General features: G+C 42.5%; 2 protein-coding genes across 3 annotated transcripts; one reads left to right on the plus strand and one right to left on the minus strand.

Moving 5' to 3' along the window:
- Positions 1–323: 323 nt before the first annotated feature.
- Positions 324–39,765, minus strand: ngfrb (nerve growth factor receptor b). Its single transcript, XM_047032365.1, has 6 exons — positions 39,414–39,765; positions 37,540–37,681; positions 25,872–26,231; positions 10,768–10,993; positions 8,487–8,647; positions 324–3,731 (listed from the first exon to the last, which is right to left on the minus strand). The coding sequence occupies exons 1-6, from the start codon at positions 39,561–39,563 to the stop codon at positions 3,388–3,390; spliced, it is 1,383 nt and encodes a 460-aa protein (XP_046888321.1). The 5' UTR covers positions 39,564–39,765; the 3' UTR covers positions 324–3,387.
- Positions 39,766–78,020: 38,255 nt separating this feature from the next.
- slc4a1b (solute carrier family 4 member 1b (Diego blood group)) lies at positions 78,021–115,005 on the plus strand. Of its 2 annotated transcripts, XM_047031934.1 has the most exons (18): positions 78,021–78,114; positions 80,310–80,356; positions 90,667–90,847; positions 91,991–92,126; positions 92,293–92,365; positions 92,461–92,503; positions 92,645–92,829; positions 105,083–105,293; positions 107,171–107,374; positions 107,840–107,988; positions 108,189–108,383; positions 108,815–109,063; positions 109,168–109,257; positions 112,044–112,210; positions 112,388–112,629; positions 112,764–112,933; positions 113,250–113,423; positions 113,952–115,005. In XM_047031934.1, the coding sequence occupies exons 3-18, from the start codon at positions 90,691–90,693 to the stop codon at positions 114,030–114,032; spliced, it is 2,526 nt and encodes an 841-aa protein (XP_046887890.1). In that variant the 5' UTR covers positions 78,021–78,114; positions 80,310–80,356; positions 90,667–90,690; the 3' UTR covers positions 114,033–115,005. The 2 variants fall into 2 exon arrangements, with proteins under 2 accessions (XP_046887890.1, XP_046887892.1); XM_047031936.1 differs by lacking the exon at positions 80,310–80,356 and having other exon boundaries at positions 78,025–78,114.
- Positions 115,006–144,179: the final 29,174 nt, after the last annotated feature.

Here is a 144,179-nt window from a genome sequence, read left to right on the forward strand (position 1 = left end):
CAGTTTCCCCTCTTCCTTTAAACCATAGGGGAATAGTTTTGGTTGTTTGGCAAATATTAAACCTCTTACAGTTGTTTGTTGCTTATTCAATCGGCTTATTTGAAGGGCCTGTTGTCAAAACCCGATCAAGAAAAACATGACATGGAAAATATTACATTTTGATGAATGGCAACAAAAATTTCAACATGCTACAAAGAAAATTCCGTGATATTCTTTGACTGTAGATTCTTTGAATATACATTACTCCAGAAATTCCATGACTCATGAGAACCCTGTGGTTGTGTTGCAAAGAACCCCAGAGTGCACTGTGAATTTAAGGGCTTTATTTTGTTGTTTGGACAGCTTATCTAATAAGACATTTTTGAACTACACTTTTGTATGATACAGCATACATGTTAGTAAATATATAACATTACATATAACATTCAATATTTCGCAGTTTTGTACATTTTCCCCGATGGTTAAAGAGGTACTATGAAGTAAAACACAACAACTTGTGATGCTTCTCCACATTTCCTCTTGTCCCTGTCTTGCATGGATAATCCCTTCACTATTAAGATATGTTTTCCCTCTGAGCTACAATATACTTGCTTTGAAGTGCAACATGACATGTAAGTTAGGCATTAATTGATTATGCAAAATAATTATTGAACTTTACTCTGCAACAAAGGGAATTTTGTTTGAACAGATGAGCCTGTTTTCAGCTTCTTTCCTTGTCATAGTTTCCAAATGTAAAACTACAGTAATTGTTATGGCTTTATTACAGGGGAAAAGCATGGTTTGGCTTTACAGGGGAGTCGGTGCCTTCACCTATTACATAATTGTAGATCAGAAACTACTTAAAGGAAAAAGGAGGGTCTTCAAATGGCCACTCTGATTGGACAGAAAGATCTGGTCTGACAGAAATTTCATGAACAACTTAGACTTCAAAATTACCACATTCATTAGGATGAATTGCAAAACGATTAATCCTGACACAATAAAATAATTTGTTACCTGAAACAGAACAGGCACTTGTGATGCAAAATACAATATATACAGCTTTTAAACATTAGAGTGCTAGAACCTACCCGATTCGAAAAAAAGGGGGAAACTATTATTATTACAAATATACAAAAGCAGATTTATGATTAACCTTCATATAGTTAATTTTTGTTCAACAGGTAGTTCCAATCTCAATATCGGACCGGTGGACAGTATTCATGTTTGATTAACAGACAGACATTTGGGTGTGTGGGCTTGGTGGTTTCTTGAGTAGTTTTAACATCATGGGTTAAACCACAGCACAGTTACATTACAATTATTACTGTGCCACACATTCACTAGCTTTGGTTACTAAGGCTCATTTTGTGTTGCTATGAAAATGGCATTGCTAGCTAGTTTGCACCAGACAAAACAACCATTAGAATGCTGGCCCAGTTGCAGTTACTCATTTCAAGATAGAAAAGAATCCTCAAATATTTGTAATTGAAAATGATTTAAATACAATTTAGTTAAGCACATTTTAAATAGTAATTGAAAGAAGGACTGTGGGACTTTGTCCATAATCTTAGCATAATCTTTAACGATTTATTAAGTCATATAAAAAATATGAAGCCTTGCATATGCAGTATAGATTGGCTGTGTAGATTATTTACATGTGACTTCCTGCCATTTATGGTTTTAGTTTGCAAAGCATGGAATTCATCGGGTATTTGTTTCCAACAGTCTAATAAGTAGCCCTTTTCAAAGGTCAACAAGGAACCAAGATATTTTTAACATATTCTCTAACCTGCTTCCATTCCTATGGTAATGTATGAAGGATTGGTAGTTGCAAGATCACAACCTGAGTAAGGTTTTGAAACACCTGGGATAACTGTCCCAAACCAAGAATCCCCTTATCCCCATAACCATGTGCAATACTATTGACTAGCAGAGCACAATTCTATACATTTCACTTAAAAACAAACCACACAAGAAACCCTGAGAAATAAAACTAAAATTGAAACATATCTGGAGTTTTATGCCATATTCATAGAAATGGCATTGTGTTTAACTGTATGTTGGGTCTGTGCAGTGTTTGTATGTTTTTTACGTTGATTATGTTGTGTATATTCAGCATAACATCAACATAAACTACACTCTCTCCTATAACTTTGGCAGTGAGCATATCATCTTTAAATTGGGAAACCGAGCCCTCACTGTTGTGTGTTCTCATTGTGTCTGACCTGTTAGTGTGTACATGTACAGTACGTGTTTGTGTCTGACCTGTTTTGTGTGTACATGTACAGCACGTGTTTGTGTTTGTAAATGTGTATTGTTTCCATGTGTATTTCCTCAGTGTTAAAGACACAGTGAATTTGTGTGTTTGGGGCCTGTGATTGAATCTGGAGTCATACTGCATATTGAATTACAGCACAGAGCACCGTGTTGCAACTGTTGATCCATTAGAATCTTATTCAAGTGTTTTTAAAGGTTAGGAGGTTAGGTCAACAGACTAACTCCAAATCCAGAAAGTCAGATGGACAGCCTATTCAAATATACTGAGGTCAAATACTAAATATATGGATTAAATTGATGCAAAATACGAATTGTTGGCAATAAAAAAAATTGAGGGTTAATGTATGGTCATTGATTTCATGTTGATTAGTGGGTCATTATCTAGTTTGTAGCCAGTTTTTTATGTACATTGCTAATACTAGCGAAGCTCCTCTATGCTACAATATGTAAGTATGTTTGCAATGTCATGAATAATTCACTGCACAGACATATTTTAAGAGTTATGTAACACTATGCTTAGTGAAAGAGTAAGAAGAAAGTATACTAAGATGAAAACAAGGCTTCACAAGGTGCAAAGTGGTGGGTGGGGTTTGTGTGCATAGTGCCTTTTACCAAAGAGCTAAAGTCACAGCTTTGTCAGGCTCAGTCACAGCAAATACACCCATTCTTGTTGTTAGTTACTGTTATTCCCAGACTGATCCTATGATCTTCTTACATGTTTCATCAAAATGTGCTAGTCAGTTGTCGTGTGTCCTTCCTCCATGACCTCTTGTAGTTGGCAGTGCTGATAGATCCCCCCCACATATTACAATGCAAGCTTGACCTTACCTCAATGTTAAGACACTGATGGGAAAACAAAGAGAGGAAATATAATTTGTGGTACAGATGTGTCTTGTTGATCCTTCAGTTAATGGAGTGCTGCAAAAAGGTTTCAGTGATTTGAGAACTTTATAATAAATAAATTATTTACAAATCCAGTTGCAATCGCACAGGGAATCTGATGCAATGTTTCATGTTGCATTCAGGAAAAATTACTTTGAATGTTGGCATGGCTATAATCTTTCAGTGAGATTATCTCAACATTGGTGTTACAGGTGAAACTGTGGGTGTACTGTGGGAGTGGCCCTGTCACACTGCCGATGTGGCAGTAGGCTTGGTGCCACTGGGGCTGAGGATCAAGCTCTGAGTAATGTCATCCCGGTTGATCTTGTGAAGAGCTGTGCAGAGTTTGTCCATGCTGGCACAATCCTGGCTCGCCCAATCAGAAAGCAGTGCACGGACAGGATTTTCCTCCTGGAGAAAGTCAGCGATACGTTCTTTCTTGTAACCCAGAAGACCTGCTAGGTTGCACCAATCACTATCCTCTGAGTGATCCAACCCCACCCCTTCAGAGTCCTTGTACAAGAGCTTCTCCATCTCCTCTTGTGTGTAGAGGGGAAGCAGCAGGCAAGGTTCTTCATCGACAGAGACCACTGCAGGGAAAGAAACACACTGGATTACTACTAACCAGTAAAGGCTTCCTACAGTTTGTTGAAGGGTTGAAATTACAAAATTCAAGTTTCAGGTTTATTGCCATTAATAACAAGTACAGGTACATTGGAATTATTTGGTCTTTGTAGCAGCATTTTCAAAGAGACATAGATTTCAACAACATAAGAGTGATTGTCTGTTTGTAAACATGTGATCGTACTTCATTTGGTACTCAAATGGTTAAGGAGTAGAAGGCAAGGCTGCAAACAAATAAAGTCTTAATTCAAAGAGAGAGAGAGAGAGAGAGAGGATAAGTGTGGGGATGTCTGACACGTAATAAAACTTCAACATACAGTGATAAAAGTGTATTGTTACATTACTGGCCCCAGCCAATACTGTAATAGCCAGCCAATAATGTAGTAGTTATTACATTATTGGCTGCTACAGTTCTGCGCCACCTTGACAAACCCTAGCAGCCTATTTCACCTGTAATAAATAATCAAATACATTATGTATAAATCCTAATCCTACATAAGGTATTATTCTTATGAATAATGTATGGATTAAAACAAGTGCAAATTCGCATTAGTTGTGACCATGTGCCGCCACAAGGTGGGGACATTTTTATGGGACGGAGCGAGTCATGGAGCTGCTGGTCACAGCTAAAGAGAGTAATCTCTCTTATAATGCCAGGAATATCTGGGTGTGTGTTCATCTGTGTGAATGGGATTTTAGGTCAGCGGGTTTCTAACGATTATCTCAATAACCGGGCACTTTGCAAAGTTCATATTTTGCAAGTGTCCTTTTTATAATCCAACAGAGCAGGGACGTGCACAGGAATTTTGAAGGGCAGTTGCTCTGGCCTGAAAAAAGGGCACCCCCCCCACCCCCCGCAAAAAAAGAAAAAAAAGAGCCTGCCTACAAATGATAATAATTCATATAATGCATTACTTCCATCATTTATTCTTATTGTTAAATCAAAATGTTATAAACTAACCATCAGCAGACATGCAGCTTAGTTTTCCTAGCAAAAAATGTACATGTGAAAACGGGATGGTTGTCTGGTAGGCAAGCTAGCCGTCTGATTATTTAGGCTAAACAAGGGCAAACTGAGCCTGGATTTATGAAGATTTTAATATATTTCATAAAACTTGATGATGATTGTTCATTTGTTATACATTTCTACAACTTAATACTCACCTTTTCTGACAACGTCAAAGCAATTTTTTATCGACGGAGAATAAAACAACCGTGACCGTCTCTTAAGTGCAAGAAAATGCAGGTTCAGGTGGCGGTTGCGTGCAGTACCGCAGAGTAAACAGAGTAGGGGGCATACCCCCCCCCCTTATGACTTACACTGTAGTTGCCCATAGGCTACTTTATGAAACGTTTCGGGTGGCGATTTTTTAAATCTAGGTCTACATGAAATTCTGCAGCTGTTTATATTCACTATTATTTATTTATTTTTCCTCGGACGGGCACTTTGACTCAAGGAGGGCAAACAGGCAGTTGCCCGGGCAACCTTAGCCATAGCGTGTGCACGTCCCTGCAACAGAGTGCAGTGCCGCTAGTGATGTTTTTTGGATAAGCATTTTGACGTAAAAATTAATTAAAATTTGCTGCCAATTTTGCTTGCTTTGTTCTCAACTCTCAGGCATGTTGACTTGACTGAGCTGCACTAAGATAGCTCTCGCAAGCCGAAACAATATGGATATAGCAGGCCAAAAACAGGCCAATAACCATATTATTTGTCAGTGTGATGCAGAAAATCCAAGACCATTTTACTGATGAAATACCGGCTAGCTTACTAAGAAAAATACTTTATCTAAAGTGGATGGTTTAATTTAGTAGGTATAGCTGGAAAGTTATTAACTACAATTAGTTCATAGTGAGGTTTTAAAGGGTTTCCTTTATGAGAATGCAATACAGAAAATGCAAGACTACTTTACAGCATTGCATAGCACAAAGGAAACAATACAAACGTTAATATAAACATAGCAAACACCCCTTAGGCTACATCATCATTTGCATGAATGAACCAGAGCATTGTAAATTTGTTTAAAATAATTAAAAATTGCTTTTATGACATGCAAGTGACTAGAATAGATGATGGGGAGGTTGAACAAGTACTTCAGAAATAACAGAGAATTTCAATTGTGATCTGAGAAATATAGGTACCAAAGCCACTGAGAAGATCTGTCATCACCAACTGCATCACGGGCACTGCACTGTCTATTTATAATTCCAGAATTCGGTGTGTCACTGACATCATCGCGGGCACTGTGCTCTATCTATAATTCCAGGAATCACCTGGAACACCCCCCCCCCCATCAACTGCTGAAGAATACTCCATCAACTGAAGTGAGACAGGTAGGATCCTTTGAGACACTTTCCACTTCCCACCGTGCAACATCCTGCCCTCCGGATCCCTTACCCTCTACCCTTCACAAGTCTTTCTCTGATGAAATCCAACCTTCTCTTTCCTCAGATGTCACCACAAGACCTCCTCAACATCTGGCATTGTCCCCTCAGACTTCATGATGGATCAAGCCACACCCTTGCTAAAGAAGTTGACCCTGAACCCATCCCATGTCAACAACTTGCAGCCAGTATCTCTCATATTATTATTTTCAAAACCTCAGGATCACCATCCAGAATGCACTCTGGACCCTGACCCTTGCCAACAGGACAAGCCCCACATATACTTACTTACAGTACCAGTCAAAAGTTTGGACACATTTTCCCATTCCATGTGTCCAAACTTTTGACTGGTTCTGTATATCAGATTATATCATCTGGATTAATTCCTTTATGCAATGTTATAGCATTTCTATTGCAATATTCCAGATCAAGCCTACCACTATCAAATCGTGAAAATGAAAAACAAAATCGTTGTTTGTGTGCGCTGGAATAGAATGTTATTCTTTCCCATGTAAAGGTAATATAATTATTCCAACACTGGTCCTGAAAACTGACAATGAATGATATCCTACTACGTTTTGACCAAAAATACTGTTAATGTCCCTACTGATGACCTTGGTAGGCTATGGTGACAGAAGAACCATGCGTCTCTACTGATCACCTTGGTAGGCTATGGTGACAGAAGATCCATGCCTCTCTACTGATCACCTTGGTAGGCTATGGTGACAGAAGATCCATGCGTCTCTACAGATCACCTTGGTAGGCTATGGTGATAGAAGATCCATGCGTCTCTACAGATCACCTTGGTAGGCTATGGCGATATCAGAATCAGAATCAGAAAGGGATTTATTCGCCATGAAAGTTTGCACAGACAAGGAATTTGCTTTGGCAGGAAGGTGCATACAATAAACATATAGGAATCTTACATTTAGATATATGGTCTAACTGTACTAAGGATACATTTAGACCATATATCTAAATTGAAGGTTCCTACGTATATGTAGAAGATCCATGCGTCTCTACAGATCACCTTGGTAGGCTATGGTGAGAGGAACCACGTGTCTTTACTCAAATCTGCAGTCAGGTTATGCACACCCTAGGCTAAATACTTTTTGAGACAGCACACATTCTAAAAACAGGCCAAACAAGACTGAATCGCCAGGGGCACATGCCACTAGTGAACACACTTTAGCACTTTACATTTGTAATTAGCACGCAGAGAATTCCCAATATATTGCATTTCAAGTTTAAGGTAACATTTTCATATAGGCTATTAACGTTGAAGTATGATTTAGGAGGAATGGTGGCACAGTGGTTTATAATGTCACCTCATAGCAAAAAGATTTGGGTTTGATTCCCACTTGAGTCTTATCGGTGCTCAGGTATGTTATCTTCTGTGTGGTGTTTGCTTGTTCTCCCTGTGCTCACATGAGTTTGTCAGCAAGGCACTCCAACAAAAACATGCAGGACAGGCCAGGACATGGGTTAGTACCTGGACCTGGCCCCTGGGCACTGCTGATATGGCTGCCCAAGAAGGAAGGACAGCAGGATAGGTAAAAGCAGAGGACATATGCTTTGATGCACTTGTGTGTGTGTGCGTGGGTCTACCTGTGTGTGTGTGTTTCTACCTGTGTGTGTGTGGGGGTCTACCTGTGTGTGTGTGTGTTTGTTTGTGGGTCTACCTGTGTGTGTGCGTGTGTTTCTACCTGTGTGTGTGTGTGTGGGTCTACCTGTGTGTGTGTGTGTTTCTACCTGTGTGTGTGTGCGTGGGTCTACCTGTGTGTGTGTTTCTACCTGTGTGTGTGTGTGTTTCTACCTGTGTGTGTGTGGGTGTACCTGTGTGTGTGTTTCTACCTGTGTGTGTTTGTGTGCGTGGGTTTACATGTGTGTGTGTGTTAATACCTGTGTGTGTGTGTGGGTCTACCTGTGTGTGTGTGTGTGTTTCTACCTGTGTGTGTGTGTGTGGGTCTACCTGTGTGTGTGTGTGTGTTTCTACCTGTGTGTGTGTGTGTGGGTCTACCTGTGTGTGTGTGTGTGTGTTTCTACCTGTGTGTGTGTGTGTTTCTACCTGTGTGTGTTTCTACCTGTGTGTGTGTTTCTACCTGTGTGTGTGTGTTTGTGCATGGGTTTACCTGTGTGTGTGTGTTTGTGCATGGGTCTACCTGTGTGTGTGTTTGTGTGTGCATGTTTCTACCTGTGTGTGTGTGTGTGTGTGTGCATGTTTCTACCTGTGTGTGTGTGCATGTTTCTACCTGTGTGTGTGTGCATGTTTCTACCTGTGTGTGTGTGTGTGTGTGTGTGCATGTTTCTACCTGTGTGTGTGTGCATGTTTCTACCTGTGTGTGTGTGGCTCGGGCCTTGTTGGTCCTGCAGGCTCTGACTGTCCACAGAGATGCCACTGTCACTGTGCAGTTTCTCTCCTTCCGCTGATGGGCTCTGAGTTTCATTAGCTGTGCAGTTGTTTGCGCCCTGCTTGTTCTGCTTACAGCTGTTCCACCTACAAAAGAACACATTTTGTTAAATCAATTCAGATACTATTTGGAGCTGAAGCATCAATATTAAGTCAGTCTGTTTGCAATTTCTTGTCAAACATACTGTAGTAAAAGGTGGAGAAATCTTGAAACAAGGAAGCAGATTGTGGGTAACAAAAAGTAAAAGTGTGTGGCAAGCAAACAATGAATCCCAAATTTGGAACTACAGATGTTCTTTGGACCGGTCTTTCAATGTTATGTTGTGGTTGGTAAATAAACAATGACTACCAAAATGGTGATCTTCCATGATTGCATCTGCCATGGTTCTCTATTGTGCTACTGCTCTCGTTTTCACAACCTCACCTTGCACTTGGGTTGAGGGTCTCCAGTACACTTTTAATGTGTCTAAAACAATTTTGGGATTATTATTTTAAAATATTAACAAGTTTGATATATATATTTTTTTTTATTACAGTTTTTTTTGGAATGTAATTGATTTATTAATTAAGCCTTCATTGCTGACAGGTGACATACCAGGGTCCAGTACACCAACACATAACTAACGCTCTTAAAATCAACCAAACTTGGATTGAAATGTCTGTGTTCCCATCAGCACATCAAAGTTCACCTCAGCCATGCCACAGCCAACCAACAGAGGGCTGTACAACAGTACTTTCTTGTGCTGGTGAGGTGGCTTGTTATTTGTATATTTGGCTTGAATTTTTTTTTTTCATGCAAATCAAACAGTTTATCAACTTGTTTTGGTTCTTAACTAATTCCATTCTACACAAAAACAATTGTTTTGCATTTTTATTGTTTATTTTTTACAAATGTTATCTAATTTATGCTAGGTTTGAAGACTGCTTTATGAGAGAAACTATGACTCACTCCATTAGGAGATGGACTCTAATTAGTCCTATGAATGAACAGAAGTAACACATCTCTCCCGAATACTGCAGGTGCTAGGATGAATAACTGATGAAGGTGTCTGCATTGTGTATCACCTTGAAAATAATGACAATTTCTAAATGACAAAATCTTGAAATATAGTATTCTCCCTGAATCCTTATTATCATTGATGAACAGGTGGGTGACAAATGAAGGGAAAAAACAAGTGTTTCAGTAAGGTTATAGGCCGTCTGACCTTCATCTAATCAGAGCATCCGGACCATGTATCCGTAATTTTATTGATAAATATGTTACAATAATTGGCACCCTTGTTTTAGATCTTTGTGCATCTGAGCGTTGTCTCAAAATGTTTTATGAGATTCAAGAACACATACAAAAATGTTGGAGACAATTCCACCGCACACAAACATTCCAGTGTCCTTGGGCTTGTGTCTTCCCCAGATCACTCCACAGGTTTTCTAAACAGCTGTGATTGCCATAGCTAAAGCCTGTTTCTTTGGTCAGTAATACCTTTTAATTTAGATTTTATAGACGCTTTGAATCATAATCTTGCTGACCGATCCAAAAATGACCCAGCCTCCTGGTAGAGGTTTTGACCTACAACCTCCAGGTACTTGATGGTGGTCCAGGGCCTTTTCAAGTAAACCAGTCCCACAACATGACAGATCCACCGCCATACTACCCACTGGGGATTAGGTTACTTCCTCTGTGACCAAACTGTAGCTCGTTATACACCAGATCCGCCTCTGGTGTTGCCTTCTATCTTCTATCAACAATGAGAAGAGGATACAATGACATAAAGCATCCTCCTTCCAACATGAAACATGTTTCATCACAGCATATTTTACAATACTTAATTGTTGTCCTAATAGTGGGGGCGTCCTATAGCTATCTTCTTATAGCAATTTCTTGGTTTGTAAATGTCACAAAGAAAAAGGTGAAGGTGCTTTATTGACTTACGTATCAATAATTATTGACTTGACGTACTCTTTAAACTTTTAGTGCAAAATTTGAGCTCCATGGATTTTTAAGTTCATGCTAGTAGATTAATCGGATGTCTTTATAATGATCATATTTAACCGTATTTGAATGTCTTCTTTTAGGGATGAAAAATAATGCCTATAAAAAGTTCAGTAGTTAATCAACATGTTGATTGCGTGAATCATTTGTTTTGCTGTTGGACAGAAAGTTACATTACACTTGCACTTGTCTGTTAGTGTCCCCTCACCTTCCTCACCTCTTAAAAATAATGAAGGCCAAAAGGCCAACAACAACGGCTGCCAGGATGGAGCAGTAGATAGGAATGAGGTGCTCGTTCAGACCCTGGTAGATGAGCTTGGGTAAATCCTCACTGGTGGTGGGGCTCTCCGTGGTGTCTGGCAGGAGACCCTCATCTGTGAAGGGGGGCATCGAGGACCCCGGAGAGAGAGAGGGCGAGATGGAGGACAAGCGAGGGTTTAGATCTGCAAGAGCAAGAGAGAAAAGAAAAGAAAGGTGTCCTGTTACTGTGTCCTGTTATGAAGAGTTGAGACAGTCATTCCATTTTAGATCAAATGATCCATGCATTTATAATTAGCTTATGATATAAAATTCCCCACAGTCTAAACATTGAAAAAGTTATTTAAATTTGAGTTTGTTACGATTGTTGACAATTCAGAAGATGCAATGGGTTGTCAACAGGGTTCAACCATACAGCTTGATGCTTCAATCTGGCGACAGCTCCCTCCCTCACTCGAGGCAGATGGAAGAGCATACTGTTCAGTCTTTGATACCCTTCCCAGTGGGAGATCTTGGGGCTTTGAGATATGTTGGTATAGATCCACAAGGATCTGAGAGGCTGCAATGTGTCAGTTCAGGGTCATAAGCCCTAGGCCTAAAAGAACAGAATGTTAAACCACCCCTCCCTAAGCCCTACTCTGCGTGCTTCACTTCTACTACTGCGTCATCATTCAACTCTCTCTTCCACAAACACTTACTCCCTCTTCCCATCTACATAACTCCTACATTTCCTACTCCCCCGGGGAGTCATTTACAGAGTAAGAGCTCGGCATGCATCCACTCTCACCCACTTTACCTCACAATTAATGCACATCAGACATTCTACTTTGTGCAAATGTAGAAACTCAAGTCTGTCATTTACTTACAGTTACTGACAATCTTCTTTGAAATGGGGCCAACATGTTATTACTGAAAAACACACTGCTTATGCATGTAAACATTTTGCCAGAACCTTATTAATTAATGCATTTCTAGAAGCTATTGGACAGTCACCTCCCTTTCTCTTTCTCTCTACCACTCCTCACACTCTCCCTTCCCTCCTTCATTAATTTATGTTATTGCTTCCAGTAAAACAAATCAGGTTTTACTTTTTTACTTGAGCCATATGCACATCCATACCTACTGTAATGCAAATGCAAGATAAGCTGTCTGAACCCTCAGGGGACATGTACTGGGGAAAGCCCACCACCTGACTTCTAAACATTCAGGTACAAGTCATCTAGACTTAGTCCATGTAGGAGCACCTGTAGACTTGGTGTGCTCGCATTTGAAGCCTTAGTCATCCAGTCCCTGTGTGCTCTGCTGAACAACAGAGGGTCCTCTTTCATGTGAGTTTCTGTGTCCTCGTTTTCAGAGCGCAATACAGGAGGCAACCAGACAGAAGGGTGTCTCATCAAGTACCCTGGCTGGTGTGTCTTACAGGTTTTGACAATGTACCTATCAGTATGGTTAGGCTCTGCATCCTTTCAGTCAAAAAGGGTTGTAATTCCTCCTATTACAAGAGTAGCTTTACCTCTCTCAAGTCTAACTCACTCAAATCATTGTACATTACAGCGGTGCAGTCTATTCACAAATTGTTTGCAAAACCTGATAAACTGATTGAGGTGTGATTGATGACACCATTTTCATACAACACTACTTAACAAAGGGCTTGGTTTGTCCGATAGCTTTACATTATACTTTGTGTGGTGCTATTCTATCTGATGTGTCCTGTTAGTAGTTTGTCCAACTTCTATCCTGGCCTTTCATCCGTCTCCTTTTTGTGGTATTTGCCAAAGTAAAGTGTCTCTGTGTCTCCGGACCACACAGCAGAGCACTGCTTAGATGCAAGTGACTGGCCCCATGTCTTTCAACCACTCAGTTGCAAATATAGTCTTCTGTTAGCCTAGCAGCCTAGCATTAGTTTTTCCACATGTAATGCTACCATATTCTCCCATTCCTCTATGTGGCATTTCCTTCTGTCTTTTGACCCCTCCCTATTTCTCTCCAGCGCATCACCCCCCCACCCCTCCCCACATCCACACACACACACAACCCCCACCCCATTAGAAAGGATACCAGACACCATACAATGACATAGCCCTCCTTTGTGAGACACAGATGCTCCTCCTGTCTCAACCCTCTCTAACTCTTGGAACAATCAACCAAGCTCAGCTCCTCTCCACATGAGAGAATTCACTACTATTGGTTTGTACTGCCTCTAAGATCCTCCTTACTGTACCCTTAACTGGAGGATCTTTCGATCCATGTGATTGGATCTTTCCATTATTATGACTCATTTAGACATTTCAACACAGCACCTTTTGTATATTGTACATTCATGGCACAAAAAGTATTTGTTGATTTGACTACAGTTATATTCCATTACGCAGGTGTAATCATTTGTGTCACTGAATGCATGGAAAAGCTGATGTTTTCTTGATTATAGGCTTTCAATTCAGCTTGGAGAGCCACCTCAAAAACACTAATAAGCTCAAATCTGGAAAATGACCAAGGAAGTAGAAAATGGAGACAGCTATAGTGGCTGACCCAACTCTTTTCTCACTATGGCCCAAAGTCATGAGCACCAGGCTGTAGGCATTGATGTATCCCGGCCCACCATCCACAGAAGACCAGCAGACCTCAGAGGAAACCCAGTACAAAGCAACCTATTAGGAAACCTGAAGAACATTAAGGTCAGGTTACAGTTTGCTATAAAAAAACTGAGAGCCTGCAGATATGTGTAACAAAGTATTATGATATATGTAATCTGTCTGGGTATGGGCCACAGATTTCAGGCAGTCATTGCATGTAACGGATATACAACCAAGTATACATAATACTACATCATATTTTACTGTCCAAAGATTTCTGGTGCTCACTTTACATATGCAACCCTAGGGGTTAGTAGTGAATGCTGTGTGTATATGTGTGTGTGTGTGTATGTGTGTGTGGGCCCTATTTTAACAATCAAAATGCAAAGCGCAATTAACTTTGTGGACGGGACTCCGGCGCTGTTGCTATTATACCGGTGGGATAAATGACTTTGCGCCTGGCGCAAACCAAAAATGGGTTTGTCTAAAGTAGCTACATTACTAATGGGTGTGGTTTAGGCGTAACGTGCAATAAACCAATCAGAGCGTCATCTCACATTCCCTTTACGGGCAGGCGCGCTTGTTCCATGGCGGATTCCTCTTATAACGGCGGATTTTCAGGCGCACGCCAGGAGCGGTTCACAGCCGAGGAGACCAACATTCTCGTCAGGGCCGTAAAAGATAGAGAAGTGACATTGTATGGGAAAGGCAGAGCAGTTTCGCCCAATCATGCTGCTCATTCAAATTCTTAGTCTTATTTTTATATATATTTTATTTGTTTAATTGTTATATATTTTTTATTTTTAGTTCTTAGAATGTGTTCAACCATTGTACTTTTTTATTTAATTTAAGACCCGTATATGTTTGTTTGCACCTTCCTGCCACAGTAAATTCCGTGTTTGTGTAACATACGTGGCGAATAAACCGGATTCTGATTCTGATTGGGATGGGAGAAGAAACCCACCCAAATTAGCCTCGGTTAAACAGTCGTGGGAGGAAATTGCCACAATTGTTACACATCAAGTTCACATACATAGAGATTTCTCATGAAAATCTTTTTAATCATTGACATGAAAGAAATGTAACACAGCCATACAATAAATCAAAACAATGTAACGTAGCTTCGCAGGAAGAAGACCCTGGCCCAGGGGCGGAGCAAGGGATGTGTCTCAGGGTGGCGGAAACTGATTGTGGGGCCCCCTGTTATATTTTATTGCACTGCAAAATTTTAATAACAATAAAAAGTAACCAATAGCAACCTCTATTGTGAACAGCACATATTGGCCTATAATAAATGTGTTCAGTCATCATAGCCCATAATGTGCGAACAAAATGTAGACCAGTAGGCTCGCATTCAGCATTCATTAGAATCTCTCACACACAGTATACTGTTGGCCTACACAAACCCATGCATAAAATGGGTTTAATGATCTGTCCATTTACCAAATACATTATATTCAAATTCAACAAAGAGGTCATAAGCCCCCCAAAATGAAGTTAAAGACAGTAGCCTATAGTCATCCTAACACGCGTGACGCACCCTGCAGTAGGCCACCTACAGCCTGCATGCTACAATTGAACTCAAATTCTATTAGACTTATCATTTTATTTTCCGAACTGACATGTATTGGGATATTCAAAACAGCAAACTCATAGCCTACACATAGGTCAAAACACAAAGACATTATTTAAAGGAGACATGAAATGCTGTTTTTGGATGCTTTTATATAGGCCTTAATGGTCCCCTAATACTGTATCTGAAGTCTCTTTCCCGAAATTCAGCCATGGTGCAGAATTATAGCCACTACGAGTAGTCCCACAATGAGCTTTCCTCAGAACACGCTGTTTTGGTGTCTGTAGCTTTAAATGCTAATGAGGAGGAGAGGGGCAGCAACATGCGCTAATGTTTACAACGGATGTATCGCAATGGCTCGTAGCCCCCGTTGCTGTAATATGCCTCAAATTTGCCCATTCTCATCTGATCACCCCGGTTTGCAAAGGTGCACACTCATAGTCATTTCAATGAAGAGAAAGGCGGATATTGCGCGCCATAACACCAACAGCAGAACGGTTATCCAAATAACAAAGAAGTGTACAACACTGGCGTTACAGCGTTTGTATTCACACACACACTTGATGCCATCTACCTTTAAATTAGCGACAGTAACTCAGCTAGCTCGTAGCCCTGTTGCTGTAATATGCCTCGAATTTGCCCATTCTCATCTGATCACCCTGGTTTGCAGAGGTGCACACTCATAAATAATCTCAATGAGGAGAAAGGCGGATATCGCCCGTGCCATAACACCAACAGCATAACGGTTATCCAAATAACAAAGAAGTGCACAACACTGGCGTTACAGCGTTTGTATTCACACACATAGCCTAGGCTACTTGATGCCATCTATCTTTACATTAGCAACAGTAACTCAGCTGTTAGCTGCAGAGCTAATGTTGCAGCCACATTCTAAGGGTAGCAAGCTAGGTACCATATACAATAAAGCAACAAAATGATATAGCGTTAGTTAGCTTACTTGTCCAAGGTTTGTAGCTTGACCAAGGAGAGTTAGTAATGGTCCAGAATTTTATTTCAGCAAGGCCAGTTTTGTATTGGCTCAAATTGAGGAAACAGTAGAGGCTGACATGTTTGGCGCAGACATACAAAACTTTGTGAAGTTGTGTCGGCGCAATTCCAGCGAAAATCTAATTAAGATACTGGTTGTGCAGAAGCTTGGATGAAGGAACTAAAAAAATACTTGATTTGATTTGCACATCCAAGCAATGAGCAACTGTTATGCTTCGTTTGTTTGCTTGCCATGATGTCTCTCCTGGAAAAACCGATATCGCACTCGCCCTTGCACGGTGGCAGCTCAGTTTCTCATGGGCGGGCCAGATGATCTGAGCGGGCAAAACAGAGAGGGGAGGTAACCTTTCTCATATCTACGTCACTTGGAGGAGATTTTCAAACAGAGCGTTTGAGCCTTCATTTTGTCAAAGGCGGAGAAGAACACGCAGGGCTTGGTTTACATTTATCGAAAATTCTAGCCACTGGGGGACCAAAGGCAAGCTAGGGGAACTCATATTCATGTTAAATAACCTCATAAAATGAAGTTTTCATGCCATGTCTCCTTTAACTTAAGTTTTACAAAGGCAGAATATAGGCTATGCAGACATGAAACATAGGCCACAACAAATGCCCTTGCCTATTTAAATCATCATCTGTCTGTTCTTATTGTTAGCAAATCTGGCGATTACTTTGTTAATGTCAATCTCGACGTCCCTCTCGATGCAAAGCAGTGCTTAGTTGGACAGCTGTTCCTCTCCCATGCTTGATCGCAAGAAACTCTTTTCAGAAGGCTGAACCAGGGGCGTTGTTAGACCCTTTTTACCCTTTAGCACGTGCCCCAGTATAAATCTGATGTTCCCCAGTACAATCATGTTTGAGTTTTAACAATTAACTTTATTAGTCAGTGCATTTATTTAGAATGATAATCCCGGGAAAAATAAACGCAGTATTGCTCAACGCTTGTAAAATCAAAGCAGTTAAACCAAAAACATAAACCATTGCCTGCAGAATTCCAAGTCCCCACGCTCTTCTGCCAAATAGCCACTGCAGCTCGCACACAGAAGTCCAGGTGTCGGACTCGGACACAAAAATTGAGGTAGGCTAAGAAAACATTACAAAATCCAAGAAAGTAAAAAAATGATAGGCCTACCGATCATCTTATTTTGACAAAAACAAAAACAATATTACATGAAGTTCATAAAACAGTATTTCCGCTCAAATGAAAACGAAAATGAATGCGCGCTGGCATTAACTATTGATGTCCCTGCCAAAGACCGAGGTGAAGTTAGTTTAATATTCAACATTCGACATTCGTCTCACATTCAGAAGACGCTACTTTGCAGTTAAGGACCAGGTGAAAACTATCCATACCATTTAATTATTTTTAGACTTTTATAATATTTTTATGAATATAAAACCTCAAACGAACAGCAGAGTATTCCAACAATGGCCGGGTTTCCCAGATTCGTTAAGAAGCTGAAAGTTTTCTGTCAGTACCCAGTTAATGTCTACACCTCTCCCTGCCACCAAAGCTGATATCAAACCTGCGTCCCTGAACTGTTGTATAGTGTGTTAAGCAAGAGGAGTTTCTAAAGCCGAGTAGTGTATTGTGCAGAGCACGCTTGGAATAAATAAATAAATAGGGGCCTGTACCCCAGTAGAGTTTTATGTCTAACAACGCCTCTGGGCTGAACGTCCTCTCTGCCATAGAACTGCTTATCGGAATTGTAAGTAAATGCGATAGAGAATGGAAAGGTTGGGGAAAGCACGGTCCATGTAGTTGTCAATGAGAAATGGTAGGATGCTGTGTGTGTTTAGCTCATGATTTTCCATGCTCAGCTCACGGTGCATAGTAACCTACGAAATGTAACAAGTTTGTCAACCACATCATTGGCCTTAGACAGATCCTCCGAATAGAACTCTGCAAGCGCTCTAACCTTCCGAGCAGCATGGGGGTGCCAAAAATGTTTCGGAAAATGTAGGCCTATATATATTTAGTAAAAGTGTCTACCATGGATACAGTCAACGTTTTGTTGCCAAAGAGAAATTATGAAAAAAACATAGATCGAGGGCCCCCTCGGGTGCGGGGCCCGGGGTTTTCGGCGCCCCCGCCTCCACCCCCCCTCCGCTACTGCCATGGCCTCGCCAGCAGTGCGCATGGGCCAAGCATGCACCCTTAAAATAGCATCTGAATAACGCGCCATTGACTTTAGAAGTTTGATGTTTTTCCTGGTCTATGGCGGAATTGTTTTTCTGAAACTGCAAAATAGCACCAGGGAACGTTCCTTTTTTTGCAATGGCGTGTTATTCAGATGCTAATTTAAGGGCGCGCAACTTGGTCCGTGCGCACTGCTTTCTGCGAAGCTGCATTACATTGTTTTAATTTATGGCATGTTATATTTCTTCAATGATTATAAAAAGATTTTCATGAGAAATCTCTATGTATGTGAACTTGATTTGTATCAATTATGTCAATTTCCTCCCACGCCAGTTTAACCGAAGCTAATTTGGGTGGGTTTCTTCTCCCATTTTCATTAGAATCCGAATCTGAATTCAGTTTATTTGCCATGTAGCCTATGTTACACGAACACAGAATTTACTGTGGCAGGAAGGTGCAAACAATAAACATATACAGGTCTTAAATTAAGTAAAAAAGTACAATAGTTAAACTAATTCTAAGATAATTTTGTATGTCATTATTATTATTATTTTACATTGCTGACCACACGTAGCGTTAAACGTTAGTGTCATTCGGTTAACGCAGCAATGTTAGTAGCTGGCTAAGCGCTAGCTCCTAACATTAGTCACTCCAACATTGTGACGTTGGACGAGGCGAGCTATGCGATTTCTCGTGAAAACCACAGGGCGCCTGTGCAGCTAGCTTAACACTCACTTTTCTTCGAAAAAAAATCGCTGATATTCTGGGCTCCTGATGTGCTCCTGGCCTCTCTTTTCTTCCTCTCCTCTCTTTTTTGGCGTCCCGATTTATGTTTCTGTTTTAGTATTGTCTGTTCTCTATTGATAACCAGCTGGCTGCTGCTGCCGTTTGTGAGCAATAACGTTACGCGCAAATTTTCAAAAGAGGAGCGAACCATGGACAAAACTTGTTTTTATAAAGAAGGGTGTTATTGCTCGGAAAATAGCATCTTTTTTTCAATTTTGCTTGATTTTGCAGCTTTGTTTGAACTCTGATGCATTAGTATGAGTATTAGTTAGGCCTATGCATAATAATTTAGTAATAGAGGGAAAAAGGGAAGGGAAGCCTACATAATAGGCTACTGGGGGTTTTGTGGGGCCCCCCTGGGCAGTGGGCCCATAGAATTGTCATCACCTTTCACCCCTAAACGACGGCCCTGATTACAATAAAACACCTTACATCATAAGTTTCTCATGATTGTATATTTTCTATGATTTTCTCCCTGCTTCTTATTTCCATTATCTACAATATATTTATCTTTTCCCTTTCCTACTGTCTGTTATGCTGTATTTCCCTTTACACAGGCATGTTTACACATGTTTACACATGCCTGTGTATGCATGAGTGTATGACCATGTCAGGGAGTTGGTTTGCTTGTGTGTGAGAGAGATTCTGTGTGTACAAAGGAACATGTTGTGCTGCAGTTGAAATGTTATTGTTGCACTTTGCCTGTTAAAATATAGACCGTTCCTTGGCTTTAACCAGTTAAATACTGTTCTGATCCTTAATTCTGCTGCACTTTCTACATGCACTATTTGAATGGCGTTTGGATGAAAGTGTATGCTAAATGAATAAAATGTGTGTGTTTGTGTGCGCTCTGCAGCAGAATGTGATCAGCACTCGTAGAGGTCACCCAGCGAAACCTGAGAGTGTAAGAGAGTAACTCCACCGCTTTTATCGACCAGTACACTCTTCTAAGCATCTGCTCATTCTGTCTCTGAGTGTCTCTCTCTCTCTCTCTCTGTTCCTGCACCACCCGTCTCTCTCTCTCTGTTCCTGCACCACCCATCTCTCTCTCTCTGTTACTGCACCACCTGTCTCTAAGTCTCTCTCTGTTACTGCACTACCTGTCTCTAAGTCTCTCTCTGCTACTGCACTACCTGTCTCTAAGTCTCTCTCTGCTACTGCACCACCTGTCTCTAAGTCTCTCTCTGTTACTGCACCACCTGTCTCTAAGTCTCTCTCTGTTACTGCACTACCTGTCTCTAAGTCTCTCTCTGTTACTGCACTACCTGTCTCTAAGTCTCTCTCTGTTACTGCACTACCTGTCTCTAAGTCTCTCTCTGTTACTGCACTACCTGTCTCTAAGTCTCTCTCTGTTACTGCACTACCTGTCTCTAAGTCTCTCTCTGCTACTGCACCACCTGTCTCTAAGTCTCTCTCTGTTACTGCACTACCTGTCTCTAAGTCTCTCTCTGTTACTGCACTACCTGTCTCTAAGTCTCTCTCTGTTACTGCACTACCTGTCTCTTCTTTACTACACCCCATATCAATCTCACTGTACATTTGTTTTGTTAATCTTTGTCTCATTAAATGTCCGTATTATTCTAATTCTGAATGACATGACTAAAGACCACACAGAACACCAACTCTGTACATTAAAGGGGAAGTTTTTTTATATGCAAGTGCCATGAGTTATGGGTGTGTACAAATATGCCCAAATATGCCCTTACATGCTAACAGGAAGGAATAAGAATGAGTGCAATGCTCAAATTATTTGTAAATGCCAAGCCAATGAATCTATCTTGCAAATGTGAGGAAACACAATTACCAATGCAAAGACGTCTCATTCATTTATATGAACTTGGGTATGAAGGAGGTCAAGTACACTGACACTGTCACAAACCTATAGGAATTTTTGGGAATGGTTAAGTCCAAATTCTAAAATTGAGTCATGCAGCAAGGAAACCATTCATTGTTTCTAGTCGGAGGGAATTTGAGACATTAACTGCCTCACATTGTACTGAAGAGGTTAAAAGGTCACAATCTGGCCATGGAGATTTAGTGAAAAGAAATTAAACCAAAGTTGTTAAAAGAATGTAGTAGCCACCAGCCATGGTTGTAGACATGATGACACACATAAAACATTAATTGAAAAACAATTGGTCAGAGTTTGGTCACAGCTTTGGATTTTATTTTTTTATTTTTGTTGTTGAATGTAGATGTAGGGAATATTTTCCTTGTTGCTCTTAAAAAATATATGTATTAATGGAAACTAGACATGATGTACTATGAAGACAGAACAACCTTTAACATGTCTCCCTTCCTTTCCCTCTGCACTCCTGCTTTCCACCCTGCCTGCTGCTGCTTACTCTAAGTGAAGGGTTTCTAAATAAACCATTTAACCATATCTACATGCAAGGGCGTAACCATGCATTCTTTGGGGGGGGTTGTGTCCCCCCCAATATTGAGAAAATACCAATCTGTCCCCCCCAATATATAGCAGAAAATATGTCAAATATATGTTCTCTTTTTATGAACCCAGTCAATGGATCGGTCTCTTTTTCTGTGCTATTTATTTTTAATGTATTTCTGTTTGTTAGGAAGAACATAAGTGTGTGAATCCCTCCTCCTAATTGTACACTTGTGTGATTTTGTTTGAATCCATGTCCGTTGTCATGGTTAACACTTTTTCGTCAGTCAGTTGAGTGCAAAGAAAGTAACGTTAGTTAACGTGTTGGAGAGGAGGTAGATTAATGGAGGATTTGAAGTTACCTAAAAAGCAGAGACAACTGGACAGCATACGCGTTTTTTTTTCAGACAGTAAGTAACTTGATACCGAGCTAAATGTGTAAGCAAATAAAACGAGTAGCCAAAAGCATGAGTCGATGTTTTTCTGATAAAAGGACGTGGTCACAATGCAGGCAGTCACTGTCTCTGAGAAATTACACTATTCATTGAGATGTGAATTCAAATGGTCAATGTAGTCCTCAAAACTATATTCTAAATGTGTGAATTTTCATATATAAATATAGAATTGTAGGCAATGCACTTAACAAAAAAATTCTGATGGGGTAGGGTATTGATTTGGACCCCCCCAATGTCTAAATGGTTATGCCCTTGTCTACATAGCAGGTCTTTAAGTCTAACCAAAACACAAAAGAAATAGCAGCAGAAATAGCTGAACTCCCTTCCAACCACATTGTCGATCAAACTGGATAAAGTGAACAGGAAGGCCTTCTGAGTTACTTTTGTCAAAGTTTGTGTCATTATCAAGGCCGAATTATGTTACTCCGTTTTCCAAAAAACGGACACATGGGAACGCCCTCCTCTACGGGGAACGCCCTCTACGGGGAACGCCCTCTACGAGTTTTCCGTCAGCCCCCGGAGAGCTTGACGTGCACCTCCTGAATTTTGTAACTATCCGTTGTAATTTTGGATAATTACGGATACCCCCTTGGCTGTGATTGGTCCGTATTAAGAACTGCTTGCATCAGGGGCGGGGTTGCCGTGACCAACAAGACATACGTTTTTACAATTCATATTTCATCTAAACAGTACATGTAAATCAGCATCTAAATTATAATGTGACGAGAAAAGGGCAGTGTAGTTGCTGAAAATTATCTTATTTTGTTGATGAAACGGCTCATTCGTAAATTTGCTCTGACTTTTTGATAACCTAGGTAAATAAACACTCGACGACGACGACTTCCACACAAAGACGGTTTCTCTAAGGTCGTCTTCGACAAAAAAACGTTGCGCCACCTACTCTTCTGGCGTTGAATTGTTTTCAGCACCCACAGCCTACGGAGAACCATAAACGAAAAAGTATATCGTATACTTCCGTATTCGTCCCTATCTATCCGCCCGCCCATCCGTAAACGGAATCGGAGTAGCATATTTTGGCCTTAAGCCTCCCTTAGAGAAGCATACAGCTGATGTACAGGGGAAAATTATCCATGGGGACATGTTTACAAACAGACACATGGCACACCTTGATCCCAAGGTGGGGAGGGAATGTTTGTTCTGTAACAAGGATGATACGGTTTGGCATCTTCCAGGTTACAAAGCCTGTTATAGGTGCTGCAGGCATTGTGTACGAGGCTCAGGTGGGAGTTTTCATTGGAATTACAGTGTGTCTACAGTTCTCTCTGACAGGCTGCAGTGGGCTGGTTACAGAAAGGGACAGAGCTGGCTCTGCTGAGTCGGGTTCAGTCCTTTGACGTGTGCAGCTTACAACTGCAGGCATCCTACCGGTCTGTGGTCCCCTGTGTCATCTCCTTCACTGTGGTGTGTTAGGGTGCCAACATCAAGGCACTTGATGCCAACACAATGACCAAACTGATCAGGAAAGCAGGCTCTGTTCTGGGCACTAACCTTGGCACCCTGGGGGAAGTTGCAGAGGCATGGAGACTTTCCAAGGTGCTGGTCATTATGGACTATGCCTCCTATCCCCTCCATGACATGGTTGTGGTGAAGAGGACCCCCTTTAGAGCGAGACTGATCACACCCAGGTGTCAAAAAGAGCACTGTGAGAGTCCATCTTGCCAGCAGGTCTTAGACTCTCTGCTGCTTCACTGTGAGACGTTATACTCTTTACTGTCTCACTGTGAGCCATTAAACTCTGTGCTGTCTCACTGTGAGCCATTAGACTCTGTGCTGTCTTACTGTGAGCCATTAGACTCTGTGCTGTCTCACTGTGAGCCATTAGAATCTGTGCTGTCTCACTGTGAGCCATTAAACTCTGTGCTGTCTCACTGTGAGCCATTAAACTCTGTGCTGTCTCACTGTGAGCCATTAAACTCATGTTCCCATGTGAGTGGGAACCCTGGCAGTGGTGTTGGGGCAATGCTCTTCTGACTCTATTTCAGTCGTTAGAACATCCATTTCACATTGTGTCAATTTTTTATTAAGGCATTCCTCTTCTTCCTCTTCTGAATACCTCATTGTTCAAACTTATATCTGATTGTGCAGAAAACAATGCTTTTTAGTAGTGTTCATAAAATGTATCTTATCAACTTCACTTACACTTGTGCTATTGTGACCCCCCAAAATATTTTTTTATATCTGATTTATGTTTCATTAGGGATTTATTCCACAGAAATACCATACATCCTTGAAATACCCCTCTTCTTCCACTCCCAACCTTCCATTAACCTTTGACCCTGTTCAGTGACCTACATCAGGGTTGAAAACCTACAGCACTTTCTTTATCTATGGTAAGACTCTGCAAGTCTAACCGGGGACAAACAACTTCTGGTACCTAACCAAGCCTCAGCTAAATGAGAAGCTAACTGTAGGAACAACCTCAGAATGTCATAGATATTTTTCTGGAATGTCATAAAAATCTGCTCAGACTGCATTCCCTGGAGGATGAGACACGAAAGACCTCATCTAACTGGCCTGGAGGGAAGGACGCACAAAGCACTTGTGTTTGGAGTCAGCAACCTATGTTTATTTCCAAACAAGATCACTTGAAGTTTTTTCTTCAAGTTCTCTGGAACATGTGTGTGTTTATAAGGCATATAAAGGAAGTTAGTTCAAAAATATATTTAAGTTATAAGTACATACAGAGGTTTAGTAATATTATGATACCTGATGTCAATGATTCTATCAAAACCAAATGGTTTTCCAGTTATTCCTTAGTAACCGTTATAGCTTACAAGATCAACACCGAGTGTTTTAACCACATTATCAACAAGTAGGTAGATGGTCAGTGGTCGACCATTTAACCACAGATGAAGTGGTCCCAGGTCTGTCCATCCCAAAAATTAATACATAAGTCCCATGGAAGCTAATATGACCTTAATTTAAAGTGTTGCCAACTTGTCTTGTTATTATTCAAGTAAAATTGAGGTTAGGGTATAACTGCACAGTTTTACCCCCAAAACTGTTAAATTTCACTAAGATCAAAAGTGGAAAGCTTCTGTTGAGGACTGATTTTACACTCATTTTATGATATTTTTATTTTACAACGCTTGTGACATTACACTCTTAAAGCAACACAAATGTTTTGTCAGCATCAAAATAATGTTTATTATCTGAGTCAAATAGTATAACAAAGTAAACAAAGGGGACAAGAGTTGAGTAGTCCCCTTTCTTAAATATTAACCATCAAGCATCCTCAGTTGGAGGAACTTATGTAGTGTTTAAGTGTAAATCGCAATGTTTTGACCAAGTCAACACAAACGTAGTTCAGTCCAATAGTAGCACTGACGTAATGGGCAGAAATGTCTATCTCTGATTCTTTGTCTCTGTTGAAGTCATCTGTAGGTCCCTCAAATAGTCCAACTGCCCCATGAGCTGAAGACCCCAACACCAAAGGGGATCTTAGGAGAGCACAAAAGATTCCTTTTTAGTCCTGCAAACTGTCAGCACCATCAAGATAAGAACTGACCGCCTACAGCCCAGCAAACGGCTATTCAACAGACTCCCTTTATAGTTACCTCACAAAAGCGTTGATTTAATCGGGGTAGCATAGAACTTGGAATATGTGGTGACATGGATCATGGGGAATTCATGTAATGCCCACAGGGTGGAATGACAGAAAAGGATCTCCCTGGCTTTGACCTTCCTACAGTCTTCAGGAGACAGAGAGAGGGTGGTCTTTGTATGGGATGAGCATGTGACATTTACATCTATCAGACAATAACAACCATAGTCTCAAGAGATATGATACAATGATAGGGTGCCATATGGTTTGAATTGCGGTGTTGAAGTAGGCATGATGACTCAATTTGAGATCGTTTCATGGATGTTTCTTCCTTTATGCTCACACAGATAATGAGCAGCCGACTATCACATTCAAGTCATTCCACTGTAAGATTAAATCATTCTACCAGATAATTAAGCAAATGTGCATGATGTCATAATCATCTGACATACACACATGATGTTTAGAATTACGCTCCTTACAAGTTTCTTGAATGATTAGTACATTCAAACAATTGCCAGTAAAGTCAAAACAGGTTTTGTTAAGTTTCAAACATTAAAGATTTGGTAGATCTTACCTTGGCAGACAGTATCACTGGAAGAGTTGCAGGCTTTTACTTCCAGCTCTCCCTCATCGCAAATGGTGCAGGGTAGACAAGGCTCCCGGGAGCTCTCCTGGTCAGAGTAGCTGTCCCTGGTGCATTCCTCACACACCGTGTCACGATCATGGTCACAGCCATACAGCATACCCTGGCCCTCAGGGCATTTGGTGCAGCGCTCACACCGGTTAGACAACTCGTTCAGGTAGTAGCCATAGTCACACACACAGATGGCATTGTTGGAGTCAGTGCAAGGCGTCTGCATGCGAAGGAGGCCCATGCAACGCGTACAAGGCTGGCAATTTTCTATATGGCTGAAGTTTTCTGAAAATGACTCACCTGGGGAAAAACATAGGGTAAAATGACTTTTAAAAAGGTAAAAAGCTCATTCATAAGCCATTCTGACAAATGTTTTCAAAGATATCACTTTAAGTTCTCAATTAAATGTAATTCTCTCCATTTTGAATATATTAGAAACTAATATATATTATTAGTTTGGGATGCACCGAATGCCGCAAAAATCACAGTGATAAAGTTAGTTTGAAGTTTGATATTACAAACAAATATTTGGACAGCCAGTGTTGTCTCATCTTATCTTGTCAACTCTACTACAACGTACACTGTGACACATCGGTCTTTACAACCAGCCAGAGCCAATGCAAATGTTTAGGGACCGTCAACAAACTACTGATTAAGTAGGCTAAGTAGGTTTAGGTCTAGGACAATTATTCATTTGTTGTGAGTTTGTCCACTTTTTAGCACTCTTGTCAATGCACTTTGCAATGAACTTATGCATACTATGCTAAAGATTCAACAGGGGGTCATCCGTCTCTTGCAGGATCATTATGACGTCCACAGTCTCTTAGTGGTGATCATGTTGGCCCAGACTGAAGTATTCTCAGGAGGCCCTTTGACTGGTTTAGACAAGTCAGGAGCATTTTTCATGTTCGTAACCATGGTAAGTTTCCAGTACTGGATCTGGGGTTGCTTCCCCATAGGTATTTCCTGGCAATAGTTTATCCTTGTGGATGCTCCAGGTGATGCAATCTGGTACCATAGTTCTGAGCCAGAACACTCGCTCCAGATCCGAAGGCTTTCGACTTTTGCTTTGTCCTGCCTATTTACCTGTGACCTGTTCTGCACAACTGGTCTAGCCTTTAGGGGTCTGTGTACAGCTGTCTTTTCATCGTGGCTGATGCAGGTGCCACTTTTGTGGTAGAACTAGGTTTTTTTTGGTGCATCAACTTGTTCAAAGTGTTACAGTACCTGTTCACGCTGTGTGCATCATCCACAATCAAAATCTATCCTCCAGTGGACCTTCAAAGTCTATGGATGCACTGGCTCATGCATATTCTTTTAGCATGCGGAACATTCTCTTTGTTTTCTGGGGTATTTATACAGGGGGTATACCAGATCTCATTTTGGGTGTTCATTGTGTGTGACAGGTGTGAGGTTGGGACGCAGTCTTCAGTGACAGGTGCGGCAAGAAGGGGGGCAGCAATAGACCAATTATTTGTTTGACAACATTCGGGATGCGCGCGCAACGTGGTCGCAGAAAACCGGGAAAGGATAGCATTTTAAATGGCAAAAGGACCACACGGATAACACAAATAGTTAGATTTAAAAAGACCAAAAAGGTCAAGGAGGACAGCATTTAGGAGAGAAAGCGATTACCAATTGATCTGTCGCATCAGAATTTTGATTTGGGTCACGAAAGCCTTGAAATCTGAGTGAGAATGTTGCCCGGTACAGACTGCATAGTCGAGCGGCAACCATGTCTTCACGTCAAGTCACACAGTTAATAATTTTACAGTTTTACAGTCAATTTTACATCTAAAAAGTCGAGCAGGGCAGCTTTCAAGAGATATGCAAATTCTGCTTTTAGCCAGCTGGTCTGATTATTTTTCTGATTTGTTTAAACTGGCAATCTGAGTGAGACTGCGTCCACGTTACACTGTTTTGACTTTAGCCTCAGTCAGACTCGCTCACTGGCAGTGTGCACAATGTTGTATTTCACTCCATTATAGCCTACACCAGAAATGTCAGGGAGGACTACCTAATGTAGATACGAGCCTGATGAAGATAGCCAGCATCTCGGATTTCTTTAACCGAGCCTGTTTTATTCCTCATTTGCCTGAGAAAGCGACCTCCAGCCAGGCTAGTTTTGCCCAATCACTTGGTCAGGCTATTTAAGGGTATCGGGGTCAAGTGACTTTTGTGCATAGACAAGTGAAACGTAGATGTATTTGTCCAAAGGCCAAGAGCCTCAAAAAGTTAATATCAAGCCCTGCAATCCAGTGGCCAGAGATATATGATGACCTGATCGACACTCCATGTGTAATAGACCGGGGAGAAGTTCGTCTTTTGCATCCGACATGCGCAGTTGAGCCTGCTTGACAGTTGTGTGACGTAGGGTGATAATTGTTCTATTTCCCAAGTGCATCAAATTAAATTAACCCTCCCGCTATCCTTGAGATTCAAATGCACTACCACCAGAAGGCGCCAACCGCGACACGTCACATGTCCGTGTTGTGGTTTGCGCCTCGGGGGGTGGGGGGGGAAGGGGGCGAGATGCTAAATTGTACAAACGGGATAATAAGCCCTTCGAAGAAGATAAGTCATCCAAAAGCAATACTAACTTATGTTTATGAATGTCAGTGAATATATTATCTAGATGTTCTGCACATGCACAGTACAGGGATCTTATTCGGTCCAAGAGGGTTTACGTGAATTCATCCTTTTGAAGATGTTTGATCTTTTGATACATTTTTACAAGCTTCTATCGACACTCTTCCGCATTTCCCACAGTGGTAGCATGGCTCGCAAGACAGCGGCAATCTGTAGAAACTGTATGTTCATGAGTCAATACTCTTTGCTACTGCTAGTGCTGTACGTTTCTGGATTAAATGAGATTCACGATTCTCCCCCCAAAATTCAATGTTTTATGCAATCATTTGACCAAATATAAACTGAAAAAACAATATGAATGTGCCTGATTTAGGACCGGCACATCACCATTGGGAGCTCGGAGTGGAGCCAGGAGCCAGTTGCGTCGAGAGGAGCCATTTAAGGTGGTTCAGGCATCTGACCAGGATGCCTCCTGGGCTCCTTCTTTTGGAGGTTTTCCAGCCACGTGTAACTGGGAGGAGACCCCGGGGTAGACCCAGACCTAGCTGGAGCCTGGAGGGATGATATTTCTCATCTGGCCCGAGAACGCCTCCCCAGGAGAAGCTGGAAAGTGTTGCTGGGGAGACGGACATCTGGAACACCCTGCTTAGCCTGCTGACACTGTGGCCCAACCCCAGACAAGTAGATGATGATGGATGGACATCAGCTTTGGACAGAAAGGGATCGCTCCTGTTTTTCAGTTAAACTAGTGCAGAGCCAACTGGCAGTGTCTGTTGGCAGCTCGAGAGATCTATGGATCCATGATTATTAGATTTATTTTTTGCTTAATGCAGTTTGTGGGGAAGTTTATTGTGATATTTAAATGTATGGTGTTACCCTGCGGTGTTGCTACTATGGCAAAACGGACGTGAGTTTGACTTTCATCGTCTTATCTGAATCCAGAAAACCTTTACACCCCACAATGTGAACCTTTTTTCTTTGGGCACCGTGGGTTTAACTGCTTGCTGACAACTGCAGTGTTTGCAACATCATTATGTTGCCAGTCAAAACTAAACTAGCTAAGAAAACAATCCCACTGGCCGACGCTTGCCTTAAAAAGCTCCTCATTTACATAAAGTTTAGAATATTTCAGCTTGCAAGGCTCTGCTCCGTCCCACAATGCACTACGCAAGCGTTTACGCCCGGCTTCATTGAAAATGAATTGGAAGCCGCGTCGCCTGCTCTGCTGTAGTGAACACGCACAGTTAGGACTCCCACTGTCAGTGAACACTTATTTATAACTCTTATTTTGCAGTAAAATTCTTAATAGATAGCCTTTAATTTTTTCTCACAAAATGCACCAGATTGCTGGATTTAACTGTAAACCTGAAATATTCTTCCAGAGAATACACCACCGGATCCGTCTAGAGGGGCCGAGCTTCACCCCAACCCAGTCTCGTAACATCCTGTGGGAAACACTGTGCCATGTTGAGCTACACTCAGGGCCGTTGCTAGGAATCCCAGGCCCAATTACCATATGCCCAGGCCCCCCCACCCCACCCCCCATAATCAAGTATGTACATCCTATGGTACATCCGGAGGACAGCTAGCCTCCATCCTCCTCTGGCTGCATTAACTTCAATACAAAACCTAGCGGCTGGTGGGCCAAACCCCCGTCCATAGACAAGCATGGTAAATAATACGACTTCCGGAGGACCGCCTCCCACCAATCAAAGCTTCTGCAGTATGAACTGACGTGCTGTTCAGACAATCCAGAGTGCATTATTGGGGGTGAAAGACTTAAGCGAAAATGACGTTTTTTAGAGACTGAGATTGACATTTGAGCATTTTAGTAATATTGTTCAATTCAAATGAGGTATTTCGTGTTACAGGAGACTGAGAAAGTATATAAATGGTTTTCTTGGTTTTATAAATTTGTATTTGTGTCCTGTTACTGTAAAAGCTTGCTAGCCCTTTAGTTTCTAGCCTACACGGAATAGTTAAGAATGTTAGACTATAAGTGTTATAGTTTGAAGGATTGAGGGGTACTGTACTGCAACCCTAGGAACATCGGCAACACAAAGCAGGGAGCTTATAAATGCTGACATAAGATTCAAGCTTCTGGGGGAAAAACCGCATCGACCAAATTGTCCTAGCTGGTAATTAATAAAGAGTTATTATCTGTATCTTATTTTTCCTTTTTATAAACAGACCCATGCCCGCAGTGATTAGATGCGTCTTTCCCTCTTCTTCACCAGGCACATTTTTTTTCATCCTTTGTGTTATGATCGATAGGCTACACAGTATATTATATTTGATACTTAAAGCTATGGAAGATGGAGATAGACTTCAGATGCATTACGTTACCCAAGTTATAGTAAATTTACAATACGTTGCTAGTCGGCTTATTGCTACAAAAAAACACGACTTAGTTTGTTTTTTCTCCTGTCCTCCCCAATTTTTTGAGTCACCAGCCGCAACTGTACCCTACATACCTGATGAGTGGGTCTGACCATTGTACACCGGTTTTATAATGTGTATCTGTACACCAAGTATTTCATAACTGAATGTTTGGTAACACTTTACAATAAGGGTGCATGAATTACCATTCATTAATGCATTAACTAATGCATGAATCATCATCAGTTAGTACATAACTCAGAAAGTACTTATGATGCACTGATCATGAACACATCATTTGGTAATAGGGAGTCACATATTATTTACTATTAATTAAATCTGGAATCATGTATCAATTCCTATTGACATTAACACATTAACTGATAGGTGAGTTAACTACTTTAGTTAATTGTGCAAACTATGACTGTTAGTTAACTGTGTGAACCAAAACCCTGAGTTAACAGGGAAATTCATCTGTTAATTACTACAATGGCGGTATCCATGGATTGAGACGGTATTTAATCATTTGTTAATCGTAATGTGCCTCCTCAAGTAAAGTCATAACATGAGTTACATTCACTAATCATTAACTAATTATTCACTCAACAAATACTTAGGCTACTGTTTTTTTAGAGAGACAACTTTTAAATAAACTCTATTATGAGTTGGAATCCTGCATTACAGTCAAAATAACTTTTTGACAAATTGATGACTTCCATACCGATTCATGACGGTGAACTTCTATCTTCGAATGTTAACTTTCCACTATCCCCTTAGCTCAGCATTATACATCAACTTGAAAAGGGTGAAAGCTAACAGACAATAATTAAGCATTTGAATGGTAAAGGCAAACTACGTGGAGCTGACCTCACTCATACAAACTTAACAATGCTTTTTTACCCATTATAGTTAAACCTAGACGAGCGAGCTAGTCAGCCAGCTGACAGGCTCTAACCTATCTATTTAGAGACGCTGAGGTGATTATCGAAATGATCAAAAACAGTATATACTAAAATGAATGTGGCTAGCAATTTCGCCAAGCAAAAAAACAGAAATAGGTTGGAGCAGTTTGTCTCTACTACAGTTTAAAAATCTGCGATGGGACTGAATTTAACCCTTTGTAAATTTGGCGACTTTTTATTGTAAAAAATAGCTGTCAATCAAAAGAAGATGCAGTCTTTTGACACACCCTCCAATCATCAGCCCACCCCTCTATTTACCTCCAGAGACGCTGAGCGTCCATGGCGGGACATAATTGCAGCATTTATCCAATGAGCGTATAGTTTTGAAACACTGAAAAATCTCTTCAGAGAAGCTTCATGATGTCCATTGAAGCTGGGCATAAACAGGGAAATGCACTGTGACGCTACGGGAATGTATGAGAAGGAAATTAGTTAGTCGACCTGCTACTATACGCAGCTGATTCTGAACTAATTCGTCTTCGAGAAGATGAACGTGTTCTAACACATTTACAATTTTAACACTATAGTAGATATTTTACCATACATTTTTTTATATTTTAGGGGAAGCTGAGCTTCCTTTTCAGTCTTAAAGAAATCACCACTGGTGGAAAGTTAACATAGGAGTTCACCGTCATGAATCGGTCCAGAATCCAGGATCTGTTGCAGCCAGGCATTTGAAAGATCTGATGAAGCTAGAAAGCTGACAAAAGTATCTGAATTTTAATTATGGAAAATCTGAAATATTTGTGTGTCGAATTTCATAAAACTGAAATATTTTGCTGTTGAATATATAATATCTGAATTATTTGTATGCCGAATTTAATCAAACTGAATTATTTTGATCCAAAAATACAAATTTCTAAAATTCAGATTGCAGTAATTCAGATTCTTGAAATTCAAATTGCAGGAATTCAGATTCTTGAAATTCAAATTGATGAAATTCAGATTCTTGAAATTCGGATTGATGAAATTCAGATTGCGGATATTCAGATTGCAGAACTTCAGATTCAGATTTTGTCTGAACTAGGCCAAAGGTGAAACAGCTTGCCTTCACAGGGAAAAGTAGACGATTTCAGAACGACCGAATCTAGACATTCTCTGACCAAATTTTACCCTAGAACAAAAGCTAAGAGTTGCTCGTTGGAGGAAGAGTATGGAGCAAGTGCTTATGAAACTTCTAAAAACTTGTGTCTTCTCCTCTGCCAAAATCGGCAGTTACTGTTACCAAGTGAGTGGGCGGTGGAGACCGATGAAAGACGCGGAACAACTGGCAAAGCTATAGCCTATATATTTATGTTGCGTTGTTCTCTTTTCTGTGTTGGAGTTCTTTTAAGAGCTTGATGGCATCAACATCCAGCCTGATATAAAATCATGAACTTCAATTGTGTCTCTTAATTATAATAGGCCTACCCACACAGAAAATCCAGGTTGAATCAAGTCACGCTAGCTAGCTACTGTATTACTAATAGCCAATTTTGGATGGTCAAGCATATTTTTCATTGTCTCCTTATTCCTATCAAAGTCAATGTTCAGCCTATAGGCTATGTTCATTTCCTAAGTGACATTTCAGATCGGTTATGGATAGTGAAATATTTGCTGTCTGAGAGATCGAACATAGTATTTAACAGCATAGATATAAGGAGTTATCTATGGTTAACAGGATATATCTGTAGTGCGGCCGGGTGTGATTGGATTCATCGTCCACACGTCGTCTGGAAGTCCATCAAATGCCAACGATCTCCATACTAGATCTTGCCGATATATCTTCTACACATCGGGACGTATGTGTGCTATCCCAGATACGCATGTGTGATCTGGGTATTCCTCCAACTAGCAACTCAGTTTGTTCTGAGGTAAAGTTTGGTCGTTCTGAAATCGTCTACTTTTTCCTGTGAAAGCAAGCTGTTTCACCTATGGCCTAGTTCAGACAAAATCTGAATCTAAATTTCCGCAATCTGAATTTCAGCAATCTGAATTTCAAGAATCTGAATTTCAGCAATCTGAATTTCAAGAAACTGAATTCCTGCAATCTGAATTTTAGAAATTTGTATTTTTGGATCAAAATAATTCAGTTTTATTAAATTCGGCATGAAAATAATTCAGATTTTATATATTCAACAGCAAAATATTTTAGTTTTATGAAATTCGACACACAAATATTTCAGATCTTTCATATTCAAATTCAGATACTTTTGTCAGCTTTCTAGCTCCATAATATTTCGAGTGGACTTCTTCTTAGAAAGGTGGCCTTGTCTGTGTGTGTTGTTCGAGTGAAATAAAACATTTTGCAAACGGCATGGTATTCATCAATTCGTCAAAAAGTTATTTTGACTGTAATGCAGGATTCCAACTCATAATAGAGTTTATTTAAAAGTTGTCTCTCTGAAAAAACTGTAAGTATTTGTTGAGTGAATAATTAGTTAATGATTAGTGAATGTAACTCATGTTATGACTTTACTTGAGGAGAAACATTACTATTAACAAATGATTAATTACCGTCTCAATCCATTGATACCGCCATTGTAGTAATTAACACATGAATTACCCTGTTAACTCAGGGTTTTGGTTCAAACAGTTAACTAACAGTCATAGTTTGCACGATTAACTAAAGTAGTTAACTCACCTAACAGTTAATGTGTTAATGTCAATAGGAATTGATACATGATTCCAGATGTAATTAATAGTAAATCATATGTGACTCCCTATTACCAAATGATGTGTTCATGATCAGTGCATCATTAAGTACTTTCTGAGTTATGTATTAACTGATGATGATTCATGCATTAGTTAATGCATTAATGAATGGTAATTCATGCACCCTTGTTGTAAAGTGTTACCGAATGTTTATAATTCAATGGTAACTTAGTAAGTAATTAATTACAGACATATCAGCCCATTTTTTGGTATTGGTTTTCACATTGGGGAATGTCAGATAACTAGAGTTTCATGAAGCATGAGAAGTGCTATGCTCGTGATATATTAAATCTTAATTTAATTTAGAAGAAGTTAATTCTATACTTTTCCACAAGTATATTATTTTGGTTTGAAATATTGATTTCATTGACAAAAAATTACTACAGACTTGAAAAAACAAAATCCAAGCCATGCCCATGGAACCCTTGAATCATATCCACCTTTCCATGTGATGAGACGCCCTGGCTGCATTAAGCAATGTAACAGTGGTGGAATCACCTCCCCACCTCCATCAGAGACACAGACTGTCTCTCCACCTTCAAGAGAAGGCTCAAGACGCACTTGTTCCGGGAGTACAACGGTACTTAGGAATGGTTTGTTGAACCCAACGCTAGTTTCCTCAAGGATCACAATGACTCTTGCTTAGACTGTTGCTCTTGTTGGTTAGTGGTAGCTGATTTAAACTGTTGTATTATATTTAATCCTATTTTTATTGCTTTCCTACAGGTACACTTGCACTTAGAGATTCATGTTGTGTATTGTCATTTGCTTAACTACATGCTCTTATGGTTTCTTCCCTTTAGCACTTATTTTTGGTTGTTCACAATGTGTACTTCTGTTTTTGGCTACCTGCAATGCTTTGGGGCTATCTTGTTGTTATTATCAGTGACCTATGCACTTTGTAAAGCTCTCTCTTGGAAGTCGCTTTGGATAAAAGCGTCTGCTAAATGAATAAATGTAAATGTAAGTTGTGGATCTTGTGAGAAATGAATATGAATGCGTTGATTTGCACCAAAAGATGGAACCAAGGATCTCGTAAGAAATACATATACACACGTTCGCCGCCAACCGGCACTGTACTAGTACAATAAAACTGTCCATGTCAATGTTCCCATGTTGTTGTTCTGAGTTATACTGTATGTGCATTTTCATGTGTTTTTTCTTATGCACTAAATATTAGCTAGCCAGATGATTACACAACCGTCAGTTTCAAAAGGTCTGAGGTCCCTAACCAGTATAAAACCATCATGTCCCTGCTGCAGAGGTTCCCTGTGACTTCAGGGCAGATTTTACTTGACTAATTGTCTTAATGACCTCTACAGGCTTGGCTGGACCTGATGTTAGTTTCCTCCAGGATCACAATGACTCTTATTGAGTGACTTGTTGCTCTTGTAGGTTAGTAATAACGAAGTTAAGTCTTGTACTCACTGTGAAATATTTTACTGTTGATTGTTCTTCTACAGGTAGAGTCCTGCACTTTTTCTGGTTCATGTTGTTTTCATTTGTAACTTGTATAACTGCATGCTTTTATGGGTCTTCCCTTTTGGCACTTGTTTAGTTCTTTCACAATGTATGCATCATGTTTTGGCTGCTTGCAATGTTTGGGACTACCTCGTTGTTATGATCAGTGACCTATGCTCTTTTGTAAAGCTCTCTCTTGGAAGTCGCTTTGGATAAAAGCGTCTGCTAAATGCATAAATGTAAATGTAAATGTACAGGAAAATCCACAAGACAGACAACAGTGTTCCATGTCTACCAATACTCGGAAGCAGTAGTATAATGACTGAGGTTACAATCTCAGTTGAAAAAGATCAGAGAAGAGAACATGTTTCACCATCTGAATGAGGCATCACCGCTGGGATGTGAACATATTTGTGAGTTTCACTTGACCCCATCCTAAAGTAAGGCATTTTGATTTTCTTTTAGTTTCAGTGAAGTTTGAAAATGTAATTTATGGTTAGTGTATCTACAAAAAAGTAGCTATGGTATTTTAACATTTACAATGTAATAATTTATTAATGATAATGTGTCAATATGTGTAACCAAGATGTATGTATGTGTGTGTATATATCCAGTAATATACCACAAGTCTCATCCTTACTCCTCCAACTGTCCTCATCTCTTTCCCATCCCCCACCCAACTGTGCAATCAGATCCATTATAACGCCATGCATCAATAATGCAAGTCAATACAATAATAAAGCTAGCCTGCAGCTATGGGGGAAGGAGGGGGGCATGGCTCAGCATATATTAACAGCATGGAGATAACAATCTGTTCCTTTGTTTTCCATCCCATGAAATGACTCTGAATGAACCAACTGTATCAGAAATTCAAGGAAAAATGTCTAAATGTGTGGACAAAGTTTGGACAGTGTGCCTGCCAGTGTGTCCTAATGTGAACTTGGGTCTGTGTGTGTTGGAAGTGCATGTAGGCAACTGTGCTATACTGCAGGAATCTGTGTGTGTAAGAGAGAGAGAGAGAGAGAGAAAGAGAGAGAAATTGTGCTCATTTAAAAAACAGTTAACGGTCAAGCGTGCTTTTGCGCTGTTGGAGAACAGGCATCATTGAGACATTCATTTGGAAACCAGACTACTTATTGATGTTCCCAAAACTATGTATGGTAAATTATAGAAGTTGACAGGATGTTGACAAAGGGCTTGTTTACTTACATTTACATTTAGTCATTTGGCAGTCATTTTACAGTAAGTACAGGGTCATTACCCCGAGGCAAGTAGGGTGAAGTGCCTTGCCCAAGGACACAACATCATGTGGCGCGGCGGGGAATCGATCTGGCAACCTTCTGATTACTAGCCCGACTCCCTCATCGCTCAGCCATCTGACTCCCTGCTCCCTGCTTGCACACAATGATGATTGATTGGATGCAAAGTTATCATGCCCCATACGTTCATACCTCATTAGCAAGGTAACTCATGTTGACCAGAGCTTAACACAGACAGATTGTGTGTGTGTACATGATACTTACTGTCACGGCAGGGGGCACAGACCGTCTGAGCGGCTCCACACAGCTTCAGAACTCCTTCTCCAGGCTGGCACTGCTTGCAGCATTCTTTACTGGTTGTGTACTGGCCTGAGGAACATGGTTCCTGATTGGCCAAAGTCCCAACCTGCAAAGAACATATAAATACGCATTTTACAAAACAACAAAGCATTTCCGTAGGAGTAAATGTTTTTGACACAACATTAAAGTAGAAGTAATAAGGGTTCTGAACATGGTGTGCTGCAGAGAAGTACAATCCAAATGATTAACGCCTGTGGAATCCTAATGAGTCAGGTCACAGATACAACATGTCACCTCAGGCAACCCGGTCGGTCGTCAACAGGTGGTGTGTTTGTGTGTTTCTGCATGTTCCACACTCCAAACAATTAACATATACTGCAATCCCTTCATTTCAAATTCCTGTTTGTTTTTGAGAATTTGTCCATAATACCAATTAGTCTTCTCGTGGCTATATGATTTCCCATCTACTTTCAAGACTGTGTGTACTTTCAAGCCCCTTAAAGCCTCTAGAACTTAATTCCATGTTTTACACATTTAAAAAATGTATTTGACAGTGTTGTAACACTTTTGACTTGACAGATTCAACAATGCATGATTACATGAAAGGTAAGGAAATAGTCAAACAAAACTCAACAATTTTGCTTTGATTCTGCCTGTTGTGTTTTCCACTCTTTCACGTACATGTTTAGTTATTAAACAATTGATGAAGTCGAGAGGACAATATTGGAAAAGTTATATGGGTTCTGGCCGAACTGGGTATTTAGCCAGCTAATTGGTTTATAAAAACAAGAATGGGGAAAAGGACCCTGTTATTGTCATTTATTTGGTGGTAACAGTGATAATGCATTGTTAACACAAACACAACACAACTACACTGACTGTTCATTGTTATTCTATGATATTTTATATGATATATATGAGTGAGAGGGATACAACAAATGTGATAAATTATTGATTTGGTGATGCTCTTGGACATATCCTCAATGATACTCTTAGGGACAAAGGATGTTTCAAGTTTTCCACATAATACAATCTCCACCATGCAGACAACCTAGCCTACAAGGTTGATCAGACCTCAGCTTAAGACTAACTCATGTCCCAGGGGGCTTATCCACACTATTTGAAAGAATGGCCAACAACAGACAAATTGTTTCTCGATACTCCTCACCTCTCAAATGAGAAGTGTATTTAACAATTGGAAGAAAATCTTTTCATTTTAGTGTTTCATTTGTGCAGACATCCATGTATTAAACAAAAAAAAAACTTTAAAAAAAAAAGACAGAATCTCCTGACAGCACTACAGAAAGAGAGAGAGAGAGAGAGAGAGAGAGAGAGAGAGAGAGAGAGAGAGAGAGAGAGAGAAAGAGAGAAGGCAAAAAAGATTTCAGGTAGCCTACAGTCTTGGCCTTTCATCTGCTCCACTGTAAGATTGTTATTGTCCTACTGTTCAAAGCATGTAATTGAGAAGGGTGTAGCTGCAGAGCCAGACTTGCTGCTAGTCAGATTGTGTAAATGTAGCTGCCATAAGCATAAATATTTAGAATAAAACGAGAATTGAGGTTGAGGACTACTCGTGAACAGGTGTATGGAACAACAAAACAATTTGGGTTTAGGTTTACAAGTTCCACTTATAAACTACAATAGGTGGGTGTGGCTAAGCAGCACAGACTTTTGATTGAAGAAAATTTGATTGAATGGAAGGGTCAGTTAATACACTTAAAAAAAATCAAATTAGGATTCGATTGGCCGATTTCAGTGCAATAGACACTTTATGGCGCACTTGATTTGACGGAACCATACATTAAGTAATAAGCATGCAAAAGACGCATGACACTCACCGCTAGTAATAGTAACAAGACTGAGGTCATTCTGTTTCCTTTCGCACCGTCGATTACGTGAATAGTCCAATTTGTCAACGGGTTGATGCAGTACCAAAGGTTAAAAACGAATTCACCCCATTTGGAGGAAAACATACACTCATGGATCATCTCGGCAATGGCTGGTATACTAACGACGAAAAGTGCAACTGTTTTAATTGGAAAACGTATTTTCCTCAAATTGAATCTTTGAGTTCAGGGTCAAGTTATTCATCCAAATAAATGATGTAGTATTTCACCGGTGAGCGCATCAAGATTCGTGACTCCGACTGTTTTGCTTTTACTATACACAGAGGTGCAACTGTGGAGTCGGCACTTGCTTTTGTAGGCTACGTGTCTCATATGACAGTTGGGTCAAGAGAACTACACAATTCATCCACGCCCACAATTGCCAAATGTATGTTTTACTCTGTCAACATCCCCAATAAATTGAATTGTGAAGGTTCGTTCACGAACTAACTCGAGTGTCAGTAAAGACTTTCGACCAAAACTTCATAATTTACATTTTAACTTAATTAGATCCCAAAAGGAAACGTATAGCCTATTCATTAAAATTGTGAATAATGATTATTTTGTCTTCTGTGACAGGAACTATATAGCAATTGTCCTTAGCATTCTTATTTTCTTAAGGATTTCTATATGAAAATCAGTCAGGTAAGACGCAGTTATCCTACTAACAAAGCTCTAGCAGTTGTGTAATGACCAGGGCAAAGACAATCTTAATTATGGTCATTGCAATTATTAGCTACTTTTTAGGACACACTATGTATTCAATCACCATTTTCATAAAGTGCAATACAATAGGTCCTACATGGAGTTTCCAAATGGGAGTGCCTGCAAGCACGGCCGTGTCTACCATATTTTTCGAGCTGTAGGCCTATATTAAAAGTCATAAAATAATTGCCTTATAATAGCCTAACTCTTTGGTGCCACAAGATAACCGGTCTTCTCAAGTGACTGCTTGCTTGAGTTGACAATGGGGGGCTGGCTTTGAACTCCACTGTCCTGGACAGAGTCATAGATAAAAAAAATGTTTTATTAGAGCAGAGTATTTTGCGCTCAAACATTTCTCTATTGTAATGGTAAGTTGTCTCCGCAGCGGTTGACACTGCTCACTATCTGCCGGATCCAGTAGGCCCTAGCCTATGTCATCCTGGATTTGTTGTGGTAGGCCTACTGTACATGTAAGGGGACATAGGCCTACTAAATCTTTGTACAACATCCTAGGCTATGGTAGTCGGAGACTTCGACACCCTGAAAAAGTGAACACCCACACGAAGCGTAGCCTTTTATGTAGACCAAGACATAAAGGTATTTTGATTTAATACCTCAACCACACTGCTTAGATTTGAGTTATGTACACAATTTATATTTATAATATATTTTAGCGGGGTACCGTATAGTGTGTTAGTAGAGAAGGTTCTGTTATGGAGATTATTGGAAACTAATTACTGATGTAACAACTCACGGGAAACAGTTTAGAAAAAATGATCAGTTGTTAGGCGTTTGATAAATCCTATCCTCAGTAACATCACAGTAACTCCACAGTAACATCTGCTGGTTAATTCATGGTATGGCCTCAGTATTGAGAGATAAGCCTATAGGCCTACCAAGCGAGAAGAGCCTGCAGTATGGTGCAGATCAGATTTAAGTCATAAATCGAGAGCGCGTAGATTATTTCACACGTGCTAATATTAAATTTTCACTCACAAAATATAGGCTAAGTGCTAGTGTACAAATTAAACAACCGAGAGTTGTAAAGACAGCAGCAAGCGAGCGCCTGACACGCTAATATATTAGATCAGGGGCAACTCTAGAATCAGACCTTTAGGGGTGCTCAGCCCCCAATTAGAATGTGACATGAATACAGTGCCTTGCAAAAGTGCTAAACCCCCTTGCTAATAACAGGTATGCAAACAGGTGCAAAAAAGTGAGAAGGATACAGCGAACTCCCGATCCTCTAGGGTCTTTATTTCATTTTAAAGTTAAACGCATGAATTTGGTGCACTTTGAGAGCAAAATCAAGAGGCTAGATCTATGTAGAATCTGTGCTCTTGTAAACAATATCATGTTCTTTTAACCATAAATATTTGTATAGCATACATTAAAAAATAATTTGTACAAACGGGATTACCTGTGTTGAACTACTTTAAAAAGCAAAAGTCAAAAGCATCTCTTACTGTAAAGCTAACACACATTTAATAGACATCATTTTTAATATTGTATTAAAATTGTTTCTCTAGTTGATCAAATCAAATCAAATGTATAGCCCTTTTTACACGCAAGCATGTCAGAGAGGGCTTCACATACGCCCATAGACCTGCCCCTCAACCAACCTAAACCCTCAAGGAAGACAAGGAAAAACTCCCAGAAAAACTCCCAACAGGAGAAAAAATGGAAGAAACCTTGGGAAGAGCAATTCAGAGAGGGATCCCCTCCTCCAGAGACGGTTGGTGAAAGAGAGGAGCAGAACACAGGCTAAACATAGTCATACAGTGTCAATGTGTTTTGAAACACCAAAATCCATTGTTGAACTTTATAGGTGTAGGACAGGACCGTGAGACTCACTGTTGGCCGTCGTGGAGCCTGGTTTCCGGTTGACGACCAGGTCCAGCGTTGGCAGACCAACGACCAGGCAGGTGCTGACAGCTCAAACCCCCCACACCACAAGGGATGTGTGTGTGTGTGGGGGGGGGGGGGACAGAGAGGGGAGAGCAGGGATTAGAGAATGCCAGGAGCAGCTAACAGTTTAAGTCATAATAGAATGAGATCCCCACCGGTCAAGTGTGGAGTAGTGCAGCAATTTAACAGAGCAAAAAGTGGTATTTGATGCAGCCCCACACACAAAGACAGTGACAGCCTCCCTCGGTTGGAACATGAAATCTGTTCCAGGGGAAAGAACTCTAAAATAAGTTATAACTATACGAATAAGGATGAAAACACCCGTTGTCTCCAACTAGTAACAGAAACTAAAGAGTAACAATATACAGCAACATAAACTATAACAGTGACAATATACAGTAACAGGTTTACTTTATATGTAACATCTAGATGGGGCAATATGAACATATAAGCTGATGTACATAGCTTAACATAAAATGATGTAAAATGGGTCTGTAAACTTCTCTCCACTCTGCCTCTGGCTGTGAGGTTTAGGCATTAGGAGTGACAATTGGTTCCAAAGCCAGTTGTAAAGTTGGGAAGCATGGGTAAAATGCACGGCCACGACCCGCAACAACTATTTTTAGGGGTGCTGACATGAAATTTTGGGGTGCTTGAGCACCCCTAAAAAGGGTCTAAAATCTTTTTTTGCTTACAAAAACATGCTCAAAAGTTAAAGTAGATCTTAACATTTAAAGTTAATCCTTAATGTGCAACAAATCCTGACAGAATATACAACTCTCTGACATGACAAAAAATTCCAAAATCATTTTATCTTTTTCTTAAATTAATAAGAACATTTAAATGTTTTCATCCCAACGGTACCCACGGTAAAATTGCCTACAGGGGGGAGTACTTACATTTTGTGAGTGAAAAGTTAATATCTGCGTGTGTGAAATAATCTACATGCTCTCGATTTATCCCATAAATTTGACGCCAGCCCTGGAGCACTGACAGTTTTCAGGCCCTGACAGTTTTACGGCCCTGTTCTTCCTGATGCATCTTATAGGGGGAGGAAAATATATATCAAAATAATATTAAGGCTTAATATTGTGTTACCTTCATAACATGCACACTATTACCAATCACGTCAATAGTTCATTTCATAGGCTGTTTGCCAAGTAGCTTGATCAAAGCCTAAAAATAGAATGCAACTAATACAACTACGATGGAATGTTATTCTAGTTCTCATACATGCAGTTGTATGCATGGTCATTTTTGTATTCATAATGCTTATAGTCTAATGCTGTTCCAGCCAAGTCAGAAGATGAGTGTCTTTCTCTTCAGGTGTCTCTTCAGACAGGCTGCTGAAGAGCTACAGTCGGGGGCTGCCCTGGCCCTGGCCCATAAACCTTTACCTCACACGATCTCACCTGACTGGAGACCAGAGCAGGGAGGTGAATTACATTACTACGGCCAGCCGGCAACACTCAACGATTGTATGTAAAGAGACATGTATGACTCACATTACATCCTGCTTAACGATATAGACAAGATCATAGTACTGTATCAACACACCAGCCTCAAGTCTGCTTTCAACATGCTGCAAAGACAGTACCCACAGGTGAGTGTGTGTGTATGTAAATGCTAGTGTTTGATATGTTATTTTATATAATTTACTGTATACTGTGTCTATCCATCCATCTGTATAGGCATGAGTTTTTATGATCCAGAACCCTATATTCCCTTATACCCAGTTTGATCCCAGTGGAAAGTTCCATGTAACCCACTGAGGGGGGGTACTCTCCAAACTTGGAGCACAACTACAGAGAGGAGCCAGACTGGAAGCAAACATCACACCCATTCAAGATGCCAGTGCAGCCAAAGCAGGTGTTGGGGAAAGTGTAATTTAATGTATACATTGTATGGAATTATACAGGAATGTTCATCCAGTCTGCAAGACAAACTTCCTGGTCTCTGACTTTAAGTGTGTAATTTGAGTTATTCCTTTTTTCCCCATGCAGTTCCCCATGCAGATTAAAGTTCATTAGTAATCACTGGTTCTCTAACGATGTGCTTGTCCTTTCTTGTGTCCCCAGAGGGGTGGAGCAGACAGTGCTGCACAGCTTCAAGGATGTAGTGGAGGTTCTACCCCCCCCCCCACACATTCCCTGTGGTGTGGGGGGTTTGAGCTGTCAGGACCTGCTTGGTCGTCGGTCTGCCAACGCTGAACCAGGTCGTCACCCGGAATCCAGTCTCCATGACGGCCAACAGCGAGTTTCCCGGTCCCATCCAACGTCTATAAAGCCGAACAATGGATTTTGGTGTTTCAAAACCCATTGACACTGTATGACTATGTTTAGCTTGTGTTCTGCTCCTCTCTCTTACCAACCGTCTCTGGAGGAGGGGATCCCTCTCTGAATTGCTCCTCCCAAGGTTTCTTCCATTTTTTCTCCCGGTGGGAGTTTTTCTGGGAGTTTTTCCTTGTCTTCCTTGAGGGTTTAGGTTGGTTGAGGGGCAGTTCTATGGGCGCATGTGAAGCCCTCTGTGACATGCTTGCGTGTAAAAAGGGCTATACAAATACATTTGATTTGATTTGATCTACCAGAGGTGTGTCGGATCATCCATGACAGAGTTTTCCTGCAAAAGACACATAAACGAGCTACATCAGGACACCAGATTATGGGACTACCACAGACAACTAGTCCCCAACGTGGACAAGGCCCTCAGGAGGGCTCCTGAAGTGAAAGGGTGGGTGGATCCCTGGCATTAGCCATTGTGACTTGAGGATCCTAGCCCTCCAAACACAGTAAAAAGGATGTTCTAACAAGTAGTCTCTCAGCATTACAGTACTAGTGTCCAGTAAAAGACTGGACACACCTACTCATTCAAGTTCTAAATGGATCCCAAAAATACGTATGTTTTATTTTGTCTCACTGACAACAAGGTTATGGTTTTCGCTGTTCACACATAGGCTTTATTGGTCTAATGTGTTATAATATTTACTTTGTGTGTGCAGATGGCTCAGCGGGCTCTGGTCCAGGAACTACTGTGTCCAGAGGGGGGCCATGGCGAGGTTGCAGCTGCTGAGGGCAGAGTACAGCAGTACCCAGCTCAGCCAGCAGGAGGCACTCAACCACAGCTTCAGGTGCCTCAAACAACCTACAGACCTGGGGGCTATTCCAAATAACAGGTTATGCAACATAACCGGGTAAATTAACCCACCAACTGATTCACAATGTTGCAGCAACCTACTGGCAATGTTGCTACAATGCTGGGTGTCAGCTGAGGAGTTAACTTACCCGGGTATGTCGCATAACCTGCTTTCTGTAATAACCCCCAGGGCTGCGTTTCCCGAAAGCGTCCTAAGCCTAACTTGATCGTAGAGTCCATCGTACACTGGATCTTAGTTGTACGGGCCGTTTCCCGAAACCATCGTAGCTAAAGAGCCACTTGAAAATCCTCGTAGATTAACGAGAGCTCCAGACCAGTCATAGATCACTAAATGCATCGGACTACAGAGACTCAGTGTAGACACAAGTTGGCCGACCATGAAAACTACATTAGACTAATGCTGAAAGTTAATTCCGATGGAAAAGAAGATTATTTTGGTTCTCTTTTTACACCAGTTATGATGGAACTGGGATATTTGTTAGTGAACCATACAAGTTTTAACCATACAGATAAAACATATCTGAATCCAGTTTATTCTCAAGTAAATTTAGGTTACACAAAAACAATTTGATTTGGTGGGTTTCGCGCATGCAATGAAGGTATTTAAAAAACTAATGTCAGTCTTATAAAAAATACTATAAAATTGAAATATGGCTGTTGTAATGTGCAATAGTAACTAGAAATGCATTAACGTAACGCTTTAACGAGTACAATAACACAACAACAATGGATCATTGAAGATGTTTATTAGAATAGGGCTGGTAGCACGCCAAGCCCGGCGAATGAAGAGGCTGGTGGCAGAGCCGAGACTGATGTTAGGAGATGGTGGCACCCAGGAAATGGAAAGACTCCACAGGGTTGACTGAGAAGTCACACAGGGTGAAGGAGCCAGGAGGGAGTGAAAACTTGTACAAAAATCATAAAAGCCATTGAAGGTAGTATAAGTCCTGCACCTCAGACTTGTCCCCTCTGGTTGTGGGGAGTTGGATGTGGTCTGGGATGTGGCAATACTAATGCAGTTGTGACAGCCTGCACAGATCTTGACACTGAGGCCTTGGAGAGCCCATGTTCATCTCCAATAACCTCCAGAAAACTGCCAGTGGCATAGAACCTTAACACTGCCAGTAGTTGGGTTGCAGGGGTCAGTGCAAAGGACCTCCTTGTTAGCCTCTGCAGGTCTGCTTCTAGGTGGTTTAGGAGCATCATGATATCATGATGTCATCTGACATATCTTACACTCGTAATGAGTATAATTGATCAACCATCAATTAAAGTACAGTTGATTATTTATGTCAGAAACAATGATTCCATGTTGAAGACATGGGGTATTCATTACTTATGTGTTTGTCATTTGTCACATTGTCATTTGTGGCCAAGATGTGAGAATTATGAGATTGCAAACATGGTCTTGGAAAGCTGTTGGCCTATGAAAGATTGTAGATATAGTCAGCACTAGAAAATAAAACAGTAAATATGTTGGATTGAGATGCTTGTATTTGTACATTGAATTATTTAGGCTGCTAGCTGGGACATGCCATGTGTGATACCATTTATATGCATGGTTTTTAACCTTGTAGTTCAATCAAGTAGTAAATATAGGACTCATATATTAGTAATTTGATAAATAGCTTGTTTTATGGGAGTTTGTTCTCCCTGCTCCTGCTCCACACATGGATCTATAAGGTGAAAAAACATGTAAGGATGGGACAGGCAACACTGAATATATGATACAATACACAATTCAGCCTTTACTCAATTTAAATCAACATTGTATGCTTAGGCTATAAGGTAACCTAAATTTGACACTACCTTTTTGATCGGGCAGAAGAATATCATCATACAATATACATTGAAAAGTATTCAAATAAGAAGCCTATAATAAATGTAGTTTTCTGTAGCGACAGAATATCTTTTGTGTACCGTAATTCGTCAAATATTTTGGTTAACGTTTTTTAAAGTCTTAAAGTTGCGTCAGAAGAATCACATTTCAGTACAATGGACAGCGTCTTGTTAAGTGCAACTTAAGAGACACGTACGATGGTTCTCCTTAAGGCCAATTTATACTTCTGTGTTTTTACGGAGACGGAGACAGGGAACGCCATCTCCGGCAAGGAACGCTCTCTCTGAACCCTCTCTGAGCCCCTCGGAGAGCTCTACGTGCACCTCCTGATTTTCCTGACTGTTCGTCCGTCATTTTACGGACACCCCTTGGTTGTAATTGGTCCGTATTAAGAACCGCTTGCATCAGGGGCGGGGTTGTCGTGACCAACAAGACGAACAGAATAAAACGCCATTGCTGTAAGTTTACAATTCATATTTCAGCTAAACAGTACATCAGCATCTGAGAATGTCTAAATAGAGAGAACTGCCACTCTCTGGAAACTTCTGGGTTCTGAACTGGTTGCAGTTCCATGTGAGGGCACTAACGAGCGAGTGTAGAATGAACGGAGGTCTATAGAGCTATACCCCTCAAAATCCACTTTTCTCAAGATATAATTTTTTGTCTAGTGATTTCAAATCTGAATTCGAAAGGGGAGGCAAAGAAAATACACACTGCTGGCCTTTGATTTTTTTTTAAGTCGCCTTTCTGTTCTAAAAAGCCTTCGAAAATGTAATTGACGTCATACACATCGTACGACCAGAGCTACTGCTTTACGGCAAGCTCCTTCCTTCCTTATTTCTCTCAAGGCATCAACAACACAGCTGATAGGTTAGGCTCTACCTGTCAATACACATGATAGAAAGAGTTTTGGCAGAGCCTGTTTAAGAATCAGAATGGAATTTATTCGCCATGAAAGTTTGCACAGACAAGGAATTTACTTTGGCAGGAAGGTGCATACAAAAATCCTATAGGAACTATAACATTTAAATATGTGGACTATAATAAGGGTACATAGGGTACATAAACTAGCAGTACTAAGTGGAATTAGAATGAAATAAAATGTACAATAAAATAAAATGCATAAAATAAGGAAAGCCTTGCCACTCCCTATTTACATTTACATTACATTTACATTTAGTCATTTAGCAGACGCTCTTATCCAGAGCGACTTACAGTAAGTACAGGGACATTCCCCCCGAGGCAAGTAGGGTGAAGTGCCTTGCCCAAGGACACAACGTCATTTGGCACGGCCGGGAATCGAACCAGTGACCTTTTGATTACAAGCCCGATTCCCTAACTGCTCAGCCACCTGACTCCCCTATTACATTACATTTACATTTACATTGAGCAGACGCTCTTATCCAGAGCGACTTACAGTAAGTAAGTCCTATTAAGCCCTATTGTACCGAATTTTGTTGCAGTTCCACCAGAGTTCCACTGAGAGTGATTGCGGTCGATCGCGGTCGAGTGCAAAATGAATGGGAGTCTATGGACCAAAATGGCTAAATTTGTCTTTTTTGCATGATTGTCATTGAGAAATCTCAGATTTGATTGTAGTTTTTGGATGTTCAACATGGATTACAGATCAAAAGTTGAATGAACGAGTACTTATGTCCTTTCGATTTCTTACAGGGTAACTCGTTGTTTCCCATAACACGCTAGCATTCTGCTAACGAATGCTGATTGGTTAGTGAAGGATGTGATTGGTTAGTGATTGGCTATGAACAGAGATCCCGCTTGATGGCATCCGAATTATCAGCATTAGCATTATTATTAGCATTAGCAACATTAGCAAGCCAAAACTCTTTCTAGAATGTGTATTGACTGGGAGAGCCTAACCTGTCAGCTGTGTTGTCGATGCCTCGAGAGTAAAGTGGAAGTAACCAGAGCTTGCCGTCAAGCAGTAGCTCTGGTCGTTCGATGTGTATGACGTCAATGCCATTTTCAAAGGCATTAGAGGAACAGAAAGGCAACTTTTTTTCTTTTTTTTTTACCCAGTGGTGTGTATTTTTTTTCGCCTCCCCTTTTAATTTCAGAATTCAAATTACTAGACAAAAAATTATATCCTGAGAAAAGTGGATTTTGAGGGGTAAAGCTCCATAGACCTCCATTCATTCTGCACTCGATTCTGTTAGCGCCCTCATATGGAACTTGAGTAGAACTGCAACCAGTTCAGAACCCGGAAGTTTCCCGAGAGTAGGAGTTCTCCCTTTATTAGACATTCTCTGGTACAAGTCAGATGTCTCTGGTAAATTTTCTACCAACCAATCAGCGAACAGAGGTAGTGGCTGATAACGATGACGGTGATGTCGTGCGCTAGTTTGTGTTGTTGAGTTCCATAATGGCAGCGGAAAAAGATGCGAGCGAAGCTTTTCGGTCCGTTGTGGCAACGCTGCCAATATCCATAAACTAAAGCCGGAGCAAGAAAAGTTTTGTTGGTGGCCATGATGTTGAGGCCCTCCTCCCCACAGGGCTCGGGAACAGTTTGATTTTCCAGCTACGACAGCTATCTCTGTTACAGTAGTTGTGAAGGAATTGGCTAAGAAGAACGCTAGCAATTGGTTATGGCTGATCCAATAGTTTTAAACTTTAACCGAGTACCCGCCTACAAGGAAGTCAACGCTTGTCAATGGAGCGAGCCCAGACTCTCTGTACAAATGAAAGGTCTGGTTAGGACCAGGCTATTGATATTGTGAATCTCCGTTAAATCAGAGTCTGGATAATGACGTAAAATTATTGTAAAATTAAATTAAGAGTTGATGAAGTTCTGCGTGTGATATAGACACATTTTCTGTTGATAGAAATAAATGGGTGGAATTTGCCTATAAACCGCATGCAAAACAGGCATTTGGCTTATATATGCAGACATCCCGACCTGCAGAGACTAATTTCCGGGAGGTGCCCCCCCCCCCCCCCCCCCCCCCCCCCCCCCCCCCGGGATGCAATCCGCACGCATGATGTACCCCCTCAACCCCCCCCCCCTCGCGCTCGCTCGAAATACAAACGAATTTCGAACTTCCGGGAGACTTGGGATGTCTGTATATGTTACGCAAAATAGAAGTGTAAACCAGTGTCACAGATACGCAGAAGTATAAGACTGGGTTGGTGAGCAGCATTCTGATTGGCTGCTCAACAAGCATCGTGCTGATAGGCCAACATTTTGACACGTACACAATGGGACATTGAGATTATGTGTGCTACTGATGTTGGTTACAGAGTCTACAAAGGTGCTGCAGATGACAGTACCTCCAGTTATCTTTTTGATGAAGCCATGACTGCACATTTTAGTGTTGGTATAAAACAAGTGGTGTCCACAGATTAAATTCTTAAATTAAAGTCTTCAACTTTCACAAAGTTTGTTATGAAAGACAGGTTGCCTTCATAAAAAATAGATTCAGAGTTTACATTTCCAATGAACTGCATTTCATTACCCTTTGGACAAGGGCTTACAGATGACCCTACCCAAATAAATTGCATGACAAGCATCCTACAATAATTTTGCAAATGGTCAGAAACACTTGCATCAATGTTTAAAAAAAACTAACGTTGAATAAAGCAGCCATTTTCTTATCAAACTATTCCTCACTGAAGACAGAAGGCATATCTTCTTGGCATGATATTTATACCCAATTTGAGAATAAATTATATTGTCTAAAATCAACCATACAGAGACAGTGTGCTACTATAACTTTGCTATTGTCTCATGTTGAACATGATTACAGACCTCAGTGTCCCCCGTTTGCAGAATGGATTCCCGAGTCCAGCAGAAATACCTGAATCCCCCAGGTGATTGTTACTCATGTCCAGCTCTGTCAGATCTGAGGAGGGGAGAGCTGAGGCCAGCGCTTCACAGCACCGTTCTGAGAGGTTACAGTCAGTCAGCCTACATGACAATAGGAGTTAGTCATCATCAGAGTCATAGTATGTGTGATAGGATCATATGATAATCAAATATTACATCACAATTTGTGCTAAATCATATTATTATTAAAATTGCTTTATACATACAGAGCAGTTTTGGAGTCTTTGACCACTGGCAGGTGCCTCAGAAGACCTTCCTCTGATTTGGAGTAAATCTTCAGGTCAAACACATCCATCTTTTCTTCTGAAGTCAGCAACACAAAGACCAGAGCTGACCACTGTGTACATAAGAGCTTCTTGTCACTGGAGAGACTTCCTCAGATAACCCTATGTTGTTGTTGTTGTTATTGGTAGTGGTGAAGAGGTCAAGCGGAAAGCACTGTATCACCACTGGTTGTAATGAAAACTGCGCCACGTATCGTACTGGGATATGACATGCTTTCGGCCAATGATTAAGTTTATTCACTGCCATATATATATAAGGATAATAGCAGTTGCCCTAAAAATTAGCATTATCCGAATAAAGCTAGATTCGAATTGATACCATCATGGAAACGTACTGACTCTGAAGGGATCTGATTGGCTGCTGCAGGTCGAGTGGTTATCCAGATGAGAGCAGAGGGAAGCAAGTTTCCTCTGATCAGGTTGGTCAGCAGCATGTCCACTGAGGTGGACTCTAACCCTGTGACATCACACCAGCTCTTGTTCTTTTTGAAGGCTAAGGACAGTCGACACTCATCCAGACCGTCAAAGACAAACAGAATATTGTACTTTTCATAGTTGGAGATTCCTGATTGCATGTGATGGCTGTCTCTGGTCTTGCTGATTTCCTGGATGCTGTCTCAATCTGTCTCACCTCATGTTCTTTATTGACCTCTCCACTCACACCCTCTGTGATGTAGACATCTGTGTAGATCTTATTGAGAAGAGTTGGGTTTCCTTGTTGAGCTATGCCCTCAAACACAGTTTCAAACGTATTCTTCAGTTTCGATTTGAGTTTGCGCGAGAGTCTATGATGAGAAAACTTTCCTGAATGACCAAACACAGATGTTATACTTAAAAGGGCTTTAGTTTGAAAGAGAAAGTTACTTTAACAGTCCAGAATAGTTTTTCATATTCTAAATATGGCAGACATTGATGGCTTATACATAAACATTGATTTTCCATCATTACACTTTGCCCTTTTCTCTTACACTCTTAACCTGTATCTTCATCATAAACCATCAATCTGTCAACTGAGACTGAAAATTGAGTGTCAGCCAGCTCCTTCTGGTTCATGTTCCTCAGGACATACAGTGTGATCTTCAGAGCTCCCTCTCTGGCACTGCTCTCCTGCTTCTGATATTCAGGGTCCACCACTTCATGGTCCTCCCTCTGACTCTCTAAGCCTTCTGGGAAATCTGAACTCAGAATCCTCTTCATCCTCTTCAGCTCTTCCTTCACAAACCTGATGACAGTCTCCTCAAGCACCTGAAATAGAGAGGGAAGATATCAGATGAACCAGGAACTCTAGTCACAGTGGAACAACAGGATTAAAATGATGTCTTTTCTGTAATTTAAATGAACCCAAAACTCACCGTTAATATAGAGGACAAGTCCTCATGGTGACTCTGGTCTGACTCAGACTTATTCTGTTGCTCTCTGAGGACAAGAGATGACAATACCTCATCACATAAACCACATGTACATGGACTGAAAATCTACTTTAAGATAAATATGTATTCACTCATGCATACAGTACACACAGACACACTGTATGAGTGACACAAAGTCAACCATAATCTATTCCACTAGATGGCAATGTTCCTTTATTACATTCATCAAATATAGAGAACACTGTCACCCCCAGGTAAACAACTGTGTTGTTTCAACCAGTCCATCTCACACAGGGGTGCATGTTTGCTGGCAGCCTGCTTTAGACACTGCAGTACTACTCCACCCAGGAGTTTGCCCTTCCTGGTCTGTTCTCATACCAGACCTTGCAGGGCTTTGACACTGACTGTCATGCTGTCTCTGTGTGTGTGTGTGTGTGTGTGTGTGTGTGTGTGTGTGTGTGTGTGTGTGTGTGTGTGTGTGTAGGGAGGGGGAGGTTATGGTTCTCAAACTGTCACAAGAGCTGCACTACCATGTCTGTAAAGACATCAGTGCAGTATCAGTACACATAAACATATTATTTACAGTATGTGTCAAATATTTTAAAAATTAGAAGTTGTATCTACCAAACATTTACAAGCTTATCCTGGAGGTCTCTCGAGTCTCTACTGAATTAGAGACAGCAGCTTTGAATTATTTTTCTGCACAGACATGGTGTGGAGGAAATTGGGATTTCCTGTGTACTAAAATATTTTCACTAATCAACAGAACTTTCACTAATCGATAGAGCAAGTCATTAGATACTAGTTAGTATGTTCTCACGTGAGTTGGCCATTGGTATGACTAGATTGTGTCTAAATGTCAGGTTGAATAGATGTTGGAGAGATGGAGAGAGTACTCTTGGAATGATGACGGGGCCCTGAGAGTGGTCATGGGCTTGGAGCTGTGAATCTCTTTCTCTGAGACTGTTTTAACATCATTACTGCCTGACTGTCACTATCTATGTTTACATTCTTGTGCCCTATAAAAGATGTTCCTCTGGCCTAAAGAGACCTAAGACTGGTGTTGTGTTGTCATTTATTGTCAGAGGTATGGGGGGTACATGCATTCATTAGTAGGGTCAAAACAGGCTTAACTGTTGATGGTCAACATGAATGAGAGTCAGGCAGATAAGTTTCCAGACCTGTTGTTACTCTGTATCTCTCACTGTGAACCTTTACCAAATGGTCTTTATGTCAGCCAGGATGGCAGTCAGCAGCTCGAACCTTGTGTTTTAGTAGGGATGTGATGAGGGATACTTTAGTATCTACACTCAGCAGCTCTAACCCTGTGTTTTAGTAGGGATATTACACGATTAAGCAAAGGGCTACATTGGGCTTTAGATTATAAGTATTACTTTGTAATTTGCTTCTCTTGAAAAAATCTGTCTTCACCAGTGACTAGTATGTCCCTTTCATGGTTCCTTCCCAAACATTTTAACTGCTCAGTATTACCAACAAACATGTGTTGCCAATTAATATGTGTGGCCTGCCCAACTGTCTACACTTAACAATTAGACAGTAAAGATAATAAAACAGTAGGGTTAGTTGAGGCTGGCAGGTTGTGCTCTTATATGAATAAGTTCTGTTGCATTGATTAATATGTGCCCAAATATATTTAAACATTAATCACCAATATACTATATTAAAGACAAATATATAATAATATAGGAAAGCTGAGTCAAAGTAGAGACGGCTTCTTCACGTCATGTCACCTTCGTTACATGACACTGAACACCAGCAGAGGTCAGTACATACCCTTCCTCATTAGAATGCCCTCCATCACAGAAATGGATAGGTTTAGCCATAGACCTGTCACTCTTCATGGACACACAGCTGGGTACAGGTGAGGCTGGTCTCTCCTGGATTGGGCTTCAACATAACAGAGACAGACCTTCAGTCTCTCATTTATTCTGACTAATGATGATGTCGTAATATCACTGCTGAGCTCTGAGATGGAGTGCAGTCATGAACAGTTATGGATTCTCATCTTACCTCTTAGCTTTGGCGTGTATGTCGTGCCCCCCAGAGAGACTCATTTTAAAGGCATGGCACACCTCCTCTCTCTCCCCAGAGCGCCCTGAAACACAGTAATGTTTGGTTGGATGCTTTGTATAATTCTAAAATACAGATTACAATGTTGATACATGGATCTTTTCACATCCAGTATGGAGGCCTTTTGAGTCCCTCAGTGATAACATGTGCAGACTTGCATCTGTCAGAAACGTGATGTTTCCCCAGAGAGACTAGGCTGCTAAGTGAGTAGAGAGACCTGCAACTAGTCTCTGGAGTCTGGACCAGTGACGGTTCTAGACACATTTTACTGTGGGGGCCAAGGGGGGGGCAAGTGTTTAATAAGAGGGGCACATTAAAAAACGGAAACAAATGATATTTAAACATGAAATACTTAAATTTAGCTTTACATTAAAATCATACAGACGGCTCTGGCTCTCCCTCTTCCAGCTCCTCAGCTCTCTCAATACCTTGAAATGTTTCTCTAACTTTTTTATTTACTGGAGCAAAAAAGGCTGCAATGTCCCTTCCTTGGTTCATCATGTGGCCATCATGACTACTAGAAGAAGAAAGATATTCAGTCAGCTCAGTGGGGGCCACAGGGGGGGCCAGGGACATTTTTACAGCGGCACTGGCCCCTGTAAGCCCCCGTGTAGAAACGCCCCTGGTCTGGACACCAGCATGTCATGTAGCTGCTTTGTTTCCTGTAAGACCATCTATACAGGATACTCCTTATGGACATAACTGTAGGTTACAACCTCCACATATGTATATACTAGTGCTGTCAAACAATTAAAATATATAATCACGATTAATCGCATTATTGTCATAGTTAACTCGCAATTAATCGCAATTTTTTTTCATTCTAAATGTTTCTTTTGTCTCATTATTTTTTCTTATTTTAATGCTCTTATCAACATGGAAAAGTGGATCGTATTGCTTAGTGCAAATGTTTTTTTTTAAAATGAAAACCACATTACAATTGCTTGGTTTTGAAATTTGAGTGAGAATGTCGCCCGGTAGACCGCATAGTCGGGCGGCAGCCATGTCTTCACGTCGTGTCACAAAGTTCATAATTTTACAGTTATACAGTCAATTCTACATCTAAAAAGTCGAACAGGGCAGCTTTGAAGAGATATGGGAATTCTGCTTTTAGCCAGCTGGTTCGATTATTTTTGTGATTTGTTTAAAACTGGCAATCTGACTGAGACTGCGTCCCCGTTTTGACGTTAGCATCAGTCAGACTCGGGTTGCTCACTGGCAGTGTGCACAATGTTGTATTTCACTCCATTTCACACCAGAAACGTCTGGGAGGACTGCCTATTGTAGATACGAGCCTGCTAGCCAGCATCTCGGATTTCTTTAACCAAACCTGTTTCATTCATAATTTGCCTGAGAAAGCGACCTACGTTAGCCAGGCTAGTTTTGCCCGAGCCAGCCTAGTTTTGCCCGTTCACTGCATTCTACCCCAAAAACGTCAGGGAGAACTGCCTGTTGTAGATACGAGCCTGCTGAAGATAGCCAGAATCTCGGATTTCTTTAACCGAGCCTGTGTCATTCGTCATTTGCCTGAGAAAGCGACCTCCGTTATCCAGGCTAGTTTTGCCCGATCACTTAGTCAGGCTATTTATAGGTATCGGGGTCAAGTGACTTTTGTGCATAGACAAATTAAACGTAAATGTACTTGCCCAAAGGACAAGTGCCTCAAAAAGTTAATGTCAAGCCCTGCAATCCAGTGGTCAGAGATATATGATGACCTGTTCGACACTCCAAGTGTAATAGACCCGGGAAAAGTTCGTCTTTAGCAACCGACATGCGCAGTTGAGCCTGCTTGACAATCGTGTGACGTAGGGTGATAATTGGTCTATATATCTATGGCTGCAACCATAGATATTGTAGAACGTCCGCACACGGCGGCTATCTTGCTACAGTCAACTAGCTCACCCATAACATTATGTTGGTGCTACATGTACTTTTTAAATACCCATAATTTGCTCAATTTTCTAACGATTGTCGGTATGCCACTGCATACTTATGAATAATTATGTTATAAAAAAACAACAGAATAGAAGTATGCAGTGGCATAACTACATCTCTGACGTTGATAACAAACCAAACCGTAATATCGATTTTTTTTAAGTCGCCTTTCTGTTCTAAAAAGCCTTTGAAAATGTCATCGATGTCATACACATCGTACAACCAGAGCTACTGCTTGACGGCAAGCTCTGGTTACTTCCACTTTTCTCTCGAGGCACAGCTGACAAGTTAGGCTCTCCCTGTCAATACACATGCTAGAAAGAGTTTTGGCTTGCTAATGTTGCTAATGCTCTGACGCAAGCATTCCAAGTGTTCCATTTCTGTGATGGTTTCCATTGTCACTAAGTCCACACAATTACATCTAAGTGATCTTTCAACCTATGTCGTTTGTGATTCCCTCTTCTCCGGATTTTCCCTCCATCTCCAGATAGCTGACAAACACCCCAAAGTATCAAGTTTTGTGGATGTGCAGCTGTACCAGGGTGAACAACCAATTCTCAAAGGTTGACAGTCAGGTGTTTGTAAGCCTTGTCCTGAAGATGGCGGTAAGACCTCCCTCCATCTGAAATAACTGACCTTCCACGGCGAATGTACTTTTTTATAAGTGTCATGAGATGGTTGGCTGAACGGCGATTCTCAGAATGGGTCTCCTCCTGTCATCCTTGAGGCCTAGCATTCCAAACACACAGGAACTTGCTTGCCCGTCCTCTGTTGTGCTGAAAATTCACAAGAAGAAAAAATGTAAATTTGTGAACACCCACAATAAATATTTTGTACAATTGAAGAACACTATCTACCACAAGATAATTTAATCACAAGAAAAACATGAATGAGTTCTCTCTAGTTTTAGGAGGAGCGGTGTGGTGCAGGTTTACATTAATTTGTCCTGGGGTGCAGGAATAACCTTCATGGCATGGACTTCAATGTTAGTACAATATCACAATGTTATTCCAACATGCAGCAGTTACTTCTCACAGGTAATGATTCTGAAACAACTTTCAAAAAGGCTTAAATGACAACTTTTGTGTTTTTACACACCAAACTTATTCTCTTTGCCGCAGAGAAAAGTAAAATGTAGAGCATTACACATGTTCTTTTTTTCATGCATCCTTTGTGTAGCTGCCGTCAGAGAGGCAACTCATGTTTAGATCTGTTTAAGAGAATAATTAATAAATAGTTAAATGTTCAGCATGGGTTGTGAATGAATGAGAGATGTATTTTCTGTTGGTGTATGCTGGTTCATTTCTTGTTATTTGGTAGAACCATGAACATAAGTGGGAACCTATTTTTCTTTACGTTTTGTATTGTTGATTGTTGCTGTCAGGATGGGTTCGTCGGTGCACTACTTCAAAGGAGACACTTGAGGTGCTGTGCTGGTGGCATGTAGCCTACCATATAGTTCATAAGTAAATAAGCCGACATACTGTACATATAAAGTAAATACGTTTATTTTTAGGAAGAAGAAGTTGTCCAAGTTTATTCTTCTCGAGTGAGAGGCCAATGAGGTATGTGTTTGTCGTGTTAATTGCCTTTCTGTATGTGAACGTGTAATTAGCCAATTAAGCTATTATTATTTTCGTACGTGTTGTATGTACGTTTCGTTTATTCTGTGTAAAACACTTAAGAAAGGTAATTGAAGTTTGTTTTTACTTTCTTAGTTCTGACGGCATTGTTGGAGAATAAATGTCTGTTGAAAACGAAGAACGACTTAGCCTTTGATTTAGCTCGAGAGGAGTAACACTTTGTCTTCAGACAGCATGGACAATAATAGAATTACCTAAGCCACATACAGTGGGATGGGTAAACCATGCCATATTTCAGAAGAGGGAGGTTTACATTCATGTGGAATGCAGGCAGTATAGACTACTACATTGAATGAGCATAGTATCATGGTTCTCCGCAATGCCCTTATTTCATACGACTTGAAATAAAGTAGAACATATTCTCAGTACAGCCTCTGTATTATTATTAATTATAGTCTATGAGTGTATACAAACATGAACAATTGTGAAACAGAATTGAAACCTTTTGTGTAAATGTATGCATATTGTCTCTACATTCAGTTGTAGTGTTCAGCATAGGCTAATCAGAATCAGAATGGGATTTATTCGCCATGAAAGTTTGCACAAACACGGAATTTACTTTGGCAGGAAGGTGCATACAGTAAACATATAGGAATCTTACATTTAAATATGTGGTCTAACTATACTAAGGATACATAAACTAGCAATACTAAGTGGAATACAATTAAAATAAAATATACAATAAGTAAAATATAAGTTGCCAATTTACAATATAAAATACAATATAAAATACAAATATTACAGGAATTGAGTGTAGTGCAAAATGTAAAGTTTTTTAAAGACATTCAGTCAGTGTGAGCTTTGGCCTTGTTGAGGAGGCCAACAGCGGAAGGGAAGAAACTGTTTGTATGGCGTGAGGTTTTGGACCTGATGGACCGCAGCCTTCTGCCAGAGGGGAGTGACTGAAACAAGGAATGTCCAGGGTGGGAGGAGTCAGCCACAATCTTCTTCGCCCGTCTCAGGGTCCTCGAGGTGTGCAGGTCCTCGAGGGAAGGCAGATTGCAGCCAATCACCTTCTCTAATGCAACGTCGTACACACTTTTTTAGACACAAAATTATCAGGTAACAATATTAAAGTGTTTAACATGCAGGGCTGGGGGTCCCTGAAGACTGGGTTGAGAACCAGTAGACTAACATATCTATCTCCGTCACACCTCTCAAGTTCCATAAACATAAAGGCTACATGGTGAAAGGTAGCCTACAACACCGGACGCTGATTTCAAGCGTAAGCTTGATGTGGAATGTTTATTGGGCGTATCATACCCTACACCATGGTTTCACAATAGGATGAAACCGAAGACTAACTCTACCTAAACCTAATGTCATAGAGGTAAATTTGAGTTCGATATATCTGTTGGGATTATATAAGCTTGATGACTTTTTTATGACGTCACATATAATGGACAAGAACATTTAATGCATTTACATTTTTAAAGCTTTGTGTGTGTTATTCATATGTCCTAACAGGGTGGAATAATGTCATGGTCCATGTCTGAACCAAAAGCCCATAATTATAAGGATTTAAGTGTATGAGCATGGCCAATATGTTTCCAAACAATTAAACATATCCCTTTCCTGATTACATGTTAAAAACTTGAAAAATAAATACTTTTGGTTCAGGCAGGAGGACTCAGTATAGTTTTACTTGATACTTTATTCACACGGTACAACACATCATTGTAACACTTGATTTGGCATTGTGGTTCTGCTTGCATCGGCTTCCTGCCGCACCCAACAGAGACATCGTCTCGATCTCCGAGCAGAGAGCGGCGCCCTTACAAAAGGAACACAGAACCAAGGGTGGAGGCCGGGGAGGCGGAGGCAGCAGATTAAACAGAGCATCCTGTGTTGCACTAAGCAATGCAGAGTGCAGCGATATCCTGATTAAATAGCCCGCCCTGCTAAGAAGGTGTGCCCCTACTGCGTGATATGATGCCCTGCTAGTGACGCGCTGCTAGTGAGGCACTATGTCTCGCGTCCCCCTGCATGAACCAGTTCCGCTTGATTTCAGAAGTTACCAGGTCCAAAAGGCATTGGTTAACGGGATAGGGTTAAGGTAGGGTGGCAGGTGGGACCTGTGGTAGGGTGACAGGAGGGACCTGTGGTAGGGTGACAGGAGGGACCTGTGGTAGGGTGACAGGTTGGACCTGTGGTAGGGTGACAGGAGGGACCTATGGTAGGGTGACAGATGGGACCTGTGGTAGGGTGACAGGAGGGACCTGTGGTAGGGTGACAGGTTGGACCTGTGGTAGGGTGACAGGAGGGACCTGTGGTAGGGTGACAGGTTGGACCTGTGGTAGGGTGACAGGAGGGACCTGTGGTAGGGTGACAGGAGGGACATGTGGTAGGGTGACAGGAGGGACCTGTGGTAGGGTGACAGGTTGAGCCTGTGGTGGGGTGACAGGAGGGACCTGTGGTAGGGTGACAGGAGGGACCTGTGGTAGGGTGACAAGAGGGACCTGTGGTAGGGTGACAGGTTGGTTCTGTGGTAGGGTGACAGGTTGGACCTGCAAACCAGGGTGATCAGATGAGAATGGGCAAATTCGAAGCATCTTACAGCAACGGGGGCTACAAGCCATTGCGATACATCCGTTGTAAACATTAGCGCATGTTGCCGCCCCTCTCCTCCTCATTAGCATTTAAAGCTACAGACACCAAAACAACGCGTTCTGAGGAAAGCTCATTGTGGGACTACTCGTAGTGGCTATAATTCTGCACCATGGCTGAATTTCGGGAAAGAGGGTTCAGATACAGTATTAGGGGACCACTAAGGCCTATATAAAAGCATCCAAAAACAGCATTACATGTCTCCTTTAACCAAGATGATCAAGGTTCACAGGTCACTCACTTGCTTAGCCGTAGTTAGAGCGAGGAGTGCTCATCTTGAGAGAGTCGAAGCACAGGGCACAAGCACTGTCACCCTACCACAGATCCCTCCTGTCACCCTACCACAGGTCCAACCTGTCACCCTACCACAGGTCCCTCCTGTCACCCTACCACAGGTCCAACCTGTCACCCTACCACAGGTCCAACCTGTCACCCTACCACAGGTCCCTCCTGTCACCCTACCACAGGTCCAACCTGTCACCCTACCAAAGGTCCAACCTGTCACCCTACCACAGGTCCCACCTGTCACCCTACCACAGGTCCCTCCTGTCACCCTACCACAGGTCCAACCTGTCACCCTACCACAGGTCCCTCCTGTCACCCTACCACAGGTCCCTCCTGTCACCCTACCACAGGTCCCACCTGTCACCCTACCACAGGTCCCATCTGTCACCCTACCACAGATCCCTTCTGTCACCCTACCACAGGTCCAACCTGTCACCCTACCACAGGTCCCATCTGTCACCCTACCACAGGTCCCTCCTGTCACCCTACCACAGGTCCCTCCTGTCACCCTACCACAGGTCCAACCTGTCACCCTACCACAGGTCCCTCCTGTCACCCTACCACAGGTCCAACCTGTCACCCTACCACAGGTCCCACCTGTCAACCTACCACAGGTCCCACCTGTCACCCTACCACAGGTCCAACCTGTCACCCTACCACAGGTCCCATCTGTCACCCTACCACAGGTCCCTCCTGTCACCCTACCACAGGTCCAACCTGTCACCCTACCACAGGTCCCTCCTGTCACCCTACCACAGGTCCCTCCTGTCACCCTACCACATGTCCCTCCTGTCACCCTACCACAGGTCCCACCTGTCACCCTACCACAGGTCCCATCTGTCACCCTACCACAGATCCCTTCTGTCACCCTACCACAGGTCCAACCTGTCACCCTACCACAGGTCCCATCTGTCACCCTACCACAGGTCCCTCCTGTCACCCTACCACAGGTCCCTCCTGTCACCCTACCACAGGTCCAACCTGTCACCCTACCACAGGTCCCTCCTGTCACCCTACCACAGGTCCCTCCTGTCACCCTACCACAGGTCCAACCTGTCACCCTACCACAGGTCCCATCTGTCACCCTACCACAGGTCCCACCTGTCACCCTACCACAGGTCCCATCTGTCACCCTACCACAGATCCCTTCTGTCACCCTACCACAGGTCCAACCTGTCACCCTACCACAGGTCCCATCTGTCACCCTACCACAGGTCCCTCCTGTCACCCTACCACAGGTCCCTCCTGTCACCCTACCACAGGTCCAACCTGTCACCCTACCACAGGTCCCTCCTGTCACCCTACCACAGGTCCCTCCTGTCACCCTACCACAGGTCCAACCTGTCACCCTACCACAGGTCCCATCTGTCACCCTACCACAGGTCCCACCTGTCACCCTACCACAGGTCCCATCTGTCACCCTACCACAGATCCCTTCTGTCACCCTACCACAGGTCCAACCTGTCACCCTACCACAGGTCCCATCTGTCACCCTACCACAGGTCCCTCCTGTCACCCTACCACAGGTCCAACCTGTCACCCTACCACAGGTCCCTCCTGTCACCCTACCACAGGTCCAACCTGTCACCCTACCACAGGTCCCACCTGTCAACCTACCACAGGTCCCACCTGTCACCCTACCACAGGTCCAACCTGTCACCCTACCACAGGTCCCATCTGTCACCCTACCACAGGTCCCTCCTGTCACCCTACCACAAGTCCAACCTGTCACCCTACCACAGGTCCCTCCTGTCACCCTACCACAGGTCCCACCTGTCACCCTACCACAGGTCCAACCTGTCACCCTACCACAGGTCCCTCCTGTCACCCTACCACAGGTCCAACCTGTCACCCTACCACAGGTCCCACCTGTCACCCTACCACAGGTCCAACCTGTCACCCTACCACAGGTCCCATCTGTCACCCTACCACAGGTCCCTCCTGTCACCCTACCACAGGTCCAACCTGTCACCCTACCACAGGTCCCTCCTGTCACCCTACCACAGGTCCCTCCTGTCACCCTACCACAGGTCCCACCTGTCACCCTACCACAGGTCCCATCTGTCACCCTACCACAGATCCCTTCTGTCACCCTACCACAGGTCCAACCTGTCACCCTACCACAGGTCCCATCTGTCACCCTACCACAGGTCCCTCCTGTCACCCTACCACAGGTCCCTCCTGTCACCCTACCACAGGTCCAACCTGTCACCCTACCACAGGTCCCTCCTGTCACCCTACCACAGGTCCAACCTGTCACCCTACCACAGGTCCCACCTGTCAACCTACCACAGGTCCCACCTGTCACCCTACCACAGGTCCAACCTGTCACCCTACCACAGGTCCCATCTGTCACCCTACCACAGGTCCCTCCTGTCACCCTACCACAGGTCCAACCTGTCACCCTACCACAGGTCCCTCCTGTCACCCTACCACAGGTCCCTCCTGTCACCCTACCACAGGTCCCTCCTGTCACCCTACCACAGGTCCCACCTGTCACCCTACCACAGGTCCCATCTGTCACCCTACCACAGATCCCTTCTGTCACCCTACCACAGGTCCAACCTGTCACCCTACCACAGGTCCCATCTGTCACCCTACCACAGGTCCCTCCTGTCACCCTACCACAGGTCCCTCCTGTCACCCTACCACAGGTCCAACCTGTCACCCTACCACAGGTCCCTCCTGTCACCCTACCACAGGTCCCTCCTGTCACCCTACCACAGGTCCAACCTGTCACCCTACCACAGGTCCCATCTGTCACCCTACCACAGGTCCCACCTGTCACCCTACCACAGGTCCCATCTGTCACCCTACCACAGATCCCTTCTGTCACCCTACCACAGGTCCAACCTGTCACCCTACCACAGGTCCCATCTGTCACCCTACCACAGGTCCCTCCTGTCACCCTACCACAGGTCCCTCCTGTCACCCTACCACAGGTCCAACCTGTCACCCTACCACAGGTCCCTCCTGTCACCCTACCACAGGTCCCTCCTGTCACCCTACCACAGGTCCAACCTGTCACCCTACCACAGGTCCCATCTGTCACCCTACCACAGGTCCCACCTGTCACCCTACCACAGGTCCCATCTGTCACCCTACCACAGATCCCTTCTGTCACCCTACCACAGGTCCAACCTGTCACCCTACCACAGGTCCCATCTGTCACCCTACCACAGGTCCCTCCTGTCACCCTACCACAGGTCCAACCTGTCACCCTACCACAGGTCCCTCCTGTCACCCTACCACAGGTCCAACCTGTCACCCTACCACAGGTCCCACCTGTCAACCTACCACAGGTCCCACCTGTCACCCTACCACAGGTCCAACCTGTCACCCTACCACAGGTCCCATCTGTCACCCTACCACAGGTCCCTCCTGTCACCCTACCACAAGTCCAACCTGTCACCCTACCACAGGTCCCTCCTGTCACCCTACCACAGGTCCCTCCTGTCACCCTACCACAGGTCCCACCTGTCACCCTACCACAGGTCCCATCTGTCACCCTACCACAGATCCCTTCTGTCACCCTACCACAGGTCCAACCTGTCACCCTACCACAGGTCCCATCTGTCACCCTACCACAGGTCCCTCCTGTCACGCTACCACAGGTCCCTCCTGTCACCCTACCACAGGTCCCTCCTGTCACCCTACCACAGGTCCAACCTGTCACCCTACCACAGGTCCCATCTGTCACCCTACCACAGGCCCAACCTGTCACCCTACCACAGGTCCCTCCTGTCACCCTACCACAGGTCCAACCTGTCACCCTACCACAGGTCCCACCTGTCACCCTACCACAGGTCCAACCTGTCACCCTACCACAGGTCCCATCTGTCACCCTACCACAGGTCCCTCCTGTCACCCTACCACAGGTCCAACCTGTCACCCTACCACAGGTCCCTCCTGTCACCCTACCACAGGTCCCACCTGTCACCCTACCACAGGTCCCTCCTGTCACCCTATCACAGGTCCCTCCTGTCACCCTACCACAGGTCCAACCTGTCACCCTACCACAGGTCCCACCTGTCACCCTACCACAGGTCCCTCCTGTCACCCTACCACAGGTCCCTCCTGTCACCCTACCACAGGTCCAACCTGTCACCCTACCACAGGTCCCTCCTGTCACCCTACCACAGGTCCAACCTGTCACCCTACCACAGGTCCCACCTGTCACCCTACCACAGGTCCAACCTGTCACCCTACCACAGGTCCCATCTGTCACCCTACCACAGGTCCCTCCTGTCACCCTACCACAGGTCCAACCTGTCACCCTATCACAGGTCCCACCTGTCACCCTACCACAGGTCCCTCCTGTCACCCTACCACAGGTCCTTCCTGTCACCCTACCACAGGTCCCTCCTGTCACCCTACCACAGGTCCCACCTGCCACCCTACCTTAACCCTAACCCTATCCCGTTAACCAATGCCTTTTGGACCTGGTAACTTCTGAAATCAAGCGGAACTGGTTCATGCAGGGGGACGCGAGACATAGTGCCTCACTAGCAGCACGTCACTAGCAGAGCATCATATCACGCAGTAGGGGCACACCTTCTTAGCAGGGCGGGCTATTTAATCAGGATATCGCTGCACTCTGCATTGCTTAGTGCAACACAGGATGCTCTGTTTAATCTGCTGCCTCCGCCTCCCCGGCCTCCACCCTTGGTTCTGTGTTCCTTTTGTAAGGGCGCCGCTCTCTGCTCGGAGATCGACAGGTTGGACCTGTGGTAGGGTGACAGGAGGGACCTGTGGTAGGGTGACAGATGGGACCTGTGGTAGGGTGACAGGTTGGACCTGTGGTAGGGTGACAGAAGGGATCTGTGGTAGGGTGACAGATGGGACCTGTGGTAGGGTGACAGGTGGGACCTGTGGTAGGGTGACAGGAGGGACCTGTGGTAGGGTGACAGATGGGACCTGTGGTAGGGTGACAGGTTGGACCTGTGGTAGGGTGACAGGAGGGACCTGTGGTAGGGTGACAGGTTGGACCTGTGGTATGATGACAGGAGGGACCTGTGGTAGGGTGACAGGTTGGACCTGTGGTAGGGTGACAGGTTGGGCCTGTGGTAGGGTGACAGGAGGGACCTGTGGTAGGGTGACAGGAGGGACCTGTGGTAGGGTGACAAGAGGGACCTGTGGTAGGGTGACAGGTTGGGCCTGTGGTAGGGTGACAGGAGGGACCTGTGGTAGGGTGACAGGAGGGACTTGTGGTAGGGTGACAGGAGGGACCTGTGGTAGGGTGACAGGTTGGACCTGTGGTAGGGTGACAGGAGGGACCTGTGATAGGGTGACAGGAGGGACCTGTGGTAGGGTGACAGGTGGGACCTGTGGTAGGGTGACAGGTTGGACCTTTGGTAGGGTGACAGGTTGGACCTGTGGTAGGGTGACAGGAGGGACCTGTGGTAGGGTGACAGGTTGGACATGTGGTAGGGTGACAGGTTGGACCTGTGGTAGGGTGACAGAAGGGACCTGTGGTAGGGTGACAGGAGGGACCTGTGGTAGGGTGACAGGTTGGACCTGTGGTAGGGTGACAGGTGGGACCTGTGGTAGGGTGACAGGTTGGACCTGTGGTAGGGTGACAGAAGGGATCTGTGGTAGGGTGACAGATGGGACCTGTGGTAGGGTGACAGGTGGGACCTGTGGTAGGGTGACAGGAGGGACCTGTGGTAGGGTGACAGATGGGACCTGTGGTAGGGTGACAGGTTGGACCTGTGGTAGGGTGACAGGAGGGACCTGTGGTAGGGTGACAGGTTGGACCTGTGGTATGATGACAGGAGGGACCTGTGGTAGGGTGACAGGTTGGACCTGTGGTAGGGTGACAGGTTGGGCCTGTGGTAGGGTGACAGGAGGGACCTGTGGTAGGGTGACAGGAGGGACCTGTGGTAGGGTGACAAGAGGGACCTGTGGTAGGGTGACAGGTTGGGCCTGTGGTAGGGTGACAGGAGGGACCTGTGGTAGGGTGACAGGAGGGACTTGTGGTAGGGTGACAGGAGGGACCTGTGGTAGGGTGACAGGTTGGACCTGTGGTAGGGTGACAGGAGGGACCTGTGATAGGGTGACAGGAGGGACCTGTGGTAGGGTGACAGGTGGGACCTGTGGTAGGGTGACAGGTTGGACCTTTGGTAGGGTGACAGGTTGGACCTGTGGTAGGGTGACAGGAGGGACCTGTGGTAGGGTGACAGGTTGGACATGTGGTAGGGTGACAGGTTGGACCTGTGGTAGGGTGAAAGAAGGGACCTGTGGTAGGGTGACAGGAGGGACCTGTGGTAGGGTGACAGGTTGGACCTGTGGTAGGGTGACAGGTGGGACCTGTGGTAGGGTGACAGGTTGGACCTGTGGTAGGGTGACAGGAGGGATCTGTGGTAGGGTGACAGTGCTTGTGCCTTGTGCTTTGACTCTCTCAAGATGAGCACTCCTCGCTCTAACTACGGCTAAGCAAGTGAGTGACCTGTGAACCTTGATCATCTTGGTTAAAGAAGACATGTAATGCTGTTTTTGGATGCTTTTATATAGGCCTTAGTGGTCCCCTAATACTGTCTCTTAACTCTCTTTCCCGAAATTCAGCCATGGTGCAGAATTATAGCCACTACGAGTAGTCCCACAATGAGCTTTCCTCAGAACGCGTTGTTTTGGTGTCTGTAGCTTTAAATGCTAATGAGGAGGAGAGGGGCGGCAACATGCGCTAATGTTTACAACGGATGTATCGCAATGGCTTGTAGCCCCCGTTGCTGTAAGATGCTTCGAATTTGCCCATTCTCATCTGATCACCCTGGTTTGCAGAGGTGCACACTCATAAATAATTTCAATGAGGAGAAACGCGGATATCGCTCGTGCCATAACACCAACAGCATAACTGTTATCCAAATAACAAAGAAGTGTACAACACTGGCGTTACAGCATTTGTATTCACACTCATACTTGATCGCCATCTGTCTTTACATTAGCAACAGTAACTCAGCTGTTAGCTGTAGAGCTAATGTTTCAGCCACATTCTAAGGGTGGCAAGCTAGGTAACCATATGAAGTTAGTTAACTTACTTGTCCAAGGTTTGTAGCTTGACCAAAGACAGTTAGTAATGATCCAGAATTTTTTTTCAGCAAGGCCAGTTTTGTAGTGGCTCAAGTTGAGGAAACAGTAGAGGCTGAAATGTTTGGTGCAGACATACTAAACTTTGTGAAGTTGTGTCGGCGCAATTCCAGCGAAAATCAAATTAAGACACTGGTTGTGCAGAAGCTTGGATGAAGGAACTAAAAAAATACTTTTGTTTTGATTTGTACATCCAATTACTGAGCAACTGTTATGCTTCGTTTGTTTGCTCGCCATGATGTCTCTCCAGGAAAAAACGATATTGCACTCGCCCTTGCACCGTGGTAGCTCAGTTTCTCATGGGCGGGCCAGATGATCTGGACAGGCAAAGCAGAGAGAGGGGAGGTAACCTGCCCCCTATCTACATCACTAGAGGGAGATTTTCAAACAGAGCGTTTGAGCCATTTTGTCAAAGGCGGAGAAGAACACGTAGGGTTTGGTTTACACTTATCGAAAATTCTAGCCACTGGGGGACCAAAGGCAGGCTAGGGGAACTCATAGTAATGTTAAATAACCTCATAAAATGAAGTTTTCATGTCATGTCTCCTTTAATGAGACAAGAGCGCTGTCCCAACCCAGCCTTTGTGCCACAGGTCATCAGTCGGATAAGAGATGTGAGCTGAGATCCTTCTCACTCTCTCCGCACAGTGGAAGATAAGCATTTGCATTGTTTATGTGTACTATGCACCCTCTCATGCTACTTGACATGCACTGCATATATCAGGTCTTCCCCCCCAGAAGGTCCCCCCACCATAGGTCTGCTATGGTAGATCAAAGTCTATTGACACTATCAATATCGTGTATGAGGCTACTGGATGTCCCATTCCACCTGGCATATGAGCTCATTTCACTAGTGGAGTGGAAACTCCAGTCCTCCGTGACATGGGGGTATAGGAGATCTGTGACATGGCAACATGGTTGTCACACTCACCCTAATACGTTACTACCTGATGGATGTCTCATCTTTCTCCTTCACTCACTCTGTCTCAGCTCGTGGGGCAGAGGAGCGGGTGTATCACCTTCGGCTGGCCCTTCATGGTGATTCCTTTTGAGATTGTATTGGGTGTTCATTTGTGCTCTCCCCAGGGAAGAGCCCTCCTACCTATGTAACTCTACTCTTCTGCTACGCGGTGGCTTTTAAAGGGGAGGGGCTCTGCGATGCGGCACCTCCCACTGTTGAGAGTGATCTGGATTTGTAAACATGGGAGGCGTGCCCTGGATGCCCCAATAACATTTTGCGTGTTAGGACCAGGTCTCGCTCATGGTGTATCTGTCCTCGCCCTGCCTAAACCACTGCCTAGGGGCAGAACTCCACATATATAACTGAATTTATCTCCTTAACCATCGATCTTACAGTTGCCGCCCCTCCGCACACCCTCTGCGCTCTCATTTACACAGCCACAAGTGCAAGTTCAACACATTTATTGGAAGAAATTTTACTAAAGTCAAGGTATTCACATTTCTCCCTTTGTGAATCGAGAGAGCACATTTGTGAGGTTGCAGTGACCAGGTTGTAAATTGATTGCAATCGGTGATTGTAATCACCGATTGTACCTGTTGTATTGTGTTTAAGGGGGGGAGAGGATACATATTTTTATATACATCAACTTTGCATCTGTCATGATATTTTTGTAAATGAAAATCTACATGTTTGTGAATATTGTTTCTGTTAGTTTATATTCAGAACAGGGGTGTGTGAATATTTCCAATTAGTACCAATTTCAAGTTTCATCTACAAGTTCTCATTTTGTATTCTACAAAGTTATCAAACAAGTCTACAAGCTCTTGCATTTTGCAACATACAGCATGGTATTTAATTGTATTTTAGCCAATCTTGAACTGACATTAAATAATCAAGAGCAGGCTCAAAGTCAGGAAATATATTTCTGTAGTTATGTCAGAAAGATCCAGGTCATGCAGGAAAGTTCTTCTGCCCCTCACTGCTGTTATGTGCTGTTTGCTTATCTGGAACTGTCTGGAGGCCACCGACAAGGGACAGAAGCAGATAGTAACAGAGATCTGATGAAGTAATTTTTTTCCAGAGCTGTTTTTTTAGCGTGTGAAAAAAGGAAAAATGCTAATTACATACGTATGAGTTCAGAACCTTTGCTGTGAAACATCCTTTTTCCTTGTGGCAAAATTGAGTGATTCACATATTGAATGAATTAAAAAGACACACATTTGTTCCATGAGGTCCCAAAGTCAAGTGTGTGCAAGCAAGGAGGTCTACAAACCTGTTTCAGGAACACAAGTTCTGTCAGGAGGAATGGGTCAAAATTCCACCAACTTCTGAGAAGCTTGTGGAAGGCTGCCCAAAACATTTGACTCATGTTAAACAATTTGAAGACAATGGTACTAACATAGTAAGTGTATGTAAACTTCTGACCCACTGGGAATGTGATGAAATAAATAAAAGCTCAAATAAATAACTGATCTACTATAATTTGTATATTTCACATTCTTAAATTAATGGTCCTAACTGACCTAAGACAGGGAATGTTAAATAGGATTACTGCTACGGAGCGCATGGCCGTGTGGCGTATGACCTTTGTTTCGTGAAACCCTGTTTATTACCCTGTAAAGACCTTGTGCACTTTCATCCAAAAGACGCTGACTCCTTGCCTGCTTTATCACAGAAGACTCCACCCACAGAGATGGATGAAGCTGAGGATCTCGACATGGGCCATGCTATCAGGTCACAAGGACAGCTATGAGGTCAACAGCAAGGAACATATCAACCAGCTGAACACAGCTATGGGGACGCTGCTCCAGCGACTCGATACACCAGCGCAGGGATTTTTTGAGGAGGAACGGCCGGTGCCACCATTACACACAGAGAATCGAATGCTCTACCGGAGAGATATGGCGGCTCACCGGACGGATGTAGAGGTTTCCTCCTGCAATGCGCGTTATACCTTTCACAGGACTCCGGTCAGTCTCGTTCTGAGACAGCAAGGGTGGCTTTCCTCACCCAGACCCTCACACAGACCCTCTACTGGACCCCCTGCAGTTTGCCTACAGAGCCAACAGGTCTGTGGACGATGCAGTTAATTTGGCCCTCCACTTCACCCTACAGCACCTGGACTCCCCAGCATCCTACGCCAGGATCCTGTTTGTGGACTTCAGCTCTGCCTTCAACACCATCATCCCCGCTCTACTTCAGGACAAGCTCTCCCAGCTGAACGTGCCTGATTCCACCTGCATGTGGATCACAGACTTCCTGTCTGACAGGAAGCAGTGCGTTAAGCTGGGAACACAAGTCTCTGATTCCCGGTCCATCAGCACTGGATCTCCCCAGGGCTGCGTCCTTTCTCCTCTGCTCTTCTCCCTGTACACCAACAGCTGCACCTCCAGCCATCCGTCCGTCAAACTCCTGAAGTTTGTGGATGACACCACCCTCATTGGGCTCATCTCTGGTGGAGACGAGTCCGACTATAGGTGGGAAGCGGACAACCTGGTGACCTGGTGCAGCCAGAACAACCTAGAGCTCAATGCTCTCAAGACAGTGGAGATGGTTGTAGACTTCAGGAAGAACACAGCCCCGCTCACCCCCATCACCCTGTGTGACTCCCCAGTCAACACTGTGGAGTCCTTCCGCTTCCTGGGCACTATCCTCTCCCAGGACCTCAAGTGGGAACTGAACATCAGTTCCCTCACCAAGAAAGCACAACAGAGGATGTACTTCCTGCGGCAGCTGAAGAAATTCAACCTGCCAAAGACAATGATGGTGCACTTCTACACAGCCATCATTGAGTCTATCCTCACCTCCTCCATCACCATCTGGTACGCTGCTGCCACTGCCAAGGACAAGAGCAGGCTGCAGCGTATCATCCGCACTGCAGAGAAGGTGATTGGCTGCAATCTGCCTTCCCTCGAGGACCTGCACACCTCGAGGACCCTGAGACGAGCGAAGAAGATTTTGGCGGACTCCTCCCACCCTGGTCACTCCCTGTTTCAAACACTCCCCTCCGGCAGAAGGCTGCGGTCCATCAGGACCAAAACCTCACGCCACACAAACAGTTTCTTCCCTTCCGCTGTTGGCCTCCTCAACAAGGCCAAGAGCTCACACTGACTCTAATGACTTCATGTCTTAAAACTTTTACTTTTGCACTACATTCAATTCCTGTTATATTTGTATTTTATATTGTATTTTATATTGTAATTTGTCAATTTATATTTTATTTTATGCCCACTTTTATTCTTTTTTTGTGTATTCCACTTTTTACTGCTAGTTTTAGTATAGTTAGATCACATATTTAAATTTAAGATTCCTATATGTTTATTGTATGCACCTTCCTGCCAAAGCAAATTCCTTGACAGTGCAAACTTTCATGGCGAATAAATCCCATTCTGATTCTGATTTTCTGATTCTGATTTCTTTACTGACTGGCAAAGCGCTTGGGTGGGCAACGGCTGTTTTTTGAACAACAAGGTCCGGAGACAGATGACTATGCCCTGTTCACAGAACGGTTTCGGGCAGTGTTTAATCACCCTTAGGAGGGCTCGGGGGGCCGCAAACGTTTGCTGAAACTACGATAGCGAGACCGGACGGCTGCGGAGTACGCTCTGTCTTTTCGGACTGTCGCAGCCAGCAGCGGATGGAACTAGGGCTCGTTGTTGGGGGTTTTCCGACAGGGACAATGACCTCACTCGTGACCAGCTCATCGCGCTGGCCCTACGGCTGGATAACTTGCTCAGAGAGAGAGGGCCTAAGCAGCGTCTCTCATCTTTCCACTCAACGCCCAGGCAGCAATTCCCATCTCCCTTTACAACATCGGCTCCTGAGCCCATGGAGGTCGTTGAGACCCACATCACTCCCCAGGAGAGGCAACGCAGGATGAGGAGGGGACTGTGCTTGTACTGTGGGGAGGTGGGCCACTACAAATCCCAGTGTCAACTCCGGCCAACTAGAGGTGGGTAGCCTGCCATGCCCTATGTGAGTACTTCTTTACAGAACTTACCTTCTGAATCGTTCTCAATATCTGTCAAGCTGAGGTGGGAACAGTCGTCATGTTCCATGGTAGCCATGATAGATTCTGATGCCGCAGGGAGTTTTATTGATGTTAGGTTAGTTCAATGCATCTCTGCCAGTGATGATTTCTTAAACAAATTAATGGTCAAGTATTTACAATTGTGTTAACATTTTAAATGCGCTAGAACATGTTTATATCGAAGACGAGTTTGTTCAGAATCAGCTACATATATTAGCAGGTCGACTGACTTATTTCCTTCTCATACATTCCCGTAGCGCCACAGTACATTTCCCTGTTGAAGCTCAGCTTCCATGGACTTCAAAGGGCAGCTTTGAACAGTTTTTTTTCAGTGCTTCGAAACTATACGGTCATTGGATAAATGCTGCGATTATTTCCCGCCCATGGACGCTCAGCGTCTCTGGCGGTGAATGGAGGAGAGGGCTGGCCTGGACGCTAGGCTTCCGCGTGATGATTGGAGGGTATGTCGAAAGACTGCATCTCCTTTTGATTGACAGTAATATTGTACTATAAAAAGTCACCGAAGCTATTCAAGCTCAGTCCCATCGCGGATTCTTTAAATGTAGTCGAAAGACAAACTGCTGCACCCTATTTCTTGGTAGGCTATTTGCTTGGCAAATTTTCATCATACATTTCATACAAGTATAGCTACACCCAGGGCCGCCCATAAGGGGGGAAAGGGGGGAAAGCTTTCTGGGGCCCAGCCGTGGTAGGGGGCCCAGCTGCTATGCCAGCAATAGTCATGTTCGTCTTAAATATTTTTTGAAATTCTAACCAATTTATTTTGAACTGAAATACTCACTATTACTTAAAAAAGCAAACATAAACATTGAATTGTTGCTTTAGTAAAATGTAGCCTGTTTCATAATGAAACCCCCCCCCCTCTTTCCTAAAAATGGAATGAGTTGTTTTTTGTTTAGCGATGTCATTTATTGATCTAAGGTTAAGCTAATAATGTCAGAGTAGGCTACATTTCATTGCTATGCCAGGACCTGTTCAGAAATCTGGATATCAGAAAGAAAGAGAAAAAAGGAGAGAGCTAGCAAGGGCATTCCTTAACTCCTTAAGGCACTCGTCCTCTGATCTCAAGCCTTTTCAATGTGTTCTCGGTTACCCCCCCCCCCCCCCCCTTGTTTCCCTGGAACAAGGCACTCGAGAACGTTCCAGCAATCAACGAGTGGTTCGAGAGAAGTGGTTGCGTCTGGACTGAGACTCGTCGCCATTTGGAACGGGCAAAATAGAGACAAAAGGCTCAGGCAGACAGACATCGCCGGGCGGCACCCGTCTATCGTGCTGGACAGAGAGTGTGGCTCACCACCAGGGATATAAAGCTACGGCTTCCCTGCAGAAAGCTGAGCCCCCGGTTCATCGGACCGTTCCGGATCCTGAAGAGGATCAACAGGGTGACGTACATACTCCAATTGCCGGCGCAGTATCGTATCTCACCCTCTTTCCATGTCTCCCTCCTTAAGCCTATGGTTTGAGGTCCGCTCCAGGTGTCTGATCACTCTGGATCGGACAACCCTCCGCCTGCTATCGTGGTGGAGGGGTCCCCGGCATTCATTGTCAGGGAGTTGATCGACTCACGCAGGAGAGGGGGGCGTCTGCAGTACTTGGTGGATTGGGAGAGCTATGGCCCAGAGGAGAGGTCCTGGGAAGCTGCGGTGGACGTTCTGGACCCGTTGCTGGTGTCGGAGTTTCATCAGCGCTGTCTTGATCGGGTCGTCCGCGCCGGCGGTTGGAGCAGACATCTGGAGATGCCCCTCAAGTGGGGGGTACTGTCACGGAGCGCACGGCAACGGTGCGACGGTCTGCGTCACCGGAATTCTAAGACGCACCTGTTTTGTGTTGGGACTAATTAGGACAGCTATATAAGCGGAGATGTTTCCGACTTTGTTGTGGAGTCTTATTCTTGTTTCATGTTAATGGCCGTGTGGCGTCTGACCTTTGTTTTGTGAAACCCTGTTTATTTTCAAGTAAAAACCTTGTGCACTTTCATCCAAAAGCCTGCTTTATCACAATTACATGTCAGGAATTCAAAAAAACATGTGTAAATGGCCAAGGAGTATGTCAACTTAAATTGTATAGCTGACAAAAATCTGATGCAAGTGTATGCCATGACCTCAGCATGGAATAACAGTGATGTAAAACGTCTCCTTGTAGAATCCTGGCCCTGAAGAAGTCCTGTGAAATGAAACCCAAAGTGAGGTGTGACCTGGTGTTAGATTCACGGTTCTTCTGCTCCTCGGGTTCATGAGTACCTTTATAGTTCAGCCAGTATAGAGGGAAATACTCATGTTGCAGTGGCCTTAAAAGGGAGTACTATGTGCACAAGGTGCTGGAACTTCAAACAGTCCATCTCATTTCGATGAGAAAACTCTAATACACCACAAACTTAATGGTATAGACAAGACTAGGTGGAATAGGGTTTGTCTTTTTACGTCAAATTACTTGTAATATCTGAAGTGCTGAACAGAACCGGAATGACTGAAAGTGTGTCATTGTTAAAAAATGAATGATGCTCAGTGTGTATCACAGAGAATCTCACAGAATACTGCTTAAAGATACTTCAATGTAATCTACTCCCCTGACTAATATAGCATGCAGGCCTACATCTAGCCATCTATCTGAGTTCTTTACCTCTGTGGTGTTTCTTCATAAGGCCACTCTGTGGGGTGGACGGTGGTTAGGGAGGGGATGATCGCTAGTGGGATAGCTGACTGTATGAGCCAGATGCAAGATGGTGATAATGGACGCCCCTGGACATAGGTTTATCTTCAACTCGTCCATGGAGGCCTGTGTGGGGGAGGGGATGTCGATGAACTTCTGTCCATCTGTAAGCACTGTCTTGGAATCAGTTTGTACATACTCTATCTTTTTGATATGATAACTTGAAAATTGAACTAGAGACCTGGATTCAAAGAGAGTCCCCTGAGGGCTGGACGTACATGCAGTCTCATCAGTGACCCACACAGAATAAGCTGCACAAATGCATGGGGCCACATCTGGAACACCTCTGCCTAAGGTAGAATTTACTTTAATATGTGTTTATTAATATATGTTTTTCAATGTGTTTAGAAATCTGTTTATTGTATATGTCAAAGTCCTTTTTTATGGCAATCAGTACTTTTTTGTAAAAATGACAGGATAATTTGTCATTGATTTAGGGTTGTACATTAGAATCATACCACATCACATCCTCCACACATAGATCCTTTTTCATTGTTTTGGTCTTCTACAAAATTGAGGGAAACTGATACACTTCATTAGTTTTCCATTTGTAATTCTTCTTTCTTTTTTTACAGACTAAAAACACATCAGCATTCTGAAAATGTAATTGAATATCAGAGCAAAATAGAGTACTAAACAGCAGAAACAACATTTCTTTCTTTTATATATATAAAAGCCTGTGCATGTCACCTTTCTGAAAATATATCTGATTAACTAATGGCTGAGACTGCCACAATGGCAAACCTGTAATTGCTTACAAAGTTGTAGCTAACTGACTAACATCAACTCAGCACCTTATTGTTATTCATGATGGTTAACATATTTAGTACACAGCTGCACAGCGTGCAAGCAACAGAACACTACATAACAAAAGGTGCAGGCAATGAAACTATACAGAAACACATAATAATACTCACATATTTCAAGTTTGTGAATCAATATGTATATTTATGTAGTGAAAATGAATACTAAAATTGTATAATTTGACACAAATTCAAAATTTGTTTATTAGAAAAACAATCACTATTTGTAACAGCTGTTAGGGCGGTCCCCCTAAGTGGATGACTGGCTCCTGCCTTCATCACTCCACCACTTTTTGCTTGTGTTGGATTATGGTAGATTGTGTAAAAACAGTGTCGATGCTCTCACTATAAATGCATGCATAACGACGACACTTGCTCACTAATTTTCAATCCACATAGTTCAGTACTTTTTAAAATACCAATAATCCACATCAGAATACCATAAATCCACTTCAAACATTCCTCTTTCATGTTATCTCTTTATGTCATGCTCTCTCGCTCCATCTCACCAGTGTAATAACATGGCTCTTAAGAAGCAGGACTCTTTCCTCAACCTACCTTTCAAAAGGGGAGACATCAGTCAGTCCTCTTGTCTACATTCCACTTGGCTCCAAGTGGAGACTTTCATTGGTGCATATGATCAATGGTGCTCCTTTAAGTAACTTGAAATTGAACTGTCAAGAAAAATGACACTCCACATTTTGGCCGATTTAGTATAAAAACTGAAGATGCAGTAGACTACAGCTAAACTGATCATGTTAAGAAACTGACTGCCCATTCTGCTACACCAGAATCATGGAGTTCTTTATACTGACTGCACTTGTTTTGTAAAAATACATGTGTATGTGCATGCATGTAAAAGGCACCTTTTAATTTTACCTTTCATGACACCTTTAAACAGTTTCATGACAGATTCATACATCTACATTTTATGGTTATCACATTAACTTGGTCTTTGTCACACAGGTCTCAGTTTGGGGAATCTTACTGCTATAAAATGGCAATGGGACAGGATGAGGAAGGAATGGAGGAGGATGACAGAGACTCCTTCTTTCAAAGATTCAACATCTATCAGGATCTTGAAGGTGAACATGTCTAGGGTGGCCCCTAGCCTTTGTTTATCCCAAACATGACCAACAAATATGATAAGATGGAGGTGGGATAATGGGACAGTACGTCTGGTCTATAGTTATCAAGAGCCCTATTTACTATCAATATTATGGGTGAGATGAGGAACACATGCCCTCTGTGTGTGTATGTGTTCCATTCATCCTATAAGTCGGATATTACACTCTGTTATAAAGAGGAGGTGTTTATAAAGTTGGCTTCTGTTCTGTAAAGTCATTCCCCTAGTCACTGTGGTTGGATTAGTGTGCAGGTAAGGACAAACTTTTAAATCACTTTTGTTTGTATTACTCTTATCATGTACTAACACAAGAGTCTGTCACTAAAAGGTTATTAAGATATATGTCATACATATTAAATTCAATAATAAGGCATATTATTGTCCTACTCCTAGTATTGTGACAATGAAACTGACAATCAATGATTCATAATACTGTATGAAATATAACATTAGACACTAGCCATAATATTAAAGAGCCTTGTTCAGAGATTGCAGTGGTCTAAATAAGACCATTTGACTGTAAGTTTACAGCTGTCATCACACAGAAGCTCCATCAGCTACTTCTTGATGATGTGGTGACGAGCTTTGCCTAACATAATTGCAACCAATTGCAACACCTGTAGATTTGCAACAACAAAAAATGTAATTTAAAATGACAGACATAGATAGACGGGTCTCACATCTCTGTTGTGCACTGAGATGAGCTGAGGGAGCTGAGTGAGGGGACTGCCAGTCAGATCCTGTAGATTTTAGGACAGCACATCTTTTGTTCTTCTCCTTGTGTTAAGTCTGGGTTTGTAAAAAGCCTCCAAAGAAAAGTGAAGTTAATAGCAACCATAACACCAATTACATGTACACAGCCTTTACATCCTTTAAAATCCTATTATACAGCTGCGTTGAGAATCATGTACTCATGTTTACTCAGTATTTCTCTTTGTCAGTTAAAATGCAGAATTCACTTCTCCAACAGGTTATACTTTCATGCATGTACGCAACAAGTTACAGTAGTTGGAGTGGATAAGAAATTTAAACAATAGTTTATAGGATTTATACTGTATTTCAGATAGGGATAATGTCATTATGTTTGGTTGCTGTAGTGTCCTTAATAAAAGAGGCAAAACAATACTAGCTTTACTCTTGATGTTTTAATTAATATTGATTAGAAATCAAATATGATGTATAATTACAGTGAGACGGTAATTCTATTTACCTCATATTTTTGGAGGGGCAAAGAGGTTCAGCTTTTAAAGTGTGTTTATTACATTTAGTCATTTAGCAGACGCTCTTGTCCAGAGCTCATATTGCTCACGGGAAGCATGCTTGAATTGCAGCTAATGAACACAAGTGAAATGCAAATATAGCATTCAAAAATATTGTGTACAAATAGTATTCGGAATGCACTGCTAGTGAAATTAGAGTACATCCTAATCAACGGGTTATGCTAGCAAGCCATGCTATCACTGTTGCCCCAAAAATTGTAAACTTGTTTGGAAGCTAGGTATTTTTGCTTGGCTGCCAGGCAGTGGGCAGAACTCCCTCAAGTCATAAACTGGTCCAATTATTTGGGGCATTTGTTTTACTTTATTTAACAAATCAAAATGTATTTGTATACCCCTTTTTACATGCAAGCCTGTCACAGGGGGCTTCACATACGCCCATAGAACTGTCCCTCAACCAACCTAAACCCTCAAGAAGACAAGGAAAAACTCACTAGAGGAGAACAATTTTTAGAAACCTTGGGAGGAGCAATTCATTGAGGGATCCCCTCCTCCAGAGACGGTTGGTGAAAGAGAGGAGCAGAACACAGGCTTAACATAGTCATACAGCAGGGAAGTGTCAATGGGTGTTGAAACACCCAAATCCATTGTTAACACACAGCAAAGCCACAGAAACAATGAAACCATGAAAGAAACCATGTCTTTCATGGGAGTTAATAAAATGTGTTCTTTGTAAACAATTTATTACAACAGAAGTCCACACATCCTCTCAAAGCAGACATTATGGATCGTTCTTCACTCACCCAATGTCGGGGCATTTAAGACGTGCAGATACACACCAAGAACACAGACTAGTCAGTCAGATTTGTCTCTTCTAACCTTGACTTTGTTTTGTGTTGTAAGAAAGACATCATGTTGTCAGATACAACAGAGATGGATTTCTGGATGTAATGATATGCCATTTGAGAATGTATGTAACAAGGAAGATGGAACGAAGCAGATAATGCACATTTCATTTGCAAAAAACCAAACTACAGTATATCTGAATCCGCCCCAAAATTAACTCATCCCAAATTCCCCCCCACAAAATTCCATTCTACTGCATCAGAATATAATGAATTTAATAGTCTCTTAAAAATTATACTGAACTTTTTATACATTCTACTGCACCCAATTTTAGTGAAGATGATAGTCAATCTTAAAAAATGATTCTCTCTTCCTGTGTTCCAGCTGCTCTTAACGTGAATACCAACGCCAATCCCAGAGGAGAGTGTCAGGTGAGGTTGTGATACACGGTGGCTTTGATGGGTTACAATTGGTGTGCCTGTTCATGGGAGGCTTGAAAAAGATAGAGGAAGTGTCAATAATTTTTTCTTGTGGCACAGTAGAACATAATACACTATTTTACACATACACAAATATTCCCCATGCAAACACAGGAATACAATTACACACATAAATAACATTCTGGGCCCTATTTTAACAATCTGAAACGCAAATATCAAAACGCAAAGCGCAAGTAACTTTGTTGGCGGGACTCTGGCGCGGTTGGATAAATGACTCCGGCAGGATAAATGACCTTGCGCCTGGTGCAAATCTAAAAAGGTCTGAAGTAGCTACATTACTAATGGGTGTGGTTTGTGCGTAACATGCAATAGACCAATCAGAGCGTCATTTCACATTTCCTTTAAAGGGGCAATTGACTGCAAAACCGATTTTACCTTGTCATAGTTGAATAACGACAGTTCGATGGGTAAACTGAACATACCGTGAATATCAAAGTCCATTGACACCTCTTTCCTATTCAAATCTCAAAAAGAAAAAATTTGGCTGTAAAACGCTAGCTTTTCAACAAAGCTACCGGTCCTACGTAGGACCGGTGATCGCCCTCTTATTGGCTCTGGTCTGTAGCTTTGTCACGCCCCAGAATTTACATCCAGACCAGGCCGAGGTAGCGTCTATCTCCGATACTAGTTTAGCTGCGCGCTGCTCTGTGTAGGCTACTTATAAGGAATTACAAAGAAAAACGTTTTGAATTATAACAAGGATATTGAAAATGGACCACGGTCGTTAATGCTGTGTTCCAGGCTGTACAGGGAAGGCTAACACTCACAGTCTTCCCAAGGAGCCAAACATTCAGCAGTCATGGCTGCTGTTGTCTATGAGAAGATTCCGGCAAAGTTCGACACTCAATCATTCATTTGCTCTGAACATCAGTTAGTTAGCTAGCTAGCTAACTGAAGCCGAGTAGAATCACGATATGGTTTGGTTGCTAAACTGTAGCCTAACGTTCTACCCACCTAAGTCAATCCAGTTTGCTTCAACAACAGAAGTGGAAACAAGTAATGTTATCATTTCAAATGATATATAGTCAATCTGTTGAAAACAGTGTTGTGTAGACACAATAGATTTATTTGCGCGTTTTTATTTCAAGTCTCCAACTTCGGTGTTTCAGCGAGTGCTGCTGTTGGCCGTGTTGCGTTTTTGCTCCCAGCTTCACTCGTTGATAACCAACCAATCAGCGCGCAGCTTATCTAAATATTAATGAGCATACCATAAAAGGAGAAAAGCTAGTGTTTTTTCCCGGGAACATTTCAGAGGCTCTGTCAGAGGGCATAGAACAGCACCCGGGCCATTTTCAACTCAACCAATGTTACATACCCTATTCGGAGACCTTAAGGAACAGTGTGAAATACCCAAAAAACCCAGTCAATTGCCCCTTTAAGAGCAGCGCTTGTTCCATGGCGGATTGGTATTAAAACAGCGTATTTGTTAGGCACACGTCAGTGGTTCACAGCCGAGGAGCCCGACGTTCTCGTCAGGGCCGTAAAAGATAGAGAAGTGACATTGTATGGGAAAGGTAGAGCCGTTTTCTCATTGCACTTATTTGCCCACGCTGCTCATTCAAATTCTTATTCTTATTTTTACAAATATTTGATTTTGTTAATTGTTAAAAAAAAATATTGTTTAGTTCTTGGAATTTGTTTAACTACTTTTTTGTTTAATTTAAGACCCGTATATGTTTATTGTTTGCGCCTTCCTGTCACAGTAATTTCCGTGTTTGTGTAACATAGGCTACATGGCAAATAAACCGAATTCTGATGGGCATGGGAGAAGAAACCTACCCACATTAGCTTAGGTTAAACAGGTGTGGGAGGAAATCCCCACAGTTGTTACAAATAAAGTTCACATACATAGAGATTTCTCATGAAAATCTTTTTAATCATTGACATAAGAAATGTAACACAGCTAGCCATACAATAAATCAAAACAATACGTAGTTTCGCAGGAAGAAGACCCTGGCTTCGCCAGCAGTGCACACGGGCCAAGCTTGTGCCCTTAGAATAGCATCTGAATAACGCGTCATTGACTTTAGACTACGTTTTTCCTGGTCAGTGGCGGAATAGTTTTTCGGAAACTGCAAAATGAACATGTCTCTTTTTTCGCTGAACCGCCCCCGCGAGCGCCAGGTCATTCCGACGGGCGTCTTTGGAGGTAAAAGTCTTGCTTTGCGTTGAGTACAAACTAGGAATGATACTTGCGTCGCTGACAAAGTCAATCGCGCTGGGTGCAAGATAGGGCCCTGTAAGTAAAACACACCACTGTCCTTTGAAGCCACAGGCACACATTCTGTGTTTATAGTCCAAACATGCTAAGCAAGTCATCAGTCATCTCTATATCGGAAACTGGTGGAGCAATAGAGCATCGGACGCTTGTGACAAGCCTGGCAAAAAGTCACAATGTTGTGTAAAGTCACCCTGCCACCATGTTTACATTAGAGACACAACTGGCCATCGTTGTCGTGACCACAAGCAGAGCATGATGGTCCCTTGGTCAATTCCCTCCTCACTTTCCTCTCTCCATGTCGGAGTGACTGTGTAGAAAAAAAACACTTTGTTGAAAGTTCTAAAGGAGGTCCCTTGAGTGATCACGGTCTCACATGATCTCATCCTGAATACATTGAAAAGTATTGCTACCATTGATTCACTAAAAAGCCTTTTCCTTTTTTTAACTTTTTAAAAAACTTTTTTGTAACTTATTTTTTATTACATTTTTTACTTATTACTCGGTAAATCAAGCAAATATGGATATATATTTTACATTTGATTGACCATTTTATAAAGCCTTCTGAAGTATAATACCCAAAACGGGAAATTGACAGGTCCCCTTTTTAACATAATTTTTCTTTTGACTAAAAAAGTATCAATAAAAACTAAACATCACTACTGTTGCACAAAAATATCAAACATGCGAATAAAAACATAACGAACCTGCATGGTCATCTTGGATTATGTTTTGGAAAAGCAGCAGCAATTTGGTACTGTCTAAAGTAAACAATGTTGTTTGACAAACGGTACTGGCAAAATGGACAGTAACTGGAATTTGTCTGGCATAGTTTGAAACAGTAATCGGTCTGTCAATGTGTTAGTCATATTGATATGCGGAAGGTGCTTAATTCCCTTTCCCACTTCTCACGCATCTATCTAATCTGCCAGAAATCTGTGTATGTGTCTGTGTATTTTTATAATGGAATTTTAGGGCAGCGAGTTCCCCACGATTATCTCGAGGACCGGGCACTGTGCAAAATTCAAATTTTACAGGTGTCCTTTTCAGAAACCAAGGGATCCCTGGGGTTGACGTTGATAGGATAAACACTTTGGGGATAAAAAATGCCCTTTAGTTTCGCAATGGATCCCTTTCAGCCATGTTGAGCAAGCACTATAGATAGCGTTGAGCTGCACCACAGGCTACACAGCATTTAGCATAGCTAGGGTGACCAGACATCCTCTTACCCGGACATGTCCTCTTTTTGAGACCTAAAAAATGCGTCCGGCAGGGATTCCAAAATCGTCCGGGATTTTGCCTCGTCAGATATTTGTGTTTCTCTGGGTCTATCACAAACTAATTATTACGCCCGGCCTAATACGTTTTGGATGGGTATCTCCCTTACGTTCCACCTTCTTGCGCGAGCTCTGACCGTAGAGAGAAAAGTAATTGTTCAACCGCCTTTTCAGTGTTGCCAGATGCACGATAATTATCCTCCAAATACGATGATTTTGAGCCTTTGGTATGATACCATTTCCAATCTGGCAATAATGTGAGCACCGCCTTTGTTGAATATATGAGGAGTACTGAACAGTGTCTTATATTTCCTGTGTTAATATGTGACCATAAACAATTTATTATTTGGAATTTTGTATTTGTTATCATTATTGCTTTAATATATGGATAAGACACATTAAAGACATTAAACAACCACTGAAAGCCACAGAAACACTGGACTGAATGCCCCCAAAATTATTAAAACGGCCAGGTGAGCCATTGATTTCAGTTTGGATGAAATGCTGGCTATCTAATGTTGTAGTAGAATTATAGCACAATTTCCCACCACACTAAGACAATGTTTAAAGTGGATACATTATTTCAGTAGGTACAGCTGGAAGGTTATTAGCTACAATGGTTGTTGTGTAGACTAAAGGTGCCAGTATGGTACTCAGACTCCGTTACGGATGGGCGGGCCGCCGGATAGGACGGATTAATTAGCATTTATGTTGCCTTTATGGTTCTCCGAAGGCTGGGGGTGCTGAAAACAATTCACCGCCAGAACAGTAGGTGGAGAAGCGTTTTTTTGTCGTAAACACGTGGCTTTGTTGCGTCTTTGTAAGTTAGAAATCGTCGTTGTTTATATTCCCACCTCTCATCACACGGAGGTGCAGTCACATAATATTATATTAAAGACAGTGTCTAATGCAATATAACCACCTGAAAGAGCAAACTTATCTCTATCATGGTAGGTATTATTTGTGGGGAAAATAGTAGCACTCTATAACAACATGATATGCTTATCTTATATACACTATAGAAACTATTAAAAAACGATTCCATGAAATGAATACTTCCTTATTTTCTTTGGTATTTTTGTGATTAGCAATGATGATTGCTGGGTAATATGTATGTTGTGCAATGGCAAGTCTCTATTTGATCATGTGACGAGACGATACGACATAGACAAGGCTCTGGTTTTGTGAATTAATTTCTCCACCACCAAGTGTATAATCCAATGTGAAAAATGATAAACAAAAAGACTGATATAATTGGAAACAACAAGATCCATACAAACTGTATGTACAGTCAAAACTACAATGTACTACTCTAGGTCACTAAACTGTGGCAGTCAGTGCACAGACAACAAACTCACGTTTCTGAATTTGCTAGAGTAGAGCATAAACTAGCTCAAAATAAACTCTCTCCAATAAGTTCTCATCACAGACGTCTTTCAAGAAGACGACCTTAGAGAAAATGTCTTTCTGTCGAAGTCGGAAATGCTGTCGTTTGGAAATGATGTTGTAGCGGACCAATCACGGCAAAGGGGTATCCGTCGCTGTACAGCACGGCATGACGGATCGACAGGAATTTCAACGGTGCACGGGAGAGCTCTCCGCGTATTGACCTCATCGCTGGTCCGCGGTCTGATCCGGATTTTATTGCCCTCGTCTGAAGTCATCTTCAAAATTTGCGATATCGAGGAGTCAGCTGAGTTTTACTATCCAGATGATACTGAAGACATCAACGGCGACAAAGAAATTGTTAACTAAAGGAGTCGTTATTTGTGTTGGAATTAAAGCCATTTTAGCAGAACCGTGTTGTCCGCTTTCTATCAAAAGTAATTGGGTGCTAGGCATCACCTGAAACACACCATGAGAAGACTTGAGAGCTATCTACAATTAGCCTACCATTTATTTTCAATAACAAAATTAAAAGTGCTAAAAATGCCATATAATAAACAACTTACTAGCCTCGACCGTTCAGTCCTGCCGGGAAATATCAAACATATTTTTCAAACGTTTTTCTGTTTGCCTGAACTCAAAATGTCTATAATACAAGCTATTTTTACTTGAACACAAATATTCATATATTCACATGAGTGTAGTTGGCTGGCTTGTATTTTTAGTTATTTTCAGCAAGTTAGCCAGATAAATAACGCACCCATCACACACCACCCCAACCAAGTGTAGCCGGCTGGCACGTTATCTGGCTAGCTAGTTAATCAACTGAAGCCATTGCCTTTTGGTTGCAGAAAGTTGACTGTTATCCATGACAACAACTTCAATGTCATGGAATAGTTTGTCATGGAATGGTTGAAGCCTACTAAAAACCTGATAAAGGCATCATTGTTTTCTACCTGACTATCCTATCAGTTCTCTTGAGAACATTAATGAAACTTCACTTCCTTCAGAGCATAAAATGTGAACAGACAAAAAGCATATTAAGTTGTGGTATGTTGCATTGTAAAAATCTGCAATGCCACTCGCATTTGGCATTTATATAAAGGCAAGTAGTTTTCTCCTTTTCCTAATATAACTCAAATTAAGCAAACAAGTTATACATTATTGGTATAATTGGCATAAACTAAAAAACAACAAGTCTTTTTCTTCTTTTTCCACATCAAACTCAAATCTAAAAAACTAATCAAGAGGCCGTTGTCAGCTTTAGAAGATAAATATGACCAAAACAATGGACCCTTCTGGCAAGTTCTCTCTGGTTACTAACTTTGGCCAGACTGTCTGTTTTAGGGAGAGACATTTTAACAATGATGGAGCTAACTCATGCACAGAATATCAAATGGCTACCTTGTAAGTTATCATGAACAGGAACAGTACATTTTCAAAATGACCCAAATCATTGCTCAACTAGTAAACTTGTTTTGTGCTGCAATGTCCAGAGTAGATGTGTTTGGCTTACATGTCAAAAACATTGGAACATGCCATTCACATATTGGCCAGCAGAACACATTGGCTTCAACCTTGGTCTTGCTGGAAATATGTCATTGTCTAAATCATGCCAGTCATTTTTAGTACTTACATTTACATTTATGCATTTAGCAGACACTTTTATCCAAAGCGACTTCTAAGAGGGAGTTTTACAAAAGTGCATAGATCACTGATCATAACAACGAGATAGCCCCAAACATTGCGGGTAGCCAAGCATGAAGCATACATTGTGAAACCAAATAAGTCCCAAAGGGAAGTGCAGTAAGAGCATGTAATTAGACAAGTTACAATTAAACAGCAAGAACCTCAAAAGTGCAAGAGTGTACCTGTGGAGAAAGCAAGCAACAATAATATATTTCACAGCGAGTACAATAATTTTAAGACGGTTACAACAAACCAACAAGCCTTGGCGGTCCGATCCTCGGCTGCAAAAGCTAGCTTTAGGGACGTGGAACGTCACCTCGCTGGCGGGAAAGGAGCCTGAGCTGGTGCGCGAGGTAGAGAGTTTCCGGCTAGATATAGTCGGCCTCGCCTCGACGCACAGCATAGGCTCCGGAACCAGTCTCCTTGAGAGGGGCTGGACTCTCTTCCACTCTTGAGTTGCCCTTGGTGAGAGGCGTAGAGCTGGGGTGGGAATACTGGTTTCCCCTCGGTTCGGCGCATGTACATTGGGGTTCACCCCGGTGGACGAGAGGGTAGCCTCCCTCCGCCTTCGGGTGGGGGGACGGGTCCTCACTGTCGTTTGTGCTTATGCACCAAACGGCAGCTCAGAGTACCCACCCTTTTTGGAGTCTCTGGGGGGGGTGCTGGAAAGCGCTCCTCCCGGGGATTCCCTCGTCCTCCTGGGGGACTTCAATGCTCATGTGGGCAATGACAGTGAGACCTGGAGGGGCGTGATTGGGAGGAACGGCCCCCCCGATCTGAACCCGAGTGGTGTTTTGTTGTTGGACTTCTGTGCTAGACACGGTTTGTCCATAACGAACACCATGTTCAAGCATAAGGGTGTCCATATGTGCACCTGGCACCAGGACACCCGAGGTCTCAGTTCGATGATCGACTTTGTAGTTGTGTCATCGGACTTGGGGCCGCATGTCTTGGACACTCGGGTGAGGAGAGGGGCGGAGCTGTCAACTGATCACCACCTGGTGGTGAGTTGGCTTCGATGGTGGGGGAAGACGCCGGTCAGGCCTGGCAGGCCCAAACGTAATGTGAGGGTCTGCTTGGAACGTCTGGCGGAACCCTCTGTCAGAAGGAGCTTCAACTCCCACCTCCGGGAGAGCTTCGATCATGTCTCGGGGGGGGCCGGGGACATTGAGTCCGAATGGGCCATGTTCCGGGCCTCCATTGTTGAAGTGGCTGACCGGAGGTGCGGCCGCAGGGCGGTCGGTGCATGTCGCGGCGGTAACCCTCGGACCTGGTGGTGGACTCCGGAGGTGAGGGATGCCGTCAAGCTGAAGAAGGAGGCCTATCGGACTTTATTGGCTGGTGGGACTCCAGAGGCAGCTGATGTGTACCGGCGGGCCAAGCGGAACGCGGCTTTGGCGGTTGCAAAAACCCGGGCATGGGAGGAGTTCGGCGAGGCCATGGAGAATGACTTCCGAACGGCTTCAAAAAGGTTCTGGACCACCATCCGGCGGCTCAGGAGGGGGAAGCAGTGCTCTGTCAACACTGTATACAGTGGGGATGGTGCGCTGCTGACCTCGACGGGGGACGTCCTGGATCTGTGGAAGGAATACTTCGAAGACCTCCTTAATTCCACCAACACGCTTTCCGACGTGGAGGCAGAGTCTGGGGACATCGGGGGGGGCCCTTCTATCTCTGGGGCTGAGGTCGCCGAGGTGGTTGAAAAGCTCCGCGGTGGCAGGGCCCCTGGGGTGGATGAGGTCCGCCCGGAGTTCCTTAAGGCTCTGGATGCTGTAGGGCTGTCTTGGTTGACACGACTCTGCAACATCGCGTGGACATCGGGGACAGTGCCTCTGGACTGGCAGACCGGGGTGGTGGTTCCCCTCTTTAAAAAGGGGGACCGGAGGGTGTGCTCCAACTTTAGGGGGATCACACTCCTCAGCCTCCCTGGGAAAGTCTATTCAGGGGTCCTGGAGAGGAGGGGCCGTCGGATTGTCGAACCTCAGATTCAGGAGGAGCAATGTGGTTTTCGTCCTGGCCGTGGAACAGTGGACCAGCTTTATACCCTCCGCGGAGTCCTGGAGGGTACATGGGAGTTCGCCCAACCAGTCTACACATGTTTTGTGGATTTGGAAAAGGCGTTCGACCGTGTCCCTCGGGGGCTCATGTGGGGGGTGCTCCGAGAGTACGGGGTACCGGATTTCCTGATCGGGGCTGTCCGGTCCCTGTACGACCGGTGCCAGAGTTTGGTCCGCATTGCCGGTAGTAAGTCAAACTTGTTTCCGGTGAGGGTTGGACTCCGCCAGGGCTGCCCTATGTCACCGATTCTGTTCATTACCTATATGGACAGAATTTCTAGGCGCAGCCAGGGTGTTGAGGGGGTCCGGTTTGGTGACCTCAGGATTGGGTCGCTGCTTTTTGAGGATGATGTGGTCCTGTTGGCTTCATCGGGCCGTGACCTTCAGCTCTCACTGGAGCGGTTCGCAACCGAATGTGAAGCGGCTGGGATGCGAATCAGCACCTCCAAATCTGAGGCCATGGTAATCGACCGGAAAAGGGTGGAGTGCCATCTCCGGGTCGGGGAGGAGATCCTGAACCAAGCGGAGGAGTTCAAGTATCTCGGGGTCTTGTTCACGAGTGAGGGAAGAATGGAGCGCGAGGTCGACAGGCGGATCGGTGCGGCGTCTGCAGTGATGCGGGCTCTGCATCGGTCCGTCGTGGTGAAGAAGGAGCTGAGTCGAAAGGCGAAGCTCTCTATGGTCACGAACTATGGATAGTGACCGAAAGAACGAGATCGCGAATACAAGCGGCCGAAATGAGCTTTCTCCGCAGGGTGTCCGGGCTCTCCCTTAGTGATAGGGTGAGAAGCTCGGTCATCCGGGAGGGGCTCAGGGTAGAACCGCTGCTCCTCCGCGTCGAGAGGAGCCAGCTGAGGTGGCTCGGGCATCTGATTAGGATGCCTCCTGGACGCCTCCCTGGTGAGGTGTTCCGGGCACGTCCCACTGGGAAGAGGCCCCGGGGAAGACCCAGGACACGCTGGAGGGACTATGTCTCTCGGCTGGCCTGGGAACGCCTCGGGGTCCCCCAGGAGGAGCTGGCGGAAGTGGCCGGGGGGAGGGAAGTCTGGGCTTCCCTGCTTAGGTCGCTGCCCCCGCGACCCGATCCCCGGACAAGCGGCAGATGACGGACGGACGGACAACAAACCAACAAGAGTAACAAGTCTCTCAATAAGAGTCTTTGTGATCCTGGGGGAAACTAACATCCGGTCCAGCCAATCATTCCTTAGTGCCGTTGTACCCCCGGAACAAGTGTGTCTTGAGCCTTTTCTTGAAGGTGGTGAGACAGTCAGCGTCCCTGATGGAGGTGGGGAGTTGATTCCACCATTGGGGGGCCAGACAGGAGAAGAGCTGGTGTTGGGACCGGGCGCTCTCGAATGGTGGGACCATCAGGCGGTTGTCGGAAGATGACCGTAGGTGGCGGGTGGGGGTGTAAGGCTGGAGGAGAGACTTGATGTAGTCGGGTGCAGTCCCGTTCATTGCTCGGTCAGTACCAGAGTCTTGAATCTGATGCGGGCCGTGATGGGAAGCCAGTGGAGGGAGATGAGGAGCGGGGTAACATGGGAGCGTCTGGGTAAATTGAAGACTAGACGGGGTGCCGCGTTCTGAATCCTCTGAACTTGAATGTTTCTTCAGGCTTATGTGGAATTGAACGAGCTAATGAAGGAGCAGGACCAGCAGGGCTACTGGCAGGAGACTGGCCGATGGATGGGCTATGAAGAGAACTACAACCCTGATGCTGGAGGATGGGGACCCTCACACATCTCATACCTAACATTCAAGAGCCTGATCCAGCTCCGACGCACGATGAACACAGGTCAGGGTTCAACTGCACTATAAAAGCCTTGTTTTCCTGCTTTTTTTTAATCAGCCTGACACGGTTTGCTGGACAGTCCCCAAACTGGTCTTTAGAAGTCTAGGTGTTACAGAATACTTCTCGTCTCCTTTGCTTTCACAGCGCATATTACAAACACACAGACACGGCAACTTTGGCTCTGACATGATACTCTGTCTCACATACTAAGTAACTGCATCTTGAGATTTCAGAATGGAGTACTTTAAAGTACTTCTTTAACCTACTGGAGAGCAACACGCTCTCTCACTTCTCAATTCAGCGGTGGTAGAATTAATATTCCAAGATATGGTAGATGTATTGGAGTTCTATAACTTTAAACTCTATCCCACAACTACAACCGTGTTGTGTAGTGTCAGCTTTTCATAGAATGCATATATTTATTGTAATCTATTGAACATCATTCTATGAAGTACCTAGTCTATTAAAATTGCGCAACTAGTGCTTAAATACAGCGCTGAAAATTGTTATGGCTTTTCAATGCTTTTCAATGATACAATCCTTTCTTGAAATTGGTCTTGATAAAATACATGTATGACTTACATTATTTTGCATTCCTGTATAATTTCAAATCACTGTTGTGACTACAAGAACAAATATACAAGTATATCACTTGGCTGTTTATCCAAATTCATCTAAAAAACTATGTAGTGTAATATCATCCTGCAATTACATTATTCCAAGAGTTTTTATTCCAACATAATATAGATAATATATACTATACAACTAATATAGATTCATATTTTCTATTAATATCATTGCCATGTAGATCATGCATAAATTAATAAATTGTTTCCATCCATGTAATTAACACACACCCAGTGACTGCAGGGCATTTTTCCCAGTGCAGATTACAGACCTGAAATCTATGACAATTTTGCAGATTGCAGGTTCACTATTGCCAATGTGTATTTTGCAAATGTTTTTCATATATTATTATTTTTAATGATCTGGCAGTGCACTGTAAGGTATTCAAACACAGTTATTTCCATTTTCAATCTGCCTCCAACCTCTTCTCCACACGGTCTTTCTCAATCGTGGAATCCCTCTTTACCTCTATTGAGACTTCCACACATTTGACATTTGCTGTGGTAATGATATTTTCAGGTGTAGTGATGTTGGATCGTGAAGAGAGCAGTCTATCCAGTATAGCTGAGAAAATGGTGGATGCTCTAGTCAGCAAGAAGGAAATCAGGTCTGGTGACCGGGACGGGGTCCTCAGAGCTCTGCTGCAGAACCGCAGGTCAAATATGATAATACAGGTGTAACTAGACTAGCATAAGTTTACTTAACTAGCTTGAAGTAACATTATGATCTGGTAGCTCTTTTTTAGAGCTACCAGTTTTTATCCCAGTATTGAATCTAATGGATAGTCAAGGCTAATTCAATGTGCAATTATTTCTGCTTAGTCAATCAAGCACTTCAGAGAGCCAAGCCTTGATGACCGGAACGGAGATGCAGACCTTCTCAGTTAAAGAGATGGTAAGTTCAGTAGGGTACTGTGGCACCTCACTCACTAGTCTACACACTAAAAGTGCTCATTTATTCAAAGTTGTTATCATAAATATTTTTTTCAGAGAGAGGTATCTGACAGTATAGAAGCCTCCATGGTTCTAGTAGGTAAGTAAACATATGTGATGACATGATCTCACTGATGAACAGGACTGCCTTCATTGATCAACTTTTGGTCAAATAATGGTGCCCTGTATGCTCTTCTTACCTGACTACTTTGTGTGTGTGTGTGTGTCTGTGTGAGTCCAGGAGCTCTTGACTTCCTGGAGCGCCCTACAATGGCATTTATGCGTCTGAAGGAGGCGGTGGTCCTGGACTCGGCTCTGGAAGCCCCTGTGCCTGTCCGATTTGTTTTTGTCCTGGTGGGCCCAAAAAAGAGTGACATGAACTACCATGAGACCGGACGAGCTATGGCAGCGCTAATGGCTGACAAAGTGAGTGCTTGAATGAAAGAAGGTAAACCATTAAGCAAGACAAGGGAAAAATAGAGAATAATTTTCCATTAAAATAAAACGTCATTATATAGTATTATATTTAAGTATATATACAACTATTGAACTGAGTTGACACAAATGTACACCTCTTTATTTGTGTAAATAAGGGTGCAAGGCATGTCTCTTTTCATCTTACTCTTACTGTAGGCTTCAAACACAATTATCTTTCTTAATTATTTTTATTTTATTATTGCCAATAGTTTTACTGTAAGAGGGAGCATTCAGGACTGCGGGCACTTTGCATATAACTTGAAGGTGAACAAAAGAAATGTCTTGATGAGCAGGATATCATGGATCAAGACCAGAGAGGTTCTCAGTCTGGAACTTTCTGGCAGAATTTGACCACAAACAAAAAGCAAATGTACTGGGTATTTTTTTTATTTTTTTGCCATCTCAGGTAAGTTTGCATAATTTTCAAAAAGTTTGCCACAAAGTAGGTTAAGCGTTGGGAGGCGTGCTGGATATACAATATAATTCAAATGTACACAAGTGTAATTGTGTAAATAAAGGTTCTTGTATGTGGAAGCAAATCAGTGACATGATGTTTTGAATTTTAAAAGGCATTGGATACTTAATTTTGAAATTTAAACAACACCAAATTCTCATCTCAATATATATCAGTGTAAAACAGGATTCCGGTTTCGCAAATTCGAGCCCAAAAAATTAGATCTTAAAAAATTTGAGCTTAAAAAAATCAAACCCCCTAGCCTGACGTTGTCATACTCATAATTCTAGTCAGAATATGAGTCTGAAAACTCTCCGTTGGGCTGTGACTACGGGGCGTGTTTCAACCGAACTCGTAAAACAAATGCCTCTACGCTCAATTGGATAGACCTACAACCAATCAGAGCAACGTAATATGTTGTTTGTTGAAAACGAATTCAACCCAAGCGCTCTTTCGTGACGTTGTTGATTACGTTACTGTTGATCATCTGTCCATCATCGTATAAAGCCCGCCCTGGCAATTTCATTGGTCTGTCCCGATTCTGGTTTTGTGTAGTCGTCCCCAATACGAGACCCTCCAGACGCAACTTTCCGAACAATTTTTTTTGTGGACGGGGAGAATTTGGGCTGGCAGGCAGGCTACAAACCCCCAAAATTCGAGCCGAAAAGATTTGAGCCTATCAAATTTGAGCAGAAAATTTTTGAATATAAACAATTCAAACCTAAACAATGCAAGCCTCGAATTTTTTGGGCATAATTTTTTGGGGGCTTGAATTTAAGATATACTTTTAAAAGATATCATTTTTTGGACTCGAATTTCAGCAACCTGAATTTTATTTTACATTGAAATGTATTCATATGAGAATTCGGTCTTGTTTAAACTTCAGTATTAAGTATTCAATGCCTTATAAAATTCAAAACATTATGTCACTGATTTGCTTCTATATTCTTGTCCAAATCTTTCTCATTAATATTTTTTTATTCTTCATATTAATGTCAATTTAAATTCCCAAACAGAATTGCTTTAAGTTTATTTATTTCTGTACATGAACATTTATGTATTAAAGGTGCGTGCCAGCTTGTAAATTTTTTCACATGCTGACAAATAGATCAACAGTAATTACTTACTGTAAACATGGCTTCAACTATATAACATTTATTGATACTGGAACACTTCCTATACAGAAAATGGACGGCAGTAGGCCAAACATCTGCAGCATTCGCTAGTTAGTTTCCAAAAAAGTGTCAAGCAGATGCTATTGCTAAAGTTGTAACACCGCCCTAACAGATCTAGAGGTCACAGGTTCAAATCTCTCCCTGTACATCGCTTTCGATTCATTTTTTTTTTTTTATTATACAGTTTTAAATTAATTCATCTCGCACATGAATGTAGAAAATTAAACTGAATCTGAGTCATTTCACTTTCAAACCAAATTGCACCAAATTGTTTCAGACTCATGGAATCGTGTATTGTTTCGAAGCTGACGTATCTAAAAACGTGTCTAACCATGCTGGATATGAGAGATACACATCTCAGGTGGAAAAACTACAACATCTTTATTCAACATACTGCCCAATCCTTCATAATGTCTTACATTACCACTTTGGCCAAACATCTCCCTCCCCTCTGACCTTTCCGTACTAAGGGTGAGGTCCACTGCACACTTTAAAACGTCACATTCAATATTTCTCTTATAACAATTCATCCAGTTAATGGCACACATGTTTAAGACAAATCAACCCAAGTCACACAAGGAGCAATGTTATAAAGGTGAATTATACACGCAGGTATGGTACTTGGTGACCTGAGGAAGGGGTGCTGTAAGGAGTCAGTGGGAGGACTGGCCCAGAGAGTGAGGGACTCTTCCACACAGTGCCAACCACAAACTGTGCCAAGCAGTAGACAGATAAACAGGTAACAAGAAGTCTGTTCGGTCAGCAGTGGGCTGACCAAAATGTCACAATGGGCCACTGTTTGCACTCACCCAGCTTGCCGACCATGCGAAGGCTAACTATGAAAATCTGGTGTGGTGCTTTTGTACTGAGTCCAAGGGTTTACACGTTCTCTTGTATGTTCCCCTTGGTCACCCAACGAGATGCAGCGTACCAGTGGACGACTGGGTCCTCTCTCTCTGCTGCAGCGCAGCTTTGGGGACCCCTCCCTTTTCTCCTCTCCATGGCCGCATTCCCACGCCGCTGAGGGTCAATTAATGCCGAACGGCAGCTGTACCTATAAAGCAATTACTGCCAGTCCCCCAGACAGTCCTTTCATGCCAGTCTATCCATACTGTGCTACATAATACAAATACAACATGTGTGATAGGAGTTTGTCCATCGCGAAACTTGTAGTAAAGTGAATTATGATGAATCTGCACACAGTGTTTTAATGCACACAGTGTTTTAATGCACACTGTGTTTTTACTTTGAAGTGACCAGGGCCATGTTCCAAAAAGCGAATTTAAGCCAGGCCTGTCAGTTACTTTATTTGGTAAACTCATTTTATGGAACAGGCACTTTTATTTTTTATTTTACCTTACGGCTTGGAAGCAAACTCTGTCAACATTTAAAAAAAAGCTACTTATCTTTGGCAAAGCTGCGCGGAGGGTCATGTCTGGGACGCTTCTGAAAGGCAGAAGGGTTTGAACTGCACCATTAAAATAAGTGGCTGCAATATATGGAATGTCGTTTGAATCAAAATTGAATAATTATTAAATAATTTAATAATAATTAGTTCAATTAAATAAATAGGTAAATAAATGGGTTAATACATACATGAATAAATATGGCTATGAAATAAACCCTGAAAAAAAGATGGCTATAAATATATAAATATTGCATCATATAAACATATAGCTGAGTCCATTTACCTAAATAAATATATAAATGCATGTACTTATTTCAAAAGGACGTTTTTCAAAAGACAATATTTATGTAATGGGACTTTTATTTCCTAATGCCACATTTACATGTATTCATTTAGCAGACGCTTTTATCCAAAGCGACTTCCAAGAAAGAGCTTTACAAAAAGTGCATAGGTCAATGATCATAAACAATGAGATAGCCCCAAAATCATTGCGGGTAGCCAAAACATGAAGCATACATTGTGATAAGCAAATAAGTGCCAATGGGAAGAAACAAAAGAGCATGTTGTTAAACAAATTACAAATTAAAAAAACACGAACCTCAAAAGTGCAAGAGTGTACCTATTGGAAAGTAAGCAACAATATATATATATATATACATTACTGTGCAAAAGTCTTAGGCACAATACAAATTTTAAAAAAGTTTAAGAAAAATGCTTTAAGAAATAATAAAAAAAAAAAATTTACATAAGGTTTTGCAAAATTGCACTTTTATACTGCTGCACAAATAAAAAGAATATATTACATATATTTCTTTGATTAAATGTTGCATTCAAATCTGATACACTTAAACGAAAAAATTTTGCAACATTAAATTTAGATTTACTATAATTCTAATGTATTTTTACTACAAATAGGTACGGTACAAAACTTTCTGCATCACTATAAGTATCCTCATCTGCCTCCTTACCGACGAGACACCAGAGATGTCGCCTACTAATTAATAAACTGCTTTGCGCAATTCCAAGTCTTTTTTTTTATTTGTCAGGTACACAGAACAACACAAGGTTAGACTGGGCACTGAAATTCTTAAGACAAGACAACGCAAGCACCTGGCATAACATAACATATAATTACACAGAACAAATTTACATCTATGCTAAGCTTAGATAAGTGAAACTTCCCAAAAATACAGATAGCAATAAATAAACGACTACACTAACCCTAACACTTCCTAAATTACAGATAACAATAAATAGTACGCTATAGTAACCCTAATGCACTAAAAACCTGTTTCAACCCTATAACCTATTCTAACCTAAGTGGAGTACAGTACAATAGCGCACATTTGCAGATCATTGACTATTTCAATGACCAAACAGGAGCCTGGTGGCGAGGTATAGTGAGGTACAGTAGTGCAATGTTACTGAAAGAGCAACCAGTAGCTGAAAGTGACAGTGTATAAGTGACTAGTGTGCAGTAAAACAATGTCCATATCAGTGTCCATTGAGAAGCCTGATGACCCTTGGGTAGAAACTGTTGTCCAGACTGCTTGTGCGCGAACGGATGCTGCGGTAACACCTGCCAGAAGGCAACGGGGTAAAGAGACTGAAGGATGGGTGGGAACAGTCTCTTAGAATCCTGCCAGCTTTCCTTAGGCAACGTGTGTGGTAGGTGTCCTGTAGGGCTGGGAGCCTCCTGCCGATGATGCCAGCTCCCATACCACACTGTGATACAACCAGTCAGAATGCTCTCTATAGTGCATCTGTAAAAGTTAGTGAGGATGACTGAGTCCATACCAAACTTCTTCAGTCTCCTCAGGAAGAAGAGGCGCTTACAGGCCGCTTTGACCACCTTGTCCGTGTGAACAGACCAGGTGAGGTAATTGCTGATGTTCACCCCGAGGAACTTGAAGCAGCTGACCTTCTCCACTTCCGATCCATTGATGAGTAGGGGTGCATGCTCCTCCTCCTGCCGCCTCCTATAGTCCACAATCATCTCCTTGGTCTTGCTGATGTTAAGAGAGAGGTTGTTGTCCTGACACCATGCTGTCAGGGTGTCAACCTCCTCTCTGTAGGCTGACTCGTCACTGTCAGAGATGAGGCCCACGATGGTTGTGTCGTCAGCAAACTTAACGAGGAGGTTGGAGCTGTGCATTGCCGCACAGTCGTGGGTGAACAAGGAGAACAGGAGAGGGCTGAGCACACAGCCCTGGGGGGTGCCTGTGTTGGTGATCAGTACAGATGAGGTGCGGTCACCGATTCTCACCACCTGTGGCATCCCCGTCAGGAAGTGGAAGATCCACTTGCAGAGGGAGGTGCTTAGTCCCAGGTCCACAAGCTTGGAGACCAGTCTGGAGGGGATGATGGTGTTGAATGCAGAGCTGTAGTCAATGAACAGCATCCTCACATATGTATTACCCTTGTCCAGGTGGGAGAGAGCGGTGTGCATAGTCAGAGCGATGGCATCATCTGTAGACCTGTTGGACCGGTATGCAAACTGCATAGGGTCCAGTGTGGGGGGCAGCGAGGAGCAGATGAATGATTTGACTAGCCGCTCTAAGCACTTCATGATGACAGAGGTCAGTGCTATTGGGCGATAGTCGTTCAGACATGTGACCTTGGTGTTTTTGGGCACAGGGATGATGGTGGTCCTCTTGAAGCAGGTGGGGAGTACAGACAGTTCCTGTGTTGTTGTTAATTACGAATTAAATATTAATAATAAAAGCTGCCTTCGTGTACACACCGCCCTCATCGAAACATGTCATTCAAGAAAAGCTGTAGCATTTCATTGAAGAAATACAGTATAAGTCATTATTTATGTAAAAAATCTTGGGTGCCCAAGACTTAAGTACAGTAATGTATATATATAAATATATATAATTTACAGAGAGTACAAGTAGTTAACTCAGTTACAACTAACTAACAAGTGCAACAAGTCCTTTAATAAGTGTAATTGTGCTCCTGGTGGAAATAAACTAACATCGGATCCAACAAATCTTTCTTAAGTACAAGGCCGGATCAACCATTAAGGCAACTGGGCACTTGTCCAGGGCCCTCATGTATAAACGTTGCGTACGCACAAAAAGCTTGCCGTAGACGTTGACTATTCAAAAAACATAAAAATCAAAGTTTGATCATCAATGTGGATGATCACATCAAAATGCCAAAACCCAAAACGGGAAATGCTATATAGCCTTCTGTTTATACCGCCACCACTTAATAACTTCTGTTAAACTTGAGGCTGTCAAATGAACAACAAAATCACTCAGGAAATGCATGTCACGCTAACTGCCATGCTGTTGCGATGCGCCACCACTCGTTTCTTCATTTAAAGTTTTATATCGGACCATTTCTTCTTCATTTCTGCCATGGTCCGGTTCTCTGAACCCACAGCATTGATGGCCCTATAATAATAATGATAATTTTATTTGTAATGCACTTTTCATTTAGCTAAATCTCAAAGTGCTGCAGGTTAAAAACAAGAAAGGGCGCAAATAGTGACAGTTTTCCACTCTGCCGACTTTCTTTTGTCACTAATACCAGATGACAGGCCACCAAACAGGACACATTTTCTCGCCTCCACCTCTGTTGTCAGAACCTCGATCTCACAGTCACCGCAGTGTTTAACGTTCATTTTTGGTGCAGCGTTTCTTCGAGGGCGGCGTTTCTTCGAAGAAATACGGTCATTCAGACAACGAAATGACCTCTGGAGCGCATTTATAGTCCATCTGCATATTAATTTATGGGAGGAGGCAAGGCGGGGTCAGTGGCTCGTTCACGTGCGGTCAATCTCACGTTGATTGTGATTTATAAAGGAAAGGTGCGCAGGACCTGGCGTACGACCGGTTTTATACATGTGAATATTTCTGTACGTAGGTACTTTTCGAGTTTTGGCCGTACGCCATCTTCTGGTATGAAAGCCGCGCAATCCTTTATACATGAGACCTCAGGGGCACATGACATGTAAGGGGCCCTGGAAAATGTCAACAAAAAATGTATATCACGTTAAGAACGCAGTCCTAACTTTCCTTAATGTGAGTACTTTATTGCATCTCGTTCGATCAAAATATTATGTTAAATCACGTCAAAAACAGTGAATGTGTAGTCTAGTAGCCAGTGCCGCCGATCCCATAACGCACCTTGCCGGGTACTAGGCTTTGGATCGTTTTTCACGTGACCTGCATAGGTTCAGTACTGGTAGCTAGCAAAAACAGAAACGATTAGTTAATTTTGACTGGGTCTTCGGATATAGATCTTTGGACCGTTTTTCACGTGACCTGCATAAGCTTAGTACTGGTAGCTAGCAAAAAAAGAAATGATTCGTTCATTTTGACTGGGTCTCCGGATACGGATCTTTGGATCATTTTTCACGTGACCTGCAGAGGCTCAGAAGAGGAAACAGAAAGGATTAGTTTAGTTCACTTTCGCGTGACTAGGTTTAGTATGATGTGAATGATATTCGTTCACAAGTAATAATTACAGGTTTCGTTTTTTTCCCTTTTTTTGTACTTTACTTTACAGTGCAGTGTTACAGTGCTAGTACAGACCAGACAGGAGAAGAGCTTGGGTTGGGAGCATACCTGTCAACACTCCCGTTTTCCCCGAGAGTCTCCCGTATTTCACACCCATCTCCCGCCCCCTCCTGTTTTGTCATTGCTCCCGTGAAACTCCCGTAATTTGTATGGCCAAACCTTATTATATAAATATTCACATCAATATATTATTTCAATGTTGTCCAGTTGCCAGATCTTGTATGAAACGCATCCTACTCACATAATACATAGGCTATCATACATTTGTCAACCCATTTGTGACCGCAACCAGAGCCCGTCTATATTCTCTGCCGCAACCTACAACCCAGTTGCGCTGTTGATCTCCGCAGGTAGGCGGGAGAATTTGAAAAATACATGGTTGATTTTTGATACAAAATCACTTGTAGAAATGGCAAAAGTCTCAGGTGGTGCTACGGCAAAAAAAAAATATATAGCTGCAAATTAACAGTAGGCTACACAGTAGTGGACTGGCCATTGGGAGCACCTGGAGAATTCCCGATGGGCCGAAGCACTTCTGGTTGCCTTATAATTCGCTAGCCTTATATCTTTTTAATACTAATTCAAATTTCAGCAGAAGATCGAGCGACACGGTTGGCCAGCAACACGGTTGGCCGGCCCCCCTTTCCCCTAGGACGGTTGGTCTATTCCAAATGAACGTCTATGCACACAACAGTGACACTGACATATAGAAAGCTAGCTAGTAGAGACAATATAAAGATGGAAAACCAGGCCAATAAACGTAAACGTCATTACCTTCACTGGATAATGTTTTACCAATTGAAAAGGCGGCTATGTTTGTTTGTTTTACATAAAGCCTCAAAAACGTTTTTGCTCAAATCAGCCACAGAAAATTCGCTCACGCGCTATGCGCGCTCGCATTTTGCGTTGAAGTCCCTAGCATCACATCAGGCACATAAGTTGCATATGTTAGCAGGGCGCTCGCTGTGGTGGCGTATAGGGGACCGGTTCTGGTGGGCCAGTCTGGATCAAAGTCCAGGGCCTATTTTTACTCCCAGTCCCAGGAATTTAATGTCTAATCAGCAAGCCGCATCGACAACGCCTTCTGCAAAGTGTGTCATGCCGATATCGCAGCGGTGGGAAAAATGATGTTCTGCAGTACATGAAATCACAAGGCACCAGTGTTGCCAACTATTCTGTAAGGAAAGTAGCTGTTAGCCCTCCCAAAAGTCGCTAGAAGTCGCTAGATGACGCCATCGCTATTTTGCATAATATTTCTAATATTTTGCCCGTGAATACAAAGTTCTAGCGGGAAAGTAATGAAATAATGTGGCGAGTCATTGCCTGTGCGGCATCACCTCCAGGCTCCAGGAAAGGAGCTCAGACAAAGGCATTTGTCGATCAAAAATATGTTTTTTCCGTCCTTCTTACGGGACCCGATAAAAGTTGAATGTATCAGCTGGTCCCGATGGTCTACGTTATGGTCATACTACAGTGCTCTGATTAGTTCTAGCTATATCCAATTGATCGAAGAGGCATTTTTTTCCTGGTTCGGTTGAAACACACCCCATAATCACAGCCCAATAGAGCAGTATCAGACTCATATTCTGACTAGAATTATGAGTATGACATCGTAAGGCTAGTATATAACTATAACAGTGGGTTGACACTGCAGCGACGCGAATCGCTTGCCATCGCTCGCCTTCCCACAGTTCACCTCGCTCGGGGGCGTTTCAAACAGATTAATGTAGAATGTAGTTTTCTAAAGTCACTGTTGTAGTTGTAATGGCCAAGTGTGCAGACTTGGGTTTACGTACTCGTAACATCGATCAAAATACAACTTGTATACAAAATACAAAACTGTTTAAAGACATACACGTTGACGTGTAAAAAACGTTTTCTTATATTACTCAGTCTCTGCTAATCTGTCGATACGATAGGGAGTTCCAGCCGGGCTAGCAAGTTTAGCTACAGTAGTTACTACAGAACGAAGATACGTAATGTCACTAGATTGAATTATAAAGTACAAGCACCAACAACTTCGGCAACCTTGCGCCATGCATTGTTTTTTTTATATGAACATCTCTGTACAAATACAGCTATGTATCGTACAGGACTGGGTAAGCAGCCCCACAAACTATTGGTTTCTCCTCCACCTTGAAACCTAGAAAGCTAGAAATGTTTGCCATGGTTGCTACGTTAGGAGAAACAAGAAAACACTCCGATTGGCCATCTCTAGCAAAAATCGCTCCTCATTTGCATAAAGTTGAGAAAATCTCACCTCTGTCGCGTCGCTACCCACAATGCACCACGCAAGCGATTCGCCTGGCTTCATAGATTCATAAATGAATGGAAAACATGTTGTCGCTCGCATCGCGTCGCTGCAGTGTGAACGCACTGTTAGGTTAGCCTTTTTTTTCTTTTCTTTTTTATGCAGTTGACAAATGAATGTAGACCTACACACAATTTACATATTTACAAACATATTTGTATTATTCAGCAAGCCGCATCGACAATCCCCCCCCCCCCCAAAAAAAAATCTCCCGGATTTTGGTATTCCAATGTTGACAGGTATGGTTGGGAGTGGGCGCTCTTGATAGGTGGGACCACCAGATGGTTGTCAGAAGAAGAGCGAAGGTGGCGGGTGGGGGTGTAAGGCTGGAGCATAGACTGGATGTAGGCAGGTGCATTTATTTATTTCATGGAATTATTTCCTAATGCCACATTTATTTCTGTGCTGTATTTATTTCCAATCCTACATGCTAATGAGAGGGGCGTGGTTATCCTCAGACCAAAGCAACTGCACTAGATCATAGGCAAACCTTGTGGTGTACCTGGAGAAAAACAAGCTGTAGTGCAGATGATGGTATGAGTGGTGACAGAGATAGCATGCCAGCCTTATAGCTGTAGCCTGGTCCTAACCAGACCCTCGTACATTTCATTTGTACAGAGGGTCTGGGATCTTTCGATTGACAAACGTTAACTTCCTTGAAGGCGGGTCCTTTGTTGAAGTTTAAAACTATTGGATTCGCCAAGAGCCACTCTGATTTGCCATAACCAATCGCAAGCGTTCTCTGAAAACCGACATCCCAGACCTAGTACAGAAGCAAAATCCAAATGAGCGGAAGTACGTAGGAGGGCAGAGCCAGGCTATTATAGCTGTTCTAATTGGTAGTAATTGTAGTGGACACACAGCGTTAGAAATGATTAGCACTGAACAGTACAGACCACATATTTCTCACCTTTATCCACTGTCATTATAAACAGTATATTACAAATCCTAATCTTTAACGAAAGGTTTTTGAAATGCCATGCTTTGGAGATTTGATGTAGGATTTATGATGACAAGTTTTAGGTCTAGGATGAATGTTTTGAGTTTGTACACCATTATACACAGGTTGAAAAAATAATGACCTTAAAACCACACAAGGGCTAATTATGTCTATTGGTATTAGTTATATTTTAACATATATATTAATTAAACAATAATGTGGTTTTTAAAACACTTAAGAGAGCTTATAAATATATAGCCTCTACCCTTGCTTGAACAATTCTGCTTATTGACAGCAAAGCGTTAAACATCCACAAGAATAGTGTTTGCTTCCCATTCACACCGCCCGATATTACTGTCACTCATAAACTGTGACAAATAACAAACAAACCCCAATGCCTATAGCATCTTGATAACCTATCATGGATCTAACACACAGAACTAAGGAGTGGATGCAGACATGAATAGAACACAAATATATAGATACATAAATACATTACAAAATAAATGACCATGACCGGTGTTGGCACTGAATTCAGTTAACTAACACCCCCCAAACACCAAATTTCAGGGTAAAACCCTTTTGAATTCTGGGCTGTATGTATATAGGAAAGTAGACACAAAGGAGTCTTGTCTGGCCTAAGATGCACAACATGTAGGCTGAGGCCTCACCATGGTGGCCTGGGCTTGAATCTGGCCTAGGACCTTTACTGCATGTCATCCCCCTTCTCTCTCTCCCCACTTCTCCTGTCCTCTTGAAACATACTATCCCTGTCACAAATCCTATAAACAAACAACCCTGCATGTGTTTTCCAAAGTGTAATGAATATTTGTCAGCCCACAACATGAAAAGCAAATTCTTGTTTCCCCGGACATACCAAGGTCCCAGTTATCTAAGTTATTTGTCCTCCACTAAAACAGCTTCATATTTTATGAATATACAACTTCAAAATCTGCTCCTTGTTGCTGCACATGTCACTGCCTATGCACATTCCATTTCCTAAATTTAATTTGATTTATAGGGTTAATCAGATCTGATAATCTGAGGCAATGCTAACACAAATATTTTACACATTCGCAGGTAAGATAAATACCTATCACAGGATATATTCTATAGTTTCTCCTACTCCGAACTTTGCAGAACTTTTGCAAAACACACCTGAGGTGGCATAAAAAATATAAAAGGACAGTAGCAATTTGCTTTTTGATAGGCATATGGTAGTGTTCTAAGGGTAAACCAATGTACACTGAAAGACCCATGTTCTAAAATTTACCCTGTCCCAATTTATAACCGTAACGGGCTACAGTTATTGATAACACGTGTAGATCTCTAATATCTGAAATTATGTAGAAAAATACCTTCCTTTCTTCACTTCACCCAAGGTGTTCAACCAAAGGGCGTTCCAGGCACAGAGTAACCATGAGTTGACTGAGGCTGTAGCTGACTTCATGGACTGCAGCATCGTGATTCCACCTACAGAAATCCGAGACGAAGCAATGCTCTCCTCGATCATCAGCTTTCAGAAGAAGCTGCTGCAGGACAGACTCCGTCCCTCGGAGCCAACCCTTCGTCTGGACATCCAGCCTCGCAGACGTTAGATGTTTATCAACCCTTTTCCACCAATATAACCTATTGCATTTGGTTTGGACATTCACATTCTAAGCCATATTAGTCAACAAGCCACAAGCTACTGTAGATGCACATGCACTGAAATACAGTGACCGAAAAACAAATCTGCTCCCCTGCTGATTTTGTAGGTTTGCCCACTGACAAAGAAATAATCAGCCTATAATTTTAATGGTAGGTTTATTTGAACAGTGAGAGACAGAATAACAAAAATAAATCCAGAAAAACGCATGTCAAAATTGTTATAAATTGATTTTCATTTTAATGAGTGGAATTTTCTATACTCTCCACCATAGCCAAGACCAAAGAGCTGTCCAAGAATGTCAGGGACAATATTGTAGACCTACACAAGGCTGGAATGAGCTACAAGACCATCGCCAAGCAGCTTGGTGAGAAGGTGCAAACAATTGGTGTGATTATTCGCAAATGGAAGAAATACTGAAGAACGGTCAATCTCCCTCGATCTGGGGCTCCATGCAAGATCTCACCTTGTGGAGTTGCAAAGATCATGAGAACGGTGAGGAATCAGCCCAGAACTACACGGGAGGATCTTGTCAATGATCAAGACAGTTGGGACCATGGTCACCAAGAAAACAATTGGTAACACACTACGCTGTGAAGGACTGAAATACCGCAGCGCCCGCAAGGTCCCCCTGCTCAAGAAAGGACATGTACAGGCCCGTCTGACTTTTGCCAATGAACATCTGAATGATTCAGAGGAGAACTGGGTGAAAGTGTTGTGGTCAGATGAGACCAAAATTGAGCTCTTTGGTATCAACTCAAACTTGCCATTTTTGGAGGAGATAGAATGCTGCCTTTGACCCCAAGAACACCATCCCCACCATCAAACACAGAGGTGGAAACATTATGCTTTGGGGTGTTTTTCTGCTAAGGGGACAGGACAACTTCACTGCATCAAAGGGATGATGGACGGTGCCATATACCGTCAGATCTTGGGTGAGAACCTCCTTCCCTCAGCCAGGGTATTGAAAATGGGACGTGGATGGGTATTCCAGCATGACAATGACCCAAAACACACGGCCAAGGCAATAAAGGAGTTGCCCAAGAAGTAGCACATTATGGCCTTGGAGTGGCTTAGCAGGGAGCTGAAGGTTTGAGTTGTCAAACGTCAGTCTCAAAACCTTAATGACTTGGAGAAGATCTGCAAAGAGGAGTGGGACAAAATCCCTCCTGAGATGTGTGCAAACCTGGTGACCAACTACAAGAAACATCTGACCTCTGTGATTGGCAACAAAGGTTTTGCCACCAAGTACTAAGTCATGTTTTGCAGAGGTACTTATTTCACTCATTAAAATGCAAATCAATTTATAAAAATGTTGACAATAGTTTTTCTGAATTGGTCTTGTAGCCCATTCCAGCCTTGTGTATGTCTACAATATTGTTCCTGACATTCTTGGACAGCTCTTTGGTATTGGCCATGGTGGAGAGTTTAAAATCTAATTGATTTATCGCTTCTGTGGACAAGTGTCTTTCATACAGATAACAAATTGAGATTAGCAGCACACTCTTGAGAGGGGGTCCAATACATATTCCACTCATTCAAATGGAAATCTATTATTAACAATTTAGAAATTTCTGATTTTTTTTTTGACAGTTTTTCTGGATTCATTTTTGTTATTCTGTCTCTGTTCTCCCACTGTTCAAATAAACCTTTCATTAAAATTATAGACTATTACTTTATTTGTCATTGGGCAAATGTACAAAATCAGCAGGGGATTAAAAACATGAGCAATTCTCAATGTAATCCATTAGAACTATTTGTTAAAAAAGAAATCTGATATACAATGCTAATGTGTAAATATTTGTGAAATTTGTCTTCCCAGTATCTAAACGATTTGTGACGCCGTCTGAGGATCCTCTTGCTCGTACTGGTCAGCCTTTTGGTGGAATGATACGAGATGTGAAACGACGCTACCAGTATTACATGAGTGACATAACAGATGCACTCAATGCCCAAGTCCTTGCTGCTGTCATTTTCATCTACTTTGCTGCCCTGTCCCCTGCCATCACCTTTGGGGGACTGCTTGGTACTGTTGCAATCTTTTTCTTGTGTTTGCTTGTGTGGGTTATGTGTTTACCATGAACATGTAGAGAATACAATTGTATGTGATGCATATACCAGTACATTATGTAAATATTCACATTGTTTGATTCTGTAAGCATTGCCACATTCTCACAATTTTTTACAGACTCGCAGGTGGTATATTTCAATGCAATCTCAATGTATAAGTGCATTTGTCTTTTTTGGGGGGGCTGTGTCAGTATTTTACTGTCAGTAAAACAGACTCAAACGTTGACAATATCTCAAGTTTTGGGGACTGTATAAGTATGTTAGACCAATTAGACATGGATATTTCAAAGCTCCTGCACAGTAGGCTGTCCGCATGTGGCACATAAGCAGTGAGCATGTTATTCCATACCCGCCATGTACGTATAGGTCTGTAAACACACCCCTTACCCCCTCCCTCCACCCTTTTCCACCCCTCCTACAGCTGATAAGGTGGACAACATGATGGGGGTCTCAGAGCTCCTAATTTCTACCAGCATCCAGGGAATCATCTTCTGCTTTGTAGCTGCCCAGCCTGTCTTGGTCATTGGCTTCTCTGGTCCACTGCTTGTTTTTGAGGAAGCATTCTTTGCTGTGAGTGATGCCAAAAAAACTACATTTTGACTTTTTAACTGACAATCCATGTGCTGCATTAAATTAGTTAAATGTAAGTCTCAGAAGATTTGCTCCATCCATGTCCTATATGTTAATAATAACTCTATATTGTAATGTTCATGGTTTCAATTGAGAAGTAATTCAGCCACAGACTAACATAAACTTCATTCCCCATCCAGTTTTGTAAATCACAGGAAATAGAGTACATTGTGGGGCGCGTTTGGGTAGGTGTGTGGCTGGTGATCATTGTGACAATAATCGTAGCCTTTGAAGGCAGCTTTCTGGTCCGCTTTATCTCACGCTTCACCCAAGAGATCTTCTCCATCCTCATCTCCCTCATCTTTATCTATGAGACCTTCGCCAAGCTGGGCAGGGTATGTTTTTATTGTACCTTAATTTCCGATCATTCATAGTTCATAATTATCATTACAAAATTCATATGAAAAAAGTATTGGATCAATCTGTCGCTGGCTTAAGGCTGATTTCAACTGACCTCAAGTGTTCAATAACACGTAAATTGACATGACAAGTATGCAGGAACGTACAATGCCTTGTGGAACTATAGAGCATTGTAGTGGGGGTCCCAAGTTAACTGCATACTAGGAGTTCACCTCACTGTTGATGCTGATATTTGTGGTGATATTTATGTGGAGGACTGTTGATATTCAAAGGAATGTGAGTTCTGTAATCACGATGGTCTTTCCAGTACATGTAACTTGGCCTTCAGCCATCAGTTAAAACCACATGATGCATATCTAAATATATGTTATATATCTAAAACTACAATATTTGTATTATTTTTTAGACATTCAATACCCACCCACTGATCCTGAACTATGATCATCTAAATAAAACAATTGAAAACCCCTGGCACCCTGTGGTCATCCATGACCACATCTTTGACAACAGTACAGGGAACACTACGACTATTACCAACATCATCAACCGAGCCTACCCCAACACCGCTCTCCTCTCCATGTGCCTCATGTTAGGTTGCTTCTTCATTGCCTTTTTTCTGAGACAGTTCAAGAATGGAACCTTCTTGCCTGGAAAGGTCAGCAAACATAATCCTTGCACTTGTATTTTATAGTGAAGCTAAACACTTTACATGGAGTTTGTGTTGAAAGATTGCAAACCATGCTCTACTTTCTATTTCAGGTCCGTCGCTTGATTGGTGACTTTGGTGTCCCCATTGCCATTTTCCTCATGATCGTTGTGGATATAAATATAGAGGACACCTACACTCAGGTTAGTTCAGACATATCGCTTTTTTAACAATGCTCTATTGCAAAGGTGTTCCAGCAGTCATTGGCTGGCAGACAGTTTCAAGACAATTTGGGTCTAGAACATTTGGGTGCATGAAAATGGATAGATCGGGAAGGGAGGCACTACAATACAGTCCTTAAAACTTAAGTTTTCTTAGAGGAATATTGAGATATTGGATTTTACAAGACACTGCAGGGCTGTATATTTAACAGACGTGGTTGCGCCACTGTCAGAGCTACACATGGCTGATGACCGCCCGCACCTGGGCTTTAAACCCACCACCTCCAAGTCCTCAAGGTGGCTTATTGTAGTTCTAGCTAAGCAACCAAGGTAACTTATACTTCTGAACTAGCCTGGTCCGTGTCAGGCTAAAAGTCGAGCTAAATTAAGATGTGTTGCAAATCATTTCAAACAGGCGGAAACAGAATGTCAAAAGACAGTTCAGTCGAGTGAATTCCAGCCCGCAAAGCATTTTTGTTCTGTCCGTGTTCGGAAACATCAGTGCAGACTTTTTTTCTCAATATGACCCAGCATTAATTAATTTACGTTTTTTACTTTATCTCCAAAGAATGTATTAATTTAAACAAACAAGCTAATAAAAATGTCAATTTCCCTGTTTTCAAAAGCCATTGGTTAATTGACATAAATCAAGGCCTAAACTAAGCACTGTCTTGACAAGTTTTGTCAATTATGGCGTATCCGTTCTTCAACCCTGTGAAGGACGGTGCTCAGATTATACAAAGAGCGTTCATCCCACCAGCCCTAAGGGTCTTCAGAGACAGAAGTATTGCTTCCCTGACCAGTATCTGTGGAAGAGATATAGGTTCAGCAGGCCTAGAATAGTTAATCTAGATAGATTTTATTGTCATTTTTAAAAATATATATATAGAAAAACACTTAAGCAACTCTTAGGGTGCCAATGAACACACATAAGAGCAGCCTACCTTCCTTAGTAGAAAGGAGAGTTGTAGACTATAATAGGAGAAAGGAGAGTGGTAGACTGTAATAGTAGAAAGGAGGGTAGTAGACTGCAGTCTATGTAGGTAGGCCTAGACTATGTAGTCTGCTGGAATCACACACCAAAAAGGCTAAACCTTTATTTGCCTTTAGTAAAAAGGTTTAGCAAAGGCAACCATGGCAGCAAACCATCTTCAAGGACACCGTACAGAGGTACATAAGACGTTAAAAGCAGCAAAATTAAGAATACAACAACATAAAAAACAACAGAAGAAGGCAGAGTAATTGACATTAAAGAGAATAAGCTGTTTTAAACAGTGTTTTGAGTTGCAATTTGAAATGGGGGAATTAATCTATATTTCTAAGTTGGGATGGTAATGAATTTCAGAGACGGGGAGCAGAGCCCCTGAATGCTCTACTCCCCATGGTGGTGAGGCGGGCAGAGCCCTATTGTTACGCTGGTTAGGCCCCATGTTGTGCAGTAGCAGCCCTTTTAATTGTTCTGCCCCTGCCCTTCAAACAACCAGTCTGCCACTGTCCATGCCCCATCTGGACCTATGGAGGCAGACTATGTTAATTGGAAATATTTCCATAGCCTACATGTACAGGTGTACATTCAGGTTATGGGGCAGCTGTCCATACACTACGACAGAATGGTAATAATTGTATTTGGATTGTATTTCTAACCCTAACCCATGTGCATGTGTAATAGGCTTTTAGTTAGTTGAGGGGTTTTTATGGTTGTTTGTCATGTTTCTATTTAAATGTTCTGTATTTATTTGTAGTGTTATATTGTATTTTGGTGTGAAGCACTGTGATTTTATCTGCGAGAAGTGCTATACAAATAAACTTTGCTTACTTACTTACTAATTGAATAATTAAATATTCTTAGCCATGCTAAGCAATTTTAAATGCTAAAAGCTACAGTTTGGGTCACCTTCTGATCTAAGGTTCAGTCCAATAATACTTATTTCAGTAAATCCCCATTTTAGTCATGGTCATCTTTCACTTTTATTTTAAAGCTCAGCATTTAGCTGATCAGTTAATAAATGTGTGTGTCAGAGTTGTATGTAAAATTTTTAAAATGTATTTAAAAAAATCAAGATGTGAAGACGAAAACATTGTTAGCCCACATAAAGTCCAAACGATGGCCTTCTGCAGTGTCTTGAATTTATACATAACCGACAGCCAAATATAATTTTCAATTGCTGCCACCTTCTTTTTTTGTCTATTATTCTGAACTTCCTGTTGACAATATAGGCCAGTGATTACTGTCAGAACAGTTTCAGACAACTCATCAAATTACGCTATAATTATCAGTAGGCAACAGGAATGAACTTTGCTTACTTTCCTTTTCTTTTATAAGTGACAAGCAGTTGACATTGAAAACATGTTAGAATCATCAGCATCAAAATAATATATATAAACTTTGAATAGAATAATTATCTGATCACATCATATTATTGATGTTCTTCCGAATAAAGGATTGGAATACATCCCTTAGAACAGGGATTGTTGAAGGCATTTTATGCTAGAGTACGTACACACAGGAACACAAATCAACACTAGCAAAGCACAAGTTAAATAAAATTACGATCCATTTTCGTGCTTAGATGTATACATACACACCTAAACTGTTTGCATTCCAGGGTCAAACGCAATTTCTTCATTCCAATACAATACTGTCCTACAAAAAAACATAATTTAGTATAAATGTAGTGAATTCACATTTGCTGTTCTTTACTTTATGCCAGAAACAGATCGTATTACATTTTATTAATGTTGGCCAACTCCTGTGTTTTCTTGGGCAGAAACTAGTGGTGCCCAAAGGCCTGATGGTGTCTAATCCACAAATGAGAGGATGGCTTATCAATCCTTTTGGGGAGCACAAGCCTTTCCCTGTGTGGGTTATGTTTGCTTGTGTTGTCCCTGCCTTGCTAGTCTTCATCCTCATTTTCCTTGAATCACAGATCACCACGTGAGTGAAATCAACATTAACACATGGTAGTGATTCATTCAAAAATACCTAAAGAAATAAATAATTCAAAACAATTGTAGATGGCACACTTTACACTGAACACTTTTTTGTCCATGAAGTTGAGGATTGATGTACTGATAATCTGAACCTTTTTGTAATGATCCATCCATTCTTCAGGCTGATTGTGAGTAAACCAGAGAGGAAGATGGTTAAGGGGTCTGGCTTTCACTTCGACCTGCTCCTCCTGGTGGGCATGGGAGGGTGCAGCGCAATACTTGGAGTGCCATGGCTGAGTGCAGCCACAGTACGTTCTGTCACCCATGCCAACGCCCTAACCATCATGAGCAAAGGGCCAAAGCCTGAGATCGAGAAGGTGTTGGAGCAAAGAATCAGTGGGATTTTGGTGGCCCTGCTTGTTGGTACGTATTTGGATGTTAATCTCTACTCATTTGTCTGTTTGGGTCAATAACAAACTTGTGCCATATAGCACATTCATAAAAGTACATGCCATTTTGAAGACAATACTGCACATTGATCACCCCTCTTTTCTCAGGGCTTTCAATCCTCATGGAGCCTATTCTCAAGATGATACCCATGGCAGCTCTTTTTGGGATCTTCCTTTACATGGGAATCACTTCTCTCAACGGCATCCAGCTGTGGGATCGCATTCTACTTCTGTTTGTTCCCAAGAAGTATCATCCCAACGAGCCCTATGCCACAAGGGTAAACCTGACCGCTTGGATCACACTATCCAGGGCCATCATGCCAAAACTCTGTATTATCCTGGACCATTAGGATAGTGGCAGAATATTTCAATAAAGTAACAGGAACATTCCTAACATTTGAATTATATTTAGTAATAGACACAAGTTTAGAAGTATTTAAAGTGGTCTACAGTAGTATATAGTATGTATGCGAATTCCATGTCAGCTTTCAAATAAAGCCTTTCAGATATCGTTTAAAAGTCTGACGCTAGTTTTTTCTCAGATGTACACTACTACATTCTAATTATGAAATAACCTCCACATTTCTGTTGCAGGTTAGCACTAGCAGGATGAACTTGTTCACCATAATCCAGATGGTGTGTTTGGCGGCCCTCTGGATCATTAAATCCAGCCCAGCCTCCCTTGGCCTGCCATTTGTCCTTATACTCACCATCCCCCTACGCATGTTCATGACTGGACGCCTATTCACTGAATTGGAGATGAAATGTGTAAGTTGTCATATGTAAATACATTTTGTTTAGTAAGGTTCGTTTTGGAGGTGATTTACAGATTGTATTACATTGTATTACATTTACAATTAATGGCAACAAATACATATGGACTAGAATGCCATAGTTTATAACAGTATTATAGCCACAACAATATCATATAATAAGGAGCTCATTTCCTGTGATGATCTCATTTCCTGCTCAACCGCCTCCTTTTGCTGCGTGAAGGTTGTCTCAGGAATGGGTAGTTTTATATAACATGTTCAGTTTTTGTCTTACGTTTATGAAAATAACCTATTGGTAGTGCAGCTCATATTGCCGGTTATTTGGTATTGCACTATGTTGACTAGCTATACTGTGCTGTCTGTGGTATACTGTGCCCACGATAAAACCTTGAAGTGTACATTGCATTTCAAGTTCTGTCAACGTAAAAAGTATCTGCGTGTGAATTGTGAGGTATATGTATGTTGTCCTTGACAGGGTCCTCATGATTTAGACTAATTGTGACTTCTTGTTTTTTTGTTTCAGCTGGACGCTGATGATGCCAAAGTTACTTTTGAAGAAGAACCAGGACAGGATGTATACAACGAATCACAGATGCCATTATAGAAATGTTCAACCGGTACAGGATATGTTGAACAAATCACAGTTGTCATTATAGAAATGTTAAACCTTCAACTTAACTAGAACACAAATGTGTGTTTTTGAACTGAACAATATATTTTTATTGGTTTTGAAAATGCTTTGCTCGAATGATGCATCTTTGACATCACCCCCCTGTTGATAAAACTGACAAAATATACATAATTTCCATTTTCATTGTTGAATTCATCTGCTATAAAAGTATTTTCTTTAGAACTCCAAAAAGTACATACAGGCAGCTAATAGTCAAGAAATATTTCTGTTTATATATTTGTTTGATTTACAGTGCATCATGCAAATGTTAATGCATCTCAAAAGAAACTGCCTTGTAAAAATATTCAGATTCAATTGAATGTGTAAGACTAACAATGTATAGATATACAGATGGGTGACAAATTAAAGGAAAAAACACAGAATGAAGTACCTTGAGCCAACAGAACAGGTTTAATACACAATGACACAGATTCTACAAGTGTATCTGGAACTACTGGAGGGTTGGGACCCATTCTTCCAGAGGACCTCATGTGATGGTGGAGACAGCTGTCCAACACGTTGGTCCCATTTAATTGGCTTAATATCTGGTGACACGTAATATGATTCACATCACTTTCATAAATATAACCATTTAGTGACCAGCTTTTGCTCTCAGGAGGGGGGCATTGTCATCCTGGAAGACACCACTCCCATCAGGATAGGCAGTGGCCCTTCTTAAGGAGACATTGTTGAGCAGTCGTTCTGAATCTTCTTACTGAATCCTCTCACCTACATCTTTTCCTGTTGCCATCACAAGTTAGGCATATCGATTTATATACTCAGCATTTTAAATCAGTCTATTATTTCCTTTTCCTTCTTTTTTCAATTGCTGGTAAATGTGTGAATAATCCATTAGGATTGCTACTCAATATTTGTTGTACTCTCAATAAAGGAATTTTAATTCTTATTCACTGTGGTTACATCGATTCGAATTACTGGTTTATTTGGACTGAAATAGAATAATCCCTTTCTTGTAAACCAATCGAATAATTGCGGTCCGACTACGATCCGATCGACACCCCGAGATAACTTGGTCTGAGTCTGTTGATAATTTGGACATCGCATGCTTGTAAACGGTGAATTGGGCTATGACCTGGACTCCGCGTCTTTGCGCATACTTGAGATCCCGCTGCCCTCCCCCCTCTCTCCCAGGTCTTGACCTGGAAGTCGAAAGAGACGTTAAATTGTCGCTGCCAGGAGCTGGCGCGGCAGAAACAAACAACGTGAGCCAATAGCGCCATTTGCATTCGCAGTACTCCTATTGTCATCATGCACTAAATGTAGAGGGACGTAGCTTTACCTTGCTCTCTGTTCACCGTCTTTCTCGAAATGTTGATGTTGTTGGTAGTGGTGAAGAGGTCAAGCGGAAAGGGCTGTATCACTACTAGTTGTAATGAAAACATATCGCCACATATCGTACTGGGATATGACATGCTTTTGGCCAATGATTCGGTTTATTCACTGCCATATATTTTAGGATAATAGCAGTTGCGCCCAAAAATAGCATTGTCCGAATAAAGCTAGATTCGAATTGATACCATCATGGAAACGGATTCAGTTGGTGATACAAGTCATGGTATTATTGTATAATGCAGAAGGCCTACACATCTGTATGGAATCATCTGTATACATCTACTTTCTCCACTTATACAGGTTTTTCCTTTATTCAGTCTTAAAATTTAACATAAATCGAAAATGAACTGATTCGGTTTATTCACTGCCATATATTTTAGGATAATAGCAGTTGCGCCCAAAAATAGCATTGTCCGAATAAAGCTAGATTCGAATTGATACCATCATGGAAACGGATTCAGTTGGTGATACAAGTCATGGTATTATTGTATAATGCAGAAGGCCTACACATCTGTATGGAATCATCTGTATACATCTACTTTCTCCACTTATACAGGTTTTTCCTTTATTCAGTCTTAAAATTTAACATAAATCGAAAATGAACTGGTATTTTCAAAGTAGACACTGATGAATGAGCATTAAATATATAATGTTTATCTTACAGTCGTCGTTATCTACCGCTTGTCCGGGGGTCAGGTCGCGGGGGCAGCAACCTAAGCAGGGAGGCCCAGACTTCCCTCTCCCCGGCCACTTCCACCAGCTCTTCCTGGGGGACCCCGAGGCGTTCCCAGGCCAGCCGAGAGACATAGTCCCTCCAGCGTGTCCTGGGTCTTCCCCGGGGCCTCTTCCCAGTGGGACGTGCCCGGAACACCTCACCAGGGAGGCGTCCAGGAGGCATCCTAATCAGATGCCCGAGCCACCTCAGCTGGCTCCTCTCGACGTGGAGGAGCAGCGGTTCTACTCTGAGCCCCTCCTGGATGACCGAGCTTCTCCCGGATGACCGAGCTTCTCACCCTATCTCTAAGGGAGAGCCCGGACACCCTGCGGAGAAAGCTCATTTCGGCCGCTTGTATTCGCGATCTCGTTCTTTCGGTCACTACCCATAGTTCGTGACCATATGTGAGGGTAGGAACGTAGATCGACTGGTAAATAGAGAGCTTCGCCTTTCGACTCAGCTCCTTCTTCACCACGACGGACCGATGCAGAGCCCGCATCACTGCGGACGCCGCACCGATCCGCCTGTCGACCTCGCGCTCCATTCTTCCCTCACTCGTGAACAAGACCCCGAGATACTTGAACTCCTCCGCTTGGTTCAGGATCTCCTCCCCGACCCGGAGATGGCACCCCACCCTTTTCCGGTCGATTACCATGGCCTCAGATTTGGAGGTGCTGATTCGCATCCCAGCCGCTTCACATTCGGTTGCGAACCGCTCCAGTTATTTAACTCCAGTTATTTAACTCCAGTTAGCAGTTTATTAAACATTTCCAAAGTTTGTAGTTCCGGAGCTGGTCTGATCTCAGTCACACAAGACCTAAAATTAAGAATCGGCCACGTATATTCTCGGTCCATGGCTTTTATACACAGTCAGACAGGCTTCAAGTTTCTTCATAAGACAATACAAGATGCCACCCATCACACCTCGCGCATCCGTTCATCAGATAACAGGATGCTGTTGTTAGTATAACTTTAGGCATGGGGGGTTGTAGACCCTGTTCTTAACTAAATCCAGAGAAGTGTCAAAAATCCAAATCTCGTGACAATATGCTCCCCCCTAAATAACCTAAACAGAGAAGCCCTACAACGTTTATGGCTTTACCCCTAGAATGACGTGTAGAAGCAAGTAATCTAAACTTTCTCATGAGGCTATCATCCTGTTAGTTTCTACTCTGTCAATCTTGTCTTTGACTTACAAAGTTTAATATAAAGTAACATGAATGGGTTCTTAATAGAATAAAATATTCTATTTAACAGAATTCAAAACAGTCCTCTTTTTTTAGTTTGTATAACAGACATATTACCAACTTTCCTTGAGTATTGCATGAGTATACATATAGTCTACTGACAAAGCTTCTGTGATTTTTTTTAAGCAGCAGCAAGTTTTTATAGCAAACCACCAGTAATTGTTAAATATATGTTTTGCTATGTACTGGTGGCAATATTTGCATGCCATACTGATACAATTACTCACTGCAAGACAGTCTAATGTAGTAAAAATATAAGAAAATGTTGACCTTACCTCTTGTCTGTTTTGCAGATGCTGTTCTTCTGGAGTTTCCTCAGACTAGTGCCTCTGATGTGCGGGCGGCCATCAGACGCAAGTGTAATAATGAGCAGTTCAGCCAAAAGAAAGAAAAGTAAAATGTAGTACCTGTTTCTTACGTTGCGTGTCTACTACAGTGGAGCGGGCGATGCGTTGGCTTCCAATTCATTTTCAATGAAATCGGGCGTTGACGCTTGCGTAGAGCAACGCCCGGTTTAATTGAAAAAGAATTAGAAGCCAACACATCGCCCACTCCGCTGTAGTGGACACACAGGGTGGTACAATGAACAGGAATGTTGTTATTTTATTGTGTTTCTCACTGTTATAAGGAATGAGAAATGTCAGTTTGTGTCAAATATGTTAAAAGCTGTATTTTGAAAATTGTTAAAAAGGAAAATGTTCAGGGGGATCACACTCCTCAGCCTCCCTAGGAAAGTCTATTCAGGGGTCCTGGAGAGGAGGGTCCGTCGGATTGTCGAACCTCGGATTCAGGAGGAACAATGTGGTTTTCGTCCTGGCCGTGGAACAGTGGACCAGCTTTATACCCTCCGCGGAGTCCTGGAGGGTACATGGGAGTTCGCCCAACCAGTCTACACATGTTTTGTGGATTTGGAAAAGACGTTCGACCGTGTCCCTCGGGGGCTCATGTGGGGGGTGCTCCGAGAGTACGGGGTACCGGATTTCCTGATCGGGGCTGTCCGGTCCCTGTACGACCGGTGCCAGAGTTTGGTCCGCATTGCCGGTAGTAAGTCAAACTTGTTTCCGGTGAGGGTTGGACTCCGCCAGGGCTGCCCTATGTCACCGATTCTGTTCATTACCTATATGGACAGAATTTCTAGGCGCAGCCGGGGTGTTGAGGGGGTCCGGTTTGGTGACCTCAGGATCGGGTCGCTGCTTTTTGCGGATGATGTGGTCCTGTTGGCTTCATCGGGCCGTGACCTTCAGCTCTCACTGGAGCGGTTCGCAACCGAATGTGAAGCGGCTGGGATGCGAATCAGCACCTCCAAATCTGAGGCCATGGTAATTGACCGGAAAAGGGTGGAGTGCCATCTCCGGGTCGGGGAGGAGATCCTGAACCAAGCGGAGGAGTTCAAGTATCTCGGGGTCTTGTTCACGAGTGAGGGAAGAATGGAGCGCGAGGTCGACAGGCGGATCGGTGCGGCGTCTGCAGTGATGCGGGCTCTGCATCGGTCCGTCGTGGTGAAGAAGGAGCTGAGTCGAAAGGCAAAGCTCTCTATTTACCAGTTGATCTACGTTCCTACCCTCACCTATGGTCACGAACTATGGGTAGTGACCGAAAGAACGAGATTGCGAATACAAGCGGCCGAAATGAGCTTTCTCCGCAGGGTGTCCGGGCTCTCCCTTAGAGATAGGGTGAGAAGCTCGGTCATCCGGGAGGGGCTCAGAGTAGAACCGCTGCTCCTCCGCGTCGAAAGGAGCCAGCTGAGGTGGCTCGGGCATCTGATTAGGATGCCTCCTGGACGCCTCCCTGGTGAGGTGTTCCGGGCACGTCCCACTGGGAAGAGGCCCCGGGGAAGACCCAGGACACGCTAGAGGGACTATGTCTCTCGGCTGGCCTGGGAACGCCTCGGGGTCCCCCAGGAAGAGCTGGCGGAAGTGGCCGGGGAGAGGGAAGTCTGGGCCTCCCTGCTTAGGTCGCTGCCCCCGCGACCCGATCCCCGGACAAGCGGCAGATGACGGACGGACGGACGGAGGAAAATGTTCATAAACCTTTCATATATTTAAGGATTTAGTACAATTCATTGTTAATGTATTTGCAATGTAGCCTACTATTGAAAATGTTAATACATTTGAAATAAAAACAGTTTTTTTCACCTGGAAAGTGCATTCAGCATAGGAAAGTCCCTTCATTTATTCACCCAGGAAAGAAAAGAAAATGCATCGTATACTAAATTTTAGCATACTTGAGTATACTTTAAGATTTAGTAATCATCAGTATACTTCAAGTTATTGCATGATTAGTTAATTTGAAGTGTTCTATTTTGGAACAACTAAATTTGTATTTAATATATTTTAGTTGAAATGAAATTGTACTTAAGCTCAATTTAGAGTGTATTACGTGTACTTTTATATACTAAAGTGGAACAACTTAATACACTCTAAATTGTGCTTAAGTACAATTTAATTACAGCTTCAAGTATACTTAATACACTTTAAGTATATGGCTATGTGCATATACTTAAAGTGTACTAAGTATACTTGAAGTTGTTCCACTTTAGCACATAATAGTGCACTTAATATACTTTAAATTGTGCTTAAGTACAATTTAATTACAGCTTCAAGTATACTTAATACACTTTAAGCATATGGCTATGTGCATATACTTAAAGTGTACTAAGTATACTTGAAGTTGTTCCACTTTAGCACATAATAGTGCACTTAATATACTTTAATTTGTGCTTTAGTACAATTTAATTACAGCTTCAAGTATACTTAATACACTTTAAGTATATGGCTACGTGCATATACTTAAAGTGTACTAAGTATACTTGAAGTTGTTCCACTTTAGCACGTAAAAGTGCACTTAATATACTTTAAATTGTGCTTTAGTACAATTTAATTACAACTTAAATATATTAAGTACAAAATAAGTTGTTCCAAAATAGCACACTTCAAATTAACTTATCATTCAATAACTTGAAGTATACTGATGATTAATCACTCTTCAAGTATACTTAAGTATGCTAAGATTTAGTATACTTAGTATATATTTTTTTTACCTGGGTTGTCCCTTATTGCATAGATGTTTTGGTCAAAGAAATGACCAAGTGAGTTTTGCAACAGTATCAAATAGGAACTTGGTGTTGTGTTTGTTCTTTCTAATCAACTTACAGAAAAATTCTGATCTGAACCTGATGAGGACTTGCTTGTACTCCATTTGGCTGTCCTTCCAGGCCAGGCGGAAAACCTCCAATTTAGTGATACGCCACTTATGCTCTAATTTTCTAGTGGACCTCTTGAGAGTGCGGGTTTCCTCTGAATACCATGGAGCCAGTTTCTTGTCTTTTCTTTTCCTTGGTTTGAGTGGGGCAACAGAATCTAGGGATTGCTGAAGAACCAAATTCAGATCCCTTGTTTTAGCATTTAATGATTTATATGGGACGTCAAGTGCTTCTAGTGCAGTGGGTAGAACACTAGCCAGTTCCAGTATATGTCACGAGATCAGCACTAAGGCCGAATCCCAATACTCCCCCTTACCTCTTCCCATTACCCCTTCCCCTTAGTTTTGCGGGTTCCCGTGAGAGCTAGTGGTGTCCCAATACTCTTTTGGAGTTAGGGGAAGGGCTAAGACTAAGGGGTATACACCCCTTAAAACCAAGTAAGATCGGGAGCTTACTTGAAACCTAGGGCTATGTGAAAACTGTGCGACCGGCAACAATGGCGACCAAATCCTCCAGAGAGTCAGATAAATGTTAAATTATCGGCTTAATTAATTGATAAAAAAATTATGACAGTCTTGTTTTGTGTTATCAAAGTCATGAACATGACCCTAACATATATATTTGCAACCATTTTCCTAATTGAAACGTTTCTAAAAATCGCTAGTTTGGTACGTTAATGTTACAGTTCTGAATTGCACAACAGTCCCGCTTTTCTTTGACTAGCATGTCTACAGTTCTAAGTAAACTCCATTAGCAGCGAATTTCATTTAATATCAGTGCACGCTACTTGCTTTGGAGATATCGATACGTGCTAGATGACGTCCCTGTAACCAAGTGGTGTCCCATTTCCTAGAGCTATGTAGCCCTTACCCCTTACTTTCGAGGGGGCAAGGGGAAGGAGTAAATTAAGGGGAAGGGGTAAAGGGGAGTATTGGGATTCGGCCTAAAATCAGCAAATTCCTCTAGGAAGAGGGAATACGGGCCAGGGGGCCGGTATAGAGTAACTATTCAAAATGAGGGAGGGGGGGCAACAGTAGTAGAATTAGTCCTTTTTTAAGTAGTTGGTGGTTTCATGCAAATTATCTCAAATGATTTAAAGGTATTTACAGATTTTAGGCTGAAGTTGAAGCTAGCTTTATATATCATAGCAACACCACCACCTTTCTTTGAAACACGAGGGATGTGTGAGTACGCCAAATCCGGAGGCAATGCTTCATTCAGGGGGAGATATTCGCCAGGTTTCAGTGAGTCCAATCAGGTCCAGGCTGCATTCAGACATCAGATCATTAATTAAAACGGCCTTTGTGGATAGAGATCTGATGTTTAGAAGCCCAACATTCCAGTATGGGTTTTTGGCAGCTTTAGACGTAGATTATACTTCTGAAAAGGTGGCACTGTTATCAGAAAACTTAGTAGGAAGAGCAACGGGTGAGCAAGGCTGAATAAATATTAAATTGGTATAATTCCTAATAATTGAGGGCCGCGAACATGTCAGAGTGACGTCAAGTGAGGAGGGGGCTGAGTAGGGTGGAGAAAGGTTTGTTTCCTCAAAATATTTACAATACAATATTTCTGTGTTAAAACATTCAACAATATTTAATTTAGTTTTAAACAATACAACAATTATATATACAACAATTATATATTATAAACAATATTATTAAACTATGAATATAGTATTAAACAGTATTGTAAACAATATTTAATTTATTTAATTAATAAATTTATCAAATGAACCGTCACTCTCAAAAGGCTGAGCTTCATGTACGAGGTTAGGGAGATCTGCAAGGCTTTGGGTGAAGGATCTAAAGCTCTGAATCCCTCTGAATTCTGATGAAATCCTGCCAATAAATTAGGGGAAGTTCAGTTTTCTCCTGCTCTTTATTCGCTGGGTCACTGGACGCTTCCTCTCTCAGCTACTCTTCATGACTGTCACAGTCGACATTCATCTGTGATTGAGAGAGTGCATCATCATAGAAGGCACGCACATTGTCACTCACACCGATTTCAGAGAGCAAGTTCAGGACATCCTCCTTTTTTTCTTCCTTCACTGTGCTTTCATTGGGAAGGAGACTTGGCTTGAAGTTTGCCCACTTCTTTCCTCTCTTCAGCACTGAGTGGTAGCAGTATTCACTGTTGTACACAGCCTTGAATCCCACTTTGTCATTTTTCAATTCCAGCATTGCTTCACTTAGTTTAAATGACCTCTGTGACTTGACAAAAGCCTGTGTTTCTGTCTTGAAATCATAAGCCTTCCAGTGTTGCCCATAGATGTGCAAATTTCCATGACTGCGCAAAATCTGATAGTATTCCTCTGGCAGAAGAATGGTATCCTTCTTTCGTATTTGTTGCTCAATCCTCCCAAACACACGATCCACGGGCAGAAAACTGTGCCCTCTTATAGGAAAAACATACTCTGCACTGATTCTTGGAAAGGCCTTCATAAAGGAAAACAGCATGGACAGCAGGTTGATATTTTTGTTCTGACCAAAACAAGAATCACTGAATAAGCGCAGCCTCTGAGCGCGGTCAAGAGCACCACTCAACTGTTGATGTAAACAGTGGTCCAGAGCTGAAGCCGTCATATTGCTACCTTTTCTGTTTTCATGCTCCATCCATGTGTACAGATTAACATCCTCCACTGCCTGCTTACTTCCCTTCCCATGGTGAATAACGACACCAAAGACATACATGTGGAGCTGTCTGGAATAGTATGCCTGACCTATGGGGGTTCTAGGGAGTAGTAAATTCTGCATCATGCCTAAGCAAACAGTCACTGCATCATGATCTACCTTCCCCAGTAGATCATAGAACACCCGTGCTCGTCTTCTGTGTAGGATGTAGGATGCAGACTCACTGCGTTTCTCTTCTTCAGTCAAGCTGGGGTCCTTAACTCTTAGTTGAAACCTGGCACATGAAGAACAGGCATCTGTTGCTGGATGCCCAAAACCAAGGTTGAAGTGCTGTCGAAAAACTGTGTAATACAGGGAGTAGCTGATTGCATCGTGAACTTGTTGTTCGAATAGCCTGTGCATTCTTATTACGCTGAGGTCACTGGGAATGTATTTCCGGCCAGGTGCTCCCCTTCTTCCATAATGGCTGGCCCTACATGTAAAGGTTTTGATGTGATCAATCACAAGCTGCTTCTTGGCATCACTTTCTGCCACCTTACGAGCACCACCCCTGAGTTCTGGTCTGGCTGTAGCATTGAGTGCATTTTACTTTGCCACTCGAGACACACGATCCTTGCCGATACCTGCAATGACATAAAAATGACATTTATTTGTTTGTATACATGTTTGCCAGCAGAGGCCCAAACACACAATTTGCGGAGACACAGGGGAGGAGGGCAGGGTTTTTGGAATAAAACTTCTGAGTGAGACTGCGTCCCCCGCGGTTGTATCACCCGATGCACTATACGGTTTGAATGATGAATTTGAAGGATTTTGTGTAGAAAATAGCATCTGATGGCATCTGAGGAATATGAAAGTATGAACGTATAGGCTACGTGTGCACTACATTACATCCATTCACGACAAAATAAATGGAGACAAAATAAAACATTTGCATGCTCGCATGAAGTGGGATTCGATCGCACTAGAGCAAAAATAAGTTTGTCATGGCAGTCCGTTGCCTTACACTGAGAGCTATTTAGCTCATAAAATGATACCAAATCGGTACGTATTTATTAACTACGTTGGCCTGCAGGTAACATCTTATTTTGGCTACTTCTAAAACAACTGGTTCCCATACACTACCCGAATGTAGGCTACTAATCACGTATTTGGGGTTGTTTCGAGCCAATAGCCGTATTTTCCACGACATCACAGCTCCTTCTGACACCACATATTCAAAATTCATACTAAGAAAGTCGCTGCTAACCTAGATAATACGATCAAAATAGCCTAAGCGTAACCCTTTGAAACATAACATGTGTCCATTCGTTTCCTGTGCGATTTCGTTTGTCGAGTGTTTCTTTACTGTATTTTTTTTAAATCAATTCATTTCATAGTTGTATATGTAGCGAGCATTAGCGTACATTACAGCCATTCGCCAGGATAAAATAAATGGAAGCTAAGAAAAATAAAAGATTCGAGTGGGATTCGATCCCACGAGCAAAAACACATCCATTTTTGCAGACGGTTGCATTACACAGCGAGCTACTGAAGCTGATGAGATAATAATATATTCAGTCACAACTTTATCAACTACATTGGGTTTCAGGCAACATTTTGTTTTGGCTTCTTCTGAAACAACTTGTTACCGTTGACACACTACCTGAATGTAGGCTACTAAAAACGTATTTGACAAATGTATGCGATACTAAAAAGCCTACTGTGTTGCGGGTAGAATTTTACCCCATGCATAGACTACTACTCGGCAGTGTTCGCATTTAAACTGATCGTATTGTCTGGGTTAACAGCGACGATTTAAGTATTACTTTGCAATATGTGGTGTCATTACGGGGCTGTGATATCCTGGTAAATATGGCTATTGCCTCGAGTTAACCCCAAATACGTTTTTAGTAGCCTACATTTTTTCAAAAATGGCGTTTATCGCGTTTTGGAACCAAACTTCATATATATTATATACTGTACTGCAGCGAAGAACTAGGAGCTGGGCTAGTTCCGCTTGGTGTACATGGTGGACAACCTGTATTTCCTCCTGGATTCCAAACTAAATTTACATTTCCATTTCAATTTGGCTTCTCTGTTCTTAGTAATTAAGTGCTTCTTCTTGCGCTTATAGGCTGAAGCTGGCCTGAGGGCTACAAAACCTGGAGAGGAGATGCATATCAAGAGGGAGGGGGAAAGGGAGGTCAGAGAGAGATTAAACGAAAAGTCAGAAGTGGTCAAGTCAAAATGTACACAGTATATCATTTGTAGCAACCCAGGGGACTTGAGGGCCCGATACACAATAAAATAAGACTCAGACACGGGGGGTTAACATAAATGGGTCTTTACTAAAGGGGGTAAGGGTAGTGGGACAAACTTTAAATTAGGGGTCTTCCCGTCCGGGGTCTGTGGTCCTTCAAGGAGTGTGGTTCTGGGGGGGTCAAAGCAGAGAGAAAGGTTAGTTGCAATACTCCTCCAGGGTTGTCTCTCTGGTTCTCTCCCTCCCCTGCGGCCTTGGGCTGGCTCCCTTTAAGCCCTCGCCTGATTGTCTGATGGGCTCCAGGTGTGACCAGTGCCATGTGCCCAGTGGCTGCAGCACCTCGACAGGCAGGTAGACTCCCTCTATCACCTCCCCCAATCGAAGTTGATGGACCGGCCTTCGGGGCCGGACTGGCTGGTCTGACTCCCCCTGGTTTGCTACACATTATTGCGCTGTCACGCAAAATTGTGGTTTGTTCACTTGCAGTGCAGGAAACGATTGGTAAACAAAACAACGATTGCATTAAAGTTTAAAGTAGAATAATTAAAGATTAAATTATAAAACAATGATTGTTCCCCTGATATAGCTGGGTAGCTAGTAGCTATTTAGTTACCTTCCTATGTTGGAAAGACAACAAAATTAAACATTTGCGTTTGAGACAACTACTGAAATTGTAGGAAGACGAGGAGTTGAACCATGAGTTGGAATAACTTATTTTGCTCAAGTTAATTAGAAACAGAGACAGAAAACGCAAAAAGAGGTGGTCAAAGAGAATGAATGAAGAGATGCGATACAAATTTTGCCGGAAATCCCTACTCTGTGTAACCCCTCCCTCCGCCATACAACCAATCATTCTTAGCGGTTGACGTAGTAGCTACACACTTTCCAGCTCCCAAGGTCACTAAACAGGAAGTGTGTCAAAGGGTCATATCACAACATATGACCAAGGTCAACAAACAACACACCAGTACGTGGAGGTGGGTAGTATGGAGGGCTGGGTAGGAGGGGGTAGTCACACACACACAGCAGGGCCACTCACCAGAGGTCATGGTGTGGCTCTCACAGACCGGCTTCTGTTTGGGGCCATCCTGGAGATCTAGAGAGAGAAATACATTCCACTTTAATCAGGGCTAGCTGTAAGTGTGTGCGATGTGCATGTGAGGTGTGTGTCTTTGAGTGTGTATACTGTATGTGTAGGGATATGGTGTGATGGTGTGCATGCACGTGTGGGTAACTGAAACAGGCTGGTGTGGTGTGAGTATGTGTGACTAACCCTGCGTTTTGTTTGACTAACCCTGTGTGTGTGTGTGTGATTGACCCAGCACAGTGTGCGGGCCTGGCAGCGCCACACCCCAGGCCTGTGCAGTGTGCTGCAGCAGCAGCGTGCAAATTTGTCGGTGTGCCTGGGCGTTCCAATGCACGTTGTCCTTCACACGGTGTTGCAGCTGGGAGCGGAAATGATGGTGTAAGTCCAACACATCCAGCCCAAACCCACTTGCCAGGCTGCATGAGACAGAATTAGCCTCAACGAGGTCCTCGCGCAGCATCGAGCCCATGTGGGCTATCTGCGGGTTTGGAGGTCAAGGGTCAGGGTTCAATATGACCATGCCAAGGAAGAGCCAGGAAGATTATGTTCAATAGGCCCTTTTATTGATTGATTTGATTCCTTAATTGTTTATTGATTCATTTGTTCCTTGGATTAAACATGAATCAATGAATATGGAATTAATTGATGAATCAAGGTCATATTGAACTGCGAGTGCTTCCTGTGTTTGATGAATTCAACTAATGAATCAAACAATCAAGGAAATATTGATTAGCCTTTGTAAACTTCTGACTTCCTGTGTACATATGTGTAGGTGCGTGTGTGCGTAAGTGTGTGTGTGTACATGCATATGCACGTGTGTTTACCTCGGGCACTAGGAACCCGCCCCTGATGTTGTTGCCCACGGGCATAGTGAGGCTCCAAATCACCAGGCTCTCCTTAGGGAGGATGCTCTTCAGCTGCTTAAAGAACTGCTTGAGGTTATCCATGTAGTCTACTCCCACGGACGGTTGTATCTGAGACATACACACATGCAGTGACACATAGATACACACGCAGGGACACACGCACAGATCCATAAACACACGGAAGGACACGCACAGACTTTGCTATTGCAAATTTTCTAGGATAATAGTTTGAAAAGGATCTAATGCAGGGGTGGGGAACCTTTTTTCTGCCAAGGGCCATTTGGATATTTAAAAAATCATTCGGGGCCGTACAGAATTATCAACTTAAAAATGTGCCTGCTATATTTGGTCAAACATTTAATTAACTCACTCCTAATGTGATGGCTGGAACTGCTTCTCTTTGGTGAGGTTTGTGATGTTAGCTGGCACAGATGCAGCCTACTTTGACTAGGGGTGCATTGAACATTTCTGGGGGGTATCATGATTTACATTTATGCATTTAGCAGACGCTTTTATTCAAAGCGACTTCCAAGAGAGAGCTTAACAAAAGAGCATTGGTCACTGATCATAACAACGAGGTAGTCCCAAACATTGCAAGCAGCCAAAACATGAAGCATACATTGTGAAAAAACTAAACAAACAATGCAGTTATACATTTTTACAAATTAAAACAACATGAACCACAAAAAGTGCAGGACTGTACCTGTAGAAGAAAAATCAGCATTCAAATATTTCACAGCGAAAAACAACAATTTAAATCAGTTACCACTAACCAGCAACAAGTTTCTAAGCAAGAGTCATTGTGATCCTGGAGGAAACTAACATCAGGTCCAGCAAAGCATTCCTAAGTGCCGTTGTACTCTCGGAACAAGTGCGGATGTGCATGATTACGGAGAGGGATCGTATAATTTTTTATATCGCAAAAATGTTTTAGACTGCTTATTGATCTGAGTGTTAGTCAGGCGCGGAGCCATACGTTGTAAACATTCGGGGCTTAGCCCAAACCAACATTGTATTCTGGGGTTGATTTGCTAGGCCACACTTATGCCTAATGCGAGTGCCCAGAGCGCGTACATTGGTACGCAACGCTGCGCGCCTCCACGGTCTTCTTCCAAATATTAAAATAGTGCTGCTACCAACGAATAATGCACCTAATAATATGGTTCCTGCAGTGCCATGGCGGGCCGGACCAAACGCGAGCCGGACGGTCCCCACCCCTGATCTAATGGGCAGTCACAAAGTAAGTTTGCTTATGTGAGACGACAAATACATTTGCCACCACACATGCAAGATCACAGATTACTTTCATCAAAGAGCCCTGATTTGAGGAAGATTAAGTATCAAGGTGAACACACTATTATGTGACACGTGTCAGTGCAAGTGAAACGTGAGGTTTCATAAAAAGTAGAATGTTGTCTGTTTTAACCTGCTTAGTTTGCAACAATAATCTAAGCTTGCTTACTAGCTGGCTACTTTACTATCCATTTATGCAATAACAATAAACTGCTAATTCACAAAAAATGTTCACTGTGATGTTTTCCTTCATTTCTTTGTGTGCTTCAACATGTTTTCAACCCTGGTGTAAGGTGGATTTACCCATTAGGCAAAGTAGGCAACCGCCTGGGGCCCCCAGCTGCCAGGGGGCCCCTTGAAAGACTCCATAAAAATTCTATATGATCATTAATACCATAATAATAATACAAATCAATTAAAAGTCAAAACCTTCCCCAAAAGTATCAACAAAGTACCAACAGATCGTTTATTCTATTTGTGTCAACGCAGGCTTCCCCTCCCACCCCATTCTACTGTGGACTATTCCATTGATTGCAGCAACTGCGCAGCAAAGCACGTCATTTCAGTTGGTTAATATGAGACAGTAGAAGAGTGAAGTGAATGCTAAAAACAATAGACCAATTATCACCCTACGTCACACAAATGTCAAGCATCTCAAGTGCGCATGTCGGTTGCAAAAGACGAACTTCTACCCGGTCTATTACACTGGATTGCAGGGCTTGATATTTAACTTGGCCTTTGGACAAATACATCTACGTTTCACTTGTCTATGCACAAAAGTCACTTGACCCCGATACCCTAAAATAGCCTGACCAAGTGATCGGACAAAACTAGCCTGGCTGACGGAGGTCGCTTTCTCAGGCAAATTACGAATTAAACAGGCTCGGTTAAAGAAATCCGAGATACTGGCTATCTTCATCAGGCTTGAGTCTACATTAGGCAGTCCTCCCTGACGTTTCTGGTGTATAATGGAGTGAAATACAACATTGTGCACACTGCCAGTGAGCGAGTCTGACTAAGGCTAACGTCAAAACTGTGTAACAGGGATGCAGTCTGACTCAGATTGCCATTTTAAACAAATCAGAAAAACAATTGGACCAGCTGGCTAAAAGTAGAATTCCCAAATTTCTTGAAAGCTGCCCTGCTCGACTTTTTAAATGTAAAAATTGACTGTAAAACTGAAATTATGAATTTTGTGACATGACGTGAAGACATGGTTGCCGCTCGACTATGCGGTCTGTACAGGGCGACATTCTCACTCAAATTTCAAGACCTTCGTGACCCAAATCAAAATTCTGATGCGACAGATTAATGGGTAATCGCTTTCCCTTTTAAAGGCTGTCCTCCTCTACCTTTTTGGTCTTTTAAAATCTAACTATTTGTATTATCCGTGTGGTCCTTTTGCCATTAAAAATGCTATCCATTCCCGGTTTTCTGCAGCCACATTGCGTGCACATCCCGAATGTTTACAAACAAATAATTGGACTATTTGCTAAATGAAATGCAACTCGGAGCACAAAAGAGAAAGACAAAAGAGGAGAGTAAACAAGTAGTTGCCAAACTGAAACTACTGAAAGAAACGTAATTTTTCTCCCACTGGTATCCAATGATGCGGCAGCTAGCACAAGTGCTGCTCAGTGAAGTTTGGCTAGCAACAGCAGCTACTGTAGGCTAGCTTGCTCGTTGCACAATTTATCCGGTTCAGCTTCTCCACGCAGGTCTCTATATACTGAGACCAAATTTGGAATTGTTACTGACAATGATTGCTCCCAGCAAACTTTTTTTGAATTAGCCATTTCCCCCTAAATTAATGTCAAGCTTATTTACGTTTTTTGGGGGCATATTTTCAGTCAGCAGATGGTATTGTTTGAATCGCGATTCCATCTGAAGTACTGCCGGTGACAATGTTGTACAATAGCTTGTTTCAAAGGGGGTTCTTATGAATTAATGCAATATGAGTAGGCTAAATGCTTGAAAATATCGCTAGAAGGGAAAAACTTAAGGTGTCATAGAGCTTAGCACCATTTTACACCGGATCGCCCAATATCTTCGTTTGATCCAACTTTTCAACTGAGGCTGCTATAGCTTATCAATATTCCCTCTTGCAGGGGAAATACGACCGTTTCATTCTACACTTCACTTTTTGTATTTTGAATTGCATGCAGAAAATAGTACAAACGATGAGTGATGACCGAACCACCTGTGTGTTGTTTTCCCTGTGCATTAAGTTGTGGAAGCTGTACTGTTTAAGGACATGTTTTGGTGGTTACTATATTTGTATGGTCCAGCTCATGCATATAATCTCCATCTGAGAGACATGTTTCTCACTCATGCCTATCACTCTGTTGTAGACTGATGGTGTGATCCAAGCTCGATAGCTAATAAACAAAGTCAACTCTTTTTCATTGTGGTGCGTTCCTTTGCCCATCCTCCGACAGAATATCATCTAACAGATGCGCCACTGCTTTAATGGCCCGAGACCAGCATGAAAACGTATTCAGTCTGTCCACAAGGTCAACTTGTTCTGAGGTTCTTTATCTGGAATGTCTAAGCCTTCCTAACTTCGGGGTCACCGACAGGTAGCTCTGAAGGCACCTCTGTTGGCATTTCTATCTCTCTTTTCCACAGAAAGCTAGGGCCAGTGAACCAATCAGAAGAAAGCAACTAATCTACTGTTTTCCCTCTTGAAACATAGTCTGCTGGGTTTTCATCAGTTGGTACATAGAACCTTTGTTTGGGGTCAGAGGCATGACGGATCTTCTGCACCCTATTTGCTACAAAGGTGTGAAAGCGGCGAGAGTAATTAATAATGTAGCCTAAAACAACCTTCGAATCTGTCCAAAAGAACTCTTCTGCATTACAGTTGCCAAATTCTTCTTTGAGCATATTGCTCACTGCGACTGAGACAACTGCTGCTGTAAGTTCTAACCTGGGTATAGTTGTGACCTTCAGCGGCGAGACGCGCGCCTTTCCCATGAGAAGAACACAGCGAATGTCTCCTCTTTCATTCTTCAGTCTCAGGTATGTGCATTGGCCATAGCCTGTGGTGCTGGCATCTGAAAAGGGGTGTAATTCTGTTTTGATCACCTTTCCAAAGCCAGTTGGCTGATAGCGGCAAGCTATGTGTATCCTTTCCATCTTAACAAGGTCCTCTTGCCATTTCTCCCACCGTGACTTCAATCACTCTGGAATTGGGTCATCCCATCCTGTTCCTTGATGGCACATGTCCTGGAGAATTTTCTGTCCGTTGAGGAGGTATGGAGCTACGAAGCCCAGCGGGTCATATATGGAGGCGACAGATGACAGGATGCCACGCCGTGTTGCGGGCTGGTTATTTAGTGAGACTTTGAATGTAAAACAGTGACTCTCGATGTTCCAGTACATTCCCAATGCTCTCTCTAAGGCTGTGTAATTAAATCTGAGATCCTTTGCTTTGATGTCTTTGGCATGTTCTGTTGAAGGGATGCTCTGGAGAACAGCACAGTTGTTCGACACAAATTTAAGGCGTAAACCTCCCATTGCGCACAGCTCACGTGCTTCTTTTGCTATTTGAATGGCTTTTTCAGCAGACTCCACACTGATGATGCCATCATCTACATAAAAGTCTCTGGCAATGAACTGTGAGCCTAATTGGTGTGTGTGACTTTGTTCTTTGGCATGCTGCTTTAATCCATAATTTGCACATCCTGGTGAAGATACGGCTCCAAAGAGATGAACATTCATCTTGAATTAATGGGGAGGTGTGCTTAGGTCGTCGTTCTTCCACCATAAGAAGCGTAGGTAGTCACGGTCATTCTCTGAGACATGGAACTGATGGAACATCTTTTCTATGTCACACATCAGAGCAGTGTGGTGCTGTCGGAAACGAATGAGAACACCTTTCAGACTGTTTAGACTGTTGTACTTGTACCTTGTACTTTGCCGAGCAGTCAAAAACTACTCTCAGCTTTTCAGGCTTTTTTGGGTGATAAACACCATGGTGAGGTATGTACCATTTTTCTCCAAAAGTACCCTCAGCACGTACCTCCTCCACGTCACCCCTTTCAATGATGTCCTTAATGTAGTTTAAGTAGTCATTCTTGTAACTTTAATTTGTGACGAACTTCCTTTTCAGGTGAGTGAGCCTCACAGCAGCAAGCTGCTTGTTATCAGGTAAGCATGGCCTCTCTCTGAAGGGGAGGGGCATTTTGTAATGTCCATGTTTGTTTGTCTTTATGTTTTCCTTTAGCTTGTCAAGGAAAGTCAAATCTTCTTGAGAGACTGTTTTGACATCTCCTTGAGTGTCTCTGAAATCATTTTCCAGAATTCTGATTGCGTCCATTGGAGTCACAGCAGGCAGCTCCTTTATGGTTACTTTGTGACAGTGACTGTTTGACATTTGCGAATCAGAGTGAGGTGCTGAACAGCCAACAATACTCCACCCTAAGTCTGTAAGAATGGCAAAGGGTTCGTCATCCTTTCCTGTTATGACCCGTCTGGGTACGAGAGTTCTTAGACAATTGTAGCCTATCAGTAGCCCCACTTCGCAACTGAGGAGAGGCGGTATTTGGTGTGCAATTGCTGTGAGATGGCGCCATCCTTTTGCTGTTTCGTGCGTTGGTATATGTTGTTTGTTCACAGGTATGCAGTCATTAGTGTATGCAGGAGGCAGTTTGATGTGCACAGAGGAATTGAATCCTCTAACACGCAGACCAGATGTCCGGTCACTTTTTTTTTTTGAACTTCTTTTTATTTCCTTTTATCAAATGCAGTCATACAGTACATCACATCGTTACATGAAATTAAGTGCTACGGGTACAAGTCTTAGTCTAGTGGGGTTAACAGTCCACGGATGTCTTGGGCCCAAACCATCCGGATCAAGGATTATCAGGATTGAGTTACACATTAACATTGTCCACAAACACAATACATCACACATGACATTACATTAATATAGTATTCTGAAAGAGAAAGGCCTGCAAAAGTCCACTGCATAAATGGAAAAACCAAGACAAAAGAAATATATATCAGTATGTATATTCTACTTATCATATCAAATGGAAGTGTATAGCAATGGGAGACCAGTTGTTTATGAATGCCTCTCTTTTAAGTTGTAATAGTGCAGTCAAGTGTTCCATCCTGTACATATCTTGGATTCTATCCCTCCATTGGGTTATTGTGGGGGGCTGTGGCTTCAGCCAGCAAGATGTTATTACCTTATTTGCTATTAGAAGAAGGGCCCTCAGAAGTTTTGTTTGGCTATTTTCTTCAAGGTTATCAGGCAATATCCCTAAAATGAAGTGTGATGGTTCTAACGGTATGTCAATAAATAAACATGTTTTTATTTCCCTTTGTATTTTCTTCCAGTATTCCGATAACTTTGGACAGTCCCAAAATATATGTGTGTGGTCTCCCACCTTGCCACAACCCCTCCAACATTGTGCTGAGGTATTGCTCCATTTAGATGTTATAAGTGGAGTTCTGAAGTATCTCATTTTAATCTTCCATCCAAATTCCCTCCAGTTAGGACTACTGGTTACTCTGTGTCCCTGTTCACATGAGTTTTCCCATTGTTCATCAGAGATTATTATGTTCATCTCTAGTTCCCATTTTTCTTTAATATCCAAATTATTCTCCTTTAGTTCCTCCTGCAATATCCTGTATAGATGTGATATGAACCTTGCTTTCACTGTTGTTTCAATTGTCGATATGAAGAACTTTTCTAATCTGGATGGTGGTGAGCAGAGCTTTTCCCATTCCTGGTGTGTATGTAAATAGTGTCTTATTTGTAAATATCTGTAAAAGTCTTGGGTTGGTAACTCATATTTCTCTTGAAGCTGTTCAAATGACTTCAATACACTTCCTTCGAACAGCTGGTCCAGTACCACTATACCCCTCTCCCTCCATCTTTCAAAACACCTGTCTAGTCTAGCAGGAAGAAAGTCTGAATTGCTTGCTATTCTTATAGCTCTGGATATAGTCATGGGGAGGTTTAATTTTTTCCTCACAACTGACCATATTTTTTGAGTATTTTTAACCCATATGTTGGTAATCTTCTTTTTCCCACAGTGGTCCAAAGTCAGGAATGGGAATGAGTCCAGTGGTGTATTTGGGCATTCACTTTGCTCCATTCCCACCCATATAGTGTCTGTTTCTTGGGATAGCCAAGCAACCATTGCTCGTAATTGGGCTGCCCAGTAATATTTTTTCAGGTCTGGCAAGTTCAAGCCTCCGTTGTCTTTTGGGCATAGTAGTCTTCTAAGTTTAAGTCTGGGAGGTTTGCTTTGCCATATAAATTTGGATAACCATTTGTTAAGTGCAGTAAAAGTGGCCGCAGGAACATATATAGGTAGTGATTGAAAAAGAAAGAGCAATCTTGGCAGGATGTTCATTCTTATCGCTTCTATTCTCCCTATCAATGAGAGTGGCAGGATTTCCCATCTTGTGAGGTCTGCTTTTATGTGGCCCATCAATTTTCCATAGTTGATCTTGAACAGTTTTGATAAATCTGTTGTAATGATAATTCCCAGGTATCTAAATCCCTGTGACCAGTGAACATTAAGCCTTCCTGTTAGTTGTATAGGCCATTGTCCAACTAACATCATTGCCTCTGATTTTGATTGGTTGATCTGATAGCCAGAGAGTTCTCCATATTCTTTTAAAGTGTCCATCAACGCAGGAACAGATATGACTGGATCACTTATGTAAGTCAGGATGTCATCTGCATAGAGAGATATCTTATGTTCTCTATTTCCCATGTCTTTTATACCTTTTATTTCCTTATTCTGTCTTATAGCTGCTGCCAAGGGTTCAATATTTATAGCAAAGAGCAAGGGACTGAGGCAGTCTGTCCGGTCACTTTTAAAGACCATATTTTCACCCATCATGGTAGTGAGTTTCAATCTAACTGGGCAAGTAGTCAGCTGCAGTTCATTACTTACATCTTGCTCAATGAATGTTGTGTCACTTTGTGTATCCAGCAGGGCATACACAAGTTTTTCTTTGGATGGATTCTTGTCGTTCGACACCCACACCGGCACTATCATGGAGGTGTTTTCTGACAGACCTTGGCTGGTGACATTGAGGGACCGAGTAGGTATTGGTTCGGTTTCACTGACTTGCGATGGATTTTCCCTCCTTGCCCATTCCTTGTCTTCACCTTTTCTGTAGCTGTCATCGTGAAGGCATGTGGGATGTCGTCCTTTGCATGAGTCACATGTGTGCCGATGCCTGCACTCCTTTGCACTGTGACTGGGCTTTAGACATCCATAACACAGTCTGTTGTCTTTGACGTACGTCCTCCTGTATTCCAGTTTTCTTTTCATGTAGTCTGGACATTTGCAAAGATGTTGACTGATATCCTGACATAACATGCAAGGGGCCTTGACCTTTTCCTTTATTGTTGTCTGTTTATTGCTTTCCACCACTGTTTGTGTGTTGAAGGCACTGGCTTTGTTTCTTTTGCTTACCCTTGTGCTCCACTTGTCTTGGCAGGATTCAGCTGAATGGAGAGCGAGGAAAGAAGTGACTGAATTGCAGGCGGTTTTGGCCTCCACGGACATGAACTTGCCCAAGTCCTTGAAGCTAGGGAAATACTTTCGAATTGAATTGATGTTTATTGGCCATGAAAGTTTGCACAGACACAGAATTTACTTTGGCAGGAGAGCCTACCTAGGCAGCCATTAGAGGCGCCAACTAGAAAGATTACAGCAAAGCATAACATGAGAGAGGAGCAGAGAAAAAGGCAACCCCCATACAATGCTCCTAGAGGAGTACAGGCAAAAACCTTAGCACATAGGCCCACAAACATTTACAACACAACATTACAAACACTTGCAACGGGGATGGGGGGGGGGGGTAGACAAGCAGCATCTGGACCTGCAGCCACAAGGCGCTGGACACAGACCCGCCAGCCACCCAGGGGAAACAAGCAGTCGAAGGCGTTGGATGGGGGTGGGGGGGTGATGGTATCTGTAGTAGGTGAAAGTTAATGTGTGAGTAGGTCTGGGTTGGCGCCCTCGACCTTGGCCACAATCAGTCCGAGTCTACCTATGCAGATTGTGTCAAGGAGACATCCTTACAGTGCGTTCACACTGCAGCGACGCGATGCGAGCGACAACATGTTTTCCATTCAGTTTCTATGGAGCCAGGCGAATCGCTTGCATGGTGCATTGTGATGGATTGGCGATGGCCAATTGGAGTGTTTTCTTATTTCTCGTAACGTAGCAACCATGGCAAACATTTCTAGCTTTCTAGGTTTCAAGGTGGAGGAGAAACTAATCGTTTGTGTGGCTGCTTACACAGTCCTGTAAGATACATAGCTGTATTTGTACAGAGATGTTAATTAAAAAAAAACAATGCATGGCGCAAGGTTTGCCGAAGTTGTGGGTGCTTGTAGTTTCAAATTCAGTTGAGTCAGTTTACGTAACTTCGTTCTGTGGTAACTAGCTAGCTAGCCCGGCTGGAACTCCCTATCGTTTCGACAGATTAGCAGAGACTGAGGAATATAGTAAAACCATTTTTACACATGTCAATGTGTATGTCTATTAAACAGTTTTTTATGTTGTATACAAGTTGTATTTTGATCGATGTTGCAACTACGTAAACCCAAGTCTGCACACTTGGCCATGACAACTACAATAGTGACTTTAGAGAACTACATTCTACATTTATCTGTTTGAAACGCCCCCGAGCGGTGGTGAACTGTGGGAAGGCAAGCGATGTCAAGCGATTCGCGTCGCTGCAGTGTGAACGCACTGTAAGTCATGACCCGGGTAGAGACCAAGCCACAGATGAATGTGGGGGAGGGGAAAGGGAAGAGGAAGATAGTCTCGCTTCAGCGCACTCCAGGGGAGTTGTTTTCCAGCAACGGCCTTGGCCAAGGCCTGTGCTGGTTACGGGGCCGAAAGTAGATAAGATTGGTGTAGTTGTTTAGACGAGTAGACGAGACTCAATTTTCACGTCCACCCTTCAGGAAGATCTCCAGCTCCTCGAACTTCCTTTGCAGAGCCGGAACTTCTCCCTGTTGTAATCCATATTACGCTGTAAGTTCACAGTCAGAGCTCCAACGGCTCTACCCACCGTATCAATCAGGTCGGGCAGCCTAAGGGGGATTTGATGGCCGCAGCCGTATACTTGACTTTCCGATATACAAGCCAACCGCCTATTCCAATCAGCAGAAAGCCTGTAATCACGGTTCCGAATATAAAGATGTCTTCAACATCCTCCACGGAAAGCGCCGCTAGACACACGACACGCCAATTCCCCCACGCGTCCATCGTGTAGCCAGCTGCATACGAACCCCCGCATTCCCCCGAACCCGAGCTTCTCTTCGAGAAGATGGTGTCAATTGCATTGAGAGACCAGCTAATTAATTCCATGCTTCTAGTTTCGGAGAAGAAGTGGAGAGAGAGTATCTTGAGACAGACAAGACAAGACAGAGCCAAGCAGGGAAGGTAAGGGAGGGGAGGAGAGAATTGCAACCGCCTTCGTCGAGAGCCAAAGAAGAGACGCAATGTCACTTCAGCATCTTTTGACTGTATTTTTGACCAGTTCGATAACCAGTGTTGTGCACGTTCATACCTCTCATGAACTCGTTCAAAGTTCAGTTCATACAAGTCAATATGAATCGTTCACGTTCATAATTCACCATTTCAATTCTGAACGCGTTCATAGTTTAGTTCATTTCATAGTTTTAATGCGGAAATTGCAAATTAAATACTTAACTTGTTTTTTAACAGATAGGGTGACCAGACGTCCTCTTTTACCCGGACATGTCCTCTTTTCAAGACCTAAAAATGCGTCCGGCAGGGATTCCAAAAACGCCTGGGAGTTCGTCTCGTTGGATGTGTGTGTTTCTCTGGGTCTTGACCACCGTACCATATAACCTACATGTCTTTAACAAACTATTAATTACGCCCTTACAAGTTTTGACAAGTGTATCTCCCTTACGTCCCACCTTCTTGCGCGAGCAAGAAGTGTTGCCAGATGCACGATCATTATCCTCCAAATATGATAATTTAAATTTAAATTGAGCCTTTGGTAGCTACGATACTTCGGCATTTCCAATATGGCAACACTGAGCACCTTACCGCCTCCAGTAGTTGCATTGTTTACAACAGCACATGACATCTGAAGCCATGCCGAAACGTAAATGTGTCTTTATTTTCTTATTTTAATATGTGGCTATATAAATAATGTATTATTTGTTATATTTATTGCTTTGATATATAAACAAGCCACATAAACAACCACTGAAAGCCACAGAAGCACTGGACTAAATTGCACAAAAAAGATTTGTTTACATTTGTATTTAGGAAATTTGTTAAGGTATAAAAAATTATCATATAGCGTATGTCATTTGTGTCATTTCATTTGTGACATTTATGCATTCACATGGTCATGGTGCCTAGATCGTAAGTTCTAAATATTTCCGAGGCTCCCAACCGAGTTAAATTTCCGAAACGGAACCTAGCCAGCTTTAGTTAGCTTCCGTTACCTAGCAACCTAGCGTTGCTTGTTTGGTCTACATGTGTGTGAAATGAATCATGGGTAACGTAGGGCGAAGTAGTAGTTAGTTTAGGTTAGTCTACATAGCAAACATTTTACGGGCACTGAGCAACTATATGGTGCAAGCATTAGTTTTAGACAGCGTCAGTCCTTAGGAGAAGGAAAACATTCCGTAACGTTTTAGCTAGACCTCCGATAATATGAACGTGTTCACCGTTCAATTCATTATTTGTCATTAAGTTTCGTTCAGTTCATCGTTCTCATAAAAATGAACGTGTTCAATGAATGCGTTCTTTTCTCATGCACAACACTGTCGATAACTTTTCTCTAAATGCCTTTTGTATGATAAACAGCTGGCCATACCTCTGATTGAGCTTGTTCCAAGCATCACTGTAAGCTTTGCTGTCACTACGATAGAATGTCCGTTTTAGGCATTTGTGAGCTGAGCAACCTACATATCTCTTGAGGTAGTGCAGCTTATCGGTAGTCGGAATGTTCTTTCTATGTATAAGTGACATAAATGAAGCCTTCCACTCAACAAAGTCAATTGGATTGCCATTAACTGTGGGCTCTGGCATAGGAAGTCTGTTAATAGCAATGCTGTCCTGAACAGCTTAAGCGAGGCAGGATACATCAATGGGAGGAGATGGAGTGAGGAGCTGTGCAAGGGTACGTTGTGACAGGGAGAATGGAGCTGAGTGGTATAGAGTCATGACATGGCTTAAAAGACTGACCATCAGATTCCTCTTTAACTTCTCTATTGTATGCTTCAAGTCTGGCTTGGGCAGCCTTTAAGTCCTTTTCAGCCTGCAATTGTTCTAATTCGGTCTTCTGTTTTTCTAATTCCCAATTGTGTTCTTCTTCTTTCCTCCTGTGTTCTTCCTGTAAAGCTTGGATTTTTTCCTTCAGTCTCTTTTCCTCCGCTAACATCATATATTCAGCCTCCTTAGCGGCTAACTCTGCCGCTGCTTCTGCTCGCTTTGCTGCAACACTTGAGTGCATGGAACGATGACTGCCAGTCAGTACTGAAGCAGAGGATCGAGCCATAAATTGACTGGGCGTAGTCAGGCTCAAGTAGATCACACAAGCACCATACTTCTATTCTGCATCATATTCTCCATTTACGCCAGTCAGTCTCTCGTTCAGGATTTTGATAGTGTCACTCGTTACTGCTGCACAAGCATCAACTTTACGCCTTAGCTCAGTATCAGGCGTGCCTAAGTCACTCAATTCATCATACCTTTTTATGATATCCATTTTCCTTATTTCTAAATTGTCTGCAAGGGATACCAGTCGACTTTCTGCTGGCTCAGATTTGAGTTCTTGACGTGTCTGACGAGCATGGGCTTTCCACTGTTCATAAAGGCTAACAAGTCTCTTTACCCGTTTGCTCTGTTCTTCTTCACGGCATTTTTTCAGTTGGAACTCGTGCCCTTTCAGAATGTCTAGCGTTAGCTAAATCTGTATCGTTATCTTCATCGCTTAACAGTTCAGCAAGAGTTTTCCATTTGTTTTGTAAATACTCTTTTAGTTCTTGTCTGACAACACCTTGTTCTGTTTCCTTTTTTTAGCATTTCTTTGTGTTCCTGAATTACCTTTCAAAGGATTTTGATCTGCTGCTCTTATCCTTGCCGCTCAAAGTAGCATCGATTTCCTCCATTTTCATTAGCCTTTGTCCGTCTTCTTGCTATCTGTACCACCACGCCATTTTCAATTCACCGCTGCTCTAATCCTTTTCGTCCGTTAAAATATTCGATGCAGCAGGTTAGCTGGAGGTGTGGCTCTTACTGTAACGGATCCCCGTATGTATCGTGGCATTAAAATTACTGCTGGTTGAATTTACTCCTTAATTTTTTTCCTTTGCATAGAAAAACATTCTGTAAACTGGTAAACCATCACCACCGTAAGAGCTGTAGCCTCATACGGGTCCATTAAACTATACAACTTTGGAAATGTATGCATGTGTATAGCACGGTAATAAAATATTTACAAAAATGTGAGGGATGTTTTGTGAGATACTGTACAATTGAGCTCTGTAATTACATTGGTCTAATAGCTGTAGAACTACCTTTCCTCTATCAAATATAAACGGCATAGGCCTATGTCGAATTCACCTTTTTCTTCAACTGGGCCTCAGTTAGTAGGTTGTCCTTTTGCAGTAGGATGACAAAATCTTTGTAGACCGACCGCTGGACTGTGAAAAGGAAGCGATTTGTTTAAGTCAAAAACACTTTTATTGAAACACAATAGTTAATTCAAGATGAGACTATAGCCTACTTGAGTCACCGAACACGATGACAAATTTCTTCCGAAGAAGATGGTTCGCCTGTCCGTGGTTTATTGTGTCATTCTTCATATCAAAACAAAGACTAGTTTAACCAACATTATTGAAGTAAATGTAAACTGATGTCGTTAGGCCTTGCACTTGGTCCAACTTTAGAGGCAAACTAGATGTGCTAACGGTTTTGACTGTGAAAATTCCAAGTAGGCCTTTACCATTGCGTTAACCTATGAATGACTGAAATGACTGAATTGTAGCCTACTGGTTTGCAAAGTGCGCATTTGTCTGACGTGGGGTAGTGACCCGACGGAATTTACATTTTCTCTCTTTTTTTTTACTAGCCTAAATCATTCAGTAGCCTATTCCAGGTATTCAATTTATAGTCATCACAAATCCTTCATCTCATATGATATTTCTTGTATGGCTGTGAGTTTCTTTGCCAAATCTTGCCAATCAATTTATTTCAGAATTTAATATTTCAAGCATTCATCAAATATCTTGTTTTTGATTGCCACTAATAGCCAATTTGTTTTTATTTTCTTACTTTATAATCAACCATTGTTTTTGTGTTACTACCTTCAGTTTACAGACATGGGTCAATAATATAAGAGTTCCTTATCATTAAATCCAATAGAAGACTAATTTGATTAGGTCATCCATTTCTGCAGATAGCAAAGACACGTTGAATTGACGTTGAGTTTTGGTTATATTGATCGTTTTCCGTCGGATAACCTAAAGTTCTATCTATTCAACGTTGGGTTTGATTGTTTTTTCAACATCGTTCAAACCTGTTGTATGATAAATATAACTCAGAACTTTAACATAGCTCTTAACGTACGTAGAATAGGGCATTGGCAGCATCTAGACCTGGACGCATTTAAAAGTGCGCGATGCAAGCTTCTTTTAAACTTGGTTGGTATTTCTACATTGGGATTATGGCCTTTTATAATTCAATAAAAGGGTGAATCTCCAAAGAGTTTCATTTCCAAAGACCAATAATCACAGGATATCACAGTTCTTCATTAGTGAACCTAACTGTAATATTTTGGGAAATAATACGTAAGAAATTGGCCTGTTAAAGCAACTGAAGCAATACAACATTGAAGCAGCACAGCTGGCAGTGGATGCCAATGCGATCTAGGAATTCAGCCTCCTGGCCATGAACTTCCCATGCTAGCCTTCATCTTCCAGCAGTTTTAACAGTGGGATATTTCTTGTCCATACCACCTTTTCAAGACGCTTGGAGCTCTCCCTTGCTGCTCAGAGGAAAGACCAGGTAAAAGAATGAGAGACAGAAGAAAATTTGCAGCCAATTCTAGATATGTTCATTCTTTGAATTCTAATACAAGATCATTTCCATAGGTTTACTATTTACAACAATGACACCTGGTCCCTGTTTCTACAAGTATATGAACAAGTGAGTAATTATATTAGCTTGCTCCATAAATGAAATACTGAAACATAAAATACTTAAGTAATTCTGATTTAACTGTAATTGAGCATAGCCTTCAGGTCCTAAAACAAACAAAACATTTGTTGTGCAAGGGGAGTCAGACGGCTGAGCGGTGAGGGAGTCGGGCTAGTAATCAGAAGGTTGCCGGGTCGATTCCCCGCCCCACCAAAATGACGTTGTGTCTGTGGGCAAGGCACTTCACCCTACTTGCCTCGGGGAGAATATCCCTGTACTTACTGTAAGTCGCTCTGGATAAGATTGTCTGCTAAATGACTAAATGTAATGTAAATGTAGTATTATACAGATACCAATATACAGTTACCGATATACAGTGAGGGAAAAAAATTGAAACCCTGCTTTTTTTTTCTGATTGTGTACGTTGCACCAAGTACTAAGTCAGGTTTTGCAGAGGGGTCAAATACTTATTTCACTCCTTAAAATGCAAATCATTTTCAAAAAATGACTGATCATTTCTTTGTCAGTGGGCAAACATACAAAATCAGTAGGGGTGATGTTTTTCCCTCACTGTACATGCACTTCACGAGTTCAGTAATCACACCATAGATTGAATAGATAACTTTTATTGAAGCAGGGCTGGTAGCAGAGCCAAGCCCGATTGTGGAGGAGGCTGGTAGCAGAAACAAGCCTGGAGCGGTTGGTGGAGGCCGGTAGCAGAGCCGGGCCTGGGGTCCGGGCATGGACTCTGGGTGTGGCAGAGAGTCCTAATGGGTCACGGCCAAGCAGCAGCTTGAGCAGATCCCCTGGGAAGCCTGGATAGATGACAGGGAGAAGCCAAGAAGAAAGTGAAGTGTGGGAGGGTGACAACAACACCCTCCCAGTTTGGTTGCATTCTGCCTTGCTTTACCGGGATGATGTGTATTAGTTGATTGGAGACTGGGCTGATAAGTATTAGTTACTGCAAAACAGTGCACTTACATATTCAGTGCACTCCGTCGCTGATAAGTGCTGTCTCAAATGGAACACTTACGTTAAACACTTGGTGGAAGTGACGGACGCAAATCTGCTCGCGACACCCACAAAACCTGCCAAAATGAACGCGCTTCTCCACTCAAGTGGAAAAAGCTGCCGAAAGGACTCATCCTTTTCCGCTACGTAGCCAAGATGGCGCCTGTTTAGGGCGAGTAGTGTCCATCGTTGTACACTGTTTTTTTCGACCGTTTGCAGTGCGCCATCCGGGTACTTTCAGTGCACTGAATTCTG

This window comes from Hypomesus transpacificus, chromosome 13, assembly GCF_021917145.1.
Source record: "Hypomesus transpacificus isolate Combined female chromosome 13, fHypTra1, whole genome shotgun sequence".
Lineage (NCBI taxonomy): Eukaryota > Metazoa > Chordata > Actinopteri > Osmeriformes > Osmeridae > Hypomesus > Hypomesus transpacificus.

Bases quoted from the DNA above. Each gene is read 5' to 3' on its own strand.
- ngfrb (XM_047032365.1), bottom strand. From the start codon at position 39,563: ATGATCCATGAGTGTATGTTTTCCTCCAAATGGGGTGAATTCGTTTTT. The intron at 26,232-37,539 runs GTAAGTATCATG...GTTTTTCCCCAG, and splicing joins CTGTGCCCCCTGCCGTGACA to GTGAGTCATTTTCAGAAAAC. The intron at 3,732-8,486 runs GTAGAAACATGC...CTTTCCCTGCAG, and splicing joins CCCGAGCCACACACACACAG to TGGTCTCTGTCGATGAAGAA.
- slc4a1b (XM_047031934.1), top strand. From the start codon at position 90,691: ATGAAGGAGCAGGACCAGCAGGGCTACTGGCAGGAGACTGGCCGATGG. The intron at 92,127-92,292 runs GTCAAATATGAT...ATTTCTGCTTAG, and splicing joins GCTCTGCTGCAGAACCGCAG to TCAATCAAGCACTTCAGAGA. The intron at 108,384-108,814 runs GTATGTTTTTAT...ATTATTTTTTAG, and splicing joins CCTTCGCCAAGCTGGGCAGG to ACATTCAATACCCACCCACT.